The sequence below is a fragment of the Amphiura filiformis genome, chromosome 14 (assembly GCF_039555335.1).
Source record: "Amphiura filiformis chromosome 14, Afil_fr2py, whole genome shotgun sequence".
Classification (NCBI taxonomy): domain Eukaryota; kingdom Metazoa; phylum Echinodermata; class Ophiuroidea; order Amphilepidida; family Amphiuridae; genus Amphiura; species Amphiura filiformis.
The window spans coordinates 46,929,633-47,073,811 of record NC_092641.1 but is presented as its reverse complement, the minus strand read 5'-3'; the positions used below and the strand labels follow the sequence as shown (position 1 = coordinate 47,073,811).

The window sequence follows — 144,179 nt, the reverse complement described above, 5'->3', positions numbered from 1 at the left end:
TATAGAAGCCAATAACAAGTACGATTTGCAAATGATTTACAGTAATTACTTGATCCTGATTCATTTGGTTTTTCTTAATATGACGGATTTAAACACCACGGTACATCTTTTTCGGGAATATAATAAAATCCAGAATAGGCCTACCCCAACAGTATAACATCCAAGTTAAAATAATGCCATGATTTATCGTATATTGAATGGCATTGGTTACATGTAAGCACTACGGCAACGTTACACACAGTGAGTGAATTGGGGCGAACTGGTCGTGATGCGAAATTTGTGTTGGACGAACCTATCTGGGGCGAATGAGTTTCGGGGTAAAACGTCTCGAATTCAAAAATAGAGGAGAGCACGCCATTCCCTGACTGGTAGTATTTTTTTAAATATCTAATGTCTACGGTGAGTCGGTGACTGATATGTGACCTTTTTTCAGACTCATAAAAAATAAATAATTAATGCAAATAAAGTCATAATTATTCGGGAATTAAACGTTTCATTCGCGAATCAAACGTTTTATTCGCGAATTAACCGTTTTATCTGTGAATTAAATGTTTTATTCGCGAATTAAATGTTTTATTCGCGAATTAAATGTTTTATTCATGAATTGAACGTTTTATTCGTGAATTAGAATGATTTTATTCGCGAATAAAATATTAAATTCCTGAATTAAATAATAAATTCAGTCGCGAATTGAATGATTAAATTCGCGAATCGAGCATATATATTTCGAGACGTTTCACCCCATAACATATTCGCCCTACTACCGGTCAGGGGATGGAATGCTCTCTTATATTTTCATGTTCCTCTTATCATTTTTGGAAGACATTTGTGTTCATGCTTTTTGATTTATTCCGTCCCTTTTTAAAAGTTTGTGTTTTCATGTTTATATCATTATAGTGTCTTTTATATTATAGTATTTTTTGGGGCGAAGTGGTATTGAAGTGAAACGTCTTGAATTTATTCCAATTCCATTCTATAGCTACTGCCGACAATTCCCAGGGCCGTGTGAACATTTTTCACGATTTCGTCGGAAATATATCGATTTGGAGCATCAAATTTCAGGATGGTAATGAGAAATTTACTATCTAGTAATAGTATGTGATATCAGCAATGAGAAAAATCGTTGGTGAGGGTGAGGCTGTCGATTGCGTCATGGACCTTTAACAAAATTCAAGTGATATACTTCAGAAAGTACAAAAATTGCAGTGACAGCTATCTTTAATGCATATACTAACAGCCTACTGTGCTACAATAATTGCCTATTAGTCATTTTTTGTAATTTTGAAAACAAAGTACAAAATATGGTTCAAGCATGCATTTTTTTTATTCATCAATCTTTGAACAAGAACAAATGATAATTGACTTATTATCGTAATAGGTAGACCTCTTTTTTTGCTTCGGGCCCCATGGGCCCTATAGCATGGCTGACGCATAACGTAACTAAAATTTTTTCCCATTAATAATCATCGGAGGTCAAATCAAGTCGATTCATGCAAAAAGATCCGGATAAAACTATTTTTTTGACATTTAAACCATCAAAACGCATAACGTAACAAAAATTAGACCCACTCGATTTTTCCGACAGTGTAACCTCCAAAACGCATTACGTAACAAAAAGTTAGACCCACTCGAATCTGTTTCTTATTTCGATATTAACTGGAGGTCAAGTCATGTCCATATATGCGAAGAAATCCGGATAAAAGAGCTTTTCCGAAAATCTTTTAAGTATTTGTTACTTTTGAATTTTTTTTATTTCGGGGGACAAATTTGGTGTGGACGAGATAGCATGGGCCGAGTTTTGACTTGAACAGAGAGAGGGAGGACTTCCAACATAAAATCTTTCAAGTATTTGTTACTTTTGAATTTTTTATTTCGGTTGTCAAATTTGGTGTGGACGAGATAGCATGGGCCGAGTTTTGACTTGAACAGAGGGGAGGAGGACATTAAACATAAAATCTTTCAAGTATTTGTCATTTCTGATCATTTTAATTTTTTTGTTACGTTATGCGACGAGCAGCAAAAAAGTTGTCCCTTTTTCTTAGTGCCAAACGGTTTTGAACGCATAACGTAGCAATTTGTTATGTTATGCGATTTTGTTACGTTATGCGTCGTTACACACGTTCAATTATATTGGCAATATCAAAGACCCTAGATACAAAATCTACCACTGTGTACTGTACACACGATCATTAATGGTGTACATTGGTAGATTTTATATCTTGAGTCTTTGATATTGCCCAAATGTATTGAAGTTGTATATTCTATATTGTTAATACGAAATACGAAACATTCAAATAAAATGATTCTCTCATATATAAATATGTGATTTGTCATCTTTCTTATTTTGTGTAACTTTTGTATCCGAACAATAAGGCATACAAAGTGCTTTTAATTTATAAGGCGGGTCGGAGAGGAGCATAACGGTGTTTGCATTCAAATATTGAGACACTGGTACACAAGAGAATTTGGTATCGGTCTCAAACAGGAGATCCCAAGATTTGATATAAGGGGTGTCATTTCCGCCCCATGTGCATGTATTTTTCTCATTCATGAGGGGAAAAACGTCCAAAATATTCGATTTGACATATTATTAGCCTTGGCTTAAGGACTCCAAGACCTGTGGAAATAGACGATAATTGGCCTCCTCGACTCACTCCCTGTAAGGCCAATGTATTGTATCAATATTGAGAAGTATATTCGATTTTTTACTTAAAGAGGAAACCCCTCCAGAGCAGTTCTTCTGGTTTGAAGCAAACCTGCCTGGTTATCAAATTAATCAGTAACAAGGTTATCTCTGAATGTGGCAGGTGCTAATTGATGTTTTAATGTTATTTCATCAATTAACACCTGTCAAATTCAGATAACTCATTTCAGATAATTCAGATAACCTTGTCACTGATTATGATCACCCCATAATAACTGTTCTGGCGGGGCTGCCCCTTTACTGGCTAAAACTGGAAAATGTGGCTCCTGCCATCACACTCCTTTAAGCACGTTGAATTCTGCAGGCATAGTAAGGGCGCACACCACTAAAAAGACTTCTCACATAGAACATACTTCTAGTCCACACTTCATTTTCAGAATGATCAAATCTTATGACTCGTCGAAAGACAATGAAAGAAACTATTTTCCTCACCTTTCTCAACTTTTACAGAAAGAACTCTGTGATAGGTTATGCCGTCCGCTCTGCGAAATGAGGGCGTTTTGCAATCAAGACCAAAACACATGACCAAAACTTATTAAAGGATGGCCATGTGTACGTTTTAAAAGCAATGACTGAGGGCGTCAAATGAAATTCTTTCCAAACGGCTCCGAATCAAATATTGCACGCACACACCCCGACACGTTTATCTTTAACGTAACACTTCCTCATTTTGATTAAGCATATGCAGAATATGTTGGGGTGTGTGTGGGGGGAGGTGGGTGTGTATAATGTGCGTAAATGCTCATGTAAGTGTCCCTTTGTATACGTTTTTTGGAGATGAAAAAGACATTATAATATCAAAACTGACAAAGTGATATTTTAGGCGTTGTCCCAGGATGTGGAAAATGCACGCTGATTACAAGTTTGCTTGCTTCCTTGCTAACTTTTACGAACCCCACATTAGCAAAATATCTCAACGGACCATTAGACTTGATCCACCAGTCCTTCAACTGCTACACAATCGAGAAACGGTCATTTTGTTCCGCCACAAGGCGGTTTCATGACCCTATACAGTGGCGTATCGTGGCCGCTCCTACCCCGGGGGCTGAAGAAAATTCAATTTTGCCGCCCCTTCCTCAACAGCCCGAAAAGGTTGACCCAATCTTTTTTCGGTGGTTTGAAAAAGTGAAGAGCAAAAAAATTTAAAAAAGAAAGAAAAAAAATAGGATTATAGGCGCTAGCGCCCTAAAAGCAACACATTTTGATCTATAGTACCATTTTTTTCAAAAAAATTTATACTTATTCAATTTTTTTCCGCCCTTGGTATATGATTATGGGTGGGTTTTAAGTGCATTGCACCAATATTTAAATGATAAATCCTTGGCGCTGCTTAACGCTTTTTAAAAAAGGGTTTTTTTATTTCTTTACTAATTCTTTTTGTCGCCTCTTCTTCTTCCGCCGCCCCTCTTTTTTTTTTTTTTTTTGCCGCCCTTCTTATTCCGCTACCCCTTCGTTATGGCCGCCCCCTGCTTTTACCCCGGTAGGCTCGCGCGCCCCCAAAGCCACCCCCCAAAAAAAAAAAAATACGCGCATGCTATAAGGAGGTGTCCACAAGGGGGTGTCCACAAGGGGTATCTTACTTACTAACACAGTGCCCCAAATTCAGGTAGGGCCTACCGTACATGTATCCTGGGGTGAGTAGGGGGTGGGGGTGGGTGTGTTTTGGGGTTGACTAAGTGCATGTGTGTTACATAATGTGCGTAGATATTCATGTGAATGTGATTAGTATGTTGTATTGGGAGTGTTGGCAGTGGCGTACCGTGGCCGCTCCTCTCCTTCCCCGGGGGCCTGAAGAAAATTCAATTTTGCCGCCCGAAAAGGTTAACCCAATTTTTATTACGGTGGTTTGAAAAAGTGAAGAGCAAAAAAAAAAAAAGGATTATAAGCTCTAGCGCCCTACAACCAACACATTTTGGTGTATAGTACAATTTTCTTCTTCTTCCGCCGCCCCTTCGTTTGCCGCCCCTTCTTCTTCCGTCGCCCCTTCGTTTTTGAGACCATAACGTGTTTTTGAGACCATAACGTGTTTTGAGACCATAACGTGTTTTTGAGACCATAATAACGTGTATTTGAGACCTTTTTCTGTTTTTGAGACCTGTCTCTGTTTTTGAGACCTGTCTCTGTTTTTGAGACCTTTCTCTGTATTTGAGACGTTTCTATGTTTTTGAGACCTTTCTCTGTTTTTGAGACCTTTCTCTGTTTTTGAGACCTTTCTCTGTTTTTGAGACCTTTCTCTGTATTTGAGACCTTTCTCTGTATTTGAGACCTTTCTCTGTTTGTGAGACCTTTCTCTGTTTTTGAGACCTTTCTCTGTATTTGAGACCTTTCTCTGTTTTTGAGACCTTTCTCTGTTTTTGAGACCTTTCTCTGTATTTCAGACCTTTCTCTGTTTTTGAGACCTTTTTCTGTTTTTGAGATCATTCTCTGTATTTGAGACCTTTCTCTGTTCTTTGTTTTTGAGACCTTTCTTTGTTTTTGAGACCTTTCTCTGTATTTCAGACCTTTCTCTGTTTTTGATACCTTTCTCTGTTTTTGAGACCTTTCTCTGTATTTGAGACCTTTCCCTGTTTTTGAGACCTTATTATACTATTGAGACATTGTTGTGTGTTTGTTTCTGAGACCTTTCTCTGTTTTTGAGACCGTATTTTGCTATTGAGACATTACTGTGTGTTTGTTTCTGAGAGCTTTCTGTGTTTTTGAGACCTTATTATACTTTTGAGACCTTGTTGTGTGTTTATTTCTGAGACTTTTGTGTGTTTTTGAGACCTTATTGTACTTTTGAGACCCTTGGGTGGTTTTGAGACCCTTTTGGCCCTCACGGCCGCCCATATGTAAGCAACGGTGTATTAAGTCATTCAGTCTCATCATGCTCAGAGCCCGTATTTTAATAATTTAAAAATTTGAACTGTTTAAATTGGCGCATTTCCCTGAATGCCTTAATAACACCCTTGCTTACATGCATTACATACAGTCAATGATCTTGTTTAAGGTGGTACTACAGCCCCTGATCAATGTTGTGACTACTAATTTTGCATTTTTCTCACAAAATAACTATACACACTGGTAACAATAGTTATGTATATTATAGGCAAGGAATACAATTACTTCGCTGAAATTTCAGTGATTCAAGACAAGTGGTTCATTATAATATGTTAAGAAATGAGGTATATTCTAGCGGTACCTCTTTTCTTATCATAAATAAAGTACCGCTCAGTTGTCTTGAGTCACTGAAATTCCAGTGTAGTAACTGGATTTCTTGCCCCTATAATATACATAACTTTTGTTATCAGTGTGTTATTATATTGTGAGGAAAAATGCAAAAATAATCACAAATTTATCAACATGATCAAGGGGTGTCGTACCACCGTCCTTAAGGCCATGCGTTTTGAAACAACGCCCAAAAAAAGGTGGTGGCGTCACACTTTTCCTGTGATCATTTTGATTTTTGAGTGTATCTTAGATATATTAAATGAAAGCTAAACTATCGTGGAGAGTTCCATTAAGAACCGTGACAGATTGGGATCAAATCCAATTGAACAAGTCAGGGGTGGTGGTGGCAGCGGTACATGTCATGCTTGTGGTAGCGGCGCACTCATATACAATCTCTATGGGTATAGTTTGCAATTTAAGTTCACACAATTATTGTGAAATAATGTTCATTATGTACTTCAAATTTGTCCTTATCATTGCTTATTACCTAAAATGGCTGGTATCAAAAGATAGCTTTGTTGTCAGCCATGTGCACATTTAAATAGCTTAACTTTCTTTAAAGAAAATAAGAGGAATGGTAATCACAGGTATATTGCATTTTAAGTGTTTATACCATCACCCAACAATGTCCGACCGGTAAGTCACATGACATTCAAATTCGTCCCTATTCTCTACACAGTAAACCCATATTTTCAAGCACAATACATGTATACCTGCTTGAGATAACCATCGCAGTAATTTGAGAAGTATACACCATGGGATATAGCAAAAGCAGGCCTATACATTTTTGGAAAGCTCTTGGCACACGGAATCCAAAATTGCACTTGAAATTTATAGTGTAGGGTGTTACCCTAAGAAAAATTTTTTAATATATCACACTGATGGGTTGAATTGATATAAAAATCCACCAGCATTTTTCTGAAATACGCACTAAAAAAGCTCTATATCACTAGAAAGCTAATGGTCTGAACGTTTCAAAACTGCATTAAGAATATTGATGGAGGGGTACACATAAATTTTTTTTTTCGCCGCCTTCGGCGGCGAAGTTGTCTTTTTTTTCAATTTTAATGTATATCTTTATACAGAGCTGGGTAGGGAAAATTTTTTTTTTTTGCAATTTTTTTTTCATCAGTGAGGCAAAATTTTTTTTTTTACTCATCAGTGAGGCAAATTTTTTATTTTTTACTCAGCAGTGAGGCAAAACTTTTTTTCAAAAACTCCTAGCCCCCCGATAATATCTAATGGTGCGTCCCTTATTACCAAAATTGGTGCATCGTGTCAAGGTCAAAAATCAAGGTGTGACGCAAAGTCGCCGAGTTCAGGACGCGTATATAATAAAAGTCATGCAAATCACAAATGGCGTAAAAATGTGTAGGCGTACATTAATGTTAAAAATTGGGAAACATTATGAAACAGCATATTTTGTTTACAGGAACTAGTGCCGAACGAGCATTCAAAACGTGTAGGTGTAAAAAGTTACTGATTTAAAGTCTAAATCAAAGATTACTAGCATAATGGTACCACTTTTTGATGAATCAGTTATTGTTTTGCTTTTAATTGTTTTTGTTTTACTTAGTAATTTTTGACAAGTTGACTCAAAACCACAACTTGATTTAATTTCAAACTGAACGGCTGAACGCCAGGCCGCCTACGTACATTTTTAGCTTGCAACTACAAATTATTTGCAGAAGTGAGCCCCTATTTGCCCAACCTCTGAAAAAGTGCTGGCTATGCCACCCGCTATGCCACTGATATGGTGACATTGGCGATGACATTATGTGGCTACAGATCTTCTTTTTCTTTGAATTTTTCAACACACAGTCCCTTCTAATAGTGGACCAGGGCGTGAGAGAAACTTATCCGAGAGATCTTCTATAGGTTAATTCATGTTTGGAATACGGGCATGGCCAAGATGGAGAAGCCTGCGAACTATCATACCTCCAAAAGAACCCCTACAAAGAGGGAGTCTAAGCCGGTCTACTCATCACACGACAGGTAAGACTAAAAACTAAAAAAATACCCTATATAGATTTCAAGAAAGTTTGTTATTTTGTACCGGATTTCAAATATAATGATTATTATTGTACTCCCTGCCAAATATTCTTCACTGTGCAAAATTCAATCCCGAATGGCTCGGGCTTTTTATACAGTAGGCATTGTACTGTTTGATACTGACGTGAGGCATTTTACCAGAAGTTATTTTTAACAAATATTTACAAAAGTATCGTATAAGTCTGTGACAGTATCTAACGCTGTACGGATTTGATACATTTGACACCTTATATGCATAATCAAAACACGACATTTTTCGCGCATTTTTGCAAAGTCTATATAAAGTGTCTATGCTAATAACAAATTAAGCATTATTGTTAATTGTAAACTTTTATATTATTGTTTTTCAGTTGTACAGTACCAAATCCGCAATCAAATGATAGTGTGCCTGGGAGAAAGCGAAAATTGTCCGAATCACATATAAACGCAGTCTCGTTCGACAGTTCGCAAAATGTCCATAGGCCTACTCTCAACATGACTGATGATGATGGGGGCGACGGAGTCTCGGAGCCCAAACTTCCGAGGCATTTCCCCGTGTCAGAGACTTGTGGTATGCCTCGTTGATGTGCATGATGCAGTCATGTCTACAGTAGAATTCATCTTGACCTTTGCAGGACTTAAACCCCATTAAAAGCTATTAAACCAAGATAACACTCATTGAAACAGCTCAACTGATTAAATCGGATCTTCTCTGGTTGTGCACATGTGTCTGTTTTACATGTGCGATATCGCAATAAAGCTGGTATTATAGCTTCAGTTGGGTAACCGATTATAAAGGAAACGGAAGGAAACAATGGTATGTGGACCTTTGTTCACGAAATGAGACAATGGCCTGCTTTTTGTTAACCAGCATTCTTGAAAATGAGCAACATAATGATTGTTGACTTAACACGGTTTGGAAATAATTTCTTCATATTTTTGGTGTTATCTGTCGTTTACATATCCTTCCTAAAACACAAAAGTGCGACCCTCTCCAAACACCTAAATTAGCTAAAAATTTAGGACATGTTACAAAACTATATTTTCTAGAATTTCATAGAATAGTTTCAATGTAGCTTGTACCGTTTTTTTTTGTGGCATCCTTCAGAACGGAGCGGTCCGTTACCAATATAGCTCAATATTTTCGGTCAAATCTCCATTCAATTAACACGGGGAGTTGGCTAGCTATGAGCTAGCTATGCTTTGCTATCACTCATATTCTACGAAAGTGCGACCCCTTCTGAACATCTAACCTAGCTGTAATTTTAGGTCATGTTAGAGAAATATATTTGCTAGAAGTTTGGAGAATAGTTTAAATATTGGCCGGTTATTTTTCACACAGTGATGTTAACTAGGCAAATGCAATATACTTCTAACATACACTATTTGGTCGCGCGTCAATGGTGAGAGCACTGTGTATTGTGTATAGGAAAACGGACAGTAACTGCAGTATGGTTAATATGACGATCTTCGAGATAGCATTGAGTGTTTGCTGATAATGTGTACAGGTTATAACAACAAAATATTAAACAATTTAGGAAATAATATTAGGCAAACATGTCACTTATTGATTGTACTAAGGGAACAAACCAAAAGATCGATGACGTCCTATAAACGTATACTAGTTTCGTTTCTCAGCCTACCCCCTCCCTCCTTGCCAGAAACGTAATAATGAAATGTTGAAAATTTTGACATAATAATAATAATGACACATTCTTCAGACCGATGTTTTTGTACAAACGTAATCGAGCATTTTTACCCCCTCCCCCCTAAACGAAACTAGTTTCGTTTATAGGACGTCATCGATCTTTTGGTTTGTTCCCTAAGTTAATTGGTCATCAATGTTTCTCAAGCAACTACTACATTAGTTTTGTTTCAATAAAATCGGTGGTCTATAGGCCCTAAGCGAAGATAATATGGCCTATGACCAATTGCGTAAAGTTGTCCTATAGTCATCCCAGCAAACACAAAACGTTTTCGACATCATTCGCAAAAGGTTATAAAAGGTTGTCAGAAAACGTTTAAATGTCGGGTTATATAAAGGGTATATTAAGAGTATAAAACGTTTTCATAACCTTAAAAACATTTTTTTATAATCTACTGCTCAGCAAACAAAAATGTTTTACAGAAAACGTTTAAATGTCGGGTTATATAAAGGGTATAAAAAACGTTTTAATAACATTCCAAAAACATTCTTGAAAACTTGATACAAAACATTCCAAACAGAATGTTATTTTGGGGTTGAAAAAATATTTTTGCGAAAAATGTTTGCCCAAAATATTGTCAATAACGTTTTAAAAACGTTTTCATAACCTTTATATAACCCGACATTTAAATGTTATTAAAAGGTTTTGAAAAAACATTTTAAGAACATTTCTGTGTTTGCTGGGTTCAAACATTTTAACATAATGTTATTTAAGTATTGACACAATATTTGGCAAAAATGTTTGTAAAATAGTTTACAATAACATTTTTGAAAACATTAAAAATATTTTTTGTAGTGTGTTTTCATACAAAACGTTTTAAAACGTTATCATGACCTTTATATAACCCGACATTTTAATGTTATTAAAATGTTTTTACCTAAACGAAAAGTCAAAATATAACTTATTTAAAACGTTTTAAAAAGTTTTTGTGTTTGCTGGGATGATAGTCCTAAAACAGCTTGGGTCACTTTCGTGTCTTTGTGTGGCAAGAGTGACTGAATTGAGTTCAATCATGAGAACCATATGATCTGGTCGGTGCTCTTAAGATGGGTAATTTTAAACAAAAATGGGGCATTTCGCAGTGACGCCCTTAATTTTTCTTGAATTTCTACTTTATGCATGATTAATGCCCAGTGGGTCAAATATCACGTAAAAGAATGATCCTGAAATGGGATATCCGCTTTTATTCAGAGTTCACCGATCGAGTGCTTACTAACACGTCTCGTGAATGTCAGCTCATGTCGTGATGGTATCATTGATTCGGTGACGTTTTAAATTGTGTGCATATCGCTATTCGTCGTACGTACGCCTTATAATATAGGCCTACGTCCCAGCTGCGTAACTTGCTCCGTACAATAATACTTGGCCGATTGGTGATCTAATACACGCATTTTAGCGCTGGAATGAAATAGCAATTTTCTTCGTTTTACCTCATTGGTTTGGCTCGGAATTCAAATGGAACAATGTGATCAGTGAAAACTAACATTTAGATAGGACGTAAAAATGGGGTAACTTTGGGCACTTTTCAGAGTTTTTAAACCACTGCTTCCAAACAAAACCAATTATATTTCTAATTAACTCTTTTTTGTGACATTAGGGTTCCCTTCTACACCTTGAAATTGAAAAAGATTTTTTAATAATTTTGTAAGGGTGCCCTAGGGGTTAAAAATGACCTGACCAAAGTTACCCTGCCTTTGGGGCAACTTTGGTCACAGTATTACATTCCATAAAGGAAAAAAATCAAAAAAATTGATCTTCGCTGAATATGGGCAAGTTGTTGTTTTTTGTGACATTTGACACCTTGCAAAATTAATCAAATACACATCCTTGCTCACAAATATCGATTTTTATTTTTTCTGAAAAAAATGTAAAAAAAATCCCGATTTTTCGTAAATTTCAAGGAAATTACACATGAGCGACTATTATTTCTTCCAAACATATTTCTTAACAAATTGACATCAAATATGACTAAAAACAATATTGCTGTACGAAAATATGACCATTTAAAAAAATATATTTGACCGACCAAAGTTACCCCGCTGACCGAAGTTACCCCATTTTACGGTACTCTATATTCTTTATGAAAATCACACTTGACATTATTGCTTTAAGTAAAGCATAGCGTTTGAACCTGAACTATAGGAAAGAATCCAAGTAAAAGTTTTTCTGTTAGCCAAAATATTACTGATTCTATTGCATACCACATTACGCCATTGCATCGGGGCCTGAGATTGGAATTCCAGTTTCCTTTCTCACGAAGTAAGGGCTAAGAGTAAAATTGTACAATTGTGTTTGGGAGTGGCCTTCTCTCTTTTCTCTTTTTCCTAGCTATTTTCTTTTATATACCTCATATATAGATTCCTGTCATCTGATTGGTTGAAAGTGCAGTCATTGAATTAACTATGCCCGCAAAATGAACTATGGACCGGTCCATGGAAATGAACTATGGACCGGTCACGTGCGTCACGATCAAACTGCGCGTTTTTCCCAGCGTAAAATGATATTACGCACGCGTTAATGTTTTCACGCGCTATAATTACGCAGAAATCGCAGATTGTAATCTGTGTGCCGTTCGCATTGAAACTATTAATTTCTCTTCCCAAAATCGATGCTTTTAACCAAACAGATAACAAGAATCTTAAGATTTGGTATATAAAACAAATATTGACTGCTTTTTATTCGGGGCATGGTTAAAATTATAGGCCCGCGGTGATCTCAAAACCATGACTATGCCCTCGGCTACGCCTCGGGGCATAGTCATGGTTTTGAGATCACCTTGGGCCTATAATTTTAACCATGCCCCTCATAGCAGTCAATATTTGTATACCATTTCTTGCTTTGTTTATCAAAGCTATCTAGGCCAGCATGCATATTTTAGCCTACATTGGCTATCCAGGCTTGTGCATTTGTATCATATGAGCTTGGAACGGTCCATGGTTTTCCATGGATTAGCATGTGTTCCTCACGGACCAACCTGGGTAAACAAACAAACAAAAACGCAATTGCTAATCATGAAAGTCAACTTAAGGCTACATGCTCTTTTTGGTTATAATTTTTGGCGGGAAATAATCCCGCCAAAACATTAAAGTAATCTTTTCCCACAACTAAATATCATAGTCAGGAAATTAACGATGCACCTGGTAGCTTAGATCATACCTTTCATTGCACTTAGTTGCAATTATCCCAGAAAATTCTTGATTTGTTTTTACAGAGTCTTGAATTGTCGATGTTTTTGATCAAAAAACATCACTCGGTGTATTTTGAAACTCGAGGCATTAACTCTTCTCAAATTAGCCCCAAATCATAATTTATTATATGCACGTGTAGCAAACACCAATGGGAATAATTGGACGTTGTTTGCGGAGCCTAAATTTAGTTTGATTTTATTTCACAATAATTCTAAGGTGAGAATTTTGACCTGACATTTCCTTTTTGGATTTCAAATTTAAATTCATTGATATACATATTTTGAAATAATAAAGAGTACGCTTACCTTTCTGCAACACTTCCCGGTATCATTAAGCATCTGCTGATAACCAACATTTTAGCTGAAAACAGTCCCTTCCTATCATTTTTGAACAAAATATGGTTCAAAAGTGCGGGCACTACGCGTATAAACTAGCACAGTGGGGTATCTATTGTAAGCTATTAGGGTAGGCCTATAGTATATCTTCCCGCAAGTGACAAGATGTGTCAAGCAGGGCGGTATATTCAAACGCTATTGTCTGGATCATTGAGTATCGATTGCGCACGTATACATGCAGCACGGATGTGTGTGGTCCCCCCAGGTTTTGACATAAATTACAAACGACGTCGTGAATGACCCAGCGTTTTCATTTTATTATTACTAAATTAATCGTCGTTTATCACGAGTGCTAAGAGTTGTACCAGTTCAATTCATCAAAATTAATTTCTATTAAATGAAAAACAAACAGACAAGTAGAGTCATATGTCTTTCTATGACCGTATTCCTACCAAAATCAAAATCAAAATGATTTTCAATACACTAGAAACGTGTTGATATGTATATCTTTGAAAATCGCCGAATGTTAACCACAGTCACCGTGGCACAGTATAGGCATCTTTAGCATTCAGTGAAATTGGCAGTGGTTCGAACCCCGGTGAAAATTTTAGTATTTTTTATTCTTTTTACTAATGCGCTGTGCCGTTTTGCAAACACGCCCCTGAATGAAACTCATGGGCAAGTACCCTTAACGCGATGCAAGCTTGATATGCGCGAAAATGTCAAAAGTGGCCCAACTCGTTTTCTGGACTATTTAGTTATAATTGAGCACAGCGTTTGAGCCCGAACTAGTAAAGAAACCAAGTAAAAATTTTCTGTTATTTCTGTTTAAGATGTTAATGATTCCACTGCATATAACATTGTTGCCATGATCTCTTTTCTTTCTTTCTTTCTTTCTTTCTTTCTTTTTTACTTCTAAAAAGCGAAATTACAATTGTATAATTTTTATTGTTACAGTATTAGGCCTATAAAGATTACTAAACATGATCCTTGAATGTGATCATCATGCATGTAGTGATATCCTATCGTGTCTTCACAGATGACATACTTCAACCTTGATCTTGGAAGTAACATGGAGAGATATAGGCCTATGGATTTATGTATGAGGTTTTTACATAACTCAAGTATTATACGTATAGGGCCGATTCATACGCCATACCGTAAAAACTCGATAGTTAGCATATATGGAATACTATCGAAACATGCAAACATGAAGCGCGCCACACAGTGTCGACTTCCTATTCGATAAATATAAATTTAATACTCCGTTGGTGAGCGACGGGCGACTGGTATTTCACCGAACGCAAGAAAAGGAGTTCTATCTGATTGGCTAGCAATCGATCGCTTAGGTCGCTTAGTAGTCAACTACAAACTCAAAACTGAGCATCGTATTCAATTCGATTGAAATCGATATTCTATTATTGCCGTAGATAAAGAGAGTGATAGTGTGTCAATAATGTACATTGTATTGCAGCTGGATTTTACATGCATTCTTTTATATAAATTTTTTCTCAAAGAGTTGAATATGATCAAAATTTTTACTCAGGATTTCAAATTTTTTACCCGCAAATTGCAGTTAAACATATCCACAGCAAAATACCGGTCATCACTAATTAGTGTATTTAATTTCCAGTTAGTGTATTTAAGATAAAACCTGACAACAAATAAAATTTTCTTGCAATAGAAATATCATATGGGATACTGATATGGTAGGCCGCAACCGCCACAACGTGGAGCTGGATATACGCGTAGCTGACTTTTTGCTCCGTGGAGCCAAATTGACCAATCATGATCATGTTAGAGTTTTTCATTACTCGGAGGTAAAACTGACTAATTAAGTATACGACTTACTCATTACGTGAAGCGAATTTATTCATTAAGAATTTGCCAGACGAGCGTCACGTAGTTGCAAGATATCCTCGGTCACGAAAGTTATGATTCAAAAAGTAGTTTATGAAAAGTACGAACTGACTTATTATTAAGATGGACATGCACTCATAAGAAACTCATACAGTATTGTACATAACTATATAGCTAGGCAGAGTGGTGGTAAACTATGCACACAGTTCTGCGATCTGCAGTGTATCGCCGGGAGCTAATTTGTATAACTTGCGCGGTATCCCTGCGGAATTCGACCTTCAGCAAACTGCAAACCAGTTCGGATTTACTTTATATACTAGTAGTAGGCCATACATACTGTAGTTACTGTCCGTTTTCCTATACACAATACTCAGTGCGCTCACCATTGACGCGTGACCTCTACAAATAGTGTATGTTAGAAGTATAGGCCATTGCCTAGTTGACGTCACTACTGTGTAAAAAATAACCGGCCAATATTTAAAGTATTCTCTGAAATTCTAGAAAATATAGTTTTGTAACATGTCCTAAATTTTTACCTAATTTAGGTGTTTGGAAATATTGGTACTTTTGTACCAAAAAATATGAAGAAATTATTTCTAAACCGTGTTAAGTCATTAAGCTTCTCATTCAAGAACGCTGGTTAACAATAAGCAGACTATTGTCTCATTTCGTAAACAAAAGCCCACAGTATTGTTACCTTGCGTTCGCTTTATAATCGTTCACCCAACTGAAACTATAATACCAGCTCATTGCTCATTGCACAGGTAAAACAGACACAAGTGCAGTGTGTATTTAACCAGAGAAGATCTGATGTAACATAGTTGAGCCGTTTTCATTTAGTGTTATCTTGGTTTAATAGCTTTTAATAGGGTTTAAGTCCTTCAAAGGTCGTGGTGAATTCTACTGTAGACATGACTGCATCATGATTATTTTTAAGTCAACAACATTCAACAATATGATCACCGTGATAGTATGAGAGTATCAGTACCGTGGGTGTCAGTGATCCTGGCCTGACACAGTAGACAAACAAACAAACAAACACGCCACACACATGACACATGCATGCAAGGTAACATTGACTATACACTAATCAAACAATGGTATTGATCCTGTACAACTGGTCGTGGTTTATTTACAATCGATTCATTTAAAATCCCCATAGTAAACATTAATTTTGGCAAGAGTTTTCTCTCTGGAACGAGGATGCATCCACTGGCTCCGCGTAATGAAAAGATCTAACATGATTGGTCAATTTAGCTCCGCGAAGCGAAAAGTAAGCTACGCGTAGCAGCTCCACGTTGTGGCGGTTACGGCCAGCCATATATTGATCATGCGAAAATCGTAAAACATAGAATAGAAACAGTGTGGCAGGCGCTCAAAATCTCAAATTGTATGCTTAGCCTGAGTTGCACGGCCTATCTCGAATAAAATCACCATGCGTAGTTGTTGAAAAACGTGAGGATTCATCGTACTATCACGGCAATTTTTAACACGAAGATATAGGGATGATGACGGTGTGCGCCATAAAGTTTCAAGGGTTTTGAGCGGTAAATCATCGATATGCCTTAAGGCTTACACATAGTTATATACGAACAAGTAAACCTGCAGTGTGTCTCAACCCCATGAGTTCAGTTGGTAAAGCGCCGGACTATGGTACAATTTCATGTTTTCAAAAGCACTCGATAGTAAACATTATAATTATGCTAACTGTCGAGTTATTACGGTATTCGACGGTGAATATTCGATACAAGTAGGGTGTTTGCTATTCAACATGTTCAATCTATTTCTTTCGTTGGAAGATAAGGCAAAAAAAAGGTTTGTCTCAAAGCTGACGAGAAATTTAAAACAAATGCGAAATGCGATTTTCTTCTTTTTTTTTTTTTTTATTCCCGACTTTTTTTCATGGTATTTTGTAGGCCATGGCCCCGAAAATACGAAAATAATAAAAAAGTTAAAAAAACAAATATTGCCTACCTGGCCCTCTGTTGATCAGATTAGGTCAGTTTAGATTGTCATGTAATTTGTGAACAACTCACTGAACTGCCGGCCCGGCGTGAGTCGAAGAAAAAGTAAAAAAAATTTGACCATGAATTATGTTTTATAGTCAAAATATTCCACTAATTCGATTAATATAATGATATTTGGCCTAAACTTGAACTCATTTGAAATGAAATGTCAGTTTTTATTGAGTTTTAACACTCATCCATGTGCTTGTAATGCTGTTGAATTCTGCACTTTGGCGATGTTGGAACTGCATTTTATTGAATTCGGCGAACTTTATGGCATAAAGCAACATTTTTATAGTAAGTGCACTGCTTGGAAACTTTCTTAAAAAGCGAGATAGTTGGTTTAGAATCACGGCGAGAAAATTTTGAGAAAAAAGTCTGATTTTCGCCGATTTTTTTCTGGAAAAAACTATAAAAAATTTTTTTTTTGAAATAAAAAAAATTTCCGCATTTGTTTTTTGTCAAATCGTGGGATTTTACAAACGCGCGCGTCAGCTTTGAGACGAACCTTTTTTTTTTTGGCCTAAAATGACTTAAATATGTAAAAGTCGGCAAAGTAAGTTTAAACAGTCATTCAACACAACAATTATCGAGACTAACCTCAATATTTCGACATGTCATGATGTAACACATGTCTTCATCAGGAGAACTCCAAGGATGTTGTGAAGGAGTTGACTTCACGATTGACCTGAGGTGGCCTTAGGTCTAATCAATGAAGTGTACAGTGCCTCATTTCAAATATATAGTTTTAGTTTTGGTTTTGGTTTTGGTCACGTGGTTTCCTATTGTCCTGCCTAACCACTTGAATCACAAGATATCGAACTCATTGTTTCTACCTTTTGTTTAAAACTAAACATTTGTGGCAGGTAGTTTCGGTTTTGGTTTCAGTTTCTTATAAGTGGTGTGACGAATAAAATTACAGGATTTTCGAGTTACCTGATCTAAGTATACAAAAGAAATGTTTAAATTTCGCAGTGCAATATTCACGAGCAGAGAAGTCGAACAAAGCAGTCTACATTTGAAAGCATTTATTTAGTTTGAAAGCATTGACAAGAGACTACGAAATAGCCTAAGCTGATTTCACTGTGAAAATATATAGACCATCGAAATATTTCCACAGACATTACAATAGGCACTTGACAGATTATGACTTCAGTGTTATAAACACTATTATACCCAACTCTATTTATGTGCATGTCGCATGACGGAAGATCAATATCATAGAAAGCTGGTTTAAACTAACTTTTATTCAATTTATTTATTGGAGAATAGAGAGAGAGAGAGGTAGAAGAGATCGCCAGGGAAAGAGGGGGTGTGTGTGTGTGTGAGGGGGGAGGGGGTAAGGGTAAGGGAGAAAGAGAAACAGAGGGGAGAGAGCATTGGAAGTGGGAAGGGAAGGAGGGGAGAGGGGGGGGCTCAAGAGTGGAGTGGAATAATAGGGAAGAGTCGATATCGAGTGTGGGGAGGAGGAGGTTATATAGGTGGCGGAGGGAACATAGGTAAGAGGTATGGGTTGTGCTTTCCGGGGAATAATCTTATTCATAATCAAATCATCTACATCATCATGCATCGTTTATATTTCAGACAAATAAACAAAACACCCCCACCCCCACCCCTCAATATATGCACATGATTTCTACATGTAGGCCTCGTATATCCATCCTTTATGTCTCAACGATGTCTATGCATAACTTATCAAGCGAATCTCGGCAGAGAGCATCAGAAGTCGCCCGCGTTGATAGATATCGATAATGAAAATGTTAGCACAATAGGCTATTATATACGTATGGTTATAGGCCATTATACTTTTGATTATATGTACCCTCTTGTGTCCTCCCAGCACAATAGTGTTATGATTGCATACCAGTTCATCTCCACATTTTAATCCCTTGGAAATTTGCCCACTATTAAAATCTAGCGACTAATTTTGTACGTTTGCTAAATAATCGCATGCGGATGAATGTCCTGCGCATTTTGACACCTCGATCACTACTCTACGACACTCCTGAGAAAAGATATGAATGTTTAAGTAGCACGAGGTCAAAAAATGAAAATTGCAAAAAGGCCTATTCAAGTTTTCAGCATAAAAGAACACAAAAAAACAACAAACATGCAAATAACATTGTTTGTTTAATTACTGAGCACATTTCAGGCATCATCTGCCGCTTCAAACTTCACTTGAGATTAATCTCTTTCTTTACCAGTCTTTCAATACTTTATGTGTCCACCGTTGGCTTCCCTTGCAGCAGCCATGCGGCGTCTCAAGCTCCTAATGAGGCGTCGAATGTTACCTTGCTCAACCCCGTTCCACTCGTTGATAACGATGCGACGCAATCCCACCAGAGTTGTATCTGCTTTTATCTTCTTCTTGACTCGTCTCTTGTGCTGATCCCAAAGGTTCTCCAAGGGGTTAAGATCAGGGCTTCTGGAGGGCCACTCAAGTGTCTCAATTCCTTCTGCTTCCAGAAAAGCAGCTGTAATCATGACCTGTTTTGAATTCCTTTTCCAAATCCATCTCTCAAAACGTAAATGTCTTAGTACCCACTCACCTTTGTCTTTGATCATTCATCTGCACAATAAGCAAAGGATTATCCAACATGCATCAAGGAAAATGCTTAAAATTAAGGGCGGGAATAATGAAACCGTCTTGGATCCGTGAATCAGCTCTAAAACCATTGAATAGGCTTCTTTGCAATTTTCATTTTTCGACCTCGTGTTACTTAAACATTCATATCTTTTCTCAGGAGTGTCGTAGGGTAGTGATTGAGGAGTCAAAATGCGCAGGACAATCTCCCGCACGCGATTATTTAGAAAACGTATAAAATTGATCGCTAGATTTTAATAGGCCTAGTGGGTAAATTTCCTAACCATAAAGAAACTTTTTTTGCGTAGTTTATTTGAAATGAGGGAGTGTCGGGATCTCGAGGCCCTGGTCACGGTTGAGTTGCGGCGTGTGTCTTCTGATTTGTATGGCTTCTCTCACTAAACGTGGGTACTCTCTGTCTTCTGTGTTCTGTGACCGCTGATGGGGTCCTGCTAGGGGCAGTGGATTTGAAACCGTTGGCCCAGTTGGCGGCCAGTTGTAGGGGAAGGTGGGCATAACGGACCCCCGGGGCAAAACGGACCCAACGGAAAAATAGGCCTTGGCAATACTGCCGTCGATGCAAATTATATTGAGGAACACAAGTATGGCCACACAGATTTACAACAAAATTTGATCTGAAACAATCTACTGACATCCGAGCAAGATCGAGTCAAAAATTACAACCTGTCTGACGTAAGATATGTAGATGTTTAATGCGCGGAAATTTTACTTCATTAATATCGGATTCCCAAATAATTGTGTATATTGTAAACACTAAGGTACTAGCTTTGAGCTGTATTTACTGCATGGTATATATGCTACAATGTATTATGCATGCAACCTATTCCTAAAAAATCAGGTATGGGGCAAAACGGAACCCCTAGCGTGGGGCATAACGGAACAGGGTTCCGTTTTGCCCCGGGCGTTTTGCCCCACAGATGGGTTCCGTTTTGCCCCAATTGGACATAATACGTATTCACTCAAGGAAATGTAGGCGTTATCTAGGGGCCTACTCGAACATGGTAAACACTTCGCTGAAACATAGGCATATTAAACTAGGCCTATACAGATAGAATTAATGATTAAATGTTAACTTACTCCACAGAGATGGGTAGGCCTAGGCCTACTTAATATTTCTTTCTAATCAAATATTGGTCATACATATTATAGGCCTACTATAGGCCTAGGTCTATAAGAAGTTAACCACTCACTCCACAGAGATGGTAGGCCCACTTAATATTGTACCGGTAACTGAATATAGGCCTACATAGGCCTATAACTAGGCCTAGGGCCTACCGATGGAACTACTGATATAAGTTTACACCAGGGTGCCGTTTTGCCCCATAGGGGGGTTCCGTTTTGCCCCGATAGTGGGGCAAAACGGATTTATTTTTTTGAAAATATTTCTTCATTTTTATAAAAAATTATAAGATTCAAGTTATATTGGTTAATGGTATATTAAAGGTAAATACAAACTTCAACTGAACATATACTTTTTACAGTCATATTACTTATGGTGACGTCACAGAGCATCCTCGAAGTTAAGTGTTCCGTTATGCCCCACCTTCCCCATGATTTTGGACAGTCAGTACAGTTGATTTCATATACACAACCAGCTCGTTTTTCCAGCGGAATTGGGTCCTTTGGTGAAACAAGTAATTTCCTCAAAGTGATATGGGGTTTAAAGGATGTTGATAAAAGTATAGAAAAGTATACATATTTAAAATGGCAAAGACTTGATAAGTTCATCTGTGAGGTCAAATTTGGGCCATTTTTTATTAATATTTAAAAACTAGATAAAAATATCTTGGAGCCGTTTTTTTTTTCATTTTTTTGAATTTTAACCAACTTCTAAAATCGGGCTTTTTTATGATTTTTTTGAAAATTCAGCATTTTTGACCATTTTTGGTGCAAATTTCTCGAAGTTGGTCGAAATTCAAAAAATGAAAAAACGACTCTGAGATATTTTTATCTAGTTTTTAAAAATAATTTAAAAAAAATTTGTCCTAAGAATTTTTTTTTTTTACGTTGCACAAAAAAAAAGTGGGCCAAAACCCGTTTTTAGGGATTTGGGGCCAAAAATGAGCATTTTGGCCCAAATTTGACCTCACAGATGAACTTATCAAGTCTTTGCCATTCTAAATATGTATACTTTAAGGGCTGGGGTATGAACGTTTGGACAGTATTTATTGTGGGACATTAGAGCACATCAGACATATCGAATTGCATTCTAAATACGAAGAATGTCATTCTGATATCAAATAATTTTGATTTTTTTAAATTCGCAATTTAATACACAAATTGATATTTTTGATATTTAACAGTACTTGAAGTAAACTTTATAAATCTGATGATTTATACTTAAAGTGTATGTAGGTGGGATGAAAAGCCGACGATCAATTAAAAATTTGACCTTTCGTATATGGATTTTTTTCCCAAAACACCCAAAAAAATTAGGTCTTTTTGGGAAAAAATCCATATCTTCAATATGAAAGGTCAAAATTTTCAATTGACCGTCGGCTTTTCCTCCCTGCTACATACACTTTAAGAATATGTCATTAGATTTATATAATTTACTTCGAGGACTGTTATATATCAAAATTTGAAAAATATCAAATTTTTATAATTTGTCATAAAATTTGTATTATATTGTGATTTTCGAAAAATGAAAATTATTTGATATCAGAAAGACATGCTTCGTATTCAGAATGCAATTTGATAGGTCTGAGGTGCTCTCATTTCCCATAAAAAATACTGTCGAAACGCAATAAACGCTCATTTTAGATCCCTTAATAACTTTAGACCAACAATTTAGCAGTTATGAGGCCCGAAAGTTTCCATAATTCCAGGGTTCAGACCAACCTTAATTTTAAGACTATTTACGCTTCCTTATTATTAATAGGTCATATCATATCCGTTTACCCTGTGGAATTACATAAATCTTGTAAATTTAGTTTAATTATGTGCTGTACACTTATGTTTGACTGTAGGCCTACCTGTATGTTTGGTGATGTAATTAAAATATTCTTATTCTATTATACATCTTGTCGGCTTTTGTTGTTGCAATTCTGGTTTACCCTGTGTTTTAGGGTTAGGTTAGGGTTATGATTAGGGTTAGTGTTAATACAGGCCTACTTGTGCGCAGGGTAAACCAGAATTATTCCTTTTGTTACACGTTGGCAACCCGTTGGGAACTGTTTCCCTATAATCACTCAGTGTGGAATGGGGTGTTGCCAAAAATACGAATTTAGTTTTCAATAATTTTTGGGTCATTTTGCCCAAAATGTGCGATTTTTAGACTTCTTTCATTATGAGCATTGTAGTTTACTTAGGACATAGACCTTTATTTTGTTTTTAATTTAAGTTTTGTGATCAATGGAAACCAGATAACGACCCTTCTGTGAAACCTAAAGATGAATGAAAAAAGGAAACTATATTCCTCCCCTTTCTGGAACTTTTACAGAAAGAAAACTATAACAGGTTATGTCGCCCGCTATGTGTAGCGATAACGTTTTGCGCGGAATCAAGACCAAACGTGTTTCAGGGTAGTAGACTGAGGGCGTCAAATGAAAATCTGTCCAAACAGCTCAGAATCAAATAGTGCACGACACGTTTATCTTTAACGTTAACACTTTCTGATTTTGATTTAGCAAATGATGAAGAAAATTGTAAAGGCACTTAAACTGAATGATACACTATGGACCACAATGACCTCATCCCAATGGCATAGTTCAATAACCTCAATTAAACAGTAATAATGCAAAATTTGACCTCAAGTTGAAGAGTAGGCCTATGAGCCTTTTTGTATCCAAATGTTCTTCTTCTTTTTTTTGATCAGGGGTTCAATACAGCTTGACAGACAAAATATTGGAATTTAGCATACCCGAATTAATAAACATAACTTGGTTTTTCACGCGAACTTGCCGTTTGACGCTTAAATAAACACATATTAATATATCTCCAATAGAATTTTAATCATTGCTGGTGTTTACAAGTTAGTAGGGGTGTGGGGTGCATAATATATGCGTAAATGTCCATGAAAAGCGTTGTTGTCAGTGTCTGTAATTCACTGTTGTATAGAAAAACGGACCCTACATACGCATTAAGAATAGGGATCAAAAGGTCAATTCATTAAAAAGGTAAATAAATCAAAGATAGTGATATAAATTTATATTCACAAGTTCCATGAATCAAAAATATGCACCACAATGTCAATAAACCAAAAATAGTAACGAAACGGCATAAGAAAAGGTCTAAAAAAATGTCATCAAAACTCTATTTCACAAATTGTGCTATCTTCAGTAGGATAGCTAGTAATATATATATATAGTTGCCAATTTGAGGGCATATTACAGGAGTATCTATGTTGAAATTACCTTCTCTGCGTCATTTGGGGGAAAATTTTGAGGTTTTTATAGAGAAACGTAATCATGGTAATCAATAAGATAAGAAAATGTGATCAAAATGGTCCATAAATAAAAACAGTGATGAACAGGTCCATGAATCAAAAATATGGATCAAAAAGGTCCGTGAACTGTTAGAAATATGGATTTAAAATGTCAATAAATCAATAGGGATTAAAACAGTCATTAACAAGAAAAGGGCTCAAAAATATCATCAAACTCTATTTCACAAATTTCGCTATCTTCAGTAGGTAGTGAGTAATGACATGTAGTACTCAAATGACATATAATGACATGTACCGGTAGTACTCAAATTGAGAAAAATTATATTCTATGAATATGTGTGTTTTGTACATTTTTGGTTATCAAATCGTATATTTCTAGACTGACATTCTTTGTGCCATTTTGGCGACAATTTAAAGGCTTTTGGAGAAAGTGTCAATAAAACAAGAAAAGTGATTAAAAAGGTCGATACCATAAATCAAAATTAGGGGTAAAAAACTTAATAAATCAAAAATAGGGATCAAAAAGTCCATAAATCAAAAATATGGATCAAAAAGTCCATAAATCACAAAAAGGAATCAAAAAGTTCATAAATCAAAAATAGGGATCAAGAAGGTCCATAAATCACACATGGGGATCAAAAAGGGTCTATTAATCAAAAACCGGTATTAAAATAGTCCATAAATCAAAAATATGGATTAGATCAAAAAGTCAATAAATCAAATATAGGGATCAAAAAGTCATTAACAAGGAAAGGGATAAAAAGCAACAAGCTCTTTTGATGGTGAATACAAGTATATGATGTGCGTAAAATGCTCTTGTGTCTGTGTACAAGTGTTGAAACTGGATCCTGTTAAGGGCTGGGGTATGAACGTTTGGACAGTATTTATTTTGGGACATTAGAGCACATCAGACATATCGAATTGCATTCTGAATACGAAGAATGTCATTCTGATCTCAAATAATTTTGATTTTTTGAAATTCGCAATTTAATGCACATTTTATGGCAAATCATTAAAATTGATATTTTTGATATTTAACAGTACTTGAAGTAAACTTTATAAATCTGATGATTTATACTTAAAGTGTATGTAGGTGGGATGAAAAGCCGACGATCAATTGAAAATTTTGACCTTTCGTATTGAAGATATGGATTTTTTCCCCAAAACACCAAAAAAATTAGGTCTTTTGGGGAAAAAAATCCATATCTTCAATATGAAAGGTCAATATTTTCAATTGACCGTCGGCTTTTCCTCCCTGCTACATACACTTTAAGAATATATCATTAGATTTAAATAATTTACTTCGAAGACTGTTATATATCAAAAATTTGAAAAATATAAAATTTTTATAATTTGTCATAAAATTTGTATTATATTGTGATTATCCCTAGACACTGAAATAAAGAAATGCCTCACACCAATTTTTGGACACTTATCAGTCATTCAGAAAGAACGCATAATTTATTCATGCAATGCTTTGAGAAAATTCATTGAATCAGCCAACTAATATTTATTGATTTATGGTCAACTTTTTCGCTCAGAGTAATTACCCGACGGAGCCTTCCAAACAATTACTTCGAAAGCCAGTTGCGCATATAAACCAAAAGTTCCCCTAACAGGGAATGCACTATCTAACGATAGAGAAAATATAAAGACTCGATTTAACAATGGATAGAATATAAAGACTGCATCTAACGATGACAATATAAAAAGCCGCGGACTTACATATATCAAAAGAAATTAAATGGCTGACCCTTTCTCATTTTCATATTATATTCATATTTAGATTACATGGTGGGCATCAGCATAAACCAACGCCAAATCTTCTAGTAGGCAAATACCCACGAAGATTGGAAAGACAAAATAGAATTTATTAATGTAATATATGTATAATTATGTACATTAAATTGATCATTTTAGAAAAATGATCCAAAAAACTGTCCCAGGTTCCTTGACACACATCGCCATGCTTTGAAAGCTTATGATATCGTATGCACCACTAGGTTATGATGCCTACTCTAAATGCAATAGGACAGCCTACCCTAGAATTCAACGCGATAACTAGCCGGCTGCGCAACCTCATAAAAACTTGATCACAATATTTCCTTTTTACTTATATTTTGTTGAACAAGAAAAATCTGAGGGCATAGTACTTTGCCCCTGTCTAGCTACCCCATGCCAACCTGGTGTTGATTCCTTCCTTCCCGCTATACACAACATTCATCAACCAAAATACCGCCCAAGATTGAAATGGCATAAATTTTAACGCTTTTACTTATGCTTCTGTAGAAGAAGCAACTTAACCACACTATTTTACAACGATATTTGAAAATTTATAACTGCGCCACAGCATAAAACGTGTTGCTGAATTAGACCTGAACCTGAAATGATCTACTCACGCACTCTCACCCTTAGTCATACTATTCCGCAGTATATTCTAACCCGAGGGCTCTCAACCAATTATGTTTTCCTTTCTCCTTCTGACTCAAAATGGCACAAATTAAAATCAATTTCACTAATGCTTCTGAGGCAGAAGCAAACTTCACCACACTATTTCACTGAGAATAAATATTACAGCTGCGCAACAGAATAGAACATGTTGCTGAGATAGAAACTGAAGCTGAAGTGAACTACTCACACACGTACACTCATATAGTCATACTATTATGCAACACAAAGAACCGTGACATCCAACATGTTCTGATTTCATTTCATTCTTAATTACATTTTGACTTAATAAAGATGAAACCTTCATGTGATTTGTCTCACTCTTGCGATACTTATTTTCGACGTCCTGTCCTCTATTTTGATCAATTTTAATCAGATCAACCTTGACATAAAGGGAGTGGAGGGTGGGAAAAAATTTTACGTCCGATTCCGAATGCTTGACTGATATAGAATGAAAACCGGTACACATGTACCTAACGGCAACCCGAGCGAAGCCTTGCCCGCGAAACTATCACGTGACTTCCTTACGGAAGGCTATTTCCGCCACCGGGAAAATAGTGAAACGTGACTTCACTACGGAAGGCAATTTCAGTCGCGAGATAATATTATGTTTCATTAGACGAGCTAATTAAACTGCATTATCCCTAGACACTGAAATAAAGAAATGCCTCACACCAATTTTTGGACACTTATCAGTCATTCAGAAAGAACGCATAATTTATTCATGCAATGCTTTGAGAAAATTCATTGGAATCAGCCAACTAATATTTATTGATTTATGGTCAACTTTTTCGCTCAGAGTAATTACCCGACGGAGCCTTCCAAACAATTACTTCGAAAGCCAGTTGCGCATATAAACCAAAAGTTCCCCTAACAGGGAATGCACTATCTAACGATAGAGAAAATATAAAGACTCGATTTAACAATGGATAGAATATAAAGACTGCATCTAACGATGACAATATAAAAAGCCGCGGACTTACATATATCAAAAGAAATTAAATGGCTGACCCTTTCTCATTTTCATATTATATTCATATTTAGATTACATGGTGGGCATCAGCATAAACCAACGCCAAATCTTCTAGTAGGCAAATACCCACGAAGATTGGAAAGACAAAATAGAATTTATTAATGTAATATATGTATAATTATGTACATTAAATTGATCATTTTAGAAAAATGATCCAAAAAACTGCCACCCAAGTTCCGTAGACAAGTCAAGGAACTTGCCTGACTTCCGCCCCCTCTGATTGCAGTTTATGTTTTACATGACATCTACCCTTCCGCCGAGCTTTGCGGTGAAGAAAATGATTGACGGTTCAATTGACCAGTGCATTAGCCATCGTTATGTTTGGAATAACAAAAAGTCTGACGGGCAATCAATACTCCTACAATGTACTACTATCTTTTGGGTAGATTTACGTATGAGAAAAACCCAATGCCAAACAAAACAAACAAACCCAATGATTATTAGCCTGCTAAATATTGGCGTTATTTGAATTTTCATCCCTCAAGGCCTACATGTGATGTTCAAATGTAGGCCCTATATGCCACTGTCGACTTCCCAAGTTTTGACAAATGCCCCTACATGTTTCATGCCCACTTAGGTGAATTTCCTTTTGTCTCTGGGTGTATCAACTAGGTGAACCTATTTAACATTGTGACATACATACACCGTAAAAGAGAATACTGTAATTTGACTACTGGAGAACTAATAATAATAATAACAATAATAATAATAAAAATGATAATAATTTCTTATATAGTGCAATCACATCAAAAGAACTCAAAGCGCTTTACAAAACATGGTATTATATAAAACCACATACATTGTAAAAAATGAGAACAATATTTGAGTTTACAATTTTAGAACATACAAAGAGTTCGAGCAAATATATTAAAACTAGTTTTAAAAGACAAACAATATATCATCTTTTTTGTTTTATTTATCTGAACCAAGTCAATAATATATAAATAATAACGAAACATTTATGAAGCGCTAAAACAGATGTCGTTAAGCGCTTTACCAAGCATGCCCTAAATACAAAATTACAAGTACATCAAACATGATATAGCAATTTACAAAGCATAGGCCTTAAATACAAAATTATATATCAAATATCATAAACTATAGCAAGCATCAAACATGATTATGATATAGCGATTTACAACGCATAGGCCTTATATACAAAATTACTTTTCAAAACAACATCAATCTACAGTAAGCATGATAAGCACATCAAAACTATATAAAGCAGGTAATATTGAAACAAAATTATAGCAATATCGTCATAAAATCAATGTACATTATGACATAGAGTTAAAAAGAAAACCACCGGCGATTTCGATAAAAGCAGAAGAAACATCCGTGGGCCCGTCACAAAGAAGCCACATTGCACGCTTATTGTTAAAAAATGACGATGCGATAAAGAAGGGAGAGGTTGCTAGTACATCACCCTTATGGATACACAGATCCAGAAATACATAAATGACAAGGCATCAAAAGGCAAAGCATCACTATTTGCGCACACTAACGTCTGATTTGATGAGTAATATTTCAATCCCATCTGATTTCTGCCATAACGCTTGTCGCTATTTGTCCAACTAGCCAAAGTCAAGTTGTCCGATGTGGAATGACCCTTGTTTGTACAAATATATCAAAGATAATTTATGCAATAACATATTTGGTTAGCTGCTACCGAGATAAAACTCGCTAATTTCAACTACTTGCTTTCGGATCAGTTCAGCGCTTAATGTATGAACTTTTATTAATTGAATGATCCATTGATGACACCCAAGATTATTCTTTCATTCCTCCAACTGTATCCTTACTGTGCTTCCTGAATTGTTTAACCTGGATAGATTGCCAAAGAATTGTATAAGCTCCTTCCACTGATACCAAATATTAAAAGTGTTGACCTTTCCATCAAGCTGTGAACCGATATTCCTCTATTCCTCACTGCCTACCCATCCATAGACATGTTAGAATTCAGTTCCATAATTGCTGATGCTATTTTTACTCGCACGAAGCACTGTATAATATGTTAATATTCGAGATGCAACACTACTCAATTTGAGGGAAACACTGTGTTTTAATGAAGATGTAGATCCTTTGTCTCTTTGTCTGCACTAAATGTAGTTAGCCGTTGTAGGCCCATAATTTTCCCCATATAGAAGTTCCCGTTCTTTCGTCTATCGTTCTTCCTTCTATCCCCATCTCGTAAAATCCATACGACCTGCAATTAAAAACAGAAGAAAAGGGAAGCAAATTCTGTCTGCAAAGCCTACACTAAATACTGTATGTCATATACATGTACATGTGTGTATATTATTAGCCTCGTATATATTCTACACTCCAACTCCTTCATTAATTTATTCTAGTTGATGCCAAAACGAAAACACGTATGGCTTCCACAATAAAAAAAAAATGATTGCGATAAAATGTTTGAAATTGACATTAAAATTCGCTCAAATTGCCATTATATCCTCAGAGAGATTTTCCAATTCCGAACAGAAATTTTGAGTATGATTTTTTTTTTTTTTTTTTTTTTTTTTTTTTTTTTCCAAATGTAAAATATCCCTGCTTGAGTTGAAATTTCATTTATGAAAACCTATATATACCAATGGCCGCCAATCGCGTCAAATGCACAATTAAAATGGCCTTTTTCTTTGACGACAATATTCAAGTTATCATTATTACTGTTATTATTTTTTATTTTGTTTGTTTGTTACGATTCGTTTCGTCAAAATGGAACACGGAACACTATCCAATTCGACCATTACGTGTCCAGTGCACATATCCTTGCGTTGCAATAACTTTCCCTCATAGGCCTATGGCCATTTTATACCAAGAGAGATTTTTCCAATTCAGAACCAACAACGACAACAACAACAAAAAATTGAACCGAATTTTACTAATAAATGTAACTTTTAATTTATTTAACCAGAACAGAAACAAGTTTCCTTCTTCCCGGTTTATGATGTGTTATAGAAATGGCCACCTGCATGATTCATCGATCTTTAGCATTCATGAGTACCAATAATTGTATTACTTTCTGATGGGACATACACGCATCTATTCAATTCTCTTGTCACTTCAATGAACATGGTGAATAGAACTGATGACCATTATGGTCATCTATGATAGAGGTCGCGCGTCCCTGAAGTCATGAATAGATTACGCAGGGTTGCCAAACCCGCGATTTGGGCGCCCAATTGGGCGATTTTCAACTTTAGTCCTGCGACAAAGAAAGTGCTCCCGCAATCTGATTACGTAGGCCTATTTGGATTGTTCTAAGAACATTAACCCAGATTTTCTACCCATGGCCCCTAGCTGAAATACAGCAAGATAACGTTAGATTGACATGTAAACCTGAATTTTAGAAGTAGGTATCCGTATCTGGAGCTATTCTCCATGGCTAATTTCTAAAGATGGGCTAGAACCCAGTTATTCACTGCTAATAAAACTGATTAACAGCAAGGTTTGACAAATTGTTGAAAACAAATATCTCACCGATTTATCCCCTGTTCTGCCCGTTGAAGCCGAATACAGAAATTGTGTTAGCCATCGGTCGTTGCCATTACATGTATGTTCAAGCATAAGAAACCCCGGAATATCAGCACACACTCTTGATTATCGTCATACAGCGAATTGCACTCGTAACGCCTGACTACCTCAGTATACTTGTATTATCGAGTAATTTACACAAAACTATGCAGACAACATCTTGATTTAATATCTGTTGCCGTCACAGTTTATTCCATGTGAAGAAAGCTGTATTGTATAAGCTTGCTGATTTAATTCGGCCTCTTCGTTGTACAATAGACATGATACATAGAGAGAAAAAATTTTACGTCCGATTCCGAATGCTTGACTGATATAGAATGAAAACCGGTACACATGTACCTAACGGCAACCCGAGCGAAGCCTTGCCCGCGAAACTATCACGTGACTTCCTTACGGAAGGCTATTTCCGCCACCGGGAAAATAGTGAAACGTGACTTCACTACGGAAGGCAATTTCAGTCGCGAGATAATATTATGTTTCATTAGACGAGCTAATTAAACTGCATTTTCAAAAAATGAAAATTATTTGATATCAGAAAGACATGCTTCATTTTCAGAATGCAATTCGATAGGTCTGAGGTGCTCTCATGTCCCACAAAAAATACTGTCGAAACGCAATAAACGCTTATTTTAGATCCCTTAATTTGCCAAAGTGACATTTTGAGAGGTGTTGCAGGAACTGGAAAACGCACCGTGATCATAAGTTTGCTGGTGCGTGTATAGAGGGGGGGGGGGGGCGGGGGGAAGTGAGTGGTATCTGTTGGGCAGGGAATGCGGATGTGTCTGGGATATCCTTACCGGAGTGTGTGTAAAATATTCCTTATACAACTATATAAGTGTCGTGAATTAGCTTGAGATGCAAAAGAGATAAAATTACAATCCCGTAATTAAATCCACACTACCCATGTGGAAGATTAAGCTAAAGTCTGTCTTCCACAGAGGGAGTATTTTCGAGACGTTTCGTCTAGAATAGACCATTTGGTAACTTCAATTTAAAATACTCACTCCAGTTGTGGAAGATAGAGGTAAAACCATAATACAGGGGGAGTATGAGTAACCCTGGTCAATTATATTTAAAAAACATGCTCCCTCTGTGGAAGATATTTCAAAAATCTTCCACAGGGGTAGTGTGGATTTCAACTGGAATAACCCATTTTTTTCTGTTGTGACATTACCATGCCCTTATTAGGCATATATGTATATGTTTTGTCTTGTAAATTTGAATACAATACACAAAATAACAATGATTGCACACATATTGTCATTTAATTTCCACATCATAAATTTTATTCCTCTTTTCACTTACATAAATAAACCACAAAACAATAATAAATAACCCGATTAATCCAGCTGCCATTTATTCTATTATTCAATATACACAATATGATACGTGAATCAACTTAGGCTATATGTGACGTGTCATGTCAAAAGGAGACACTTTTGGGCAAGTTATCAATTTTGAGGTTTTTACTCATCTTATTATGTAGATGCATTTGAAAAACGGGATTTAAATAATAGGCCTATGCCTAGTTAATTTATATTATATTCTTTATAGTTGTAAACTGTATTGTTCTTGTACTTTATTTGTATTATATATATTATTATATATGTTTTGACCATATCTTGTTGTAAGATGAATGTCAATAAAATCTGAATCTGAATCTGAATATTGTGGCTATAGGCCCTAAATGATTCAGCAATATCTATAGAGATATTTTACTCCACAACGCCGTTTTCCCCGATGAAATCAGATATTACTAAGCGAAGATATTGAATTTGTAAGTTATGGTATAATAAAATTGGAAATTGAGATATCGGCCTTTAAAAATATTATTGACAATGTTGAGAGTAGGAATTACATTGAAAATGTCTCAAAAAATACAAGATGCCAGTTATATTCTGGTCTGAAACTATCAGACAATATTCTTAACATTAATAACATCACAAATTCGCAACAAACCCAAATTGTGAAAAAATCACCCCGGGCAGATTTTTGGCTATTTCTCCATTTACGATCCTGCCCAAAAGTGTCTCCTTTTGACATGACACGTCACATATACTTAATGTTTTCTTCTTGCTGAAGTGGCTCTTTGATCATGTTGATTGAAAATAAAAATGCTGATTCCAAAGTTTCATTATCTGACACCCGTTGACATTATTGTTTGGTTTTGTTGCTAGAGTGTATTGTCATCTATTGTATTCCATAACCATGCATTCAGTCATGCAAAAAACGTGTTCTATTCATGTTCATAATTATATTTTGTCAGTTCAAGTTTGGAGCATGCCTCTTTTTTCATTAAAGTAGTTATTTGGCAAAAAAGAAATCTAGGGACTTACTTTCAGCAAGTACCTCGATTTCCTAGAAGTCTAGGTACTTACATGGTTGGTACCTTAAACATGTAGATTAAAGAAGTTACTTAATAATATTTGTATATATTATGTAAGTGCAATAAGGGCAGCAACCTGCAAACCTGTACACTGTAAATATAATGTGTTCAGGTTCTAAATGTCCCGCTGTAACACTTCTTAAACAATTACATATACACACTTTTTAAACACATAAAAGTGTCTAGGAATAACTGAAAATATTGTTTTCCATATTTTCACGAATCAATTGGTATTTTTGGAAACATCACAAACCCAAAATAAAATCAACACCGTCCCTTTGGTTTACAAGTTATCGCACTTTGAATGTATCTAAACGCATCCTAAACACTTAGGCTATATCCGTCCAAAGCACTCTAAATGCTACCGTTTAGCTAAGCAACATGTTTAGATATCAAACATCAACCTGTATATAGTCTAAACACAAGCTAAACAGTGGTGTTTAGCTTGTGTTAATTTTACAAACAGGTTGATGTTTGATATCTAAACATGTATAATGTAAACACAAGTTAAACTTCAACTCTTCAATTATAATCTAGTGAAATGACAAGAGTGATCATTAAGTAAATTTAAGGGGGTACTACACCCATACCAATTTTGTGCCTATTTTTGCATTTTTCTTAACAATTATAGCGCATTGGTGACAAGTAAGATATGTAAGGCAAGGACTACAACTACTGATGCTCTGAAAATTTTATTTCAACACAGACAACAGTTGCGGAGTTACAGTCAAAAATGAGGGAAAACCAATATTTGATCAATAAATCAATAACTACTTGCCTTGAGTTGTTGAATTTTCAGGGCAGTGATTGTAGTCCTTGCCCCTATAATATAGGCCTACATATCTTACTTGTCACCAATGCGCTATAATTTGTGAGAAAGATGCAAAAATAGGCACAAAATTGGCCAGGGTGTAATACCCCCTTAACTCTGCATGGAAATAGTGAATTACAATATGATTACAATTACAATTTACTCTTTTGAGAAAAAGTACTTAAAACTATACTTTTTCTCAAGAGAGTAAATTATTTTCATTACATTGGACATGATGTGGTGATACTTGAAGATGACTATAAGGATCTTCTTGAGGCCTATAGACCTTAAGAATTTTTTTCTGAGGCCTAAGGCCTCAAGAAGACCCTTAGTCATTTTAGTCGAGTCATCGTAGAACTTAGATATATAGTTCCAACGAAGCTCAGAACTATGCTGCGACACATTGACACAGAGGACGCAGGGGCGTAGCAAGCGGGGGGACAGGGTGGACGAAGTCCATGTGCCCCGAGGGTTCAGGGGCCCCGAGCACAAAAGCGAAAATTAAATAAGGGCTGATAATGGATGGCAGGGCCGGATTTACCATTGGGCCAGATGCCCCCCCCCCCAATATATTGCCCCATATGTATCTTTCTTTTAACCCCAATAACATCATGTTTTTTGGCCAAAAAAGGGCAAAATTGTAAAAAAAAAGTTCGCGCTTCGCGTGCATTCAAATAACAAAATTTATGTTGATCTGGGGCTAAAATAGCCCCCCCACCCCCCATAAACCAAAACTTGGCCACTGACTTGAGTGCACATGCCTTCCTCGGCACGTGAGTTCAGGTCCTCCAAATTTTGGCCTGGCCCAGGGTGGGCCTGTACTGCTCCTTGTCCATGGGCCCCTGATGCTCTTGCTACGCCCTTGAGAGGATGCAGTGGCACAGGAGAGGCATCAAGGAAGCCATGAGCAACCATCACTAAAACAAGAAGGGGGCCAAGGGCCTGAGACCCCAACTTATCTCACGTATGGGGCAGTGCCATCAATAAGGTCCCTAGTCATCTTCAAGTATTCTTCTATCACATGACCGGCCAGTCTAGTCAATTGACTGGTGGTATCAGACGCAACATATCAAGTTGTAAGAAATAAGTTTCTGTAAAGATTTAATTCAAAACGTTGTAGTTATTTTTACTTTGACATGTTTGAGGTATTTTTCACTTTGAGGTATTTTTTTTTACTTTGAGGTATTTTTTACTTTGAGGTATTGTTTGCTTTGAGACATTTTCTGCTCTGAGGTATTTTTGACTTCGAAGTATTTACAACTTCGAGGTATTTACGGCTTCTTACATGTAACATCTTCATGCACTGCAAAAAATATTTTACTCAACATTGAGTAAAAAGGTCACAAACCAACAGTTGTGTAAAATATTACTGAACATTGAGCTCATAGGTCACAACTCAACAAATGAGTAAAAAATTACTCAACATTGAGCTCATGTTGAGTAATTTTTACTCATTTGTTGAGTTGTGAGTAGAACTTGTGACCTATATGAGCTGAATGCTGAGTAATTTTTTACTCAAATGTTTTACTCAACTGTTGCGTTGTGACCTTTTTACTCAATATTTTTTGCAGTGTGATGTTGTTCTAGATCTGTATTATGTAGCTTGAATAATGAAAACACTGCAAATAAAAATGTTTAGGTTTCTGTAACACTTCTTAACACTTCTTAAGGGTGTATACCCCTGGCCGATTTTGTGCCTATTTTGGCATTTTCTCAAAATTGTAGCACATTGGTGACAGTAAGATATGTATATTAGAGGGCAAGGACTACAACTACTGTACTGAAAATTCAGCAACTCAAAACAAATAGTTATTGATTTATTGATCAAATATTGGTTTTCCCTCATTTTTGACTGTAACTCCACAACTGTTGTCTGTGCAGAAATAAAATTTCCAGTGCAGTAGTTGTACTCCTTGCCCCTAAACCATACATATCTTACTTGTCCCCAATGCGCTATAATTTTTGAGAAAAATGCAAAAATAGGCACAAAATTGGGCAGTGTGTAGTACCCCTTAAATACATGAACGTGTTTACTAACAACTGAAAAGACTTAGTTTATAACATTAGTGTGTTTACCCCCCTAAGCACTACCTGGCGATCTAACATTGGCTTGATTGGTCAATTATGTGATATCTTCACTTCAATCATCAATCAGAATGGAGCTTTGCAAATAATTCACCACAATTTTTTTGTGTGGTGAAATTATTCTAACAATGTTGCTGATTGCTCCAATTGATAACGAAAACATCTTTTTGACCAATAGGCAGGTAGTTCTCATGGGGTTAAGTCAGTATACCCTTTAGAGTGCGATTATTTGAAACGGGACTAAAGCTGTAAGGATTTTATCGGATTTCTAATGTGGAGGAGTAGAGGTTTCTGAAAATACCAGTAATTTCTAGAAAATGCGGATATTTAGTACCTACATTCTCTAAAAATTACTCGTCGTTTCAGATTTTTTAGTTGTTAACAAATACGTTCATGTGTTTTAAAAATAAATTTACAGAAACCTAAGTATTTTCATGTGGCTAGCACTATTTATTACATTAACATTATTATGTTTTGATGAATCCAAGTTTGTGAAAATTATTGGATCCAACACATAATAATAATAAAATTGGATTTATTGGTCTTGCTATGAGTTTTAAAATATTGGACTCGACTACGTCTCGTCCAATGTTTTAAAAGTCATAGCTCGACCAATAAACATGGGCTTAATCGATCCAATTTTATATAAAAATTGTATTTCAAAGATCTTCAGGGTAAAAATATATAAATATTACATTATATACTCATCGGAAGTTGTGGCTACAGTCAATTAAGTAAACAGAAACAATGCCACAAAGTAATCATTTTCGCAAACTATACAATAAAATATATACTACTAACAATTATTTATAAACATACAACATAATGTATATGTAATGAAGAAATTTATACGTGTTGGGAATAGACGTCATTGGTTAATTCAGTATCGAAGTTACGTAATGTTACTATGTCAACGGGATCACGCGCTAGAGTAATGAACCACGATCGAAATGATCACCACATAAAGTATATGGCACTCGAAGGCATACCAAAGTAGCGTGATCCGGTAACCAAGAGAATTACGTAACCACTTCGATGCTGAATTAACCGAATCTCCGTCATCAGTTGTATGAATGATTCTCCGGTGTTTCTAGATGTTGTTGGCAATTAGCAGAGCACAGCAAGGACACCGGACATAAACCAGACATTGGAAATGTTTAAAAGAAAACAAGTTTTTGGGAAAATGTGACACAACCTACAATGGGGGAATAACATAAAAGGTATAAACTAGGTTTCAAACCTGACGTTTCAAAAAGACAAGACTTTTCTTTTTCAAGGGATAAAAGTAGAGACCAGCTCTCATTATACAACATGTAGAGACCAGCTGCAGCTCTAATCATAAACTCTGAAGTCTGGTCCCCTTTCGAAACGTCGGCATAGCAGGACGAGGGAAGGCAGGGCTGTCAACTCTCACGCATTGGCCGTGAGTCTCACGCATTGGGTCACTTTCTCATGGTCTCACGCCAAGGTAGTATAATCTCACGCCTAGGTAGTAAATCTCACGCAAAAAGCTGGAGAATGAGTAAAATCTCACGCATCGTCATGAATTATTTGTTGCTCCTACCCCCCCCCCATTTTTCACATTCCCGAGCGCCGTGGCTCAAATATTCATGGTACAAAATGAACATTGGAGTCGGCAAATCCCGGTACGCCTCTGTCTCACGCCAAGCAATTCCAAAAAGTTGACAGCCCTGAGGGAAGGTCAACATTGAGAGGGAGAATCCCTCTTCCTTCCTGTCCATGCTCTCTGTTTACGCCACTGACCATGCTGATGTGTGCACATTACGGATATCATGACACAGTATTCATTGAAGGACTTCATTAATAACAATCGTCTCATTATGGAGCAATGTATTTTGGGAATTTGGGAATATCGATAAGACTTTCTGACAGACCGTGGCACGTTAAATAATGGGCGTTAAAAACAGAGGAACTCGAGAATATTTCAGAACAAACAGGACAAGAAATGCGATCTGAGGTTTGGTCATCCAAGTAATCTCTCACCTTGCCCTTACAACTAGGAGGTATATGGGAAGCCTTACGAGTCTCTACAAACTTTGGCCTCTGATATTCGCGTTCATAGCCTTCTTTCTCCGCCACGACCACATCGCTTCCATTAAGGCACCTGTATGTGTTCATGTCCCACATTCGATACCGTGGATTATGTTCAGCATTTAATCCGTCATAGGCCAGCGAGGGACACTTACGCAACTTTGGCACATGAATTGGAGTGGACCGCTTTAAGATGTCCTGTAGTTTCGTACTGTAGTCAAAATCCTCTGTTCGTCGTTGATAAACTGTTGTACTGTCTACTGTACACGGTCTTTGAAGAAGTGCTCGCAATATACTCGTATCTTTGGCCGTATTGGGACATTCCTGATTAAGAGAATCCTGATTTGCCAAATGTAACGGTAATGTTAGCTTTTCCGAATATGCTGAATGTGAATGATTTTCTCCAGAAAGCCGAGGAATGTTGCCATCAATGACGCCCGTTTCAACAATCTCTGGACACGGTCTTTCAGACACGTCATAGTTATTGTGACCTTTTCTCTGCTGAAATGCATGACAAGCGAGTTCCTCAACTAGCCGGCTATTTCTGGTGTAATCTAGTGGTTCTTGTCTATCTGTATGTACTGAACATGATACGTCTTGCACAGTCGGCAATTTGCGTAAATCTAACGCAGACACATGTTTCGGCAGCCGTGAATTATTGAGGCCCTTGTTAAAGAAACATGACTTTTTCGGAGATGAAAATGCCGATTTTGGTGACTGCGAAACGTCATCGGCATTTTCAGAAGATGCCAAATCACCAATAGGTGGTGTGTTACTTGTTGAGAAATCCAATAGAATAGGCTTCAATTTTGCGCCCTTTTGGGATTCATTCTGAATGTCGTCATCAACAGTGTTTGTCATTGCTTCCCTCTTAATTGCGTCCGGCATTACAAAACGGTATTGCATTTGATCGCCAAGTCGTTCCTGAGAGATTCCAGCTGCTGAAGAGTTGTCAACCACCTTACCGCATTGTTCGTGATCAATTGTTATTGAAGCTTTAGACATGTTTTGAGAATCAAGGTCATTATTGCAGTTATCAGCTGACTCTGAACGAACTTTGTTTAGGAATGGAATGTCAGACACATTGTCAATGGATTCGTCTTCACCAATGAAGGCTTCAGTTTCATTAGTATTAGGATCACCATCTTCATCCCGAAGATGTTGATCTTCATCATGTTCATGATATACTTGATCAGTTGTTCCTCCATTGTCAATTGATTCGTCTGCATTAATGAATCCTTCAGTGTCGTTGGTATCAGAGTCACCCTTTGCCTCTTGATGTTGGTGCTCTTCTTGGAAAACTTGATCAGCTGCGTCTTCATTATCAGTACATTCTTTGTAATTCAGTAATGATTTGGTTGTATTGGAATCATCTGACTTTCGAAGATGGTGCTTGAAGACGACTCCTTCTTGGTGGGCTCTGTCAGTTTCATTGTCAATTGTGCCATCGTGACTGTCTTCATCATTGTCATCAGCGGTGACATATTCTTTGTCTCCAACTTTGTGTTCCACTTTATGATTTGAATGCAATATACGATTGTGCTCAGCGAAGTCGTGATGGTGCTCGAAGACGACTAATTCTTGGCGAGCTCCGTCAGTTTCATTGTCAATTGACTCTTTGTCATCGTGACCCTCTTCATTGGCGTCAACATTGACATCTTTGTCTCGAACTTCGTGTTCCACTTCTTTATGATTTGAATGTAATATACGATTATGCTCAGCGAAGTCGTAATCGTTTTTAAAGTTGATCAGACACAATTTACATACGAATGGATAGTGGGGATCGTGAGCCATAGTGGTATGCTTCAGAAAAGTTCTCATACTTTGGAATCTATCATTACAATGTTTACATTCGTACGGTGTTTCCCCGGTATGTAGTCTCTCGTGCTGAATCAAAGACGTCTTGTGCGAGAACGACCGTGAACAAAATGAGCAATGAAACGGTTTCATATCCGAATGGGTTCGCGAATGGTTGACCAATGCCGTTTTTCTCTGGAATTTCATGGGACATTTAGAGCACTGGTATTTTCTCTCCCCTCTATGGACTCTCTCGTGGTGCGTACGTGAACTACTCCACGCGAATACCATTGGGCAATATTGGCATTGATACGGTTTCTCGCCTGAATGCACTCGCACGTGTGCTTTTAGCTGACTTGGCCAGGAGAATTTAGCGGAACACTGGGAGCATTTCCACGGGCGCTCCCCGGTGTGGAGTTGAATATGATCCCGTAGGTTACATCTTACGGAGAAACGCTTACCGCAGATATGACATTGGAAGGGTTTTTCACCCGTATGAACGCGCATATGAATCTTCAGTTTCCAGGGTAGTGGGAATGTTTTCGAGCAATATGGACACGTGTGAGATTTTGCTTGAACTTTCTTCGTACGAATTCTTGTTTTTATGATTGTCTTAGTAACTTCAGTCTGTGTTCTTGAAGCACAACTGTGGATTTCAGTGGGTAAATTTGGTTCATTGGATTGTTGGTGTTTCAGTAGTCCATTCACATTGTCATCGATGTTTTGATTTGTATCTTCCCTGCCACGTATGGTCAGGTTTAGAGGTTGGTTGCTCCTTTCATTGTCTAACTCATACCGCTCATACCGCATATTATCGCCTGTGTTGTGAGATGAGCCTAGGTGAAGTTGATCTTGCGTACGGTTAAAGATTGATAGTGATCTTTGCAAAAGATCGGCATGGGCGATTTCTCGATTTTGTACACTGGTGGACGCCAGTTTATGATGTAGTGGCGTACGCAAACCAAGAACCGGTTTTGGTCTAACAATCGTCGTGGGATAATACGGCCTAGGAATGTCGCTCTCACCAGATGGCGACGACGCATTATCGGAAAGACCAGATTCAGAGCTTGCTTCCGGAGAACTACATCCAGCAGAATGACAAACAATAGTGTCTTCTCTGTCCAGTCTATATCTTGTCATAGATGGCTCTTGCTGACCAACTTGACCAAAGATGGTGACAGGAGATCGTTTGTTGCCTTCACTGTTGCAGGGTGTATTCATATTCATAACCGTGTCTGGTGGGTGAGTGCCGACGTAGTATTTCATTCCTCCAGTGGGTCTAAGCTTCGCAAATAGCGACATCGATGCGTCGTTAGAATTTTGTTGTTGTGCGTTGAAGTATGGATTTGGCCGCTTCGGGATTGGTGCAGAAATACTTGGATCCATGTATCGTCCTTCTGTGGAGCAAACAAAAGATAGAAAATAGAAAGATAGCCTTGACAGCTTTATTTGTCTCAATTTGAGTACACATCGCTATAGGTCATGCTCTCCTCCGATTCGCCTTAAGGTGAATTCTTTGTGAAAAGTAGTTTTGTCACTTTCTAGCGATACAGGGTGTATCAAAATGATTGGTACACATCAGCTAATTTGTTGTCTAATGAAACGCAAGCTTCTTCTAAATCCAACATTAGATCATCTTCAAATGATTATTATTATTGTTTAATGACCTTTTGTTACATAAATCTACTAAATAATGGTGGATACTATGCTGCATTTTGATGTGGCAGTTGTGGCCTTGCTCACTGGATATTTATGTCGGTACCAATCATTTTGATACACCCTGTATATAGGCTATATGTACAGTTGCCGATTGCAAAAACATAATTGGGAAACGAAATTCAAAGATTTTGCATAAACGCAATCTTCATAAATCATAAAATACAAAAGGATTTTTGTCACCATTATTGCTGGTAAAACTTTTGGTAAATTACGAAAATTTATCATGCATGAATCTTTTCTAAACGACAACTGACCAAGTCTGTATTACTAACAGGTCCATAGCGCAGTGTTTATTGCACGTAACTCACACAAAAAGCTATAAATGCGTAAAAATAGTTCAGTGTTTCGAATTTAGTCATTGTCCTTTAAAAATTGATATGCCTCCATAATTTTTTATTGCAGACTTTCAGTATTTCATTATATCGCCTGAAAATTTAGCTTGGAACTTCGGAAGAACCTTTTTGGACAGAACCTTTGAACTAAGAATTGGCTGTACTGAGAAAATATTATTTGAAGGAGTTTAAAATGATATCTGCATGGCAATTTTTTGTGTTTTTTTTCTGTCCGGGCCTTTGTACGAGGATGTGACACGGAATTAAACTTTCGGATGCTGACTTTCTCAATAGCCCTAGGGCCTTTACTTTTTGCTGTAAAAGGAACCGAAATTCATCCGAATTTGCCTAAATTGTGTGTTTTTGAAGGTTTCTTTGCCCAAAAGTATGGGCGAAATTAGGTAGGCCTACATCAAAATCGTGGCACACCCCGTACACCTTCAACAAGAAGAACCCACGGGCTAATACATTGAGCATCATGATGTTCAGAGCCACTGTAGTATATACAGGCGCGTAGCAAGCGGGGGGACAGGGTGGACGAAGTCCATGGGCCCCGAGGGTTCAGGGGCCCCAAGCAAAAAAGAAAATGAAATAAGCGATGATTTAAAGGAGATGCTAAAAAGCAGGGCCTAAGTTACCCGGGCTATGCAAAATTTGGAGGCCCCAAACTCACCGTGAGGAAGGTGTGTGCACTCAAGAGGCAAAGTTTGGTTTACAGATTGGGGCCCTACTATAAGATCGACAGTGGTGGCAGAAGCATTCATAGAGGACGATAAGCATATTTTGTTCCTATCTTACTAGGACATTTGCGCGCGAAATAAATGTTTAATTTCAGACCATTTTAGCCCAAAATGAAGGTGAATTTTACTATGTGAGCTTATGTGATTGGCTAGTATGATATGCGCGAAGCACTAAAACTTTTGCAATTTTGCCATATTTTGATCCAAACATGCTGTTATCGATCTAAGAAGAACATGCACAGGGTGGAGGGGGGACGCTCAGGCCCAATGGAAAATCCGGCTTGCTAAAAGGGCCCCGCATTGATTCTTGTCCATGGGCCCCCGGGGCTCTTGCTACGCCCCTGAGTATATAGTATTTTAATACTTAAAATATATTTTTTAAATACTTTTTTTATTTTTATTTTATTAACGGCATCTTTATAGAGGGTAGCCCAGATCAGTGAACAAAGCACTGCTTTCGATTCCACTGGGGCCCTCTTTACATGTTAAAATACAACAGAGATACAAAGTTATAAAAAATATACAAAATATTGAAAAATATAAAATTGCCTTAATCTTAAATTACAAAGCACTTAAAATACCAAGAAAATCTATATAAATTGCAATACAACAGCTGGGATGTCCCAGTCGTGCCATATCGTACCAAAGAACTATAATATGAAAATAGATTGACGAGCTTCATATTTTATGAGTTTTATGAAGTCATTCAAAATATATGAAGTCATTCAAATATGTAGGCCTATTCATCCTAAAAAAATATAATATGAAGAGCTTTGTTTCAAAACCCCTTACATCCACTTGCCCATTTTTGAGAACACATCAAAAAATCATCAAAACAATTACTGATATACAGCCTGTCTCAAAAAAAATTGTGCAAGTGAAAAGCGCCCTCTGTGACCATTAGAAAATACCGTTGTGACATAATACTTACATCAGCGTCAAGGGCATAGACTTAGCTCTCAAATACCGTTCAGTCTGTTCAATTTGCTTGTTTTAATCTTGAGATATGCTTGCTTAACAACGAAAGGGTAAAATCACAATTGTGCCACTTTTACTAGGGAAGAGGGCTGTACATGTAAATCAATGATAGCATCAAGTTTATCAAGAGTTCCTTCGTCAAAAAAAAAGAATGCATCAATTACACAACAATACATAATTGTTTTTAATGTTTTATCATGATAAAGGTATAATGGTTCTCTTTTTCCACTTACGACCAATTAAACGATAAATAAATATTTCACATTCTGCTGTAAAATTTAATACATCTGCATGTCAATGATTTTACCATGGCATACTGTTCTCATTTGTCATTCAAGACATGTTAAAAGACAAACAAATATTGCACACTTATAGGTTAATGAACTTTGACAAGTTCATGAAATTAGACAAATTAATGAAATTAGACAAAATAATGCACACGCGCTGGTGTTGATGCGTCTAATGCGAAGGGGGAGTGCATTGGACGCATTAACATCAGCTATCATTGATTTACATGTACCAGCCCTATTCCCTAGTAAAAGTGGCACAATTGTGATTTTACCCTTTAATTGTTAACTAAACATATCTCGAGATTAAAAAGAGCAAATTGAACAGACCAAACAGTATTTGAGAGCTAAGACTGTGCCCTTAACGTTGATGTAAGCATTATGTCACAACGGTATTTTCTAATTGCCAAAGAGGGCGCTTTTCACTTGCACAATTTTTTTTGAGACAGGCTGTATGGAGGTTTGCAACAAAAGCAGTTTTGGGCGGGATGCTTGGGTAGGATGAGCATCCCGCCAAAAACTGCTTTTGTTGAAAAACACCTCATATCAGTGATTATTTTGATGATTTTTTGATGTGTTCTCAAAATTGGGCAATTTTTAGCAAGTTTCAAGTGGAATTAAACATAACAAGTTCGACAGAATCTTAAGCGGCGATCTGACTTTGCTGTTAATGTTATATTCTTTGGATAGGGGGTCATGAATATTCCCAACACGACGTGAACAGAGTAAATTTGTTTATGTCCATCGCCGTAACTATCTCCTTTTTTTTCTTTGTTTATCTCCATTTTCTCGGGGATGTGCCACGGTTTTGGGGTACCTTTTCAGCAATTTTGGTATATCGATGGGTGGGTTTTCAGTGGAGACAAAAAAAAATGCCCCTAAAAGCGCCCAATTATGTCAAATTTGGGTGCTTTTTGGGTGTTTTTTGTGAAAAATTGGTATACTGATGGGTGGCATAATAGAGAAAGTCAGCATCGGAAAGTCTGCGTGGCACATCCCCGTAATTTTTTTTCGAAGACCCCCCCCCCGGGCACGCGATGACCAATCATTATGCGTGAGCGTTGACTAACTGCATGTCCTGTTGATACGACGCATACAACAAAGCTCAAATTTGAATAAGTCAATGGTATTGGGTATAGATAATGTATAGTCGTGACAGTTTCACTGGGCTAAACACTTAAACACCAAAGTAAACACATAAAAACATAAAAACACACATGGTATATTCTAAATATTTAAACATCTAAACATGTTTACACTTTCTAATAATTGTTTAGAAAATATGTAAGGGCCTATTAGAAAGTAAAGACGTGCATACATAGTCTTATGTGTTTACTTTCTAAAGAATTTGTTAAACATGTTAAATGTGTATAGAATCTAAATGTCCCCATGTGCTTATACACTTGTATATTTATGTGTTTACTGTGCAAATGCATTAAACGCCTAGAAGTGTTTAACAAGTGTTCACTTCACTTCAAAAACAGTGTCTAGAGATTATAGACACCACCGTGTCCTCGATTTTTTAAACATATTTAAAAGCTAAACATGTTTGATGCCTTGTGTTCAGATATTAAACACTTGATGTTTTGAAGTTTGACATTGGTGTTTAGATTTTACACATGTTTAGGCCTACAAATCGAGTACAAAAAAGTGTCCAATCTCTAGACACAGTTTTTGCAGTGTTGCAGAAATCCTAAACATACAAACTATAAACAAATTTTAAAATCCAAAACCGAAACATTGTGTTTATATAGGCAAACTGGTTCAAGTAACCCTCTTATAATTTCACTGCAGATGTTAGCTTCCTGTTCATACATATCTGATCAGTTTGAACACACGAGTTAGGCATGATAAAGCATCTTTTGATTTTTGATCATTTAATTAAAAATAATTGTTTTCACACAGTTTTCGGTCAAATTACCTCATCTTTTATTACCAGTGCATGGTATGGGCTGGGGAGACGCCACCAAAAATAAAGTCGCAGTTTTGCACGCGTGATAAAATCATGAAAAGCGCTAAATTTCATTACTCTCAGTAGCTAATATTCTTGTTAATAATACTCTTAGCAATTCGAATATTGGCACAATATTGATCAGCAGCATGATTACAAAAATTGATTAAATTAATTTTGATATGATACCACTTAAGGGGGTACTACACCCCTGCACAATTTTGGGCCTATTTTTGCATTTTTCTCAAAAATTATAGCACATTGGTGACAAGTAAGATATGTATATTATAGGGGCAAGGACTACTGAAAATTAAGAAACTCAAAGCAATTAAGTAGTTATTGATTTATTGATCAAATATTGGTTTTCCCTCATTTTTGACTGTAACTCCATAACTGTTGTCCGTGCTGAAATTAAATTTCCTGTGCATTAGTTGTAGTCCTTGCCCCTATAATATACATATCTTACTTTTCCCCAATATGCTATAATTTTAAGAAAATGCAAAAATAGGCCCAAAATTGTGCAGGGTGTAGTACCCCTTAAAAGGGCATTTCGTGATCCACAGCCTCATCCCCCCACTTTTCTCAAAAAAAGTTGAGATTTTATACCACTGGATACCTCTGGCTACATAATGTTTATGTACCAAAAATGTCTTGCAGATTAATTCGTTTAGCAAAAATATCGTCAAATTTGAATTTCGTTCTGGTAGCCTATACCAGAACGAAATTACAACAGTTGCCTATGGAGCAGTGCAATACCGGTACACATTTAATATCATGCATAACTCGCGAACGCAAAATCGGAATCAACTGAAATTTTGGGAATAAGCTTTTTTCGTGGACATCTACTGACAAAGGTCATAAAAAGAGGATGCTATCACGAAATCCTCAGGTAAAATGGCGCCCTTACCTGTTAATATCTGAAGTCGGTCTTTACTCAGCGAGTCCGTGTTATGACGGGTTTGAAGTTCCATGTTCTCAATAAAGTCTTCAAATAATTATCAACAAAAATATCGTGATATATATTTTTTTCACCGTACATGTAGTATCAAGTGCAGGCGTCATTATCTTCAGCGTATCCGTGTTGCACATGAACTTATGACAGTTTTGAAGTTGAATTTTCCCTGAAGTGTTCAAATAACTATGCAAAACCAACGAGTCAATTGCGAGCAAAATGCATATTTTGCACCAAGTATCAAGTTCAGGCGTCATTATCTGGAAGTTCTATTTTGAAGTGTTCAAATAAATATGCAAATCCAACGAGTCAAATGCGAGCAAAATAATAATATATACATATTTTGCACAAAGTATCATCAAGTTCAAGCGTCATTTTCTATAGAAGAATCCGAAATAGACATTGAATTATGCCGTCTAGCTATACTCAGCAGACCATTTTTTGTAGTTCATAGTCTGACTACTATTATATAAATGATATATTTATACATTGCAGGCTTGACTTGGATTTGACTTTTCTCATTTAGCTTAATTTGTAAAGAAATTTATTCATGCAGCACTCTAGGTCAGGCTGCTGATGCTAAAATTGGAACATTTCTACGAATCGGCAAATTTGGGGCGGAGTCTGGTTACTAGAGCGTTAAACATGAATAACCATGGTCCAGGGTTTGCATTGTTTGCGTGAATCTGAATTTGGGTGCGTTTTTCTTTGCCTCCTCGTTTGCTTCCCCAGTCAGAATAAATAATCACCAAAAATCCACTATTGTGGCCCATAATTGCCCAAATTTATGTTAGTGATTGGAATGACCCACAACAAGCGCAAGTAAGCCAAATTACTCATCTCGGAAATGACTCATTACGTTTTTAAACTGGGTCAACAGACTCATGTAAAGTATGCATAGGTGAATTTACTCACCATACGTGAAACTGACCCAGCAACTATACGGAATTAAGTCAGTTGACCCGTTTACGTTCGTGATTGGAATGACCCACAACAAGCGCAAGTGAGTCAAATTACTCATCTTGATTCGATCTTGACTCACTTGCACTTACTACAAATGAGTCACATAAACAAGTAAGTCAGTTGACCTATTGTCATATTTCAGATGAGTCATCACCCATCTTGGTAAGTTATAATGATCTTAAACAGTGCTAGTTAGCAATATGTAGGTATAGGATGTTTCATGACCTAGATTTCGCATCAAAATAGGTCAATGACCATAGAAACCCATTGAACTTGAAATGTTTTGATGTGTACAAAGGTAATGAAACATCCTCACATGTTGGTAACTAGCATTATTTAAAATCATTTATCAAAACGAAGATTGTTTTAATTAAATTAAATAGCCTACGAGAAATCATGATAAGTTTGTCTTTAGCTGATATTTTTAGTAGCTGGCCTTGTATTTGGTTGAATAGTTATACCATTGTGTGAATGGTACCAAATGCCAAAAATTGTGTTTTTGTCAGTTGTGAATCTATTTTTAATAACTTCTGTCTAAAAATAGCGAGAGTAACAATAGAACGGGCAAGCAAAACGGACAGACCTGGGACTTCAAGTCAACTGATTAATAGTGGGTAGATGCTAGCCATTATACAAAATCATAGTGCAGAAAGGGCATGTTTAGCGCGGTGAAAGTTTTCAATTGATAGTATTATTATGGCGGAACTATAGCTTGAAAATTCAAGTGTACAAAAACGTGATATGGCAATAAAAATAAAGCTTCCCAAAGCTATACAGCTCAATGACTTTAGCCATGGAAATAGTTAGCTGAATTTATGAACTCAGGTTTAGCAACCTTTTTTGCATAATTAGGCTATGTAAAATAAAGATCGCTAACTCATAGCGCTTGGCGGCAGGGCCGGATTTACCTTTTGGGGGGCCCTCCTGGGCCAGGCCAGAATTTGGAGGCCTCCAAAGTCACCGTGAGGAAGGCATGTGCAGATTGTGCACTCAAGTGGCCAAGTTTTGGTTTACGTATACTAATGGCGGCGAAAGCATTAAATTGAATTTAGATGAAGACAAGCATAATTGTTCAGAGTTTACAATAATATGCGGGTGAAACGCGCCAAAAAAATCAATTTCAGACTATTTTAAGGGATCTGGAATGAGCGTTTTGACCGTTTCGACAGTATTTTTTGTAGGACATGAGAGCACATCAGACATATCGAATTGCATTCTGAATACGAAGAATGTCTTTTGATATCAAATAATTTTCATTTTTGAAATTCACGATATAATACAAATTTTATGACAAATTATTAAAATATGATATTTTTCACATTTTTGATATATATAACAGTCCTCGAAGTAAATTTTATAAATCTAATGACATATTCTTAAAGAGTATGTAGCTGGGAGAAAAAGCCGACGATCAATTGAAAATTTTGACCTTTCATATTGAAGATATGGATTTTTTTATCAAAAAGACCTAATTTTTGTTGGTGCTTTGGGAAAAAAATCCATATCTTCAATACGGAAGGTCAAAATTTTCCATTGATCGTCGGCTTTTCATCCCACCTACATACACTTTAATTATAAATCATCAGATTTATAAAGTTTACTTCGAGTACTGATAAATATAAAAAAATATAAATTTTTAATGATTTGCCATAAAAGGTGTAGATGATGTAGGTTTCAGTATATCAAAATTAATTGATATCAGAAGGACATTCTTCGTATTCAGAATGCAATTCGATATGTCTGATGTGCTCTAATGTCCCACAATAAATACTGTTCAAACGTTCATACCCACCCCTTAACCATAAATGAACATAACAATTGCTATATAAAGGGCTAGTACGCGCGAAGCGTGCAAAATTTTGCAATTTAACCATATTTTGGCCCAAGACATGAGTGTTTTTCGGATGCACAGGGCAAGTTTGGGGGCCCCAAATTTTGGGAGCCCTGGGCCCGGGCCCATCTGGCCCAATGGTAAATCCGGCCCTGCATAGCGGCGCTTGTTGATTTTAGTCGTTTTAGTCAGACAAGACCATTATGCATTAGCATTATTTGTAGCCTTGTTATATCGACACAAAATAAATATTCTAATACCAATACCGTAATTTACAAATACATGATCCAGAGGGCATGGCGTATCGCGCATTTTGTATACCATAAACTTATTACCAGTCACCAAAAAGGTGCTGGATTCACTTTAAACAATTCATTATCTATTTTTGAATAACCTTTTCCTTTTTTAAACTAAATATAAATTCAGAAATGATTAAATAAAAGAAAAAAAATAAATTAAAAAAATATATAATAACAAAAAGACCTTAAAAAAAATTGTCTTTTTGGGGAAAAAAAATCTGCAACGGGCAAAATTTTTAAATTATCGTCGGCTTTATACACTTTAAATAGGCCTACATTTGATATAATAAAGTTTACTTCGAGGACTGTTGACTGTTAAATATAAAAAATATAAATTTTTGATAATTTGTCATAAAATTTAAATTACTAAAATTATTTGAAGGAGTCGTATTCAGAATTCAATTCGATATGTCTGATGTATCAGTGGCGTAACTAGGGGGGGCAGCGTGCCCCGGCGCTATACCAGGGCGCCAAATCGGTCACCCCCCGTTTAAGATATTCTCGCCGTGGGGGGTAGGGGACGCCAAGTTTGTTTCATGCCATGTCGCTACCAACTCTAGTTACGCCACTGGATGTACTTTCATGTTCCAGAAAAAACACGGCGCAATTACTAGTGAGTTTTCTTCAATTTTACCTAGTCATGACCAGAAACCTTTTCCAGTTGTCCTAGCATGACATTTTTCAGTAGATATCCACGAAAAAGCCTATTCCCAAAATTTCAGCTGAATCCGATTTTGCGTTTGCGAGTTATGCATGATTATGTGTATTACACTGCTCCGTAGACAAGTTGTAATTTCGTTCTGGTGCACCAGAACGCCCGGCCAGAACGAAATTAAAATGTCACGATATCTTGGCTAAACGAATTAATCTGCCAAATTAGCGTTAAGCGGGATTAAAAGTTAACCGAAATCTTAACTTGAGCCCCATAACTTCTTCAACTTACTAGGCCTATATAAGCTTATGGGCTCAAAAAACAATCGATGTGGTCTTTTGCTATCTACTGCTGATAGCAATAATTATAACTTTATATATAGAAACACTGCGTTGCTAAGTAGCGTGGCGCCGCACCTGTCAATCATTTCAACTTCATTCACTGCACTGCGAAATAGGGGCTTCAAAAACGAAGTTAAACTTCTCCAAAACAACTCACATAAATTCACATAATCAGTCATAATGGCGATGGAAAGGCAAGCAGTTATCAAAGATACCCACCATCGCGCTGTTACAGCGCTGGGGTATCATCCATTACGCCGAGAAGTTTTCGCTGGCTTCGAAGGTTTGTTTACTACGTAGACGTGGGACAAACTGCAGAATTCTGCACCCAACTTATTTGCATTGATTCATGGATTTCTAGATTTTTTTACTTTTGTGTCAAGGTTTAATTTTGCATCATGGTTTAAACAGTTGCCGAACACTTTGAAGTCAATGTTAAAATGTAAAATGTATTGAATTTGGAAGAAGGGCAGGAGGGAAATGGGGTAAAAAAGAATGTCAAAACGACTAAACTAAAGTTTTGAAAACAAGTGAAAACAGCCATTTTTCTAAAGTATTATTCAGCAGTGGCGTAGCTGGGATTTTTTCAGGGGGGAAGCCTGTATGGGGCGGGGCCCAAATCCACCAAACAATAAATTTTACGGCCCTTCCTCAAAAAGGTTGACCCAATTTTTTTTCAGGTGGTTTGAAAAAGTGAAGAGGAAAAAAAAAAAGCAACATATTTTTGATATAATATATAGTACCATTTTCCCCCATCCGCTCCCTCTCGTCCCTTTTTTCCTCCATCTCCTTTTCCTCTTTTTCCCTTGCGCTAGGGGAGGGGGTGGGGGCCCAAATAGCGCTAGGGGGCGGGGGCCCAAACAGCCAATTTTTGCCAAGGGGGCAATTGCCCCCCCGGCAGCTACGCCACTGTTATTCAGATTTCCTTTTACAAATTAACCATCGCGAATACGTGCGCGACGCGCCGTCAAGGCTTGCGTGTGCATTGGACCATGTGCAAAATAATACGCGCTGGACGGCTAGCAGTAGGCCTACGCTTAATTTGTAAATGGAAATCTGATATAAATACTTTAGGGCTTTTTGTCTAGAAAAATAATTTAAAAATAATCAGAAAAGCAAGAAACAGACCTTATAAAAGTCAGCATCACTTCCGCACAGTGTAATTTACCCATTTTCTTCAAAATAATTCACCATGTTGCCTTATTGCATGCCTTAGCTCCAAAGCTGCAGCACCCATATATTTTAAAATCTATGATTTATCCAACAGTCAAATATGTTGAAAAATCACTCTTGGAGTTTCATGTTCAATTTTTTTCAGGTTCAAATTATTGTTAAATTATTCAAATGCTTATATTTACACCATATTTATGTATTTGAGAATAAACATTGACTTTGTTGTATATTTTACACCCTATATGACTGGTACAGCAGTAGGGCCTATAGTGTTTCTGCATGCAGGTCGTATCAACAGAATCCATGCATGCATAGCCGACCCCCATTCACATACACCCCCACACACCCGAGTCACACACACAGCGGCCATGCGAAAGATGGATTTTTGATGTCACAAAAAACAAAAGATCTGCCAAATTTGCAATGCTACGGATCTGCTTCACAACCTTCAGCACATTCCACGCTACGATATGTCAATGACAGATACTGAGATAGACATTGACATTCATACACTTGTAAAAAAAAATGAATATTTGCAATTAAAACTCATGTTTTTGAACGATTCTGAACTTTATCAAATCTCACCAGTCTTCCAAGATTTTCCTAAAAATGCCGGTATAAAATATTTTATAAAATCCCTTTCCCTTGACAGATTTTGACGGGGTTTGAAACCACTTCCAGCATGGAAATCGTACATTCTCATCGTGTATTCAAATCATTTCAGAAGCTATGCATTGTGGGTAATAATTCACACATAGTGAAGGTCACGGTAAATCGGAAGCTGAGAGTCGAGCAAATTTATCAATGAAAATCCAGCGATGACGTCATTGGGTCAATGATTTCTGAATGCTGATTGGTTGCTTGCATCACTGTCAGTGATCTGTACACGCACAGTAACGGAATGATTTTTCCTATGGGTAAAATACACTGTGTTCCGTCACATGGAAAAATGATTAGATTGATAAGTGAAAGAAAAATTGCAGAAAATTTGAGAAAAGGGATTTTTCTCAGAAAAATTCATCATGTTTTTGGAGAAATTCACCATCTTGAATAAATTTGCATTATTGCATCACACAGTAAAAAAGATGTCAAACACACTTAAAAAATACCCAAAAAAACCTTGGGTATCAATTAGCTCATTTTCCTGTTTCGGCCACTTAGGGTATAAATTAGATATTTCTCATTTGACGCCATTTCGGGTATGGTTTTTGCATGTGTTACGCCATTTAGGGTTAGATTTTGTGTGTGTTTCGTCATTAAGGGGTACAAATTTTGGTTATGTGAAAATTCGCCATTAAGGGTGTATTTCAGAGGTGGTCGGACGCGGGTGGGTAGCACATTTGTGTGAGAGTGACCCCCCCCCCCGTGGATGGAACTAAGCGAGCAGTCAAATGTACTGGGTTAGAGACTATTGGTCAAAGATTTGTTCAGTGCTTGTTGCTGTTTTATTGTGTCATATTCATGCTAGTTAGTCGGCTTTGTGTAAGGTACCATACCGATGTTAATAAGGATAAGGCATAATAATTATTATTAAAGTTGTTTCAAGTTAAGGGGGTACTACACCCATATGGTAAATTTGTGATTATTTTTGCATTTTTCTCAAAAAATAATTATACACTGGTAACAAAAGTTATGTATATTATTGGGGCAAGACATCCAATTATTACACTGAAATTTCAGTGACTCGACATGCGGTTCAGTATATGTGATAGGAAACGAGGTACATCCTAGCGGTACCTTATTTCTGATCATAAATAACAAACCGCTTGTCTTGGGTCACTGAAATTCCAGTGTAGTAATTGGATTCCTTGCCCCTATAATATACATAACTTTTGTTACCACCGTGTTATTAGTTTTTGAGAAAAATGCAAAAATAGACACAAATTTATCGAGGGGTGTAGTACCCCCTTAAACTTTAATGAAACCAACTTCAACCAAGTGTATGTTTTTGTTTAGCATAACGTTGGTTTACCTAAACATTAATTATATGTGGCCTAACATTTGTGCTGGGCCTTTTTTACAGAAAGGTTTTGAGTTTACGTATCAGAAAAAAAAAGAAATGAAAAAGTAGGCTAAAATTGAAAAGAGAGTAAAAAAACATCTATACCATATCACATAGCTTATGTTATTTTACAAAAAAAAAAGCATACATAACACTTTTGAATGTAAAGTCTTTTTGCACAATCCATCATTTTTAAATGGAACACATTTTGTTTCAATATTTTGACAAGTTGACATCAAATTTTCCATTCTGTGCATGTGTACATAACATTATTGTGAATCGTTTTGTTTCTTTTGCCCATATTACATCAAACGTTGTCATTCTGTTTTTGATCACAAAGATCCGGACACAAATTCTGAACCTTTTGGAAAAGAATGTCCTGGAAAAGTTTGATGGCAATTTTGCATTTTTGGACAGTGAAAGGCATCCTTCTCTTTCTTCTTCTTTGGCCGCCATCACTACTGATGATTGGCTACCATCTAGCTGCATCTCCTTCTTCCAAGCTGTTCTGTTCTGAGCTAGATACTTGGCTTGCACTAGGTTCATTTCTGTCCATTCTTTGTTGTTGTCAAACCATTGTTTCTTCTGTCATCCTCTCTTCCTTTTCCCTTCAGTGTTAGTGCACTGCCACTTCCTCTGACATTTCTTCCTCATTTTTGGGCAATGAAAGGCATCCTTCTTTTTCTTCTTCTTTGGCTGCCATCACTACTGATGACTGGCTGCCATCATCTCCTTATCTCCTTCTTCCAAGCTACAATCCAGGAAAAAAAGGTTGGCACACTTTGCCTGTCTTGGTATATCTCTTCCCCCGCTCCCCCAATTCAATGTTGGACCAAGCCATGTTGTCAACAGGTTTGTGAGACCCTCCAACATTGAAAGATGGGAGTGGGGAAGGGTGAAATATAGGGGGGGAGTCTGTACTTCACATATATTGCATGCATGTTTCACTTGCCTCTCCAATTTTGATAGGGCACACATTTCCATTGTATAGTGCAAGCGTGCCAACAATTTTTTTCCTGGATTGTAGCTATTCTGAGCTAGATGCTTGGCTTGCACTAGGTTCATTTCTGTCCATTCTTTGTTGTTGTCAAACCATTGTTTCTTCTGCCATCCTCTCTTCCTTTTCCCTTCAGTGTTAGTGCACTGCCCCTTCCTCTGACATCCACAAAGCAAAGGCATTCAATCCCTGATAAATGGGGTCCATAGTTGGCAGTGGTGATACAAACCCACCCTTTTTGTTTGTTTGTTTACCCAGGTTGGTCCGTGAGGAACACATGCTAATCCATGGAAAACCATGGACCGTTCCAAGCTCATACAAATGCACAAGCCTGGATAGCCAGTGTAGGCTAATATATGCATGCTGGCCTAGATAGCTTTGATAAACAAAGCAGGAAATGGAAGAAAATAGCTAGGAAAAAGAGAAAAGAGAGAAGGCCACTCCCAAACACAATTGTACAATTTTACTCTTAGCCCTTACTTCGTGAGAAAGGAAACTGGAATTCCAATCTCAGGCCCCGATGCAAAGGCTTATTTCAAACCCACCCTTTTTATTTTATACCCTTTATACCAAAACTCCGAAACCCACCCTTTCTAAGCGTGGTTACTACTTACTAATAATATGTTATGGTGGTCCAGGAGGTGCAGATTTGCATCCAAAGAGAATTACATATATTGAAGTTTTAGATGACCAAACACTACAGAATGGGATTTCAATGTTTTTTGTGTTTCATTTAGTGTCATTCAATCAGAAATTACAGTAAGCTTTGAGATTGCAATTGTTGACTTCTAAACCCACCCTCTTTATCTGTGACCACCCTTTATATTTGGACACACATTTTAACCAGAAATTTTTCAAACCCACCCTTTTAAGCATTTTGTGGACCTCTCAAACCCACTCTTTCCACCCTTACCAACAGTGGGGGTATTTCATGATTTTAGCAATGTTCTCATGTTAGTGTATGGTTCAATTCATTTACTGATCTGTCATAGCCAAGAAAGAAACTTTAATTTCTAAAATTTCCGATGATTTGGTCGTTGAACTGAAGACAGCCAATAATGAAACTTTTTATTTTATTTTTTTATTTATTTTGTATTATTGCAGATGGTTTTATCAAATCTTGGGAGGCAGAAGGTTCCAAGTTGGTCCTGACCTTGTCGGAGCATCAGGGATGGGTCACAGATTTTCTCTACTGGTAAGCTGATTGATGGGCTATTAGTAGATATTTAAATCTGGTCAACCAGAAAAACTCACTTTTGGTTAGATGGAATCACTAACGTTGCGGCCAAAACCTTTGGCCTTCAGCTGGGTGGATGATTTAGGGTCATCCGAGGTCAATCGATGAGGAAGTTGCTTGATGACCCGATCCCAACCATGTGACAGATTAACTCTAACGCCCCGCTCATGTTGAGGGACGGTTGTTCGCTCATACCCACACTGCTTCTTTGACTCCCGCTCAAACCAATGGGGTTCACGGTCCAAAATGACAACGTCGTCAATGTCAAAACTGTGCCCGCTGCCGTCAAGATGTTTGTAAACAGCTGAATCGTTGCCACTTTGCGTCGATGTTGGGACATGCGACTCTGCATCCACCCAGCTGAAGGCCAAAGGTTTTGGCCGCAACGTTGGTGATTCCATCTAACCAAAAGTGAGTTTTTCTGGTTGACCAGATTTAAATATCTACTAATTGTTCAAATCCCAGATGACTGAAAGTATACATAGTGTTATTGAATGATGGGCTATATTCCTATGACTGCACCCAACCTCTTCCAGTATTGGGTTATTCCATTTAAAATCCACACTACCCCTTTGAAAGATTTTGGAAACATCTTTCACAGCCCGGGGAGTATGAATTTCAAATTGAATAGACAATTGGGTAACTTCCATTTGCAAAACTCACTCCAGTTGTGGAAGCTATTGTAGGTAAAGCCATTATACAGGGGGAGTATGAGTTTCAAAATGATTAACCCTGACTAATTACATTTGAAAAACATACTCCCCTGTGGAAGATATTTCCAAAATCTTCCAGAGGGTAGTGTGGATTTTGAATGGAATAGCCTATTCAAATTCATGGAATCCAAGGGAAATAAGCTTCAATAGTGGCTTTTTTGGGGTATCCAGGGTTGTCAAAACCCGAACAGATCAACCAAAAAAAGAAAAAAAAGAATGGTTGAATAAATTCTGTGAATTGAAAACAAGACCAGACTAATAAATCAAAGCTATAGTAATAGCTATTTGAACTTACTGAACCCCTAGAGGCAGGGTGCAGGGGACTGGTTTATGATTTCAGGGTCAAATTTTGGATTTACAGTTTTGGTGAAATGGCGGGTGACCTTGCACGATGCCCGCACAAAATTTTAAATATTAATCACTCCAGATGGGCTTTTCTTTTGTAAAATTGGTAAAATCCAATGTACTTGAGTCAAAAAAGTGCAATAGAGAAAAGAATCCATTTTTATTTTAGATCCGAGTTGAACCTTTCAGGTTTTAAAACATTTTATAAATGATATCCATTGGTGACCTTGTGTGACAAAATCTGGGAATTAGGACTTACATGTACAGTTTTGTTTTTTTGACACATTTTATAGCGATACCCAATTTGAATGTTTGTCTGTCAGCCCACTCTTAAACTTGAATGTCAGCCCACTCTGTGTAAGAAAAAAAAATTTGGAACAACTGCCATTTTATTAACCTCATTGGCAATGAAATAAAATGGAGCACCCAAGGTGTTATTGCCCTTGGTCTTGTTTAAGGAGAAGGAACATTATTTGTTGTTATTTTCATATTTACCTTTACTTTAAAGATGTTTATTCTCTATAAAAAAACATACAAATTTGTGGGCAGGTTTTTCAAATGTTGAAAGGAAATACATAAATTGAAGTAGCATGAATTACAAAATATCCAGTAAGTTGGACTAATTGGGATTAAAAAACAACTGGAGTTGGAGTCAAGTGGGGTATGAAGGACTTAAAATAATGTTAGAAAGTTTGTTTGAACAGAAAAATATTAAAATAATGCAAAAATCAATCATATTTAAGTTAAAGTCAGTTTCAGAGCTGGTGCCTTTTCGTGCATTGTTTGCTCTCATTCAAAATACATGGTACCTCGTGGACAAATAATGACATTGGGTATCGCAGTAAAAGGACTCATATGAATAAAAATTAAACGGTAGTTGCAACTCAGCCTGATCGAATGAGCATATTTCGTATAGCGAATTCCGTATACCGTATACTTCTATGTGATCGCAGCCTTATAGAAACTTTCAATAATGGGAACGTTTAACTTGGTTCTTACATAAATATTGATTTTGTGCTCTATTGCACTTTTTTTGACTCACCCTGTATATTATCTTATATTTTTTATATTCTTTGTAGGCAAGAAGGCAAAGTGATGTTTTCTTCCTCCAATGATGGCATTATTATAGCATGGTCAACAGCAGGCTCTGTACATGACAGGATTGACGTAAGTGAATTACTCAGGGGGGGTTCTTGTATCTTGGCAAATTTGTGCTGTGGGTGCCAAACCATTTTGGACACATTTTTGATTATCTCTCACCGAATGACCCCTCTTTATTTTTCTTCAAATTTTTCAAATAATTTCAAATTTTGATTTGAAAATTTGTATGTTTTTACCCACCCCTCATTATTTTTCTTCAAATTTTTCAAATAATTTCAAATTTTGATTTGAAAATTTGTATAAATGTTTATGTTTTTACCCAAAATTTGTCCCAGTCTCACGGAAAGACCCGCTGTGGTAAGATTTTCCCCAATTTCGCGGATAGACACTCTTTTTGAAGCAGCGCCCCCGGGCAATGCTTCCCTATTTATTTTCACCGAAATGGCTTACATACGATTCTGGCTATATCCCGCAACTTTTTGATACACCATTGACAATGCACAGTGGCGTGCTTTTAGCACGACCTGGGTACCTTATGCAGCGTAGGCGCATGCCCACTCTCTATTTGTCATGGGTTTGTTTTACATGTCAGTAACTGACTGAGAAAGAGATTACATGAGAGTGAAACCCCCATAATGCATTACGAGTCAAGCGTACTAGTGACTATCTGTTACGTCATCATTTTAATTTTGGTCATCAGTTGATATAAACAGTCTTATCTCTCACAACACCCCTATTTTGCGTGTGAGTATAGCGGGGAGTAATCGGCCTGATGTAGTTCACAGTATTCAGTGGAATAAACGAATTGGAATCAACATTAATGTGGTCATGCATGTTAGTGATTGAGCGCCAAATAAACTTGTTCTGCATAAAATGTTGTCAAGTAGGCCTATAGGAAACGAATGCCTTGGTTATCGATTGGCAAAGCATTCTTCAATCTTCGGATGATTGATGTATAGGGGTGCTCATGATAGATGGAGACGATGGGGTCAAAAACTAGGTTGAAAATGTTATTTTATCGTGCCGCCAGTTCATGTCATGTCATGATTGTACTTTGATATAGGACGCCGGGAGAGGACGGGAGTAAAAAAGTGTTATAAACACAAGGAAAAGCGAGGTTATCGGTAATATTCAATCATTCTCATGATCATACACGATACAAAATACACGTGGGGGAGTCTCCCTGGTTCGAGGTATACGCGGATGTGCCACGGTTTTATGGTACCTTTTGAGCGATTTTGTATGGGTGGCAGCGGCGTAGCTGGTATTTTTTCCAAGGGGGGCAAGCCTGTATGGGGCGGGGGCCGAAATCCACCAAATTTCCCTGCACTGGGGGGGGGGGGGGGCGGAGGCCCAAATAGACAATTTTGGCCAGGCTTATCGATAATAATCATATGGTATTGCATATCGTATGGATTCGCCATCTCTCTGCCCCTCTTCTCCCTCCCTCCCCCCCCCGCCAGCTACGCCACTAATGGGTGGGTTTTGCATTGGACCAATATTTAAATGATAAATCCTTGGCGCTGCTTAACCCTTTTAAAGTCCCATTTAATGAAAAATGTACACCCCATCCCGCAATATAAATACACATGTGTATTAAAACCTGCAACTGATTGTGTTTATTTGCACAGCCGCCATCGGCGCTGTGCATTCTTTTTACCGCGTTCTTCTTCTTCTTCTTCTTTCTTCTTCTTCTTCTTCTTCTTTCTGTCAACATCATTAAATCAGCCATCGTAGCCACATGCTTTCAGCCATGTTGATCATAGTTGGTCACTAGGACTATTGGGTGGTGTCACAGATGTCACATGATCAACTTCCGATCAAATGTCATCCACTTCCGGTCAGTGGCCAAAAACGTGATTTTCACTAAAAATGCTACTCCTCCCACATATAACATAGCATCGTGACGTCACTTGCACATATACATCACCTATAGCCAGTGTCTAAAAGTCCTTCACAGAATTGGGATCAAAGGTCATTAAGGGGTCACTTCCGGTAAAAGTCTGAAAAATTTGTAAAAAATATTCAAAAAATCACTGTCTTTACATATTACATAGCAGAGAGTCGCCATTAGCACACATGCATTGCTACTAGCTAGGGTCTTTAGGATACCTACAGTTTTGGGGTCAAAGGTCATTAAGGGGTTACTTCCGGTCAAAAATCAAAATTATCAAAAAAGTTTAAAAAATTTTTATCTCAAAATGTAAAGAGACCAGAGTAATATAATCAGCATACATGAATTAGTGTTACCTGATGTATGCATGGTATTTTTATTTTCTGGGGTCAAAGGTCATTAAGGGGTCACTTCTTGTTTTAGCTAAATAACTTTAAGAATTTTTATCTCAACAACTAAACAAAGTAGAATTTTTAAATTAAAATTGAAACAATGCATTTTGTCGGTGTATATGAGGGTTTTTTTTTCATTGAGGTCAAAGGTCATTAAAGGGGTCAAAAGGTCAATCATAAATTTTTAAAAAAAATCAAAATCCATGTATAAGTTCCGATTAAGCTGAAATTCACCAGGAATATTCCTTATGACATCCTAAGCACTATGTAATATTTTTTTGGGTCAAATGTAATTAAGGGATCACTTCCGGTTTTCACAGATTCGGGGTCATAACTCATTTGTCACTGCTGGCTGTGCATGCTCGCGGTCGCAGGCGAACGCAATCAGATCTCGTTATTTATTTGTTTTGTTCAGATTGGCTTCCCTATCTACACCATGGCTATTAATCTACGCAGACATCAGCTTATCTGTGGATTTAATGGATTCATGTGTGTCTACAACTTAGATGAAAGTAAGTCTCATCCCTTACCCCCCTCCCTCTCCATCCCCCTCTCCCTTCCCCAGCAGCTAGTGTTTATTCAATTATAGTTTTATCCTCATAAGGCAATGGAATCAAATTAGTTTGACCTTTCGATTGACCATTAATGCTTTGTCGATCCTTATTATTTATGAAATCAATTAACTGTCTATTGTTAATTGCTATAACATATGAATATTAGGCAATAAATATTTTTGTTGGAAAATGTTTTCAGCAGTCAAGGGAATCAAGACCCGTGGATCTGCCGCTTTCTCCCTACTTTTGAAAACCTGTGCATGCTACTGATCTTAGCTTTTGATATCATTCTTCTTTTGTGCAGATAGAGAGAGTGGTCACATGATTCAAATACAGAATCCATACGTTGGTAGAGAACACAGCGATATTGTTAAGTGTATTGTCTGTTTGGAGTCCAGGGTTTACTCAGCTGGGTAAGTGAGGACATGATAGGGGAAAAAAAGAGTAGTTTTTCTTCAACTTTAAATGCAAAACCTGGTAAATGAGCCACATGTTTTCAATCAAAAGCTTGTTAACGGGGCAAAATTTGGGCAGTCCTCAGTTTGAGTTTAAAAAAATAAATATTTTGCCTGCTAAACTCTAACCCTAACCCTGACTAACCCTAACTCAGTACCTAACCCAAAATTTAATTTTTGTGTCATGCATGTATAGGGTCCATAACTTATAGTCCCCTAAATACTTTTTAAAATAAATCGAAAAATATTTGACTTAAATGCAATGCAAATGTGTAAAAATCATGTCCTCCAGGGCCACAAAGATGGCGGTGAAACCAGAGTCTCTGCTGTGGAATTTGAATCATTAAGCTGCATCCAGCAAACATTTAACATGCTTTTAGTGCTATATTTTGATATCGAATTAGAAAATCAGACAATATAATTATCTGAAGAGTGCTGAAAATTGGTATGATTGTTATTAGTTGTTTGTTCGTCATGTTTTGGTACCCTGCCAAGTATTCAAGTAAGAAAACCACAGCAATAGGATATTCCAATTGAAATCCATACATCCCTTATGGGAGACATGATCTTTATCTCCTGCACAGGGGGTGTAGACTTCAAATGGAGTTACCCATTCAGAATACCCCATTTGAGATTCACACTCCCTGTGTGGAAGGTTAAGTTTATATCTTCCATAGAAAGTGTATCAATTTAGAATAGTCCAATGAAGAGATGCTACAAATTTGTAGATTAGTGTGATTTATATCTTGTTTTGTCTTGCAGATTTGACCAGAAGCTAGTGATATATGACTCTTCCTCATATCCTGGCAACAAAGGACTCAACCCTGTATTTAGGTATGTTTTTAAGCCTGTTAGTTTTTATCAGAACCATTAAATGTGTGTGTGTGGTAGGTAAAGAGGAAAAAGGAATGCTGTAGTAATGCTTGCAGTCAGAAGTTCACATCAGTTCAGTTCAGTTTGCTTGGGGTGTTGTGTCTTTTTTCCTTCTCAAACAGAATTGCACATTAGTTCAGTTCAGTTTTGGGATGTTGTGTCTTTTTTCCTTCTCAAATAGAATTGCACATTAGTTCAGTTCAGTTTTGGGATGTTGTGTCTTTTTTCCTTCTCAAATAGAATTGCACATTAGTTCAGTTCAGTTTTGGGATGTTGTGTCTTTTTTCCTTCTCAAACAGAATTGCACATTAGTTCAGTTCAGTTTTGGGATGTTGTGTCTTTTTTCCTTCTCAAACAGAATTGCACATTAGTTCAGTTCAGTTTTGGGATGTTGTGTCTTTTTACCTTCTCAAATAGAATTGCACATTAGTTCAGTTCAGTTTTGGGATGTTGTGTTTTTTTCCTTCTCAAATAGAATTGCACATTAGTTCAGTTCAGTTTTGGGATGTTGTGTCTTTTTCCTTCTCAAATAGAATTGCACATCAGTTCAGTTCAGTTTTGGGATGTTGTGTCTTTTTTCCTTCTCAAATAGAATCGCACATTAGTTCAGTTCAGTTTGCTTGGGGTGTTGTGTCTTTTTTCCTTCTCAAACAGAATTGCACATTAGTTCAGTTCAGTTTTGGGATGATGCATCCTTTTGCCTCTCAAATAGAATTGCACATTAGTTCAGTTCAGTTTTGGGATGTTGTGTCTTTTTTCCTTCTCAAATAGAATTGCACATTAGTTCAGTTCAGTTTTGGGATGTTGTGTCTTTTTGAAGCAGCGCCCGCAGGCGATGCTTCCCTATTTAATTTCACTGAAATGGCTTGCATACGATTAGGTGATATTCCTCAACTTTCGTTGATACACCATTCAAAATACATTACGATAATTGAGCTCAAATGAGCCTAGAATATTACAGGTTAGGCGCATGCACATGCTGTATTTTGTTATGAGTTTGATTTGCATGGCAGTACATGACTGAGAAAGAGAATAAGCATAGTTTGTCTTTTTAACAGTCTGTGCAAGGGTTGGCCGGTTTGTAGTATGTATTGACAGTGTAAGTAGAGGTTAACTAAGGTGAGACCACCAGATTTGGAAGGGGTTATATTAGCTTATATTATATTATTCAGTCGTGAATTTGCACTATACTCTGATTAAAAACAAACGACACGCCATTTTATAAAGTGACTGTAGTGCCCTTAGTGAAACCAGATGAAAACTTAGTGAAACTTGACAGGGCATTACCTTACCAATTATAATGGTGTCTTTTGTGTGTAATTTAGGAACACTCTTGATTTGCCAGATTACAATTTTATGTTTCCCTAAAAATATAATGGTATGTCTTTTATAACGCAGATCTTCCGAGTGACGTAAACTAGCACTGGTTTCTGTGCTGTACTTTGATACCTGTATGATGATTTTCCAACTGTAGGATAGTCATGGTAGCCGATACGCTACGCTACGCTACGCTACGCTACGCGCGGAGACTGGTAACGAGTCCAAAAAACTATAAAACTTGGTTTATCGATTGGCAAGGGGCGATTATAGCATTCAATCTTCATTCAATGTACTGAAAGTGAAATCATCTCCGAGTCTATTCGCGAACAAGATTTAGCGACTTCCTTTTATTTATATAGATGTACTTCTCCACATCTAACTTTAAATACGTTTATAATGTCCACATTTACCAGTACAAACTGTACAACTCATCTGCCAAACCAGATTTCATGTAATCTTTCAACAGAGCCTTACTTTTGCCAGTAACTAATATTTTTATAATTATATGTACATCTGAACGTTATATTTTTCCACCAAATAAACTTACACGAAGTACAATTCAAGTGCTTTTACTCAAGTGTTCTCACAGTATATAGCTTAACTCCTTTGCTTCCACTTCAAACAGTGTGCATAAAACACAAACCTATTAAATGCCAAACATTTCGTTGAGCATACACTTTATCAAAGTGTTTAGAGTTTTTGTAACACTTTTTAACACTGAAAAGTGTTTATTTAGGCCTGTCCAATTCACACTAAGTGTAAAAGACACCTAAACACCAAAGCAAACATGAAGTTAACACATAAACACAAAGAATAATCATGACAGTATTAAGATCCTAAACATCGGACATGTTGAGTTCCAAAATTGTTTAAAAAGTAATAAAATACAACAGTAAAACATCTACCCCCCCCCCTTACAAAAAAAATCATCACAGATTCCAAAATTTCAAAGATTTCCTTTGACGCTGCTTAACCCTTTTAAAGGGGTTTTTTTATTTCCTTCTCAAACAGAATTGCACATTAGTTCAGTTCAGTTTTGGGATGTTGTGTCTTTTTTCCTTCTCAAACAGAATTGCACATTAGTTCAGTTCAGTTTTGGGATGTTGTGTCTTTTTTCCTTCTCAAATAGAATTGCACATTAGTTCAGTTCAGTTTTGGGATGTTGTGTCTTTTTTCCTTCTCAAATAGAATTGCACATTAGTTCAGTTCAGTTTTGGGATGTTGTGTCTTTTTTCCTTCTCAAATAGAATTGCACATCAGTTCAGTTCAGTTTTGGGATGTTGTGTCTTTTTTCCTTCTCAAATAGAATCGCACATTAGTTCAGTTCAGTTTGCTTGGGGTGTTGTGTCTTTTTTCCTTCTCAAACAGAATTGCACATTAGTTCAGTTCAGTTTTGGGATGTTGTGTCTTTTTTCCTTCTCAAATAGAATTGCACATTAGTTCAGTTCAGTTTTGGGATGTTGTGTCTTTTTTCCTTCTCAAATAGAATTGCACATTAGTTCAGTTCAGTTTTGGGATGTTGTGTCTTTTTTCCTTCTCAAATAGAATTGCACATCAGTTCAGTTCAGTTTTGGGATGTTGTATCCTTTTTCCTTCTCAAATAGAATTGCACATTAGTTCAGTTCAGTTTTGGGATGTTGTGTCTTTTTTCCTTCTCAAATAGAATTGCACATCAGTTCAGTTCAGTTTTGGGATGTTGTGTCTTTTTCCTTCTCAAATAGAATTGCACTTCAGTTCAGTTTTGGGATGTTGTGTCTTTTTTCCTTCTCAAATAGAATTGCACATCAGTTCAGTTCAGTTTTGGGATGTTGTGTCTTTTTTCCTTCTCAAATAGAATTGCACATCAGTTCAGTTCAGTTTTGGGATGTTGTGTCTTTTTTCCTTCTCAAATAGAATTGCACATTAGTTCAGTTCAGTTTTGGGATGTTGTGTCTTTTTTCCTTCTCAAACAGAATTGCACATCAGTTCAGTTCAGTTTTGGGATGTTGTGTCTTTTTCCTTCTCAAATAGAATTGCACATTAGTTCAGTTCAGTTTTGGGATGTTGTGTCTTTTTTTCCTTCTCAAACAGAATTGCACATCAGTTCAGTTCAGTTTTGGGATGTTGCATCCTTTTGCCTTTCCATACAGACATGCCCATTATACATATATAATGTATGTTGTACTTTGTACAAGGACCTGCTTGGAAAACGGTGCTTGTCACTGAAGCTGTTTTACCCTTGATAAAGAAAGATTACAGAAGTTGATACCTATGCCACTGTGTTCAATATTATTTCAATTTTTTTTGTCATTTCAGAAATCCAAAGGCACATGATGCAGGAATCTGCTGTTTATCCTTAGTTAAAGATACTGAGAATAATACATGGTGAGTAGAATACACATGTACGCCTGCATGTACCCCACCCACACACACACCCACATGCATGTGTGAACACAGGCAACCATGGTGGACATTAACCTAATACCCATTAGTTTTTACTATCAAAGTGCAAACCTATAACCCTCCACAAATAAGGACACACATAGTTGTTCCTATCCAACCAAGGACCTTGCATGCCCAAAGCTAAGCTCCAAACTGTGGACTCACTCAAAATTTTACTATCAAACCTAGACCCTACCAAATGAGACTTCGTTTTTTTGTTGCTTGCAATATGCTGATAATAAAGGGAAAGGAACTAGGCATCCACAGTTATCATGGTATTCTGGCTGGGTGTGCATCCTTGTTTGAAGGTATAATTGCAAGTATTGAAGTATCCCCCTATAGACACACTGTGAATTTCAAATGGGGTTACCTGAATGGGTGATTCCATTTGAAATCAACCTCCTGTGTGGGAGATTAAGGTCATGTCTTCCATAGGGGGTGTATGGATTTCAACTGGAATAGCCCAGTAACATGGTTGACTGGCATGCAGTATTTTGTAAGTGTTCATGGGCATCCATGTGTGCAATAATGGGAAGAGTATTACTAGCATTTCTGTCCACATTAGAAGGTTTTCAAAGGTACTTTTTTAAAGGGCTAGGGTAATAAAAAGTAATGGCTCATGTCATTATAAACAAGGTGAGACAAGATGCTACTGGAGGCTGAGAATCCAGCGGAAAGCAGCCAGATTCTGGTTAAAAGATTGTAAGCAGCGCAACAGTGTGACAAAAATGCTGGAGAAGCTAGAATGGAAGACCGAGGCAGAATCAACAGACTGTCCATGATGTACAAATCATGAACGACCGATAGTCGCAATCAACAGGGAAGACGTATTCACCATGTCAACGGAAACCAGAACTAGGGATAGTCACCACCTCAAATTCCTCAAGGTACAAGGAACAAAGGACATCTACATTAACTCCTTCCTCCCTCAAACTGTGACGGACTGGAATAATCTTCATGGGGACGTCACTTCATCAGCCACTTTAGACATTTTCAAAAACAGAATCCAAAACTATAGTCATATCATTTTCAACAACTCCTCCTATACCTTTGTACAGGAGCCAACCGTTGTTAATCCGTGATGAATCCACACTTTTACTGTAGTGTATACGCGAACGCGAGCGAGACTACGCGTTACGCGAGAGCGCGTAAAATTCATCATGCCTGGAACCTTTGTGCGTATGCAAGCTTACAAGTTGAATTCAGTATTTTCAGATAGCGGCTAAATTTTGCCGTTTTATTCTGTAGTTTTATTGATGATATTAACAGAGAAATCATCGTAAGTTTTTGTAAGGCTTAGTGACAATGATTAACTGACATTTTCCCGTGAAATAATCGTGAATTATACGGTCTTTAGCTTCTTTTCGTTGTTGAAAGGATTCAATCATGTTTCACGTTGTTCATCACCGTTTAACAACTCGCGTCGGCGCGTCTGCGTAGTTTACCGCTCGGGCAGCTAAAGCTACCCTCGCGAAGTAAACCACGCAGACGACGCGGCCGCATCGTTGTTAAACGGTGATGAACAACGGTAAAACATGATTGAATCCCTAAATCAGCTTGAGCAGCATCAAAGTTGGCGATACAGCTAGATCTGAACCTGCCAACTCAAGCAAGACAAAACAAGACAATATAAACAAACAAACAAAATACAGATTTGCAATAAGAGATGAGTTCTGATTCTTTTGACAAAGTAGTGAAGATCTGGTCTCAAGATGGCAAGCTTATCGACCCATAGACTGGATAGCTTTATTACAGATCTGTGTTATGTGCCCAAGATTAAGATCCTTTGTGTCATTTTCTGTCTCCTAAAACAGGTTGATAACAGGTTCTTTTGACAAAGTAGTGAAGATCTGGTCTCAAGACGGCAAGCTGACCCATAGATTGGATGGCTTCATTGGTACCATTACAGATCTGTGTTATGTGCCTAAAATTAAGATCCTTTGTGTCATTTTCTGTCTCTCTCTTGACAAAGTGGTGAAGATCTGGTCTCAAGGTGGCGAGCTGACCCACAGATTGGATGGCTTCATTAAAACTATTATAGATCTGTGTTATGTGCCCAAGATTAATATCCTTTGTGTCATTTATCGTCTCTCAAAACAGGTTGATAACAGGTTCTTTTGACAAAGTGGTGAAAATTTGGTCTCAAGACGGCAAGCTGACCCACAGATTGGATGGCTTCATTAAAACTATTATAGATCTGTGTTATGTGCCCAAGATTAATATCCTTTGTGTCATTTATCGTCTCCTAAAACAGGTTGATAACAGGTTCTTTTGACAAAGTGGTGAAAATTTGGTCTCAGGATGGCAAGCTGACCCACAGATTGGATGGCTTCATTAAAACTATTATAGATCTGTGTTATGTGCCCAAGATTAATATCCTTTGTGTCATTTATCGTCTCCTAAAACAGGTTGATAACAGGTTCTTTTGACAAAGTGGTGAAAATTTGGTCTCAGGATGGCAAGCTGACCCACAGATTGGATGGCTTCATTAAAACTATTATAGATATGTGTTATGTGCCCAAGATTAATATCCTTTGTGTCAATTATCGTCTCCTAAAACAGGTTGATAACAGGTTCTTTTGACAAAGTGGTGAAAATCTGGTCTCAGACGGCAAGCTGACCCATAGATTGGATGGCTTCATTAGTACCATTACAGATCTGTGTTATGTACCCAAGATTAAGACATTATGGGTGGCAAGTGGTGCACCTGTGGCTGCTCTCTATGATCCAAAATCTGGGGATAACGTAAGTAAAATAGTGGGCGGGAGTGGAATTGGAAAACTGAAGCTGCAGTGTGATACATTAGTATATGTCTTGGCCCATACTCACAAGGTCTTAGCCAGCCATACGTCTGCCCGTCTTTAAGACAGGCTAATCTAATTTTAGACGGGTAGATTTAATGGATTTTACAGATGTGATAGCTCTAAAACAGATGATTTTAAAGGTATATGAACTTGGGACTAATTCAAAGTGACATGTAAAGGCCAAATCAAGACATATTTGAACCCAGTGACCCTTCCATGGGTATATAGACAAGTTGTTTTATATATGAGGGTCAAATTTTGGTATAGATTGGACGGGTGGTTTCTGATTTCTGGCCAAGACTCTGCATACTCAGTATAACCCTATTCACATATTGCCAGAGAATTGTACTGGACTGCCAGCTTATAAACCCTTTTTCCACCACTAGATTTTCCCAGTTTGAGCATTGTAAATTGGTAAAAACCAGATTGCAGGGCAAGAAAAACTTGGTCCTTCAGGAATGACTATCGGCGCTGCTTGGCTTTGTCGAGCCCCAATAGCCAAGGTGCTTCTGGCAGGACTAGAAAAACCACATGTGCATTTTCACTATTTTGACTTTTTGTTACTATTCCGTTTTTGGGTAGCGGCGAAAACGTGCATGAGGGTTTTCCTGCCCAACGACGATAAAAAGTACTATAATAATACTAATTACGGCGTGTCCGTCCGTCTCTCTGTCCGCGCGCTATCACGTGCGCGTTCGCGTGGTTCGCATTCGCGCGGTGCACAATTTAGTGCTCGCGGGGCGCTATTGCGTAGTATCTAACGCGGAGTGCCGACGGGCGCAATGCATGCATCGGAAAGTATTAGGCCACCTCATCGGACCAATAGGCCTACTTTCAACACATATTTCAATACGAAACGTGTGCATTGGCCTATTTCAGCAGAACATGACTATTCCCGAGGTCCTCCAGAATGGTTAACATTGTGATAAAAATAATCCCGTCGATCATGCCACTGTTTTTCCGCGAAAAATAATCTGATAATAAAATAATCAGGCCTATAACCCGTAATATTAGGCCTTATTGGGTTGACATTTCTCCTGATTGATTTCATTACTTAAGTAACGGCCTACATCCAATCTAATACTAATATTTTCGGGGTCCTCCAACGTAGTAGCAGGACACTCAGAACTTGGAAGAGCTAGAGGCGAACATTGGGTTTATACATCGTGGTACCGAAGAAAGCGTCACAGCTACAAAACAGAGTTGTATCAAGTTGGATCTTGATCATTGAGAGACGGCGAGCGAGGCCTATAGTAGTTTAATAGGTCAGGGCAGCTTTATGGGTAACGGGTGTTGGGCAATTAGAGATAGGCCTATTACGAGAACCGCACAACCCGAGTAAAATATATTATCTATTTTATTTCACTATTTAAAAAAATTAAAACTGGTTGAACTTACTGTAAAGCATATATAAAGGACAGAAAAGCTAAAAGGACATTCAATAGGTCACAATCATAAAGCAGTAATTGGTATTTTTAGGTTGGGCATATATAACAATGCAGGTCAGTGGGTGATAAAGTACTGAATGCCACAAAAGGAGGGCAAAAACACTAGGATCCACAACAAGCTCATCCATCAGCGCACAGTTCTTTAACCTCAATACATTTGCACATAACCTTTGAATATTTGGGTACAAAAACTCATACTCTGCAACTTGAGGTCAAATTTTGCACTATGATTGTCTAATTGAGGTTATTGAACTATGCTATTGGGATGAGGTCATTGTTGTCCATAGTGAAAATATAGTACCATCATACACAAGTCTTTGCCAATGGGCTATTCCACTTGATATTCATACACCCTTTGAGGAACATGTGATCTTAATCTCCCACACAGGAGGTGGGGGTAATTTCAAATGGCGTCATCCATTCAGGTAACCCTATTTTGTTATTCACACTCCCTGTGTAAGAGATTAACTCTCTTCACGCAGGTGTCAACTGCAGATGACATGTTTCAAAAAAATTTTAAAAATTAAAAGATTTCAGAAATGTAAATTTTCATGACCATATTTGGAATCAGCTTGAAAAATGCATTAAAATGAGTACAAACAAGCCTTGTATTGGTTCAGTAGTTCTTAAGATAGCTCTTGATATTTGAGAAAATATTTCAAAACTTCCAACTTTTTCTGTTGAAGCTTTTGGCTAGCATGCAGAGCATTAATGCCTTGTCTTCCATAGGGGGTGTATGGATTTGAACTGGATTAGCATACTCAGTAATCTATGGTTGTTTGTTTATTCAAAATAAAGGCGCAGTTAGAACTTTTCCCGGGAACTTTTAGCCTCAGGTTACAGAAAGTGGTATTATGCTTATGATTAATCAGATACTTTTAATATAGCGATTCTTTTGTTGTTGTCTGTTACCGGTATGGCCGTTTCTATTTCTAGGACTTGTGTATAATTGAAGACTTCAGGCGCAACATGCGATAGACACGCGATTGTTGCCTTGCTTTTTAAGGCCTCTGCAATAATTATGAGCACAGGGGTGGTAAAATTTCTAAACTATGTGCCAATTAAACATTACTTGGCCCCTCCTTCTTAGCCTGCTAAAATCTGCCTGCCCCCCTCTCAGCCTGCCAAAAAACCCTTCCCCCTTGACATGCCAACTTTTGGAATCCCAACCTGCAAATCCTATATGCAGGGTTGTAGCTAGGACATTTTTAGTGCTTGTGGCATTTGATGAAAATCTTTCATATTTGGCAATTTGTTGTCAAAATTTATCAATGCCAAAATTGCAGCTGAGTGGTGGGCTCCAAATCTGAGCGGTGGGCTCTACCACCCACCACCGCCCACTGTAGCTACAACCCTGCCTATATGGACTAGGTATATTATGTGAGTGTATCAAGCAGGAAATTTTCAGTGGCGTAGATTTCTTTTTGACATTGGGAGGGCATGGGATTGGAAAAAATTTCTTGAAGTATAATTAATCCAGCACCTTTTGGCGACCAAATAAGTTTTATTGTACAAATGCGTGTGAAATGCGCAAAAAGATGAGGTTAATTTGGTCAGGAACCCACATGCAGGTGTCAACATTGGGGGGATGATTATATGGACCATCCCCCCTGGCAAATATTGGGGGGTTTTATCCCCCATCCCCCTGGATCTACGCCTATGGAAATTTTGCATATTTAAGTGTAGTGTACTGTCTTCCTAACAGGCATGAGAATGTTCAGGCTTATGCCTGAATGCAGGCAGGTTTTTTGTCCAAATTTATACATTTTTAGTTTATTTTTTTTATGCCTCCACCGGAGGTATTCTGTTTCCTGGTTGTCCGTCCGTCCATCTGTCCGTCCGTCCGTCCGTCCGTCCGTCCGAGCTTGCGGGTGCAATATCTCGGAACTGATAAGATGTACAGTGATGCAATTTGGTGGAGGGATGGTCATTGGCGGTCTTCAAATTCCAGTAGGTTTGGTTAGTGGGTCAAGGTCACCCAAGGTCATCTGGGGGTCATCTGAGGTCAAATTAGCAAAAAACGTTGTATGGGCATGAACCTTTTTGGGTACTGTAAACATTTAGAACCAAATTTTTTGAGGGTCATTTTGGGGTCATCCGGGGTCACCCAGGGTCACCCAGGGGTCATCTGAGGTCAAATAACTTAAAACTGTCGTATGGGCATGAACCTTGGTGGGTACTGTTAACATTTAGAACCAAATTTTTGAGGGTCATTTTGGGGTCATCCAGGGGTCACCCAGGGGTCATCTGAGGTCAAATAACTTAAAACTGTCATATGGGCATGAAACTTGGTGGGTACAGTCAACATTTAGAGACAAATTTTTGGACGGTCTTTTTTGGGTCATCAGGGGTCACCCAGGGGTCATCTGAGGTCAAATAACTTAAAACTGTCGTATGGGCATGAAACTGGGTGGATACAGTCAACATTTAGAGTCAAATTTTTGGGACGGTCATTTTGGGGTCATCCGGGGTCACCCAGGGGTCATCTGAGGTCAAATAACTTAAAACTGTCGTATGGGCATGAAACTTGGTGGGTACAGTCAACATATAAAGATAAATTTTTTGGAAGGTCATTTTTGGCCTTACATTCCACTCGGATAGTATCAAAATACTTCCTTCTGGTGCCAAAATCAAACCATTTTGATGAAGACAAAATGGGTCAAGGATCTTTCATTTGTTACACTTTTTCTAAAAACCTACACTCTCATCTAGAGATGGCCAGTTCCTAGTGAAATTGCACCAGTTAAAATGATACTGGCGTCAAGGTGGAGGCATTATGGCCCGACGCTTTGCGTCGAGAACCAGCGCAAGTCGAGAACCGCTCTAGTTCAGTCTGCTTTTGGCCTTTTAAGGCTGAATTCACAAGCTTTTTCAGGCAGTTTTCAAAAAAGCCATTCTTATGCCTGTCCCAAGTCTTCTAAGAGTGTTCATGCAAAAGGTGCCACATGTGTGCCAAAAATTGCTTTAATGTTTTTATTTTAAAGACATACCATATTTCTTCATAATAGTCGCCCCCGGGATGTTGCATTTTCCAAAAGGGGGATATTTATTAGAGGTCATTCATAGGACGACAATTCTCGTTAAAATCATTAGGTAAGCTTAAAACTCATGCTGAAATGACGAACTACGAACTTAAGAACAATGACTGCAGGTTCACTTCAGGGTTTGCAACCAGATTTGATACCTATGTAAGCCTACTACACAAGATAGCATCTCGTGGAAATATCAGTATTTTGAAACATCTTGGTTGAAAAATGTGGTGGGGCGTTTAATTGAAGGGGGCGAATATTCGAGAAAATATGGTATTGAATGATTCACTAAAAGTTGTGTATTACTATTTATGAGCATTCTGTATTACTTGTTTAATATTTGACTGCATATATGAGTTTTTGCCAAAAATCCAGAACCGATACAAAACAGAGCAGGAAAGTCACTTCTAAATGATTGAAAATTCAAGGTGTTTTTTTGGCAACAAAGTACAACTATGATCAAATATAGTGACAGTATATCAAAGTTGACACATTCTACACAGGCAAAGCAAGGTTAAGGTCTCTTTTCAGGCATGATCATTTTTCAAAGCTACTTATTCTATAGACAGGGAAAAATCACATCATGCCAATTCTTTTCAAGTTTAGTCAATCATAGCACAGGTCAATTATACTCTATGAACCAAAATAGTCTCATTTCCACAGTTCACTAACACCTGTTGAGTGTTTTTGACTCTTATTCCAACCCACACATATACAGTACCGTTCTAGAAAAAAAAATTTATATTAATTATAAAAAGTTATATAATTTTATATGTAAATAATATTTTCAATTTCCCATTACAATTATGTACATTTTCACATAAAAATAAAAATTAAAAAAAATTCTACTTTATACTGGGTTTCAAATTTGAATTCCTGTGGCAGCAAACAAATCCTTATTTGCTCAACATTACATTATACAGTTACATTGAAATTTTAAGTCTTCATCATAGAATATCGTAGCCACGTGTGAAAAAGAGTGGAAAACTATGGCCCATTTTCCCTTAAATTGCAAAAATATTAAAATTTGAGTTTTATTGCCAGTTAGAACTAACTAAAAGATTAAGATTTAGCTGTTTCATTTTGTAAAAATTTTTTATTCCAAAAAATTATTGTTGTAGTTTTCTGAATTCTGGAGTAAATGTATTTGCTTGATAACATAAATTTACTTTTGGAATTATTTGTCATAGTTTTGTGTTTATGTGTGAAACCAATAAGGAGTCAAAATTTTGTCAATCTTGCCACCCGCATCCCACCCTGACAAAAAAGACACTCATATAAACAACGCCCTCACAAAGAAAAGTATTTTCTAATTTATGCTGACTTGTTATTTCAAATGATGGCGCTATTGGTAGAAAAACCTTTTCCCCAGGCAGTTTTTTGCCAAGATTAATAGCTGTAATTCCTGACTCGTGTGTGAGTGCGAGTCAAGTTTTTTATTTCTTTTTTAGTCAGAAGTTGGATGATTATTATTATTTCTTGAATTGGATGTGCAGCTCAAGCTTCACAACTCTAATCCATTTCATATGGTAATTTTTAGTATAGTATATTTTAAGGACCCATACCCAAGGAGGTTAGATATAGAAAGGAGAAGAAATAGATTACGTAACGCATATTGTTCCTTTGTGCCAATTAGAATTGCCGCCAAGCTATTCATCGAGAGGTACCTTTTGTTCGGGACAAAGGGCTTCCGCCATTAAATCGGTAACTGACCTGACAGCGTATTAACACTATATAGGCAGGCTACTGTCAATGAGTGACCAAACGAAAGTCACTTTATAAAAACTAAACACAGCCCCCCCCCCACATAGGGCTAACAATAACAGCACTATAGGCATCCATTAAATGATATCAATGCCTTTATGCGTTACGTAATTAAAACGCCCAGTTAGTAGATGTACTTCACATGTACACCTACCAAGCACAAGTCACCCAATTTCGAAAATTGGACGTTGAATGTACACTCTCATGAATATTGATTGGCAACATTGTCCAATATGTCAGCGCTCAAATCGGAAACAATAGAACTTGCAGTGCGTTGCCCATACCTATTTGTTTCGGTCAAGACAGGCCCATATATTATTACCAATTTTCATGCGCCACATGAAAAAGATGAGTTTTGTCTATAGAAATGGGTAATTTACTGTGTTTTATCTACGGATTTTCAACACAAAATTGGGACCCATATTTAAAGATTTTTCACAAAAAATTATTCACTAGACTAACACATTCCTGTTTTGACTCGTATAAAGACGCAGCTGTGGAAGATATTTCCAAAATCTTTCACATGGGGAGTGTGGATTTTAAATTGAATACCCCATTTTTAGCTCATTGCGTAAGCGCAATGAACTCTAGGCATGATCCATTTTTCTGTATGTTTTTTTCTTTCTCTTGCTACATCTTTTAAGCAATGGATCTGGTAAATTGAGGCGGCGATCTTTGCATGATCGTTCATGATTGTTACTTATTTAGCTAAGAAAATTCGGACGGAAAGTATCATTTTTGGAGCATTTTCTTACGAAAAGTTTTACCAGATTTCATGGAATAGTCTCCTATGCAGACTGTTTGTGGTGCTTTTCATATTACAAACACTGTACCAACTCCTTGATCGTGCGAATTTGTAAAAGAGATGTTGAACTTTACTGTTTCAGTGCGGCTACAATGTTTGCTTTTCAGTGTTGCTGTGCCTTACATTCTGCAAGTCAATAGATAAAGCACCAATTGGGCACGAGCCATGAGCAAATAGTGTCTCAAATTCTCCCAGTTTGGGCTACCAAATTGTTGGTTGGCAACCCTGACAAACATCTCACTCATTTATCACACATCTACCCAGTCACTAAACCCAATTAGTTATGTAAACATTTACTCAAGGTGATGAGTAGCACTTTTTCAGTGCCTGGTATATCAGTATATGGGTGACAAACCCTCTCTGAGGTGGAATGTTTTAAAATTATTGTTATTCGATTTGTAAGGAAAAGTAAGTATGTTTTGCCGTTTCAACAAATGAAAACGAGCGAGTATTACCAAAGTTATGTTTGAACTAATTATGACTTTAAAAGTTCTAGGTATATAGGCCTAAATGTAACAATAATATACAGCATCATATGGTCAGCAAAAGAAAATTACATCACCTATGATGTCATATCAGTGTCCTTGACCGGGAGTCCTTTACTCCTTGACCACTGAACAGCGTGATATCATGTTGATAACAGATCTATAGAATCAAAATCTTCATCATATCACAGATTCTCAACAACCTGTGATCATATGGACCCTATTGATGTGAAAGTAGTTATCTATCATATCCTGTGTCGTTTTATGGATAAAATGTTATTGATGAAATGGTTGCTATCATAAACATCAGTTTTGTCTTTTCAAACGGGAAAAATCCGATACAAAATAAAGTTTTTAGGGCCTAGCTATAATATGGGCATAATTTATTCATGTAGGCCTATAGTATTGAACAATGTACCCCATTTGACATGCACTTATAGATAAATAAATTGTCTTACTTTATTAATTTAATAACTTCTTTATTATAAATAAAATGACACATAACTTATGTGAAGTCACTTTCTATCTTTTTTATTTGATTCATAAAATTACATTCAACAAAATGATTGAAGAGAAAACACACAAGGTACTGGGCAGACTGCTATAGAATGGAGTAGGTAAGATGCCATGTCCATAGCTTCGCAGGAGTTTCCGACTAGCAATCGACATGATCAGCACATTCAGAAAAACACAGTTTAAGAGTGAAGATTGTAGTGAGTAATCAGTCCTTTATAAATGTGCTGGCCACTATCTATTATAATATAGTCCCGGGGAGGAACACACTTTAGAAGTGACGGGTATGTGCCTACCGGCGTCGCGAAGTAGGGGCCTATCAGGTACAAAGCGTCATTTAAAAAAGGGGGTCATTGGGTACAAACAAAATAAAAAAAGAAGCAATGGAGCAATGAGGTTTGAGAATACTGAAATGTGTTTTTCAAAGTTGGCAGCCCTGTATTCATAGCTATACATGGCTAGTTTCAAGTTTTTATTAGGAAATTGCTTTTACATCAGTGGCACTCATCTATCCGATGGTGCATCCAAGGCATTAAATATACAAACAAAACTGTATTAAACAAAATAAAATCAAAGGATACTTGACAAGCAAAAGGTACAAATAAATAAATGCCTTGAATAAAGAAATATTTTGAGGTTTGGGAATACTGAAATGTGTTTTTCAAAGTTGGCAGCCCTGTATACATAGCTATACATGGCTATACATGGCTATGACATGGTTACATATGGCTATACATAGCTATGCATGGCTATACATGGCCATACATAGCTATCCATGGCTATACATAGCTATGCATGGCTATACATAGCTATGCATGGCCATACATAGCTATGCATGGCTATACATAACTATGCATGGCTATACATAGCTATGCATGGCATTTACCATGAAATTGTTGTAGTTTTTAAGTTTCAAGTTTTTATTTGGAAATTGCTGTTACATCAGTGGCACTCATCTATCCGATGGTGCATCCAAGACATTAAATATACAAACAAAACTGTATTAAACAAAATAAAATCAAAGGATACTCGACAAGCAAAAGGTACAAATAAATAAATACCTTGAATAAAGAAATATTTTGAGAACCGTAAGTATATTTTCAAAATGCTGATTTCTGCTTGATCACAGCACTATGGTGATTTTGAGGTTTGAGAATACTGAAATGTGTTTTTCAAAGTTGGCAGCCCTGTATACATAGCTATACATGGCTATGACATTTTTACATATGGCTATACATGGCCATACATAGCTATCCATGGCTATACATAGCTATACATGGCTATACATAGCTATGCATGGCTATACATAGCTATGCATGGCTATACATAACTATGCATTGCTATACATAGCTATGCATGGCTATACATAACTATGGCTATACATAGCTATGCATGGCTATACATAGCTATGCATGGCTATACATAGCTATGCATGGTATTCCTGACCATAACCCATAACAAATGAGCTACAGCACCAGTGGTGCTCTTGTCTTGTAATTGCAGGTATCCGATTTCATAGGGACATTCCAGGCTGAGGAGACCGAGGAAAAATACCAGCTACAACTCATGAAATATTTCCCAGAACTCAACGAAGTAGTAGGTGAGTAGCTGTGAGTAAAAGAGGTACTCTCTTAAAACCCACGGACCAAATTCTTTTAGCAGTAATGCTGGTTTCATGCTTTCTGCCGCTTGCCGCTGGGTGTGACGCTTTATCATGCGGATTGTACTTTTCTGCAAGCGGAACAGCACATACAGTGGCATGAATATGAAAGCCGATGTTGCTGCTCACTGCCGAAAATCGTTTCCTGTTCGGAGTGTTCTCGTACGTCAGAGCAGCGCCGCTCCTGAGTTGACTTGAATTCAACTCCTAGCAATCTGCCGCTTGGGCAAAGTGGTGGAGTGGGCAGTATATTGGCTTGCCGCTGGTCACCACTAGTGTTTCTGGTGCGACTGCGAAGTGAAGCAAAATTGTCTTCAGAGCAGCAAAGCGGCAAGCAGCAGAAAAGTATGAAACCAGCATAATTAAGATATCTTAAAAGAGATGTTCTGTCCAACCTCTCTTATCCAGCCATGATGGGACCAAGCATTTAGGTGGATAAGTGAAAAATATGGGTAAGTGAATCATATGTGACACGATCTAGTCCATGGGAGCCAAAGGCGGCAAATTTGAAACTGAGATAAAGGTAAAAATATGGAGTAAAAAACAATAAAATACATAAGAAAATAGACATCAAAAAACTTCATAACTTTAAAACCAATTATGTTAGACCTTTGGTGTTTTCAGTAAATGATAGCCTATTGTATGTGTACTGTAATAATTACAGTAACTCTATTTTCAAATATGTCTTCTAAGTTCTTTGGCCCCCATGGACCAGATCGTGTCACATATGTAATTCCACATTGGATGCCCGAAGTGCCAACATGAGACAGCAAAAGGGCACTCAAAATGGGGTAACAACACTGACAGATGGTATTCGAATGCTTTATGCCACATAGTTATGGCCTTCTAAATGCTTCAGTGCATGAAATTGTGCTCTCGAAGCATTAAAACCATGTTTTCCTATGAAGATCACATGTCTGGATAAGGCAAACAAATTTTTTGTTTGTTTTGCCCTTCACCGGCCGACCCAAAATTGGCCAAAATCAGGATAGACCCTTTTCAAAAACATTTTTTTCTTAATATAAAATTGAAATATTCATTTGTAGTGGTATAAATTAAATTAGAAAAACAAAATTTTGACTTCAACTCTACTTAAAATTTGATCGCTTGCCGGAAGCGCTTTCACAGTACCAACTGCGTCCTCAGCTCTGATGATTTATGGCTTGACGTCATCCAAATACACAGCTTTCAGCTGAACCACTAGTATGCTATGTTAGCACATGACAATGACAAAGGTACCAAAATCTGCATTTTGATGATTTTTATGATCATCCAGATGGGCCTTTAACTGTAAAACCATTTGGCCATACCACATCCACCTAGCGATGCGGTTAGCTAAACTGACCGTTGACGTAGCAGATCCATGTATATCTGTGACACCTCGGTAGCTGTTTTATCTTTTTTTTTAAGTATTTGCATCTGCTGAGATGCCTTGGTCGCAGGTATACAGTATACTTCTGCACAATGTCAACATTGCCAAGCAGAACATGGAGGTAGATAAACAGCTACGCGCACTCTCTAAGATATAACTGATGATATTGTTACAAGAATCTCTCCCAGGATCGAAAATTTTAACGATTTTACGGTTGAAGTAATTTTCATTGTTGGAGAAAACCAATTGGATATTGCTGGAATGGCGCATCAACAGTTCTATCTTAACATGATTTATTATCAATAGCCAATACGAGGTAGTCGGTGATATCTTGGTTTTGATCTAACTTGGTCTCCCACATAAGATCATTTCTCCCATACTCTGTAGGCATTTGGAATGCCTTGCCAGCAGCTTTACTACTCGATTCGTAAGGCACTCTATCCGAACGCACGACATTGCCATGACAATTCCAAGATCCAACTTTGTCTCCCACACAGAAGATCATTTTCCCAAACTCTGCAGGCATTTGGAATGCCTACCAGCACATGTAGCTTCAAATCAGGATTTGCAAAGCTTCAAGTGGAAGGTTAATCGCTATCTAGGCACCAACCTGTCAGCATTACCAAATTAGATAACTGCTGTTAATGATCACTGATCATTGATCAGCCTTGACATTAAAAAAATTAAAAAACAGATCATTTCTCCCATACTCTGCAGGCATTTGGAATGTAGCTTGAAATCAGGATATGCAGAACTTCAAGTGGGAGGTTGATATCTAGGCACCAACCTGTCAGTGTTACATAATTAGATAACTGCTGTTAATAATGCCTAGATAGATTAGCCTTGACAAAACGAGGAAAAACCCAGAAAATCAGCTTGAAATACATGTATATTTATTGAATGAATCTTGTTTCTCAAAATAGCTGAAATAGCTCACCTTTGGGTATCTTTCTGTCTGTAATTCACTAGACTTTCTTCAGCCCCTAATAAACACATGGAGCACAGTTGAATATGCTATTGAGACTCAGCACCATCAGACGGTGCAGGACATCTCAATAGCAAGGTGTAAACTGCTGGTAGGTGGTACCGGCTTCCGTCCCTGTTCAAACTACTCTTTCTTTGTCTGATGTGTGCCGTTTCCTGGATGCCTCTGCCAACCCATGAAGAATCATTTAGTATCCAGGATTATGCCATCTGCGGTAGACTTATCCCGCTAGTTGAAACAACAATCACAACATAATGCATGTATACAGGCCTGTACGCAGTTGCAACCCCCCCCCCCCATTTGAAAAAGTATACAAAAACAAAACAAAGAAAAAAAGTCCCAAAATTTCAAAATTTGCGAGCGTAGCAAGCAAAAAAATCCTGTATTTTATGGACCCCGCTAAAAAGTTCTGAAAAACATATAAGATAACACATTATACTGGAAAACTTTAGTCATTTGTAATGTCCATACATTACCACATAAGGACATACAAAAATATTCTTAGAAATATTAAAAGGTAAAACAGCCTACATGAAATAATAGTTTTTCCCATGTGTGTCCAAAGTCACCCCAGTGTCCAAAGTCACCCCATTTTACGGTACCATAGCAATGGGGTAAAACAATTTTGAAATACCGCCTTGCACTGGTACGTTCACGCGCTACCTCTGCATTGAACCATATCAAGCTGATCACTTGCACCTGTAAGATTAATATATGGTCATTTTCACGGTAAAGGGTGTAACTTTCGATTTTTAACATTTTGATCCGTAGTGTTCTAATAAAGCCACAGAATTCCATGATTTTTGGCCACATAAGTCATCTAGTTAGCAGCTACCTTGATGACTACCTTGGGAGTTACTGTGTTCAGTTTTAGCAGGCTTAAATGTACTTAATATTGCCATTTTGAAAAACTATAAAAAACAGTCACATTTTTGTAAAACCCTGTGTTTTCTTCAGTTCATGGATAATTTTTCTTATCCTGAAAGTACGGTCATATGTTCAGTAAACACTGCCACAGTAGATTTAATTTTGAACAGCCCTGTATTTTTTGAGAACCGGACTTCGATATTTTTCGTTTCGGAGGCTTCATTTTCCGTTAGCAATTGTTAACAAACTTTATGGGTATAGCTTTGGTTCATAATTCTTGGTTATTTCTTCACTTCTTCTTGATTCATAACAGTTGATATCTTAACTTGAAATGGGTAACAAAAATTAGTCGATTTGCAAGCTTTTAAAATTTGTATAAAATCTTGACTTCAAAGAGCCGATTTTCCGTGAACTTTTTGGAAGCCTCCGAAACAAACTGTTCAGCAAGCTTGGGCAAATATAAATGAAAGAGCTCATCCAATCTATTTATCAAAATGTAGCAAAGTAGATCCTCAAGTCACTTGTTTTTAAATCGTGGAGATATATATCACCGTTTGAAAATGGGACCCAATACAAACTTTCTGTTAACAATTGAAGCCTCCGAAACAAATGAAGCCTCCGAAACAACAATATTAAGATTAATTATCATCTATGCATATCTAAATTGGTGTGTTTCATACTGATATCTGCATTGTAATTGTTACTTGATATGTGCAGAATGTCATAAATTAAAAAAAATTTTGATATTATGGTTAATGTTTGAAAAATATACTGATACCCAAAAAAGCCTGTTTTGGAGGCTTCACATGCAAGTTAACACCATACTTAACAAATGGGTGAAAAAATTAACATGTGATAAATCTACAATATCTGCCACATAGAATCATTGATTCAATAAAAAATAGAAAATAACAGCTTAGATGATCCCAACAGTGTTGTTTTCAAAAAAACTACTTCTGCAATGTTTAACCATTGTTAACATGAAGAAAAAAAAAAAAAAAAATGACTTGCTGTGATAATTTAATTTTTGTCACAACTGAAATTCAATACTTAGAAGCAAAGCATGAAAATTGGTAATTGTGTATTTTTTCATGTCAACTTGTAGTATTTAGCCAAATATTTTACTTTTATGATCACCTGTGTTGTTAACTGAAGCCTCCGAAACACAAATCGCTTGAATTGCCAATTCTAAAAAATAACTGGGAGGTTCCTTTCATCAAGTAGTATTATTGTACATGAAGTTAGACATTCAAATTATTTTAGGAACCCAATTAAAACTTTAAAAATATGTTTAAGGTTGGGAAATTTCCATTGTAAATGACACTTGATGTTAAAAATTTTCAAAACTGCAATTACAAACATAGCAAACCATGGTATAAAATGTAACTTATATCTGTTGACTTACTTTGGAATGGGATTTCACATGTATTCCAGCTTTCATGTCGTAATTTTCTGAGCTTATGTAAAATACATTTTAACCAAAATGTTATGGAAATGTCAAATTTTTTATTAGAAATCAAAAGGTTTAAGCCTTGAAACCTTATTTTACTGGAATTTAAGTTGCTTCTATGCATGATTTCAGTAAACAGAAACATATTTAAGTGGTTTGAAATTTTGACCCTAAAATCAAAAGTTACACCCTTTACTGTGAAAATGACCATAATTGTTTTACCCCATTGCTATGGTAGTTAATCCGAGTATTATGTCACTTCGACAGCGAATAGTGTCCCCAATCATGAACCATTTTGACGTTGTAACATAACAAAATATGCTAATTAAGTATCTTATTTGCATTTGTCAGACATGAAAATTTTCAACGTTTTAGCTGATTTCAGCATTTTTTGTTACTGGTATTGTTTTCAGTGTTTTTTATCCTATTTCTGAATCAAATTCACAGAAAATGTTTTTAAAAAAACATGGTTTTCATGCCTGATTTGTGCAAGGACTTTCAATCAGCCCAAGCCACCTGTGATTTGGTAGTTCAATTCAAACAATATTGTCCGCTGCTCAAAATTTCACCACATTTGGACTACTTTGGAACTTGAGGGAAAAAACAGTAAATCAGCCCTTTTTTGTGTAATTTGTAAAAATTATTTAAATAAATTGAAGTCAATATTCAGTATTTCAAAACAATTTTGGATAGGATTTGTATAAAATTATACAATTTTAGTCAACAATTGAGTACAAATTCTTGCTGAAGTTAATTTCTTACCAGTTAAATTGTGGTCATAAGTGTTGGCCACAAGAAACATACATTGGCTGCAAAATTTGGCAGAACATATTTGGCAACCTGGGAGCCATCTGGCCATTAATGTTTTGCCAAATCCTTTTACAAATTAAGTGTACTACTAACCTTTCAGCACATATTATTTTTCACAAGGTCCTATGCACACGCTTGACATCGTCACGTCGCGCATGTAAAGGACTGTGCTTAAAACGATTTGGCAAAACATTTTTGAACTATCAGTGGACAAGAGATATATCGGTCACCAGCCTAAACAAAGCAGAGCCCTAGACATAATGGATATGACGTTCTCCATAGCTCTTGGATTTCTTTGGTTTGTGACAGCCATCAAAGGATACAAGAACCACTGTCCTAAGATGTACATTGGTTGTCCACATATTAAAGACAAATGTTTGGTTGCCATGGAAACTTGAAACAAATGGCTGATAGTCTTGCTTTTGAAGCACATTAAGCTCTAGTTGTGTTTTGTTTATTTAACCAATTTCTCCACCTCTTTACAGACATAAAATATGAAAACATTTCATCAATACAGGAGGTGCTTGCTAGGGCCTAAAAATCCGGGATTGCATCACTTTTACTTGGAAAACGTTGCCATAATGTATATTATCATTGTGCATTATTAATTTCAAGGTCCAGAGGCAAAGATGTTCATTTCAAGCTTTTATCTCAAATTGCTGCAAATATAATTCATGTCCAATTCAAATCCAATTCAGCATGTTAAAAAAATATTCATGTCTATAATTTTGCTAAGTTCTAACTGTAGAATGCATTCAGATTTAGACATTTCATTAGCTGTCCATTGAATCAAACAAAACTGCAAAAGCCCGCTTAGAGTCCTGCCGAGACTCCTGCTCAGAGTCCTGGCCAGAGTCCATCTCCTGAGAGCCCTGCAAAGTCTTTTGATCAGAGTCCATCTCCTGATGAGAACCCTGCGGAGACTCCTGGTCATAGTTAGTCACCTTAGAGCTGTGCCGAGAGCTCTGCTCAGAGTCTGTCACCTGCGAGCTGTGCCGAGAGCTCTGCTTAGAGTCTGTCACTTGAGAGCCATGCCGAGAGCTCTGCTGAGAGTCTGTCACCTGCGAGCTGTGCCGAGAGCTCTGCTCAGAGTCCTGAGAGCCATGCTGAGAGTTCTGGTCAGTGTCCATCAGCCAAAAGCCGCCATGCTGATAGCCTTGCTCTGAGTTCATTGACTGAGAGCTCTGCTCTGAGTCTGTTGTCTGAAAGAAAGAGGGAAGTGCAGATTAGACCATAATACCAGGAATTCTCAAATAAAGTATCTGAAGCTCCACTTTTAGATAATAGAATTGCTCAAGCACCACTATCCTATCGAGTGAGTGTAGCGAGCGAATCTTCGCGGTGTGGGTTTCAGGGGCCTGGTTAAGGGCTTGTGGGGGGGGGTTGTCGACTCCGTCGAGGGGCGGAGCCTCCTGAAGCTCATGGGTTTTATGCATTGTAAATGTCCTATATATATATATTGCTATTTTGTGAGGTATCTTTACTCTGGCTCTTTTTAGGATTTTTTAATTAATTTATTTGTTTTTGCATGCAGTCAAGCGCCACTTGGCTTGTGTCTATTCTTTGGTAAAGTTGCATCAATTTACCTAACAAAAATTGCAAACATCTTTAATTTCGAAGCAAGAGTCAAATAGAGATCGGTAATATTTGTGACATATCACCTCAAGCGTATCCAACGCAAGTTTTTAAACTTTATTTAGGCCTATACGTTTTGTGTTATTCGCCATTGGATGTTGTGTCATATTTTCCCTGTTTTTAATATCACACAGAATAGGGATTTTGGGAAAGAATACATTAACCCTAACACACGGCCCTGCTTTATGCTATCGGAAATTAAAGAAGAAACAAAAAAGGAGAGAATGTGAACTAAGAAGTCACTTGGCACCCCCAGTATTCGAACCTTAGACCCCTGCATGCCAAGCACACACACAATCACGGACCAGTACCTACACTGGTTATGCTGCCGCGGGCAGCGATTCCGTAAGCAAATAGCACTTGGGGTGATTGCGTCATCGCAGACCCTAGGATTCACGCATGCGCAGTGCTTTTCATCGTGGTATTTTGTGGTATTTATGGGTGTTACGGTTAACATAAGCTTCAATCTGGAAAAATACATGTTATTTAACACTAACACCCAACCCTGATTTTTGCTATCAAGTTAACAAAAAGGAGAGAAGATGAACAAAGAAGACACTTGGCACCCCCGGGATTCAAACTTTAGACCCCCCCACATGCCAAGCACATGATCACCGACCTGTAGCTACACAGGTTACACTGCCCCGGGCACCGATTCGGTGAGCATATATCACTAAAGTGATTACGGCATTGCAGACCCTGGGATTCACGCACATGACGCATGCGTAGTGGTTTTCATTATGGTATTTATGGGTGTTACTAGGGTTAATGGTGTGTTTGGATTTACTGGTTCCTGTTATTTGTTTGTAACAAGCTATTTATCATATGGACTCATTAAGCAAAATGCTCTAGCTTGAACACAACGACAACTGTAGTTCAGAGTGAACCATACTGATGTTATTACATTTGAAAAACAGCAAAAACAGCTTGTTTGTTTAAAACTATTGAAATAAAAACAAACCTGGGGAGGCCACTCAAATAAATGGTCTGTAAGCATGCGTGACCAACAAAACAAGTAAAAAGGGGTGTTTTTTAGACGAGATAAGTTACGCGCATGACGCATTTAGGGTCTAAAAAACACTTATTTTCAAGAATAAGGGTAGTTTTCTGAAACTGGGCAACTTGTTTAGGGTACCGTTTCAAATATTTGGTAAATTGCGAGTCCAAAAAGGGTACATTTGTTGCATTCTTACTAGCCAAAAACTCATTAGGGGGTAAATTCTATATTAAATTACCTTATCAAGGGGCTAAATTTGCTGATAGGGTAAAACTCGTTTAGGTGGTGTTTAAAAAAAAATTGGTCACGCATGTGTACACTATCAATGTCATACTTGAGTGGGCCCCCTGGGAAAAAAATAACCCTAACGCCCTCATTTACTCTACACATGGAAAAACTAACTTACTGGATAGTCAATTACTACATCATCATCATCACTTTCCATGTCCTGAGTCATCAATACTGTTTTATCTGGAATGAACAAGTAGAAATTTTTTTTCCTGTTATGTCACTTAATGCCAGAATAAGGGAGACACATTCGCCCAAATTTGAGATTTCTTGATACTTATGAACACTATAAGATGTATTCTTTTACTTGAAACTGATAAAAATACAACTTGCTAATAGTTACTCGTATTTTTGCTTGATTTATTTCACTCTTTTCAACTCTAAAAAGTCACATGGCTCAAGACAGCTCAGTAAATTGGCGGGAAATAATGAGTCGGAAATGCGCGAATGCCAAATATTGTGATTATGCATGTGATTCGCGTCGCGTGACGCGACACCAACTCTGCGCGTATGTCCAACACAGTCAAGACGCATTCGGTATGTTGTTAACACCAGCAAATGTGGTGTAAATAAAACAAAAATTTGCAGTCAAAATGCCACTTAGATTTTTAAATTATTTTGTATTTTGGCGCACTAAAAGCAGACATTATAGATTCATTGGTGCAAAAAGATGCATATTAATTTTAGACCATGCACCAGATGCAGCTATATTACAAGCGTGAAAGTCTTACCATTTTAAAATATAAGGACGTTTTGTGTATAATTTGGACATTAAAACATTGATTTCTCAGAGTTCACTTTTGACAATAATTGCATGATTTTTGTGACAAGATAACTCTTTTGCACTGATTGTTTAGAGTGCATCAAAGTCTAGGGAAGATTTTCTCATTTTTTCAAAATATTTGTTTTAAACAAATATACACCATTATGTGCAATTTTTAGCTTAATTGCTTTTTTCACATGTTTTTTTTCAATATTTCGAAAAAGAGAAGAATTTCAAAAAAATATAAAAATACCTTCATGTCTCTTCTCCATGAAAAGCTAACTGATTTTTTGTACTTCGAACAGATTTTTTTAAAGTTGTCACAAAAAAATTGGGGTACTAAAAGTGAATTTTTGTGATTTTTTCAAATACTCAAGATTTTTGAAAAAAATCTGACATCACCATCCATGGGATTCCTTGACTAATTTCCTTTCCAAAAATGTATAGTTTTAAATACTTTGGACATACAATTCAGAAATAATGATGCTAGAAAAGGTCCATGTTCTCTCCCATTACTCTGGCCTTGATCGATGTTGTGTCCAGATTTAAACAAACAACACTCTAAGGGTGTGTGAAGTTCAAATGGAGCCTAATGTGTTCATTCTATTTAAAATTCATACTCCCTGTATATTTATGATATACTAGATTTCGCGGTTCTCGGGTCGGGCGCTTCTCGTGATAGGCCTATTTCTAATTACCCAAACCCGTTACCCATATACCTGCCCTGACTTTTTAAACTACTATGAAATGCGTCTCTCAATGATCAAGACCCAACTTGACACAACTTAATCAACTCTGTTTGTTTTATAGGTGTGATGCTTACTTCTGTAGTTCGGTAGGCTTACCCATAATCTGGAAACCCATCATTCGCCTCTTCCAAGCCCTGCCCTGTTACCACATTTAGAGAAACCGAAATTAGTATCTGGACGTGGATATAGGCTGTTACTAAAGTAATGAAATCAATTGCGAGAAAGCGTGAAGCATAAAAAGCGGTTATAGGCCTTACCACAACGGACAATTTTTATGTTAACCATTCTGGAGGATTCCGGAAATAGGCCTATATATGCACGTGTTTGGTGTGTGCACGTGTTCGGTATTGAAATGTTTGTTGAAAATAAGGCCTATAATTATTGGTTCGATGAGATGCACCTGTTAGTCACACTGTAATGCTTTTCCGATGCGCGCACTGTACTCCGCGCACACTCCCGTTGATACTCCGCGATAGCGCACCGCGAGCACGCGATAGTGCACCGCGTGAACGCGAACCGCGCGAACGCGATAGTGCACAGACGGACGGACACGCCGTTATTAGTATTAAGATGTACATTTATGAATGACACCTTCATAAACGCCTGTATGTGTGGAAGATATTTCCAAAATCTTTCACAGTGGTTCAACGGTGGACTCATAATCTGAGAGTTTGCTCGACGTGCATGGGTTCGATTCCCCGTCCCACCACCGTGTTGCGCCCTTGGGCAAGGCGCTTTGCCTCGCTTGCCTCACCCCACCCAGGTGCAATGGGAATTAGCTGTTAGGGGTAGTCACAGTCGTTGTACTGATGGACCCTGCGCCACTTGTAGGCTGCAAACATGGTTCCGAGGAACTTCCGACATATTCTAATGACGGCGGAATAAATGTAAAGCGCTTTGAGGCTGTTTACGCCATAAAGCGCTATATAAATTTCTACATTTATTTTTTATTTTATTTATTGGTAGTGTGTATTTTAAATCGAATAGCCCTATGAACAGTAATGTAAACCTGTACACTGTCAAGCTTTACAACTACCAGGAAGTAGTAAAAAAAGTGTCGCTTTACAAGTGAAGGAGCTTGTCTGCTGTGTTCAAATTGGTTGATATGTTGTACCCAAGACAAAATACAAATACATACGGGACATAGGGCAATTTGTCAGACAAGTTATTTGACATTTATAGATAAATTCCTTACCTTTGGCAGCCATTAATATGATATATGTAAATATGATCACAATGATTCATAATCTCCAAGCCAGATATGCAGAATTTCTACCAACTTCCAGTTTCACAACATGTAACATAGATTACGATGATACATGGTAAATGGATGCGCCATTCTTGTTGTTTACATGGTTGCATTGCATGGTGGGAAGGATAGACAAGAGTGGTGATTTATTAGTGATGGGCGGTATGGAATATCATTTCAAAATGTTATCTGTGTTTACAAATTGCGACTTTTGCAATTGAAATTCACCATGTTACATCACTGCTTGATGATTAAAATTCTCCGAAATTGTTGACAATAATTTATTTCATTAGTTTGGATCATAAAATACTCGTCCATGTGGGAGCTCATGGGAAAGTTGAATATGCATTTTGTTGTTTCCATGCATTGCCAAGTTAGAAGGATCAATAATTTTGAGACAAAATGTATTTCTATTTCAACAACCTTAAATAAATACAAAACCTTTTTAGTTTGTCACACCAAAGGTTTCACAAGTTCAGTGTAATGGACGGTGTAATCCTCAGCCTCAAGGGTACACTGCCATTTTAAAATCACAGACATGCATGTAGTAAATCTGCCATAACCTCTTAATTATTCTGGCAAGATACATGAAGAGAAAATATTACAGAATATAATAAAAAAATATTTTCGGAGGGGGGGGACCTTTTCATATATCAAGACCCCAAAAACGGATAAACCCCCCCCCCCCCCCGGGTGGTGTCAAAAAAAAAAAAAAAAAGTCAAGAATATAAATTTTCCCCACCAAGGGTGACATTATATTACTCATAAGACCCGGTCAATATTCATATGTTGGGCGCTTTTAACATCTGGAAATGCCAAGAAGGTATGACCCCCGGGTAGTGTCAAATGAAGAGAAAAAAGTAAAGAATATAATGAAAATATTTTCCCCACCTCATGAAACCTGGGTCAATATTTTGATTATGAAACAAAGTATCCCACCCCACCCCACCCCAACCCCATTATAATTGCAGCTTATAGCAATATAACACAATATGGAGGAAATTGTTTGTTTGCCCGAATATCTGCATAAGGCAAAAAAAAAAAGTTTGTCTCAAAAACATTTGGTCAGAAAGAAATGAGCGATGCATTTGTTATTTTTTGTGGGGGAAGCAATGTGCTAACACTGGATTTCCTTTTTTATTGCATTTTTGGCCCACTTTTTCTTTTCCGGCCTTTTTTGTTTGGCATCTTTGAAGCCAACTGTTAAAATTTAAAAAAAACTCTGATCACATAGGGCCATGCAGCAGTTACATTTTCACTTTTTTTGCCTAATATAGACATTGACATGTATTCCCTATACTTTGATCAGCTGGTAATCGGCTGTAATTATTAGGCTTTTACCACTACGCTGAAAAGTAGACCCACGTTAAGAGTGATATAGTTGATCTGCCTGGACTATATTTTGCATCTTAAAGAAAGTAGACGAAGTATAGGCCCGGTGTCGTCACTTAACTATGTGTACGCATGATCATTCCCAATTTCGCGAAAAAAGGGGTTATTTTTAAACTATGTTCGCGATGTTTAAAAAATAGGGTTGTTTTTGACGACGGTGTACTCGAAATTAAAAAATAGGGTATTTTTTTGTGAATCATGATAATGTTGAAATCCCAAGAAATTTTACCATTTCTCGCTCAATTTACTCCCGCATTTCACTTTTGTGAAACTTTTTTGCCTTCTTAATATCCCGGCCTAAATATTCATTGGGGACTTACCCAGTTTGGCCGCTGATTCCATGGGACTTTTTTCATCGGCTTTATTAATGACTCGCCCGGCCTCCGGAGCCTTGACAAACTGGGTACCCACAAACCGGGCCACAAACTCTTCGAAATGACACCTGATCATTTAAAGGAATGTTCCTTCTGAACCTTCTGAAGTTGTAGTCAGCAGAGCGAAAACCGCAAATCGTTAACTATTTGGTGACCGGCAAGCTAGAGGTTTTTCTTGAAAATATCTAAAGAGGGGGCTGATATAGTGGTTTGAGTGAGGGAATTTGTGGCAAATGACAGAGTTCGTAATTTTGGTCTGTCAGTTTATGTATTGGTCACATTCAAGCTTTATTTTACAAACAAAAACAAAAACAAAATCGGGAGGAAAGATTACATTGTTGATAACTGTATCATAAAAAACACATGATGCATCCTATTGGATGTATTTGTATATATTTTTCTGTTATTTTCCTCATTTATATATTAAAAGGACACCAGAGTTTTCCTCAGAAAAGACAATGAATCAGAACAAGTGTTTTTGTGTGTGTTCTTGAAATGTTAAAAAAGGGGTACTTTTGTAAAAGTGTACTTGAAATGCAAAAAATAGGGGTATTTTTAAAGGCTATTTTGTACCTGTTTTCGTGTAAAATAGGGGTAAAAAATTACGAAAATGTTCTTGAAACCGCGCAAAATAGGGGGTATTTTTGACTTGGGGACCGATCATGAGTTACGCCTTTGAATGTTAAGTGACGACACCGGGAGTATAGGACTTCAATTAATAATTTGTAATACTTCTGGCGAGATGTCACAAGACTATTTTCTCCAAATAAAATATTTTGGTATCAATCCGCGATGTTATAAGGCCCGCCAATTGCATGCTGATCAAAGCATAGTCCAGAATAATACAGCACTAATTTTTTGGGATTAAAAAAACATTATCCTGTTGTGCCAAGTGAAACATAGCTAAACTCTAATCCTTTAGTCCTAACTGGCAATAAAAGTCAAATTTTAATATTTGGCCAATGTTTGGAAATAAGGGCCAAAAACATGCGTTTTAGGGTGTTTTTCATATGCTGTGACAATCAAGCCAAAAGACTTGTACTAAGACTAATTTCAGTATATGCATTTTTGAAAAATATTTTGAAAAGACATGTTTCGTTCTTATAACCAACCATTTAATTTAAGTAACCCAAAAAAGTGAAAATTAGAGCAAAATTTTGGCATATACTCAAAATTTTGAATGTGATTTTTGTGACTCGATTGTCATTAAACATGCCAAAAATGCATGTTTTTGGCTCTTTTTTCAAGAAATTAGTAAAATAGTGAACTTTTTCTTTTATATCCAGTTAGGACTAAATGAATGATTAGGATTGAGCTGTTTCATTTGGCAGTACTTGATAATATTTTTTAATCCCCAAAAAATAGTACTGTATTTTTCTGGAATGGGGAGTAGGTACCAGGGAGCCTAGGGGAAAAGATAGTGATTTTACTGTGACCGGCACTTTCAGTTTCCTATATGCATTTGGATGAGAATTGTCTTGCGCACATTCTACATGTTTATAGAGCACATTTTCTTTATTATGATTAGTTATTTGACGTTGAATGTTCTACCAGGATGTTCTATTCTATATTGTTTAAATGGCAGAAGTGTCTTTTGCCCATAGTTAGGTTTTTCATAGAAAAATGGTGTGTGCTCTACTTGGTTTCAGAGAAGAACGGCAGTCCCTTGATCTGATTGACGTGAGCACCCTGTTAATGAGCGACATACTCAGAACTTTGTGTTCCCTTCATTAGCGCTGCTCTGCGCCGATCATCGTTTTGATGCGTAATCGGCCATTCAGATTACGCGGTCTGTTAATTGTTATGATTGTCAGACGATTGAATTGGCCAATCAGAACCCCGCTTCCATGTTTACGCATCACTGTATAGTAATTCGTACTGAGTACCACATACTATTCTATGTTATGCATTCGTCAATTGCAGTCCCGGCTCCTGGGTACCCGGGGCACTACGGGGACCTAGCCGGGACATGGCGGGGAACTCGTCAGCAATTTCCGCCCGCTTAGCCGGGAAGATTTCGCAGTACTCTCGTGGAGTCGGAGGAGCCGGGGTGGGGGCCCGGGAACTTGTCGGGTACTTCGGCAGAGACTCGTGAATCGGCAAAAAATTTCGTTGCTGTGGTATAAATGATTTTTTTTTAACGTCGCGACCGACGACCATACACCATTCTATGTAGGCAATGTGCTGCTGAAAATAGTGCCGTGATTCGTGAAGATGGAAACTTGCGAGAAAGTTCGCTTTATTCTTTTATTTACTCAATGAACTTGTCCTTTTAATATATAAATATGCGTGATATATCAGTTTGAAATATACTCACTTGAATAATCCAAAGTAGTGGAATTTATATTCAAAATTGGCGATTTTTTTCAATCTGTCATTTGGATTTCATCCCGGGGGGGGGGTACTCAGTACAAATGGCCATACGGGGATGTGCCGCAAACATGGGTCGCATTTTCGGCCGCTTGGTATATCAATGACCCTTATTTTTCCGTTTTTGTGGTATACGCATGGGTAGTAAGTTAAAATTGGTATTCAAATGGGGTCTAAATCAGATTTTGGTATATCAATGGGTCGAAAATCTTTAAACTCACTTGCATAAATTTCATGAAAATAAATTGTCTGATCGTCTCCAAATAAGGTACATCGCTATCCAAATAAGGCAAATCAGAACCATAAATTCAGAGCTGGGCAAATCAATTGATAGTCCGATTAGCAAACGTTGAGTTGTCATTGCAAACAGATGGCGACATTCTTCCGGTGTAGTATATGCGAGCCCAGCACTACTTCTGTTTACCCCGGCCAGTTTTGATAAATCACTGAAATTAATCGGTATCGAAGTTGCAACAGCAATTTTTTCATCGCTGTTTTTTAAGTCAGTTTTGCCTCTCAGAACTCGGGATCGCAAAACTAAAGTAAATTAACTGCCGATTTTCAATGCATCGAATCATATAAATAGGTTTTTTTAACAATCGGGTAAGTTTTTAGTGTAAAGTTGAGTATTATTTTTGGTGCCGAATTCAGCTGACATGACACGATCGATGTGCATGGGTCAAATTGATGTTGTTTTGGTTCGATAATTCAATGATAATTGCAATTGCATTGAACAAATATTAAAATCGTTTAAAATGTCATTAAATCATGAGTAGAAAGAAAAAAGGTACCGTAAAAAAAAATATAAATAAAAAAAAAATTTCTTCTATTGATTTTTTATTTTTTAATATTTTTCCGTTCTTCTTTCACCATGCAGGGTACAAATTTTATGATTGCTCATCCAATTTTTTTCAAAGACATCTTCCGTCAATCGACTTACTTGCATGAACCAAAGGCCATGATGAGCGGGGGGGGACACTGGCTGCGCCACTGTTTCGTGGTTTTTGTATGTTGTTAAATAAAATATAAATAAGTGCAAGAATCATCTTTTCCTACACAATACTTGTTACAAACTAGGCTAGATATCGGCCCCTACAAGACAAACGAACATAAATTGGGAAACTGAGAAAACAAAACAACAATAAATATATTTTGGATTTGTATGAGTTCATTACTAAATAAGGGCGGTGCAACAATTGTGTACTGCTGGGTGGTGAATTCTCAAAATGTTCTGCCAAAAATCGCTCCCCCCCTTTTGGCCTGCCAAAAATCTTTGCCCCTATAATTCACCACCGGGGTACACATAATTAACGCCCTAACAAACAAAATAATAATAATCAATAAATGATAGACCTTGATAAATAGAATAAAAAATACAAAATACAGTAAACAAGAAATTAAAAACGTGATCTGAAATTTTTTTACGGTATTCTAAAAGTATAGTGGTATAGGGGAGAGTGGGGTAAGTTGAGCCACTTTTTACATTTACTTTCACTACGCTCAAATAAATAAAGCAGGACCCAAATGCAGTGTTGCAAATGAAACATATGTATGTTTACTTGGTTATGATACCACAAAATTGTAATCAATATTTTGCACTTTCGCACAGTGAGACGCCAAAATCATTCAACGGTGGGGTAAGTTGAGCCAGTCGCGGGGGCAAGTTGAGCCCGCCATAGAAATGCACAGTATATGCCATAGCTGTGAAATTCAATTTTGCCTTTTTTTTAATTGTTGTTTTCAGGTATTTATTTCGAAAAAAAATAGTTTGATATAGAAGTAGTTTGATCTAAATATTGCATACAAGTAATTTCTGACAAGATTTTACTTTGAATAAAAAAATTTGGGAAATTTCTGCAGGTTTTTCCTATGCTCAACTTACCCCATGTCCTGTGGCTCAACTTACCCCATGTGACCCTTTTTGTCAACAACCAAGCTTCGCCACCTGACTAAAACTTGTTACAGTTTTAAATAGTTTTCTAAAATAGCTCAAGCGAGAGTAGCGGAATGACGATCGGAATGACAAAGGTATTTATTCCTATATTTAGGTAATTTCTAAAAAGTTTCAACATTGAGGATAACTCATAATTTGCTGAATTAGGCAACTTTGATGTGCAAGCTGTTGAATTTGGCAACTTTATCACAAAAACATGGCTACTTTACCTGTAAATAAGGATTTCAATGTGAAAATAATTGTGTTACTTGTATTCAAGAATTTTTAACATATGAAATGCCATTGATTACTTTCTTTTACTTTTTATGCATATTAAAGCATGATTCCCCTATACATTAGGTGGAAAGTTTTCAGATTTGTGATAGATATTGTTAAGGGGGTACTACACCCCTCGATAAATTTGTGTATATTTTTGCATTTTTCTCAAAAACTAAAATTACACTGGTAACAAAAGTTATGTAAATTATTGGGGCAAGGAATCCAATTACTACACTGGAATTTCAGTGACCCAAGGCAAGCGGTTCGTTATTTATGATAAGAAATAAGGTACCGCTAGGATGTACCTCATTTCCTATCATATATGCGGAACCGCTTGTCTTGAGTCACTGAAATTTCAGTGTAGTAACTGGATTCCTTGCCCCAATAATATACATAACTTTTGTTACCAGTGTGTTATTATTTTTGAGAAAAATGCAAAAATAGTCACAAATTTACCACACAGTGTAGTACCCCTTAAACGATCAAATTTGCAAAAGAGTGGGAGATGAGGCTGTAGATCATGAAGTGAAACATTTAATGAACCCTATCTATGTTATCAAGTGTTTTATTTGTTTCATTCATAAGACCATTTTAGGATACGAAAGGAATTGTATACATATTGTCAACTCTAACTTTAATTAATTGTGTGTGTGCTTTTACAAAAGAAAATATCATTCCTGCCAAAGAAAATGTACATTTTATCTAAATATATGTCTTATTATTTTTGTATATTATATTTGCTGAATAAATTGAATTTAATTGAATTGAATTATAAATTCTGTACTCAAGTGTTTGTTATTTTTGTAAATTTTAGAAGTCATTGTCCATAATAAACAACTTTGACAACAATTTAAACATTTTGTTTTGCATTTATACAAGAAAAGGAGGGGAAGCAAGACTAACAAAATGTTATGTCTCAAAGCACATGTCGATTTCAAAATTGAATGCCGAATGCATTTTTTTTTCTTCAAAAAAAAAAACTTAAACCTATATGAGCCTGCTAGGAAAAACAAGAATGTGCAAAAAGCTCTGAGACATAACATTTCATTGTTTAGCCTTATGCTGGTTTCATTGAGTGTTTGCCGCTTGCAGTGCTGCTACGTGAACGATTTTACTTTTTCAAAGTTCTAACTACACTCCCAAGTTGAGTTCAATTTGTATTTGGGTAATTGGCTTGACGCAGTCAGATTTTTTTTTTTTTTTTTTGGCTTGCAGAGTTACTCAAAATCACCATCAAAGCGGCAGACAATCTGAGCCAGTATTTATGACTGCGACTACTACAAGCATTGACTTCAGCTTGAGCGAGAACACTCAGTTTCTGGTACATATTCTTGGATATGTCATGCGGCAAAAGGAAAGCATTACTTCCTTCTTATAAATTGCCAGTCCGATATTTGCCTCAATGCTTAGTAGTAGTGTCGGACCTGAAGTTAGTGTGTTAGGGGCAAGGTTTGTGTGGTCCAGTTTTGACTTCAAAATGTCAAAACTACTACAAGAGTTCTTCGGACAGTCGCACAAGACCATAATACGCCAACACTATCAGTAAACTCTGAACAAGCAAGTGCAAAATGCAAATTAAATGTGAAGGCAAAATTAATATAAACATAAAATAATGTTAGAAATTCAATTTCAAAAGGTGTAAAAAACAAACGAACAAGAAAATTGAAAAATTGAACTTGATTAATTTAAGACAAGTTTAAGGCAAGATTTCCCAAACATGTCCTCAATCACATTCAATTCATAAAATCGGCAATGCATTTTATCACAATCGGACATCAATCAATGGCAATACACATACTACGTACGATGCTTAAAACAAGTTGTAGTCGCACAATGAAATTATTGACATTTATATAGCGAATTCATAAATATTATTAAACATTGAGGGCAGAAGGGGTTTGATGCTCATTTTCCTACCACCCAGTCTCTTTTTTTTTTTAATTCGACCATGGTGTGTCCACACAAATTGTCAACAAACAAAGTTTTGGTGGTCACGCAACCTTTGACCTGTGTCTGAACTCCCGTGCCTGTTAGCCAATCAGAGCGCGATTTGCACGTGATCGAAATTGCTCCGTTTTCCCGATTGACCTTGTTTGGAACTAGCCGAAATATTGCTGGCTCCTGATCGTTTAAACATTTTATAGCTTTCTATTCGAATATGACAAAGCAGAATAGTTTATTGAAGCTGTGATAATCATCTCAGGTTTATTCTACAACTTTTACTTCAAGAAAATCCGTGTATCAGGCGCTGCTGTTTTGCTATTCACATTTTGTGCCCTTTTTGTGATTTTTTTTCGCTGAAATTAATTTCCAAAATCACATTTAAAAAAATCATTTTTCAATTCTAATAACTGTTCGACGAACAATAACTATCGTACATGCAATTTATTTGCATGGTTTCTAAAAATATTTTTCTAGGACTTTTGTGGGATTTCAACCGATATCCCATCTCATTAAATATTCATATAACGTGTGACACATAAATATACACAAAGCACACACAGAGCGTGTTGCGGGATGTTTGTCACATGCCGTTGACAACAAATACAGCTCGGAAACTCTTTTATCTAAAATGATGATGATGAGTCGCTATCTATACGGTACTGACTGACACGTCTGGCGGGGACTTCGTCGGGAGGTCGGCGGGACACGCACAATTTCCCGGGTATAGGGCCGAGACTTCGTCGGAAACTCGTCATCAAATATTGCCCCGCATTGCCGGGTATTCGGCGGAGTGCCGTCGGGAAGGCGTCAGTTACTCGATTTTTGAAAGCGAGTTGATGCCGACTTCCCGTAGTGCCCCGGTACCCAGGAGCAGGACTGCAATTGAATGTAATGCATTATCATGAAACCAGAGAATTGTTAAAGTGGAAGCCCCACTTTTGGTTCAAGTTCCTTAGGGAATTAGTCAGGGTTAAAATGTATCCATGTAAATTCTGTTCTGTCTGTTATCAAAGTAACAGGTGTAAGTCAGTTCTTCTGTGGGGAACTGGCCAAGCGGGGCTTCCTGTTTAAAGTTTAACAAATTTAGTTTGTATATTTGTTTATTTCAGCCAGTACTAGCAGACGTCATCTAATGATATGGAAGTATAATCCATCTGGGTGTATTACAGCTCTAAAATGCACACATGCTGTGGAATGTCTTACATATAGTAAGTAACACTAATTTTATCCTACATATGTTTGTTTTTTGTGGGTGTGTGGGGTGGGGTGAAGGGATAGCGGGAGCTGGGCCATTTTTTTTTTCTGGACCCTGCAAATCCAATTTTAAGGGATCCAATGAGAATTTTAAGGGGTCCGATGTTCTGAACTTTGAATGCATGCGCAACTAGGAGTAGATGGTAATTAACTTGTCAAGATTGATGTTATTTGCGTTGTTATTGTATTGACTGGTTATTTTCATGATTTTGAAATGCTCTATTCACATGATTTCTTGAGTTTTCAGTGTCATAATTGGTTCCTTAATAAATTTTTGTATTGACAATGACAAAATTTTATTATGACACGCCATAGGATTTATATATTATTTAAGCTTCCATGCATCGTAAATTTTACGGGGTCCATGCAGTTTTGATTGGACCCAGGACGCGCAGACGTGCAAGAATGCGACCCCTGGTGGGGTGGGGTGGGGGGTGTGTGTGAATTGGAAGTGACCAGGGAAAGCATTTTTTATACTTTGATAAGTATTTGCTTATCATTTGTATTTGATTTTAATCATAAGTTTATTCATTTGTTTGTTGATTGATTAATTGATTGATTGATTGTTGGTTGAGTTAGTCAGTCAGTCAGTATAGCAATTAGCATGCATTGCTTTTCATTTAGTCCCATTTTTAGGACTCTAAGCAAGTAAACAAGGCCCTCTTGGACAGATAGAAAAATTTTTTCTCTACCTTATCCGAGATATTATACAGCATATGCAGATAGGTCTCCCAGGATACACAGTGTACTATACATGGGACTAGTAATTTCGACCTACAGCCCCGGGGGTGCCACTGTAATGGTGAAGGGGGGGATCAGGCGCGTCCGTGGACTCACAAAAAGCACCCTAAACAAGTATTGCTGAGACTGAAATTTGCACCCCTAAACAAGTATAAGTAGCGTGATTTGCTACCCTAAACAAGTAGTTGTCTTTTCTCTAACCCTAAACAATTGATGCAATTATTACCCCTAAACAACACTAAGAAACAGGCGCTTTAACCATAAAATAAGTAAGAAGCTGTTGCCTTGGTCAATTTTGGAAATAACTTGGACCAAAAACGTGTTTTTGCTTCCTTTATTAAATAAATGCATGTTATGAAAAGCTTGAACATGTTGAATGTAAAAGTGTCAACTTCAAAGGTTCATAAATTGAAAACTGAGCCCCCTACGAGCCTACATGAACTGTATCAAGAGATAGAGCTCTTTAAAATAAAGCTTTTCTGACAAAATTGGACAGAGCTCCGCCGTCTGACAGAGAAATTTAAGGTTTCAAGAGCTTGCTTTTTAATCACAAGTCACTTATTCACAGAGCTTACCTATAGTACTAGTAGTAGCCTCTATTAAAACAATAGTTTAAGGATGCACAACTATGTTTTCTCAAAATTTGAGTTGGCAAAATCCCTAAAAAAGTAAGTCCTAAATTTATTAATTTATTCAATTTGGCAACTGGCTAAATTGCGAAAAAAACAAACAACCAGGTTTTGAATTTGGAGTTAATAGGACATCAGTAAAGTGGTCAAACATTGTTTTTTGGTATTTATTAATTATTCATTTAAATGAATAGGACTGGCAACCCACTAATTTCAGAAAATCATTGATCAATACATCATTAAAACAGTCAAGTGGCAATGTCAATTAGAATACTACCGTATGATAGCAGTTGTCTATGCATGGTTAAAGAAAATATATTAATGTGCCCGTGCTGCACCATGAGAAAGTCATGACAAAACAAAGTCGAAAACCATCTTGTAGGCTTATTCTTTTGCACAAATAGACCTAAATAGTTAACTAAATACCTTCAGAAGACCAAGCATGTGTAGCAGTTAGATCGTTAATAAAAAATATTAATGTGCATGAAAAATCGGCAAGTTGAAAGAAAATCAACCATCTTGTAGGCCTATTATAGTTTTTTTAATGTGCATGCATCATGCGAAAGTCGGGAGAAAAACAAAGTCCGAAACCATCTTGTAAGCTTATTTTTTTGCACCGAGGCGATAGCATTAGATTGGTTGAGTAAAATATTAATGTGCATGAAAAATCAGCAAGTCGGAAGAACATTATTTCGGAAACCATCTTGTAGTCCTAGCCATATAATTTTTTTAATGTGCATGCATCATGCGAAAGTCGGGAGAATAACGCATGATCGGAAACCATCTTGTAGGCTTATTCTTTTGCACCACTAGAGCCAAATAGTTAACTGAATACCTTCAGAAGACATAGTATTAGATGGTTATTAAAATATTAATGTGCAGGAGAAAATTATTTGAACTTGAACCATCTTGTTTAGGCTACAACAAGATGGTTTCCGTAGGCCTATTAAATAATTTTTTAATGTGCATGCATCAACGAAAGTCGGGAGAAAAATGATGTATTATCTTTGCCAGTTTGGTATGGGTTAAGTGTCTAGCGTCGAAAGAATTTAGTCCGTTGGCAAAACCCCGGGCAAAACTACCCTAAGTACGTAAGAGCTCCAAAAACATACCCTTTTACACCAATTTTACATGGATTTGATACCCTATTCGCGTTACGCACGTAACGCGCCCTAGTCTGAAAAAATACCCTTTTTACGTTAATTTACGGACGCGCCTGATACCCCCCTTCACCATTCGAGTGGCCCCCCCGGGCCTACAGCAGCTCTTCTCACCTGATGAAAAATAGTACATTCTCATGATTCATTTCCTCAATACAATATGTAATGGAGAGAGCTAAATTCAAATGAATCCATAGATGTTACTAAATCAATCCCTTTGTTTTCTAGTCCAGAGTCGAACTGGGGTCCTCATGTGTCACAGGTCAAACATTTTGTACATGTATGGTAGCCATGCTCTCATGCTGTTTTAGGAAATTCAATTTTCTGAATGCTCTCTTTCAAGTGCTTGGTGATATGCATCTGAAAGAAATGTGGAAGATATTTCTTCCACAGCAACCTTTAAGTGCTGGCTAGATATCTAGACATTCCAGGTTCAAATCCTGTTTTCTTCCTTGACCAAGAAAGGACAGATAAAGGGATCAAATTACACATTTAGTTCTCCCCATGGAGTTGAGGCAACTATCAAGAAAGAACTTGTGGGGCAGAATGTGATAAAATGAGTAACTCTTAATCAAATTTTGATGTTTGTTCTTTTCAGCTCGTAAGGTTCCAATTCTGATATTTGATGGTGGTAGTGATGGAGACGCACACAAGTGGGAACGACTTCAGTCTAATCACTTTATGTACAGGTGAGAAAAGATTTCCATCATCATCTCGTCTTTGTTTTTATACTGTATTTACAATTATGCATATCTGGAGTTAATCAAGGTCTGCAGAATGACTTGTGAAAACCTTTCATTTCAGATTAACTCCACAAGATTATCCCTACAAGAAGAAATCAAGTGGTGTTAGATCAGGAGATCTTGAGGGCCATCTCACTTGGTGATTCAAAGCAATCACACGATTGCCAAACAATTTTGCAAGCGGTTCCATGTCACAGTTCTCCTTTAACAATAGCCAGTACCATGAACTGAACCCTGCAAATGATTTGTACAACTGCATTTGTACTCGGTTCACAAAATAGCCTCTAAGTCTTTATTAATGGTGACATGCCAGTGATTTTACAGTTGTCGGAGGACAAGATATTGATTCAGACTAAAGCATTTTGAACAAATACCTCATATATTTTTAGTAGCCTTTTCCAAACTGTTTAGGTTATTTTGATACACCCTGTATACCATGTTGATGTGGGTGATTTGTCATCATCTTCCAATCTTTGTCATTGACAAAGTCATCTTTCAGCTGCTGTTCAATAATTTGTGCTGCATCCATAGCCAGGAATTTTTTTTTTTTTTTGGGGGGGCATTGAGATGAGGGGGCAAAGTTAATTTCAGGGGGGCAAAATCACTGAATTTTGCTCAAAATTGTAGCAAAATATGGAAATTTTTGCAATTTTGGGTTTTTACTGGGGGAAACAGGGGGGAGAGAGTTTTAACTGGGGGGCATTTACCCCCTCATGCCCCCCATGGCACCGCCACTGGCTGCGTGCTTTCTTTTCTTTGTCAAGATGCTTACATTTCATCATTGTCATTACATTGTCATCATTATTGTCATCATTTTCATTGTCATCTTTTTGTTGTCATTGTTGTCGCCATCATCATTGTAATCATTAATCATAAGTTCTTGAGGATGTTCAGTCTAAATATAGTGAATTCTGTGTCATCATTTTTTACAGTACCCCATTGGCTTCTCGCATTCGAGTTTTGCTTCAAAAAGTTTGCTGTAAATTTACATATTTAATTGTTTCCTATAAAACTTTATACTTTTTTCTTTGAACCACAGCAAGGAGACTTTCTTGTCAGCGGAAGCCAAGAATAAATTAGCACAGCTCAAGAACATCAAGAAGGAATTTGGTGTTGGATCATCTGGGCGATGTATGAGTGCCCCCATTAGTAGTCATTACTCATTCAGCAAGCCTCAACCTTTAAGGGTATGCATATTGGTATATATTTTCTAATTGCTCATTAGCAGGGAGTATTGAATATGGGGGTCAAGTGAGCAGTTGGTAAAGCCATGTATGCTGCCACCATGCTGCCATGATATAGTATGTTGTATGGGAATATGTGATGCTGATCGTGTGTTTGGGATGCTGACGATACCAATACCAGGCTCCCAATATAGTAACTCCCATGCATGTGTCAAGTGGGTGATCCACAACAATGGGCTATTCAGTCAGACGATGGTGGCCGACATTATTCATGTGGCAACAGCCAATAGCGTAAAAGCGAAACAGACAATATGGCGGCAACACTGCCTGGGCGTTTATGCGCCCGTGCGAGGTGCGGTTTTAGCTCTATTGGCCCGTTACAGAAAAAAATGCGCAAAATACATTTCTCAGTGCAATGTATACATTTTCACATGAAAATAAATATTTTTGGATTCAAAATGAATGTGAATAAAAAAAATTATTATAGGTGGGAGTGGGAATCGACCAAGCAAGCATTGATACACGATGGGAGAATTTTTTAGTATATATCATAAACATATCGTGCGTTATTCGTACAAAACATTCAAAAAACAGTACTTACAATGGGGTTCACTATCGAACCTCAACGGATTTAGACTGATAAAATAGTGCTTAATAACATGCATACACTTTTGGAATTATTTGAGACATTTTCGTGTTTACGTGTAAAACCAATGACGACGTCAAAATTCAGTCAATCTTGGCCGCCCCCCCCCCCCTGTATTTAGTTAAAATCCATTCACCCCTATGGAAGACTTGATCTTAATCTTCCACATAGGAAGTGTGAATTTCAAATGGGGTTACCTTAAAATTGATGATGTCATTTAAAATTCACACTCCCTGTGTGGGAGATTTAAGGCCATTTCTTCCATAGAATGTATGGAAAGGTATAGCTTTCAACTGGAATAGCCCAATGTAAGTCAGTGTTGCCAGTCTTAAGGAATTTCCTGATTTCAGGGAATTTTACTTGGATGATCCTGTACAAATGTATAGGCAAAGAACATTTTTCAGGATTTTTTAACAACACTGACTGGCATCTCTGAAGTATCCACAGTAACAACATCATAGTATTAAAGCAAAGCAACATTTTTATTGCATTTTTACCCAGTATTTCTGCATTCTACTTTTCAAGTTGAACCCATCGTTAAACCTATTTTAATTTCAGCCTACAACTCAAAGACATACCAAAGCAGCTTTACTCAAAGCCCAGTTTGTTGAATACCTAGATATGCTGCTACTAGGATCAGAAGATGGAAATATATGTAAGTGAGAAAGCAAATTATATTTCACTACACAGTGTTCCATGCATTGGCGATCTTAAATGAAAACAATTTTAGGAATATTTTTGCTCTAAATTAAAAACTTGACTAATAACACTTGTTAAAAAAACATTTTTGGTAATATCCTATTTTAAGTGATCATGAACTTTAAGGGTCTATGAAATAATCATTTGCATGGAAATTAATGATGCTTTCAAATGACCTGTATTTATAAGGACCATAATAATCCCTGTGCTTGTGGAGCATTCATGCGCTTGCACCCAATTTTAGCTGCATCCCCAAATGATGCTAATTATACATGGCATGGTGTACATGTTTTGTGCCACAGCAGTCGGTGAATTCATATAAAGTGTGATAAGGCTTGTGGGTTTATGCCTGCAGTGCATAGAAAATTATAAATCAGCACACTTGCTTTTTTTGTTCACTAAGCCTAATGCTCCAAGGGCTTTTTTTTTTTTTTAGGGAAAGAAGGAAGGAATGAGAGAAAACAAAGAAATAAGTTGTTTGCTTGGGTCAGGGTTCGTACCCAACACCCCGCGTGTGCCAAGCATATTTAGGTCGGCGACGGCGAACTACAAGTGTTATGGCCAGGCCAATGAAAGCATGCATATATATCACTTATAGGGTAATTGTGTCTATCACATCACGTGCATATATCTTGTAGTGTTTTGTAGTACCTGGGAGTGTATAGGGTTAAAGGGACTAAAGTAGAGCTATGCATAGTGAACTTCAACAAACAAACAGAGACAATTTTTGTGATACATTAGAAATTGAATGTGTATTAACCATGTCAAATATATTCTTTCCATTTTTTCTTAGTTGTATGGGGGTTTGACGATGCCGCCGTGAATGCATTACGTAACATGAAGCCTGTAGGTCTACCCGACTTAGTCAAGAAATATGCTGTGTTACTTAGCACTGATTCTGAACTGCTGCCTGATAAGTCTTATGATGGTCACTCAGATGTTGTGGTGAGTAGACAATATAATGCCATGTATGCATGTGCACATGACATTGAAGTATGTGGTGCACATGGCATATCTTGTCACAGTGATTCTGAACTGTTGCCTAATAAATCTTATGCTGGTCACTCAGATGATGTGGCGAGTAAAGAACACATTATTGTAACAGCTTGACTCAAAACTAGGCATGTGTCACACATGACATACCCTCATATAATGATGATGCAATGAATGGGAAAAACCTCCTACAATTTGACTCAACTATTAGGCATATGTGGCTCAAAAATGTATTGCACATGACATAGTCTTGCCACAATGATTTTTAGCTGGAGGGAGAGCGTGGCGCAGTGGTTAGGGTACTTGCCTTTAGTGTATGAGGTCCCGGGTTCAATTCCCGGCGGTGGTGATTTGCTGGGATATTGACTTGGAAAAAATAAGTCAGAAATTAATTGGCAACTTCTGTAGATTAAAATCAGACTTCCGCTCTCCCCATGGTTCATTTAGAATTGGGTAAATGAATCGTGAAAGTACTCCGTCCTTCAGAGGGGACGTAAAGCCGTCAGTCCCGTGTGCAGAGAGCCATACCTGTACATGTATTTCGCAGCCAGTTTCGAAAAGAGTAGGGTGTTAACCCCTGACTGTTCCCAATCCATCCCGGTGTTCAAAATGGACCCCAATGGAAATAAGCTTCAATAGAGGCTTTCTTGGGTTATCCAGGGTTGTCAAAACCCGAACAAAATCAAATCAAATCTAGCTGTTGCCTGATAAGTTTTATAATGTGTCACTGATGTGGTGAGTAGAAAACATAGTATCACAGGTGTGTGCATGTGATATTTAAATATGTGTCACATATAATGTGTCACAATGATTTTAAGCTGCTGCCTGCTAATTAAGCAGCCTTGTGATGGTCACATAGATAATAATTATGGTGAGTATAATTAGAAAACATAATCATACAATTATAACCATATGTTTGTATACAATGATTGTTAGCTGTATACAAATCATATGCATCTATTGACAGATATGTTGGCCTTAATTTACCATTAATGTTTCTTAATTTCTTACATTCTTAACCATGCAATGCACACATTAAGTAATTTGGTGAGTTAAAACATTGATTTCCACCTTATGAAATAATATGCAGTACCCTAATATACTTTGTTTGGCTTATAATTGGTAAAAAGTTATTAGGTTTCTGTTACCTTACGCAATACGCAGCTAGCGTAGGTGCTACTCCAACTGAGTGCACACCATTCTATATCAATACACAATGTTTTTAGTCTCATTTTTTGCCATTTATATAAGCCGAACAAAGTATAATTTAATTATGTTATAATGAAGTTCCCCATCACTAGTTGCCCTCTTCCCTCCCTCCCCCTCCCTCCCTCCTCCCTCCCCATATCTCCCTTCTCTCCCTCCCCCCTGTGTGAGAGTAGCTATAGTTTTTTTTCTTTCCTTTTTTCAAGGAACAATTTTAAATGATCCCCCTGGGTGCATGGGTCTTGATGGAACCAGGCTCAAACAAAAGGCTCAAGCCAGGCTAAATTGCATATTATTGTTGCTGCTGCTGCTGATGTTGTTGTTGCCTTCATAGTTTTGCTAACGCCTCGATGTAGTCATTGCTGATATTAGGCTATTTGGAACAGATTATGTCACATTGTCACACAAATACAATAATTGTCAAACTGAAGTTTAAGGGTATAATAATACCTAATGAATGTATTTTTATTCTTATTACAGAATCATGACTCGGTAACAAATCGTGTGGCTGGGTTTGTGTGTAAGAATGTATTGATGGGTCATACAAGTTGTGTGACATGTCTAACCTTAGTAGGAAGAGAAAGTGGATATCCAACTACATACTTGGTAAGTTCTCCTCTGTAACACTAACCTTGCTGGGGTGGTTGTGGCAGGAATCTTGTGAGGGTGTATTACATTTTACCTTTTTCATGCTGAAAGGACCATGAAAGGGTAGCTTAAAAATATGTAACAGGGAGCAGTAATTAAGTTGAATATGGTACACATGTTTACTTTAGATTATTACACTCCAGATAGGAAAGTCCTAGCCATCTGCTCAAATTCAGATGGAGTCGGTAAAATGTTCTAACCTGGTGACATCACTCATATGAGCATACACAGATATTCCTCAAGTTGTCAGTGTCTATGCGTTAACTTACTTTCCTGCACGCTTGCGCTATTTATGCTACTTCTCAGTTTGCTAATGCACCCACACTTGTCATCAACTCCCATGGGTTAAGGTTGTATTTTTCACAAAAAGATATTAATATTTATTAAATACTATTAAAGGAGGACTGTTATCATAATGTTATGTTTTCATAATATTAATTTGTAAACATTTCTTCTAATCTGGACTACTTGTCTCATTTGTTTTTACAGCTTAGCTCTGGCTGGGATAGAAGAATATGCATCTGGGACCTTGAAAAGGGAGTGTAAGTCACATCTAAATTCCCTACATTTATTTGATACTTATTTTAAGAATGTTACCTAAATGAGAAAAAGTGATTTATAAGACTTAGTTATAATGCGCTGGCATTTGAAATTTGACAAATATGTGAGGTGAATTGCACAAAATATGCTGATTTTGCATGGATGTGCCCCTGAAACATGAGCATCAGTCCCAGGGGATGTGTCCCCCCTACCTGTCAGCCACTTTTTGACAATTTAAGCCAATTGTCCCCTCCACCACATTTCAAGCCGGATTGGCACTTATGCCCTGAAATACACGTACATGGAAGTACCAATATTCAACTCCTTAATTACCACTTGAGCTTGTCACCAGAGAATTAAGGAGGTAGAAAACAAACTTTTTGAAGATACAGGTCTACAAAATTATGTTCCCACCAGTATTGTAGAATGTAAAAACACCCAGATGTCTCCATCTCTGAGGAAAGATGTGTGATGATATAGAAATGACAGTCCCAGCAGCAGAGGAGTTCGCATTGGAGAAAATTTGGTTCTGATGATCCTGTATAAAAGTTTTCAGCCATATTTTGACAACACTGGATCCCTGTCTTCACCCCCAGCAAGACTCAAACAATGCTTATTCACAGCAACAGTAGAATATGTACCGCTTTATGGGTACAAGGCATGAACAGTCACCTCCACATTGGTGAAAGAGATGGATGGCTGCTATACCAGACTACTGAGATCAATGCACAACATCCACTGGAAACAGCACATGACAAATAGAGCGGTATACGGAGACCTTTCAATTCTAACAGACAAGATCAGAGAAAGACGGATACGGTTTGCAGAATACTGCTATAGAAACCAGGATGAATCTGCATCTAAACTGGTGCACTGGGTTCTTAAGATGAGAAATGAAAACCAGGATGGCCTGCTGTAACATAAGTTGACATCCTAAGGCAAGACACTGGACTGGAGTCCACTGACATTGAGACAGTGATGTAAAACAGAAATATATTGAGAGTGCAGTGCAAGAAAGGCCAATCTGCAATAGCTGCCAGGTGTCATATGTGTACAAGATAGAATGCACAAATTGTCTATAGGGCAGCTATTGCAGATGGGCCTAAACCCACGATATGGTGGGCCATCACAGTTCGAGGACTGCACTCAACATAGGCAAGCAGGCAGACTGGTGCATCTGGATCTCATTTGGTCACCACACACACTAATACCCAGCCCCTTGTCATTTGAGCTAACTTGACATTGACTGATTGTTTTTTACAATACAGGTTACATGGCACATTCAGTATACATCTCCTGATGTATGGGGGAGTGAGGAACTTGCTTGTGATGGCATAGTTATTGACATGGATTACAGCCCAACAAGGTATGCATTGTTCATATCATAATACTAATTATGGCGTGTCCGTCCGTCTCTCTGTCATCGCGTTCGCGCGGTGCACAATCATGTGCTCGCGGGGCGCTATCGCGTAGTATCAACGCGGAGTGCCGGCGGGAGCAGTGCGTGCATCGGAAAGCATTAGGCCTACTTTCAACACATATTTCCAATACGGAACGCGTCCATTGGCCTATTTCAGCAGAACATGACTATTCCCGAGGTCCTCCAGAATGGTTAACATTATGATAAAAATAATCTGTTAATAAAATAATCAGGTAAGGCCTATAACCCGTAATATTAGGCCTTATTGGGTTGACATTTCTCCCGATTGATTTCATTACTTTAGTAACGGCCTACATCCAATCTAGATATTAATTTTGGGGTATTTTCGGGGTCCTCCAACGTAGTAGCAGGACACTCAGAGCTTGGAAGTAGAGGCGAACGATGGGTTTCCAGATTATGGTACCGAAGTAAGCGTCACAGCTACAAAACAGAGTTGTGTCAAGTTGGATCTTGATCATTGAGAGACAGCGAGGCCTATAGTAGTTTAATAGGTCAGAGCAGCTATATGGGTAATGGGTGTTGGGCAATTAGAGATAGCCCTATTACGAGAACCGCACAACTCGAGAACCGCGAAATCTAGTTTGGTATAATTTATAGGTTTATCGATAGAGCTGAAAGACTTTTTCTCTTTTTTTACCCCTTTTTCCCCCTTTCTTTTTCTTTTTTACTGGGTTATAGATTAATATAGCTTCATTTTATAGTTTGACTTGCCAATGATCCTATATGATACATGGTATATCATCAATGGGTTCGTTTTGTGCACAGACTCAGTACCCTGATCAGCCAACATGTAGATGAACCATCGCATCATACTTACCTAGCCATTTATCACAAGCTACAGTCAGTTTCAGAGCAGAAAGGCAGTCCCTTGCTCAGATTGACACTCTTATCGCCATTTTGATGAGCGGCATATACGGAGCTTTGTGTTCCCTTCAAGAGTGTCGATCTGTGCCGACCAACGTAATCGGCCAATCAGATTATCGGTCTGTTGTTATGATTGTCAGACGATTGAATCGGCCAATCAGAACCCCACTTTCGTGTTGACGCTGTACTCACTCTCAAAATGTAAACAACTGCCATTCTTCTCTGCCATACCTATCCTGTTGTTGTTTCATTGTTTTCCAACAGGAATGAATTTGCTTATGCCTCAAGTGACAAGATGGTTTACATTAGAAGGTTCAGTGAGAAAGGAAGTGAGATGAAGCTATGCAATACACTCCAAGGCCATGATGGAGAAATCACCCAAGTCAAATGGAATGGTCCAAGAAACAAATGGGTCACAGGGTCAGAGGATGGTACCATTAGAATATGGGTAAGTTTTAATGGTTTACATAATTAGAAAGGAAGTGAGCTGATGCTCTGCAATACTAGTCCATGATGGAGAAATCACCCTGGTCAAATGGAATCACGGGTGTGAGAGTTCAGATTAAAATCTTAATTCAGATTTTTTGATCTTGATTTTTATCTCTTTTTCTGCACTTCCTCTGTTCAAAAGTATAGGTGCTTTCAAAATTTCAGACTTTTTCAGATTTTTTTATCTGTGGTCACTCACATCCCTGAATGGATTGGTCCAAGAAACAAATAGGTCACAGGGTCAGAAGATGTAACAATTAGAGTATGGGAAAGTTAACTCCAGAAAATGGGGTCATGATCAAACAAAAGTGCAAACTGCTACTTTAGAAGAAGATTTAGGGGTTAGGATCATTAAGTTGAAATATGCAGAGGGATAAATAGAATTTCAAGATTTTTTAGCATTCAGACAAAGAATATTGGTGACAATCTCAATATCCTATTGCTTCCATTTATATTACAGAGTGGTGATGGTATGTCATGTGAGCAGGTCCTGAACACCCATGGTCCAGTCACAGCCTTATGTATTGATAACACCAATAGCTGTATAGTAGCAGGAGTGCAGAATAATATCAAGTAAGTTATCACTATGTGTCTGTCAGGGGGTGTGGCGGGGTGTCGGGTGTCCATCAATCTGTCTATTTATGTTAGTAATATATACCGGTATTTCTTTTCTAGTGTCCTACCAGAAACTTCTTTTTGTAAGAAGTAGGCATGTATTCTTTGTGATCCATGCATTTATTATTTTTTTATTTTTCTAATGTCTCGCATTGACTGGTGTCCTGCTAGGACACAGCAGATAAGCTTCCCCTCCAAGTTGTCTGTTTTTAATATGACTTTGGATTATAGATATCTTATTAGATATTATAATTTATGATAATTACAGTTATTCAAATGTATTTAAACTAGTAATGCCCTATAGTACTTGCAACTTGTTTTTTCAGAACATTGGACTGTATCAGTATGTTTTTAAAATTTAACCAGGAAGTCATTTTATCATTTTCTATGATTATGGTGTAAAGGAATGATCGTAATAATTACGGTTACGGTTCGCTATCTCTAAGGTTCGCTATCTCTAAGGTTCGCTATCTCTAAGGTTCGTTATCACTAATTACGAAATAGGTCCGCTATCACTAATTTATTGAAGGTTCGCTATCTCTAAGGTTCGCTATCACTAATTTAAAATAAGGTCCCCTATCTCTAATTTTAACAATCCCGGTATCCCTAAGGTTCGCTATCACTAATTTATTGAAGGTTCGCTATCTCTAAGGTTCGCTATCACTAATTTAAAATAAGGTCCCCTATCTCTAATTTTAACAATCCCGGTATCCCTAAGGTTCGCTATCTCTAATTTTAAATAAGGTCCGCTATCACTAATTTCAAATAAGGTTCACTATCTCTAATTTTAAATAAGGTTCGCTATCTCTAATTTTAAATAAGGTTCGCTATCTCTAATTTCAAATAAGGTTTGCTATAGCGGTCCTTATTTAAAATTAGAAATAGCGGACCTTATTTGAAATTAAAGATAGCGGACCTTATTTAAAATTAGAGATAGTGGACCTTATTTAAGATAAGTGATAACGAACCTTAGGTAAAGCGAACCTTAATCGAAATTAGTGATAACGAACCTTAGAGATAGCGAACCTTAATTAATTAGGGATAGCGAACCTTAAACAAAATTAGTGATAGCGGACCTTAGGTATAGCGGACCTTTATTGGAATTAGTGATAACGAACCTTAGAGATAGCGAACCTTCAATAAATTAGTGATAGCGGACCTTATTCAAAATTAGTGATAGCAAACCTTATTTTAAATTAGTGATAGCGAACCTTATTTAAAATTAGTGATATCGAACCTTAGAACTAGCGCACCTTATTCTAAATTAGTGATATCGAACCTTAGAAGTAGCGGACCTTTTTTTAGGTATAGCGAACCTTTTTCTCTATTAGAGATAGCAGGATTCTGATCTCCATAGACTTTACACGTTAGTGATAGCGAACCTTAGAGATAGCGAACCTTAGAGATAGCGGACCTTAGAGATAGCGGGATGTCACCATAATTACAGCCGTTCATTGTCACTTAATAATGAAGTAACACACTTTCTGTTTGTGTGGACATCGGGCACGTTGACCCCCTTGTTCAAATTTCAGAGTGTACACATATCAGCTAAAGCTTGCAAAGGGGACACACAGTCAGACTGCATATGGGCACATGGGTTTTTTTTTTTTGGGGGGGTTTGTCCTGTGTGTGTGAAACCAGTCCAATTAAGATCAGAATGATACAATGTCCCCAAATTAGTAGTTGATAGGGTCAGTAGGCCTAATTATCACATTTTCTCTAATTAACACCCCCTCTTATAAATGCCCCCTTTAACTAAATAAATCACATTCTTGCATAGAAATGCACTTACAGACTTAATTTTGTAGTATTGTCTGATAATATGTAGCCCCTTGTGGGTACCACCATATTATATTTCAAAACGGAAGTCATATTTTTATCACTGAAAATTCACTTCCATAAATACTTGCCTCCCTTTCTAAAATGGTACGCTGGAGGGGGGGTATTAGAGAAAATACTTAAAGAAATTCTTGACCTTAAATTTCACCAATATTTGAGTTATGCCAAATATGTACCTTAGATCAACAGAACTTGACCTACCCTGATACACACTGTTTGATATATGATAATTATAAAGAGTCTTTGAACTTTGATCTGAAGATGCGTGGTTGATAAATCTATATGAAAATGAATGCTGATGAAATCAGTGTAGTTGTACCTTTTTGGTGAACAAAAGTTGCACATTAACCTTTAAAAGGGTGTGACCTGATGATTAACAGCATCATCCCCCATTTTTTGTCATCTGAACAACTCTTGGTAACAGAAGAAAGCTCTTACTTTTCTCATTATCCCAGCAAAATTAGAGGGTGTGAACACAAATGTGGTAAACCACACCGGAAGTGTATGTACTATCATATGGGGTATCGCTTGTATACAAATACAACATGTTTTGAGGGGAAGTACCGGTAGTCAAAACTACTGGTCCCGAGGTATTGGATGATTTGACTACTTCCCGATGCATCAGCAGAGGGAAGTAGTCAAATCATAGTACTATCCTATGGGGTATTGACATGCTTTTCATATAAAAACCGCTGGAGCAATACAACACAAATTTGGATTCATATTGGACCATGCCCCTTTAACAGAAAAATAGCTGGTATACAAATATATTTAGACAGGTGAATTGTCCTCTTCTTATTTGATTTAATAATCTGTTAGAATATAGACAATTAAGCCCATACACAGGGAGGGGCCTATATACAGGTGCAGGCATGCAGCAGCACCCCACCAGTCCACAAAGGTCCGCTTTTTGCTTTGTTTGTCAAATAAAAAGTACAAAAATGTGAGAAAATTGACAAAAGGTTCACATTTTGGTGAAAAAGCATTTTAAAATATCCAAGAAAGGACATTTTTAGGATACTTTTTTACAGAAACTCTACACAAGCACACTTTCCAGTAGTAGAAAAAAAGTCTGCAATTTGGAAGTTCCGCATTTCGCCAAAAAAAAATACTGCGTATAGACCTGGACTTAGGGGTTTTTGGAAAAGTTTGAGACCAGAGCTTTGTAGGGTTTAGGGTAGGGGTTGTAAAGGCTGGGTATAACATCTCAGAAGTAGCATCTTTAAGATCATCACCACATCTCTGGAACCTTGCTTGGAACCTTAACTCCATGATGGGCATTACTGCCTTTTTACAGTGCCTTTGATTGGTTAAATACATGATGTAATCATCTGAGTAACCAATCAAAATAGAGCTTTTGGTTATATCCTTAACCCCATGGGCATTACTGCCTTTCATCTGAGTGTATTGTCTAGAAGATTTGTAAGAGGTGATGCAATAATTGTACCCTGGGATGAATTATGGATGGGGGAATTTATAGCAAGCCCTTCCTATTATACAGCCTAAAATATTTTTGTATTCCATTCCTCTCTTTTCCATACAGGGTGTACGATCCTGAGAACTTCAAGTTGGTGCAAACCAATATCGGTCACACAGACTCAATCAGAAGCATAGTTCATGTACCAGAAAGAGATCAGGTGAGTAAACAGGGTGTACGATCCTGAGAACTTCAAGTTGGTACAAACCAATATCGGTCACACAGACTCAATCAGAAGCATAGTTCATGTACCAGAAAGAGATCAGGTGAGTAAACAGGGTGTACGATCCTGAGAACTTCAAGTTGGTGCAAACCAATATCGGTCATACAGACTCAATCAGAAGCATAGTTCATGTACCAGAAAGAGATCAGGTGAGTAAACAGGGTGTACGATCCTGAGAACTTCAAGTTGGTGCAAACCAATATCGGTCACACAGACTCAATCAGAAGCATAGTTCATGTACCAGAAAGAGATCAGGTGAGTAAACAGGGTGTACGATCCTGAGAACTTCAAGTTGGTGCAAACCAATATCGGTCACACAGACTCAATCAGAAGCATAGTTCATGTACCAGAAAGAGATCAGGTGAGTAATCTTAATCTATAACTCAAGGTAGTCAGTCAGTGATGGCCAATTGTACTGCCCACCCCTGCTTCCCTGAAGGGGAGACACCCAGGCTGTATTGTTTTGTAAGGTGCTGTGAGGCTCAGATTAAGTGAAGTATTGAGGGAGGCAGCCAGGCTGTTTTGTTTTGTAAGGTGCTGTGAGGCTCGGATTAGTGAAGTATCAAGGGAAGCACCCATGTTTTATTTTGTAAGGTGCGGTGATGCTCGGATTAGTGAAGAATCAAGACGGTAAGGCACTGTCTTGTGGTGGGTGTGGCAAGGAACAAAAAAAGATGTGCATGTGGCAAGCTGTGTGAGGGAGACTGGGAGGCACTACGGCCCAGTGCAGGGTTGCTGCGAATTTGTTATGATGTGGACGTGTGACCAATGGTGTAGCTAGCACTTTTTTATAGTGCCAAGGGGTGGGGGGGCAAACTATGACAAAATGTGCTAAAATGGGTGGCTAGCATCCCACGGGGGGCAAGTGGATGGCAAGACTTGTCACCCCCCCTTGCTCCCCACCAGCAGCTAGTGAAACACCACTCTGTGCTACCAACAAGTCTATATAGAACCTTCCCTTTGTTTTTACCTTCAGGTTTGTCTTGCAAGCGCTATTTTAATTATCAACAAACCTTGTATACATTCTGTGATGTTTTTGGTTGAATTTCTGGGGGTCACTTTTGCATCATATAAAATACCATCTTCATTATGGCCATAAATTATTCTGTCGCCAAACGGTGCAGGATTCACTGTAGGCCTATTTCAAGAAATTGAAACGGACCCTACCTATCCCCATATCAAAAGAAATCTACGCCACTGTTAATGTTGCCAAAAGGTGCTGGATTCACTATTATAATATGCCTACTTCAAGTTCAAGAAATGTTTTTCATATCTCTACCCCCCCTCCCAATGTCAAAAAGAAATCTACGCCATTGAGATATCATAGTGTTTCGTTGCGGTTACCATGCTAATAATGCTCCACCCTCCCCATCGAAATTCATCACAACATGACAAACGAATAAACTCAAATTATACTTTCTTAGATTAGTATCGATTATCGGCAAGTTCCTCTTTAATAGTATAGATTTCAAGGGGGTATTTTGTAGAGTGCTCCCTCATACAGAGATACCACTTTTTAGGACATATCCTGATTTCAGGAAATATTAAAGAAAATTACCAATTTCAGGACATTTTAAGAAAATTGACCAATTTCGGGAAATTGTTGCTGCAAAAGAATAGGGGAAAAGTGCATTTTCAGGATTTTTCCAGGATTTTCAGGAAATTTCGACAACACCAAGTGGCATCTCTGCTTATAATAGGCTTCGCCTGCAAGTGTATTCATAGTTTGTTGTTTCAAATATCTTTGATTTCAGTATGTATCCGGTTCGTGGGATAGCACATTGCGCATATGGAATGCGTACAAACCCGTAACGCGCAAGAGAAAACCTAAAGAGGACAAGCGAGGGAGTAAATCGGTACACGGCGGTGCCAATAATCCAAATTATCTTCTGGATGAAGATGATATTGTATTAACTCTATAAGTTTACATGTTAATGGTGCTCGCTTAAAAATGCAAATTTGAGATATTGTCAATATAGAGGGATCCAGAAGCAGAAGTTGTTGAGGGCTCAAGGAACACACTAGAAGTACATGATATAATTATGTAGGCTTGTCAGACTTAATGTACAGGAGATTTGCACAGGAGCACAAAGCAATGGATTGGTTCAAATAATGTTTTGCATGTGACACTCATTTGATAATAAAGCTCAGTATAATTCTGGTATACCCTGTGCACCCTAAGTTTTACGGTTAGGGTAAGGGTTTGGTTAGGGTTATAATTAGGATTAGGGTTATGATTAGGGTGGGTTAGGTTATAATTAGGGTGGGTTAGGGTTATAGGGTGGGCTAGGATAAGGGTTATACTTGTGCGCAGGGTATTCCAGAATTATTCTTAAAGCTCTCTTTGAGTGCCCCACATTAAGACTGATAATGAAATTTGAACTCATAAAAGTGCCTCCCCTTTGGAACTTAAAAGTTCAATAATATTCATGTTTAGTTTACAATAGGGGCTGTCAATCAAAATCATGCTCACTAAAATCTAAATTTTAACAGTAGGAGATACATTGTACTAGTGACAAAAGTGAGTTCTATCTTCAGGTGAGCAAAAGAAATACAGATTGATTTGGGTTAGGGTCTGGGACCAGGAAAGGGTAAGAGTAGATAACATTGGAATTAGGATTGATTGCTAACACATGGCTGGATCAGGTGAAATCAAAGCAATGTAGGATATGCTACATTATGAAACTTATGAAATAAAATCCTTTGGTATTCACAAGCATTAAAAAGAGTTTGATGGTAGAGAAAATAAAAGTGACCTGGAGCATTCTGTGTTGACAATATCTCAAAGTTGCTTGTAGAAATAAACTCATTTCTATGTAAAAGATGCATCTAGAACAAAAAGAATTTTATTGAGGCGATCAAGGGGAATTGAGTCTAATATGTCACTTTGTTATGTGAGTGCCTTGTGATTAATAAATCTTGCTGCACTGATAAGGTGTCAAGTTTTGAAGGGTAGTTGGGTTTGAGGTGCTTCTATGAGAACCTGATGAACGATCTCAAAACCCATGCCAAATAAAAAAAACATTTGACAAGTTTCTTGATTCCTCTACAAGTGCAATTCTAAAATCTATCATGAGGCAGCTATTGCACATATGACAACTTGATTGGGCTATTCCATTTAAAATCCACACTACCCCTGTGGAAGATTTTGGAAATATCTTGCACAGGGGGAGTGTGAAATTTAAATCGAATGAACCTTAATCTGAATTCAACCAGAATCTTCCACAGATGGAGGGTGAGTTTCAAATGGAACTGCCTAATGTGTTCATTCTATTTCATACTCCCCTGTGGAAGATATTTTCAAAATCTTCCACAGGGGTAGTGTAGATTTTAAATGGAATAGCCAATTTTTAGTCATTGGCCAAAAAAGTGCTCATTTTTTTCATTGTTTTCAGCAATTTGAATAGGCTATTCCATTTGAAATCCATACACCCCCTATGGAAGACATGACTTTAATCTTGCACACAGGGGGTGTAGATTTCAAATTTTTTTAACATACGGCGACAAATTGAGATCTACACACCCTATGGAAGACATGAGGGAGTGTAAATTTCAAATGCGGGTAACTAAATGGGTGACTCCATTTGAAATCTATACCCCCTGTGTAGGCGATTAATTAGGTAATATCTTCCATAGGGGGTGTATATGGATCCCAACTGGAATGGCCCATTAAATATTTTCAACAGTGGACTCATTTCCCCATGGTGTTATCACATCATTATATGCACTTGAAATCCATTTAAAATGAAATGATATAAAGAATTTAAAATTTGCACTTGGCAGTGCAAAGCAGACTTTCTTCATAATGACATTTTGTACTTTTGATTTGGTTCACCGCAAGTTCGGTAGTGACGTATGTGCATATTTTGCTCGCCGCAGTATCAAAGCATGCATGTAAAGTTAAATGCACTGAATGTACACTCACACGTACAGGGCGGTTTGTACACGCATGTCGCTTGCGGCACAACCGTGAAAAGCATTGACCTCACTACCGACCTTGAGGTGAACCAAAATATAATTGATTCTTAAACCAATACCAAAGAAATTATTGCCTTGGCAGTAAAAAACCTGTGTCTTTGATGAAAGAATTACAAAATCAAACTTTTTATCTTTATAAAATTTTGTACTTTATTTATTAATATTTAACTAATACCAAAGAAATTCAAATTTGTACTCTATTGATTCTAACAGATTCTAGAATATTATGGTACCGTATTCATTCCATTAACCGCCCAGGGTGCTTAACAAAATCATTTTGGGTGGGCGCTTATTTTTTACATTGTTTAGGCCAACAAGATGTGAAAACGGGCCAAAATGTTAATCTATCATCATCTGTATGTTTCAAACCATGATCAGATTTGCATGTGCAGTTAATAAACTAATATCAGTTTGCTTGTTGTAAAGTCTCTTGGTGGGTGCTTTAAGATGCATGGGCGGTTCATGGGATGAATACGGTACATTCATTGTATGTATAAATATAATAGAGTATCATTTGTGGGTGTGGGAAGGTATGGGAGTGACTGTGTTATGTAACCACCGGCAGAGGAGGACACTTTCATTAACGGTTTTTGTTACTACGCACATCAATAAAAGTGTATGGGATATTCCAATTGAATCTCATACATCATCTTTGGAACATGTCTTTAATGGGCTTATTTCATTTAAGATCCAAATATTCCTAGTATGGAAGACATGACCTTTAATAATCTCCCATAGGGGTGTATGGATTTCAATGGAATAGCCTAATCTTTCACAAAGGGAGTGTATTTCAAATGGGATTACCTGAATGGGTGATTCCATTTGAAATTTACACCCCCTGTCTGTGTCTTCCATAGGGCATGTATGGGTTTTAACTGGACTAACTCAATGGGTATGGGAGTAGCTTTAAATGTGTATGTGGTTGAATATTATCAATTACAAGTCTTTCTCTCAACAAATTCAAAAGACAATGGTGCTTTGATTATTAACTTTTGTAGAAGTGTGTGTGTGTGAATGTAGTATTTGTTTTTGTTTTGATATAATTAGACAATAATAACTGCGCACCATCTATTTTGTGGTCATTGTGTGAAATCGGAGGGGTTTGTTTTGGGCCGAGGTATTCCGCTCCCTCGGAAAAATACTGAGGCCCCAAACAAAACCCAACAATTTCACACAATGAACTCAAAATAGATTGTGCAAAGTTATTATTGTCATTCATTACCATCGTATGTGATATTTTGAACAAATCAAAATGCCATTTTATTGTCTCGCCTGATAAGGCAGGAGACTATATGATCACTTTTCCGTATGTGTGTATGTAGGGGTGGGGGTGCGTGCGTGTGTGTGTGTGTATGTGACAAATTTGGTTAAAGTTTTGGTTAAAGTTTGCCTTCCGCCTATTTTCTCGGAGACTAGGAGTCGCATATTCCTCAAACTTGGTGGGTTGGCGCACCTTGACCCGAGACAGAACCAGTTTGTATTGGTTAGTGGTTCAAGGTCACTGAGGTCATCCAGGGGTCATCTTAGGTCAAATTAGTAAAAACTGTCGTATGGGTATGAAACCTGGTGGATACAGTCAACATTTAAAGCCAAATTTTTGGAAGGTCATTTCGAGGTCACCAGAGGTCATCTGAGGTCAAATTAGTAAAACTGTCGTATGGGCATGAAACTTGGTGGGTACAGTCAACATTTAAAGCCAAATTTTTTAAGGGTATTTCGAGGTCACCAGAGGTCATCTGAGGTTAAATTAGTAAAAACTGTCGTATGGGCATGAAACTTGGTGGGTACAGTCAACATTTAAAGCCAAATTTTTGGAAGGTCATTTTGAGGTCATCAGGGGTCATCTGAGGTCAAATTAGTAAAAATTGTCGTATGGGCATGAAACTTGGTGGGTACATTCAACATTTAAAGCCAAATTTTTGGAGGGTCATTTCGAGGTCACCAGAGGTCATCTGAGGTCAAATTAGTCAAAACTGTCGTATGGGCATGAAACTTGGTGGGTACAGTCAACATTTAAAGCCAAAATATTTGGAAGGTCATTTCGAGGTCACCGAGGTCAAATTAGTAATAACTGTTGTATGGGCATGAAACTTGGTGTGTACAGTCAACAATTAAAGCCAAATTTTTGGAAGATCATTTCGGGGTCACCAGGGGTCATCTGAGGTCAAATTAGTAATAACTGTCGTATGGGCATGAAACTTGGTGGGTACAGTCAACATTTAAAGCCAAATTTTTGGAAGATCATTTCGGGGTCACCAGGGGTCATCCAAGGTCAAATTAGTAAAAACTGTCGTATGGGCATGAAACTTGGTGGGTACAGTCAACATTTCAAGCCACATTTTTGGAAGATCATTTCGGGGTCACCAGGGTCATCTGAGGTCAAATTAGTAAAAACTGTCGTATGGGCATGAAACTTGGTGGGTACAGTCAACATTTAAAGCCAAATTTTTGGGAGACTTTCACGATCACCAGGGGTCATCTGAGGTCAAATTAGTAAAAACTGTCGTATTGGCATGAAACTTTGTGGGTACAGGCAACATTTAGAGCCAAATTTTTGGAAGGTCATTTCGGGTTCACCATGGGTTGTTGCAGGTTCATTTACTTCTATCAAAAGTAATCGCGAAAGCAGGCGGTTGCGAAATTCATTTACTTCTACTGAAAGTAATCGCGAAAGCAGGCGGTTGCAAAAGCAGGCGAGACTCGTGGTTCGAGAACCGCCTTGTGATATTTAATGTCATAAAACGCTCAGTGTTAAATATAACCAGTTTCAATTATTGTTATTACCTACCCTACAAAAAAAATCGACCAGGCAAATTTAACATTAGCGCCGAGAAGAAGAGCTACCAATCGCAGAAGCGCGACTGAATCGCGTAGGCGTGTGTGTTGCCATAACGCTTAGTGTATACACCACAGACTACTACAGACCATGTATCAACAGTCACAAGTCCCTGTGTATTGTATAGTGTGATTTCACGCATATTCATGAGGGCCGATTGTTCGATCGTGCCGTGTCTAACAATCACGCCAGTGCTGCGTGCCTTTGCGTATACGCGAAAGAGCGTTGCGTGCTTTCGCGATTATGCGATAGACCGTGGAAATTGCATAGCAGTCTCGCCTGTCGCATTTCATGGAACAATCGGCCCTCATTATCGGGTGATGCGGAGACTTTGAATGGTTGTACAGCCTCTGTTTTTTCTCTCCTCTGTGGTATACACGCACGCGCGCGCAGAAGTCATTGTGAGTTATTAATGACCTCGCAATTAGTGCGCGGTCAGGCAATCAATTTCTTTTGATTGGATCACAGCTTCGCATATATTAATGAGGTTATGAATTTTGTTGTTTGATTTTCTGTATATGGTGCTTGCACAAAAGATCAAGAGGTTGACTGCCTCCAGAAGAGTATACAATCACCTGTTATGTGAATGTATTGTAATGTTCTGGAGGATTATTCAAGTCTAGCATCCAATCTGTGACCTGATGAGGACATCGCGAATACACCCTATATGGTATAATTGATCATCTTATCATACTATGACCAAATGTATGCTAATTAGACCAAATTTGATAGCACTGAAATGTTATTTCAATACAACAGACATTTATCAGCACTGGGTGTAATAAAAATGCACTGTGTTGCTTGAATTTCATGTAGTGTATTATATTTGCACAGAGCTGTCATGTGTTTACATGGCAAAGTACAACAAGCATTGGGCAATTCCCTTTTGATATCTACACACCCCCTCTGATAGACATAACCTTAACATAACACAGGGAGTGTGAATCTCAACTGGAATATCCCATTGCAAAGTATAGCAAACATTAGAATCACTAATGACATATGACATTATACAAATGACTATAGTTGCTGGAAATGATTGCAGACACTTTCAAACTTTTAGTGTAAATTTAAAGCCTTAATGTATGATTTTTATCAAATTTTAATTTTGTTATTCTGTACCCAAAATACAGAAATAATATTAGAAATCACTGTTGGCAAGGGTTGCTGTCCATTTTAAGCGTAAATAACAAGGTAAAGCGAAAGAAACCCCACTGACTATTTTGGCTGTTTAACATGGGAGTTCTATGGGGGATTTAAAGTCATAATAAAAAAATTATGACTTTATGTCAAAATTGCTGTTTACCTGAGAAACAACAAATTTGGCTGATTCCATTTAGGTACAAATCAGGACTTGCGTATACATTAAAAATATGCCAAAAAATAAGGTTTGAAAAAAATTGTACATTATGGCTTCAACTTTTCAGCTTTATTGTATGTTACTACTACTAAGGTGGGTGGTTTTCGGTTTCTGTCCTGCATCACTGTCTTGAAATCTTCTACCTCCAATTCTGTGTTTGTTAAAAATCGCTGGACTAAGGAAACATTTTTTACTGATGCAAATCAACATGAATACAACTCAACCTACTGAGAATTTATTTTATATCCTTGTGGTGTAATTTCATTTCCAATATTAGGTCATCATAATAGTCAAAACTGACTAGTGCATACAGTGTTTATTTTCCTTCCGCTTTAAAATAAGACCATTAGCAAATTAACAACGGCTGGCTACATTGTATGTGTCAATTCATATGCAATATGTCAATTCATGTGAAATCTTAATATCTACCTCAAGCAAAAATTTAAAAAGAAAATCCCTCCCCAAAAAAAACATGCGCTAAATTTTTAACAATTTCAGCTTTATGACAAACTTTTTATTAACCTGTACGTATTGTGCTACTTAAAGACATTAATTGTCATGGTTTTGCGGACCAATATGCCCAGCTGACTTTGTCTACTGAGATTTGTGACATTGGGCTGTTCCAGTTGAAATCAATACACCCCTGTGTAAGATATGAAGATCATGTGTTTCATAGGGGTGTATCGATGTCAACTAGAAAGGCCCAATACTGGTGCCTCAATGTCGGTTAGAAAATGAAGAATTTGGATGAAAAAAAAAACCGAAACACACATTTTAAACTTTTTCAGTTATGACTTCCAGCATCTGCCCTAGTAGTGGTCGCTTTACATTGGCATCCACTTTGAAATTTCCAACATAAATTTTTGAAAATCTGTTCAAAAGGAGCATGTTATTTGCTTTATTATTTTCTATAAATTTGACACTATTTGCTTTTATATATATGTCAAATTGAGACAAATGGATGTATTGTAATGTTAGTTTAACATTTGCTTGTTCTTAATAATTAACTGAAATGCTTTGGGATTTTGCATGTGTTACATGATTCTTTATGTATGATGTGTGTGTTGTGTCTAAAATTTGTTAACAGAATAAAATATTTTGGAATATTTAAAAGTTGTCATGTTTTTGTTAATAATAATTCTAGGTTTATTATGCTACCACAGATAAAGATTCACAAGGACTATTATAATTGATGACAAAATTAAAAGACTAGTTTGCATCTGATGTCAACTGTCAATCAAACTCGCATGCTTTATGGTTAATTTTGTACCTTCTGTACTTTTGTTCCTGAAGGCACCATGCCTAGAAAAGTTGCTTTTTGCTTTGTAAAAGTACCATAATCATTTCTGCGATTCCTTTTCTCCAAAGAAGGCACCAGCCTGGAATCAACCTTCCTTTTACGCGCTACTAACCAATCAAGAGCCGTCAAGAGTTTGATTGACAGCGACGTTGGATGCAAACTAGTCTTTTTAATTCTGTCTCGGATTATACATGTGCAAAGTATGAATGGACTATCATTTTATTTGGAAGAGGGGGTCTCAAATTTGCAAAAAGTCTGCGTCAATAAAATTGCGACCCCCCTATTTCGGCAACAAAAATTTTATGACCCCCACCACCAATACACCTTATACCCCCTACACAGGCTAAAATTGTATTGAAATCTTTTTGAATAAAATAAACACTTTCTGTGGTCATCTTGTGACCCTACATTTTGGTCATCAAAATTCTATGACCCCTCCTCCCCCACTTATTTTTCTTTCCAAAATTTATGACCCCCAGGAATATTTTAGCCCCCCCCCCCCCCTTCCGAAGAAAATGATAGCCCCCTAAGTGGAAGTAAACTGGACGAAAAGCACAAGACAATAATAATCACAACTGAATAATTAAAAACTAAAGATCTGTTCTACTGATGGATGAATCTAGCTATTCCAGTTGAGATCCATACACCCCCTGTGAAAGACATGACCTTGATCTGCTACACAGTGAGTGTGAATTTCAAATGGGTTACATGAATGGGTGACTCCATATGAAATCTCTTATGATCATGGGAGATTGATGTCGTGTATGGATTCAACTGGAATAGCCCATCTTCTGCACATTTTGATACCTTATTAGTGTCACAATCTTACCGAATGAACTTAATTCCTTACATTTTTATCCAATTCAGGGAGGGAAATAACATGTTAACTGGGTGGGCATTTGTCCACCCAGTAAATTATTTTGTCCACCCAGTAAATTCAACTTGCCCATGCCCAAAAATGCCCACCCATGGTAAATTATTTTGCCCACAAAAATTGGGCACCATATAATAATTATCTTAAAACTTGTACCATGATGTAGGCCTATCACTTGAAATCAACTTGCACTTTGAAAGTGATGTTAAATAGGGCCTAAATAATAGTGGGGTGTAAATATTTTTTTTAAAGATAGTTTCGAGAAGGGGATACATTCTCACAATTTTCTGAGGAAAAAGTACTAAGTTTACAATGATTTTCAAAGTTTAAAAAATTGGTATGATTTTTTCTTTTTCTTTTTTATCAAATTTGATATATTTGGGGAATGTTTTTTTTTAATGATCACCAAATTTAGGCGAAAAATCTGCCACCACTGATAGTTTCGGAATCAAGACAATGACACGGTTGATAATGTACTTATTCCATACCCAGCAGCTCCATTTATTACAAGCAGAAAGTTCTTTGCAAGTTAACATATCACTTTTATTTACCAGGTCTTAGAGAAAAAAATGTTCACCGCAGTAAAATTTACACTACTTAAAAAATACCCTAAAGGATACTTTCTTTACTTCTTTCTCATGAATTATACTGCTTGAGTATTTTTTCAGTGTGTTTTGCCTGAACATTAATTACTGTATAAATACTCATAATAGTCATATGATTTAGGCCTACAATGTTTTTGAATAATGCTAATAAAATGAGTCTGCTCTTTTTCTTTATTTCTCGAAGCTGTTTTTGAATCAGCCCTGCTGTAGGGCATTTTGACCGTGGCAATTCCCCCAAAAAAAACACCCCGCTATATCCAGAGAACTGCTAAACCCGGTGACAACTGCTAAACCAGCAACGTAGCCACCCTTTTAGTGTGAGGGGGGCCAATATTTTTCGTCCCATTTCCAGTCATTTTATTGACACTTAATTGCCGTCCCCATTTTGACTCCTGAAACTGTATGTGGGGGAATGTTTGCCCCCCCCCCCCCTCCCCACCCACCCACCCTGGCTACACTACTGTGCAAAACCCAGTGACCGCTCCGCCTTTTTTTTCGGGTAGAGCGGTCACTGGAGCGCAAATCCGGCTTGAAATGGGGGGGGGGGGGGGCAATCGGCCAAAATTGTCAAAATGTGGCTGAAAACAACAAGAAATGGGTAATTTTGCCAAAAAGCGGGGGGAATTAGTTTGAAAAGTGTTTTTTAAAATCACTTATGGATCCGAAATTTCTTTAGTAAATTAGCAGTATTATTCGAATTCTATATGACACGAGAATTTGAGAACAGGGCGTAATATATATTACCTTTTATCAGATTGACATACATGTAATAGTACTTTAGACTGCATGCATATTTTATCTATTTGTCAAAGGACAAAGTTTAATCAAATTAAACAATACTTTGTGTTATTATACCAACGACGAGATAATGACATGAAATTTTGTATAATTTTATGGTTAAAGGGGTGCTTGCAAGTTCACATCGGAAATGAATATAGGCCTATAGAAATAGCCTATTTTGAGATAAAAACATTTTGGAACCTCATTCCAAATTTTTGAAATGTTGACGGAAAGAGTGCATTCTCCTGAAGTATTGAGCTAGGACATTAGGCAAATTTCCATCGGGGGGCTATATAATTTAATTATTAGTTCATAAATTATTGCTTTGCATTTACTGTAAGAAAGTAACACGAAACAGCTTAAAGATCCCCCCCCATCCGTGCCCCTCCCCTTGGAATAAGGCGACGGAAATGATAGCATGATCGACCCAAATTTTTCGTCGTGGGTTTTTTAAAATCTGTATGCAATTTCAATCAGCCGGGGTTTTTTTGGCCGAAATGGATTGATTTTCACAGGGATTTTCACTGAATACTTCTGAAAAAAACTTTTCAAAATCGGTTTTTTTTTTCGTCGCAAAATGCACAAAATATTATAAGGCCTATGGTAAGGTTTAAAACTGCATAGAAATGAACAACCGGCATCGCCAATTTAGATTATTTTTAGCTTGAAACGCTACTACAAGTTGAAGTACTGCAAAGAACAGACTTTATCGTATATTGAGCATGTTTAGAAATGATAAGGAGATGGAAGACACTTGGTCAACCAATTAATAATACACTATTAATTGCGAATGTCACTTTGATATAGAGTGATTATACTTTGAACATCGGTATAGCGGTTCGACCTTTGTTCGATATCCGATTCTGCTTGATCATGATGATTGTACAAAATGATATCACATTCAACAACTACATTGTACATGTAATATTATATACTGCGCACAAAAAGTATCTGAACACTTAAAACAAAACCAATGCTTTAATGCTCTGCGTGCTAGCCATGCGCTTCAACGGAAAAAAGTTGGAAGTTTTGAAATTTTTTTCTCAAAATATCAAGGGCTATCTTAAAAACTACTGGACCAATACTAGGCTTGTTTGTACTCATTTTAATGCATTTTTCATGCTTATTCCAAATATGGTCATGACAATTTACATTACTGAAATTTTTGAATTTTTAAAAAAATTTGAAACTTGTCGTCTGCAGTCGACATCCGCGTGAAGAGAGTTAAAGAAATTAAAACCAAATTGCAAAATAAAGTAGGCCTAGTCGATAGATGGGGAATTTTGTTCGGCGTACTTTGATAACCTTGTTTGGCACGATGCGATTATATATATTCCACTAACATGACTACTAAAAAAAAGCTCATACGCATTTGAATGACAAAAGGTCGAGTTTCAAAAGTTACAAATTAAGATATAGTTCCTCCTTCAAGGCAATTTCTGCTACCTTTTGTCACGGGTTCAATATAGCCTGACGGACACCAACATGACGGATGAATGCTCACTCCGATGTGTTCAATATCTGCGTGTTTCGAGGGAAAAGTCAATGTAAATTTTTTGTCACTTTTGAAAAGCTCTCTCTTTTTATTCAAGTTTCTATAAGTTGGGAACATAAAGTCGTATCGTACCGAATGAGGTATGAAAATACGCAGAACAATGTTATCTATCGACTACTTTATCTTCTAATTTCTCTTTAGAGTCCTTAAAATATGGCTTTTGTTTCAAGTGTTCGGATACTGTTTTGGTGCAAAATATGCCTATGTGCCAATAATATTGAGGTTTATTTAAATGTTTGTAAAATAACAGGCCTTAGAAATCTGGAGGCATTCAACTTTTTCAATAAAAACTAAAATGCATTAGCCTTTTTTTTAGATATGGTGGACAAATTGGATGGCGCTGCACGAAGTGGGTAAAGTCTTTTGAATTTGCCGGGTTTTACCCAGGCGGCGGATGACATGATCGAGCCGGCAACTCGTGAAACCGCCCGGCCGTATGGCATTTTCCATATACTCTGTTAGTTTTGTGGGGTTCATTATCGAACCCCAACGGTTTTAGCTTGTATTTATATTAAAATCAACATAGGCCTATTTGTTTGTGATATTTCAAGCGTTTTAAAATTTCAAAATAATCCCATTCAATTACACGGTTGACGATGAAAATTTACTGAATTTAGGGACTGCACGTCATACACCACCTGGTTTTACCCAGATTGGAAGCTGCCCTTTTTTTGTGTAGGGGCCTACGCCATACTTCGAAAAGGCTAATTGTGATGTAGGCCTACTTCATGGCCGATATAACCAATTGGGCTATTCCGGTTGAAATCCATACACCCCTATAATGGAAGACACGACCTTATCCTCCCACACAGGGGGTATAGTTTTCAAATGGAATCACCCATTCAGGTAACCCCATTTGAAATCCACACTCCCGTTGTCGGAAAATCAAGGGCATGTCTTTCATAAAGGGTGTAATGGATTTCAACTGGAATAGCCCATTTGCCGTCACCGATAACGAAAAAGTTTAACTTCTAAATACGTTCTTTTTGGGATGATCATGATGACCGTTCAATTAAAAATATGTCCTACAAATTCTCGCGATGTCCAATAATAAAGTAGATCCACATGAAACAAAAACTATGGCATGCAGAAAGTACACGTAAGAACGTTCATTTACAGAAAGTATATAGTTCCGCTTAGGTCTCGAATCAGTAGTGTAGATTAAATCATGTAGTTTCAGTAGACCTATATAGCCAATTTTGTTTATGTACTGATTTTCCATATCTGAAGAAAATAATTTTAATTCAGCAATTCGTCCGTGCTTCAGAAGCTTTCAGAAGTTACTCCAATCGACGATGCAAAGTTGGTATATAATACAGGGAGGCCACATTGAAAATAGTTCTCCTTACGTTGCCTGATCCCTTAAACAATTTGGCATATTTTTCCAACGTTTTAGCTATAAAACAAAAGCGATAATAACACATTCAGTCATGCACCCTTTGGCAAAGCGTTGGTTTCAGCATCACATCTGTTACCAACTATAATAATTGAAGAGTGAATTAAAACGACTATATAGTTTGTGTATGACGTCCTGTCATCCACACCAAAAATGCCGTACTGTGCAGGTCAGCAACCAATCACTCCGCGCTTTTGCCCTGACGTCAGACGCAAACTAGTCTTTTTAATATATCCTACAGGTGAAAGTCACTTTCTGGAAAGCTGGGCCGAACAACTGAGGTCATCGATTGTAAGTGCACTTTACAACATCTTTGTCATACTGTTCCTGGCTCTTGCTGTATTACAAGCTGGTAAAGTACAAAACGGTCATCTCAGAGCGTGAAGAATTATATTGGGAACTGAAGCCGGGAACTAAAGTCGTGTCAAGAAGAACCGGTTCAAGTAGGACTTAAAGGCCCCTGTAACATAATGTTTATTTAAGACTTCACGCATCATAATTGTACGACTAATCATGCCTCGGATTTAGAGTTCCGTACTACTACTATCGTCATCATCATCTATTTCAGTGCTTCGTTTACCCGGAGGTTGAGGAGGAGGTTGACGCTTTTTGGGAGAAGTCGGCGTAACGTTGTCCGGAGATTGCTTCTCTTCGACTGTCGACTCCGATGTATGATCTAAATCGACATCGTTACTGGTTGACGAAGGCGTTTTCGCAAGTGCTGTATGCCCTGGTTGGTCAGGCACAGGCTCTTCTAGTCTCGCTGACGTTGTCGCGCCGTCAACCGACGATTGCAAAATCGGCTTTGTCGGTAGAACTGGCTTCTCTTTTTTAGGTTCAGGGCTTGCGGGCTGTTCCTTTGCCGCGTTACCGTTTCCTTTTTCTTGATTCAAAGCTTCACTATCGCGACATGGTTTAGGAGGTGGAGATGTTACACCGGGTTTAGCATCAGTTTCGTCTAATATACTGTCAAAAGATTTGGCGCGTTTTTTCGTTTCTTGCTTTTCTGTAGCAGCTGTCGAACCTTCCTCCTGGTGACGGTGCACATTAGTTAGTTTCTGTCGGCGGTTCAGCAGAGCTGCAGATGTTGGTGGTGGTGGCCGAATGGCAGATGTGGGTGATGGTGGTGGACGAGCTGCAGATGCCGGTGGCGCTGGCGGTGGACGAACTGCTTGGATTTGCCTTTGCTGAGGCTGATGATAAGGCGTCTTCATCTTGTACTTTCTTGGAGGAGGCGACATCAAGTGTTTGGTCTCACCTGTTTCCTCCGTACGTGTAGGGGCTTTGTCCTCGAATGAAACTACTTTTGCGATAGGTCGAGGGGGTGGTGGAGCCCGGCGAACTTTAACAGCTGCCTTTCCGATCGGATCAGTGGGATTACTACTCGATCTTGATCGCAGATCAGAGGACTGTGATTCCGTTGGTGATCCGAAACTCTCACTGCGCTGTTTGTCCTCCAATGATGACCCGAGTGACACACTGTGTGGAAGTGGTGGGAGCTGATAGACTCCGAATAGATTATTGACAGTAGACTCTATGGAATCTAAGGCTGGCTGGTGCGTACTCTGGTATATGTAGGAAATCTCATAGTTTTCCTTCTCAGGAACGTCCCCAGCCTTCAGTTCATCAAGACGTTTCTTGATATGTCTCCGAGAAGTCAGCAGCTGCGCTGGATGGCTCATTTCCAACGCGTAATCGGTAAATTCAAGCGCAGATGTAAAGTTACTGCGAATAGCTTCCATTCTTTGCTTTCTTCTGGATAACAACCCGCCTTGAGCCTCACAAATCTGATGCATTTTCGTATTCGCTTCTTCGAATCGCTCATCGATTGCTTGATGAAGCCTAGCCACAATCTCGCGCATTTCGGCTTCTCGAGATTCACAATTTTCCCTCATACCACTAGTCACGACATCGAATGATTTACAAACTTCTTGCAGCTTATGTTCCTTATCCCTAACAATGTCAGCAAGTTCTTGCAGATCTGATGTCACCTTATTGGCAATTTCATCTAAATCGACCAGCTTATGTCCTTTAGTTTTATCGTGATCAAGAAGAGCGCAGGTGCTACACACGGCTTTCTCACAATTTCGCGATTTGCAATACAAAGTTAAATACTCCATAGTATGTCGCTGGCAGATCTTGTGGCATTTCAATGGATTCACATTCTCCTTTGGCAAGTCTTCAATTTTCAGGACTTTATGAGATCTAAACTGTCTGATCTTACCGTGAAATCCAGCGCAAGAGTCGCAAAGAAAGTTACCACAATCCGTACAAAAACTAACCGCTGGTTTATCTTCGGAACAGTTTGCGCATTTTACATGCCGACTAAAAGGTTCATCATCTTGTTGGTTTCTGTTCGCGGTATCAAACACCTCTCTATAAAGCTTCAAATTGTCGACCAAATAGTTGTCGGGAACCAGACGAAAACTACCTTTGACAGGCAGGTTCACTGTTCTTCCACAAGTGGGGCAATCGAAGCGAGTTGTTTCCGCTTCTACTTTTTCTCGTAGGCAAGTTTTGCATACAGAGTGTAGACATGGTAGGTACTTCGGTTGATGCTCTCGATCATCAAACGGCTGCTTGCACTTGAAACAATTTAGAAATTTATCGTTAGCAGACGACTCGGGTCTAGCAGACGACGACTCGGGTTTAGCTTCTCCAGAACTTGCCATACTGAACAAGAAGAACCACTGCTGTGATCCACAGTTTAAAAAGAATGCGTGCTGACGAATCAGTAGCAGAGCTACAAATGAACGTGTAATCGTAATTAGGGCAAATACTATTTGCACATCGAGCTTAAGGTATAGGGACAAATACTAAAGGTCATAAGTATAAAACTGATAATAATTTAATTTTAGATCATCCATTGAGTGTGACCATAGTGCAAGTTTTATCTGATAACTGGTATGCTGACATACAGGCTGTATCAAAATGATTGTTACCCATACAGTATTAAGTGATTATGGACAAGACTGTCACATCAAATTGAAATGCAACATACAGCTACATACCACATTAAGATTCACCTACTTTTTATCCCTATATATATATATAGCATTCTTAAACACTTGGGAACGTTCCTGCAATCTCATTGGTTCTTACCCGTGTGATATGACACGATATCACACGGGTCAGCGCGTGTGCATCAACGCGATACGCGTGCTCGCTATTTGAACCAATCGGGAGTCGCATAGCAACAACGGGACTGATCGATTTTAAGCCCTGGGTTCCTTATAAAATATAGGATTTAATTTGATTAAAATTTGTAATATACTTATGATATTTCAATTTGAATTGAAGTGTTTAAGAATGAGAATAAAGGTATTGTTTTTATCCGCTGTCGTGCATCTATCGTCTCATATAACACGGGCGACATTATTATTTTTGGCGTAAAAATTGTACTTAAAATAATGATGTCGCCCGTGTTATATGAGACGATAAATGCACTCCAGGGGCTAAAACCAATACCTTTATTCTCTAAATAGTTTATAAAAACTCCCCGGATAAGATAACACATTCTAGTCATATAAAAAGAACCCAGTGCATTGCTGTATTTGGAAGCAAATTCAAAACTCACTGAATATATTCATCAGGTTTGTAGATTAACAGTTGAATAAATTTCTTTTGCACAAAACCATAATTTTACTCACGATTGACAATTTCATCTGTCATGGTCGACAGACATCTTCAGAATGATGATGAAAGATCCTCTCCACTTCCGGTTTGCCGGATCCCGACTGTAGATGGTGTATGAGCCAGAATAGGATCCTGTACGTGACTTAAGTAATGGGCCCTTCGTCCCTATCCATGATGTTGAGTTCGCTTCTCCTGCTCCAGATGGATTCTCTGATGTGTTTGAATCACACTCCTAACAAAGGATCTTTGCATTGTCCCATGCAGTTTTAACTGCATGGGACAATGACCCATGCAGTTTTAACTGCATGGGACAATGCAAAGATCCTTGGTTACTGACGTGATTTTGTTGAACAGCATGATCTGCTATGGTCGATTTTAATTTGACTGTTCACTAGATGATTGTTTGCGAGTTTGATGAGTAAAGTTTTGCTTAGTCTTGGACACCCTCGCTGTTTCTTCTGTTGTTCATTAAGACGAGTCTCGATTTTTCGACCAGTTTCACCCACATATGAATACAGTTGATGCACAGAATTTCGTAGACGCAGTCAATAGTATTTCGGGGGTCGGTTTTATCCTTAGGATTGTGATGTGCCCTGAGTAATTTAATTTATTTAACTTTGTTCGCAAGCTGAAAGTATTTCATGAGATGGGAAAGCACCTTGTAATTGCAAGGTAATGGTGTGGAAAATCATTTTGGAATTCCCCCAAATTATTGTAAACAAAGTCAATGTTTGGAACTTGGAAATCCCCAGTTCATTATTGCACCATCAGAAAACCCCCAGGAAGTGATGTAATGTGAATGTGTATAATTAATCTTGGGAAATCCCAAGATTGCAGCAATGTTGTGAAAATGTGATTGAAGTAATGGTTTATTAATAGATGGTGGGTTTTTTTGCATGAGTACTGATATAAAAAGCTGGAGGCTTTTGGTTGGGACTTTACAGAATATCGTGGGAGTTTGTAAACTCCACATGTGTGTGATGGTCTTCGTGCTTAAAAAAAGAAGTACATTTTAACCAGTTTTTATAGCCAATAATTGAGCTAATTTTAATACAGCAACGAAGGAGATAGTGAGCAAACAAATGTGCTCTTCCTCATCGAAGGATTAAAGTTCTTCTGTCGAATTGCTGGAATTTGCTGGTATTTTGAAGACAACGCATCTGTCAAAAACAGCGGAGCTGTGTTAAAGAAACCTGTTCCCTGGAGAAAGAGAGAATGGTGAAAGAAACACCATTTTTGGAGAAAGCAGCGCAAGGAGATATATTTGTGGAGAAAGCAGCGCAAGGAGATAGATATATTTGTGGAGAAAGCAGCGCAAAGGAGATTGGAGAAAGCATCATCATTTTCGTATGAGGATTTTATACGCAAGGATATTTATAAACGCAAGTGTACACTGGATTTCGCTGATTTTCGCAGGACAAGTGAATAAGGATATATTACATCAGTCGTCCAGAACATTGCAAGAACTCTAGGATCACCAACAAGAAGACAGCTGGTTAAGTACTGATATAGTAAAACTGTCATTGTGTGATTTTATTGTATATGCGATATTGTTATTATATGTACCAATCATACTCTGTTTTCAATTAAAGACTTAGATTTTGTTAGCTTAAACAAACAGTGTATTTATGTTGTGCATTCGTGTGAGTTCGGGAAAAAGGTGATTTTGGCCTTGAGTCAAGTACGACTCGTAACAGGATGTACAAGTATCTTACGAAGATTTATTAAGTTTCATAGCTGTGGCTATGCCGTGTTTGCGGAAAATCCTATTGGCTTTCTGTGACCCTAAGTCTTCTTTCTTGAAAAAAAATCAAAACTGCCGGTAACAATATGATGAATCATTTTATACAGACTGCATTCAATTGTAGCTTCGCTTAATGCTGTTTAATTTTGGGGCCAACTTTATAGAATACAAGGTCCCCCTGTGAGAAGTCTTGCCCCCTGTAGGATGCTGGCCACCCTGATATGTACGGTTTTTAGCCCTTTTTGTACTTTTTAGCCCATTTTTGACCATTTTCGTCAAAGTCCCCCCCCCCTTTAAAAAAAAAGTTGCCCCCCCTTCCCCGCTTCTGAAAAAGTGCTACCTACGTCTCTGCCCTCGACCCCCTAAATTTTAATGCTTCAATATGGGATCTGAGAGTCTGATGATAACTTTTATTGCATACTGGAACAATGTAGTTAGGCCAGGGAGACACTGAGGAGTAATATCATCATCATTGACACGTTGATTAAAAAAAAAAAAGATACGTTGCTCTACCGTGAGCCGGCAACTTTGGTAAGGTGGGGGTAATATCCCAGCAAACACAAAAACGTTTTAAAAACGTTTTTAATAAGTTATATTTTAGCTTTTGGTTTACATAAAAACGTTTTAATAACATTAAAATGCCGGGTTATATAAAGATCATGAAAACGTTTTAAAACGTTTTGTATGAAAACACACTCCATCAATATTTTTTAAATGTTTTCAAAAATTTTATTGTAAACAATTTTTGCAAGCATGTTTTGCCAAATATTTTGTCAACATTTAAATAACATTATGTTAAAATATTTGCACCCAGCAAACACAGAAATGTTCTTAAAATGTTTTTTTTCAAAACGTTTTAATAACATTTAAATGTCGGGTTATATAAAGGTCATGAAAACGTTTTTAAAACGTTATTGTAAATATTTTGGGCAAACATTTTTCGCAAAATATTTTTTCAACTCCCCAAAATAACATTCTGTTTAGAATGTTTTGTATCAAGTTTTCAAAAATGTTTTTGGAATGTTATTAAAACGTTTTTATACCCTTTATATAACCCGATATTTAAACGTTTTCTGTAAAACATTTTTGTTTGCTGAGCAGTAGATTATCAAAAAATGATTTTTAATGTTATGAAAATGTTTTATACCCTTAATATACCCTTTATATAACCCGACATTTAAACGTTTTCTGACAACCTTTTATAACCTTATGCGAATGATGTCGAAAACGTTTTGTGTTTGCTGGGATGCTGGCTCCTCTTTGCACGACATCATCATCAACAACATCATCATCGTCATCGTAATCATCATTTTCTGCATGAGCATAATCATTTACACAATCATCATCATCATGCTTTCCTTACCTATTCAATCAAAATGAGTTAAATCACGTAGGGTTTTAAAATCAGGACTTGACAAGTAAACTTTGTCCATAAATGAATTTCCCCACAAAAATGTCAACACACATAGCTTTCTATACCGGTTTTGTTGCATTCAAAATTACTTTCTGTATCAGTTTTGTTTTATTCATCTTTTACCAGAGCAGCACTAAACAAGCAGCATATGTTTGCATCTTAATATTTACCTTCACCTCAGTGAATTGTTCTATATTTTAATTAGGGGAGGGTTAACTTGAGATTCTTAGGCAAGAACAGAAGTGAAAGTAACGACATGACACATTAGTCTGCAATATTCTGGGGGATGTCTTGGATTTTGGTCAGGGAACCATGCTGTACGTAATACAAAATATGGGACTAAAATGAGACTACCTCGTAGGATATCAAAATCAAAAAATGTATTAGGCTACTCAAAGTTCTAGGAGAATACAGTTGCTGTATTAAGGTTTGAAGAACTTCCTAAATGGTTGCCATGATCAGGGGTCAATTCTGGTCCCATTTTGGGTCACTTTCAATAGCACCCCTTTATGATGAGAACCCCACCTCAATATCAAGTGACACCCCTTGGAATATTCTTAACACACTGAGGTGGTGAACTTTCTGCCTACACAATTTGAACACTATCTATTCGCTATGCATTTATTCGTTTGTTGGTCTCTAGCATCCCTTATCCGGTCATTTCATTTGGAAGAAGTTAAGTGGAGGGATTAGTCATGACTTATTAGAGTATTCAGCAAAACAGGACAGAATAATATACAAAATCTTCACGTATTTATGAAGAATTAACCAATTTGTCGACTTTGTATTTTGCTGCCTATAGTAAGGATTTCATAATGAAGTCCTTTCTGGTCTGCATATTTGTGGTTCTTGCTTTCACTGTGGCAACATCATCCATTAACTCCATCTACCCAAAGGGTTTGCCATGTAAGGTATACAACAACACTGATTTAGACTGTAGCAATAGGGAACTAACAAGTAGTCCACCTCTAGAAGATCGCAATGTGAAGAGTTTAAACTTGAGTAATAATCAACTTGGAACTGTCAATAGGAAAAATTTTTCTTTACGTCTTACCTCACTTCAGAACTTAGATTTGAGTCATAATGAACTTGAAACTGTCAATGAGAAGAGTTTTATCCATCTCGTATCACTTCAAAAATTAGATCTGAGCAACAACAATATATCCAGTATCAGCAATGATACATTTGCTGGACTGAACAATCTGGAAGTTCTAGATCTAAGCAATCAAAACCAACTATAGGCCTATCTAAGCCATCAACATCATAAATTACATGGTAGTCCATTTCGCACAGCCGTATCATTGAAGAAGTTAGATATTACTAGCAGTGGTTTGGCCAGTCTACCATCATCAGCATTTAATGGATTACATGAGTTGCAAGTACTTAACATATCTTGGAATTCAATACGGACCTTGCCTGGTTCTATTTTCCACGGTTTGACTAATCTGTTTAACTTTGTTTTAAAGGCTTATAATAGTTATATGACTGTGAGAACCACTTTACTACCCGCAACTTTGTTTAAAGACCTTATCAGACTAAAATATTTAGACATATCCTTCAATAACATATCAAGAATACCAGAGACATTATTTGTAGATCTCATCAGTCTGGAATATTTAGATTTATCCTGGAATGACTTATCCAGTTTACCAGAGACATTGTTTTTGAATAATACTCATCTCAAATATATAAATTTTTCTTGGAACCGTTTAACCTCTACACCATGTAAAGCAACAGAAGGCCTCCAAATGTTGACAACATTTTATATAAGTAAAAATAACTTTGACTATGTAACTTGTCCTATTCGGAACCTGACAAGTCTCAAGAAGTATAGTACAACATCTGATCGACGTAGGTCAGGTGATTATACTGAATATTGGAATGAAACCAAATGGACAGAACTAATCACAAAGTTTCCAGCTTCACTATCTGCTTTACACCTAAAAATAGCAGGTAAAATTGTGTTTAAAGCACTGGCAGCTGAATCATTAAAATCATCTGTGTTGTTGTTGACAATTGTACATCTCAATCCATATCCATCACACCAACATCTATTAATTGAAGATGATGCGTTTTGCATTTTTCCATTCCTACAAACTTTAAAAATATTAACAGACACCTCATCTGGCATTGCTAATAATGCAACACGTCTATCTAAATATGCTTTTCGAGGCTTACCACACCTCAGGTCATTGGACCTTAGTAGTAATGGTTTAACTGAATTTCCTTATGAAGCCCTGAGCATGCTTGCAGACTCCCTGGAACACTTGAGTTTGAGTAATAATTATATACAGAAAATGTCCTATGATAGACGATTTATCGGTTTCAGATTGAAATCCCTGGATGTCTCACGTAATCCTATTGAACGTATAGACCTTGGATCATTTGGCAATCTGACTTACTTGCATATGAATGACATTAACACGTATGCAATTGGGGTGCTCATCAGTGTTATCAATTTGGACCTCAGATCTATCAACATTTCTGCTGCAACTGTTGCTGGTATAGGGAATGGTGATGGTGTTGGTGTAGCCCCATTATGTGCTTCATCTCCTGGACTTGAGAAAATTGCATTTAGTGCACTTAGATTCAATATTTATTACGTATTCGTTTGGGGTAACTGTTCACATCTCAAGTCACTTGTCATATCAGACTCCAAAGGAAACATATTTAAAAATGACTTTGCGGATACCAAGTTTCCTCACCTTGAAACGCTGACGTTAACAAATTGCAAATTTTTATCAATTGACCAATTTCTTCTTGAGAGTCGCAGCCTACAATATTTAAATATGAGTAGCAATAATATTGCAGATATTAGTGGAAATGATTTTTCATCACTGGTACACCTCAAATACATGGATCTCAGTCATAATGAAATAGTGAGATTACCTGGAAATAAACAATTTCATCACATGACAAATCTCACTTATCTTAATTTGGCTGGAAATAAAATTGGTAATTTGAATTCTTTGAAAGGCCTTTATGGTCTACAGACACTCATTGTATCTAGCAATGTATTGACTACACTGCCTGCCTTTCTGATGAAACCACCTTATAACTTGTTGCGCGTTGAATTTGGAGACAATTCATTTTCTTGTACCTGTGTTATACAACCCCTGCAACATTGGATACTGACAGATACAAGCACATACATAGATGCCCATCCTTTATACTTATGTTGGTCTCCTGCAATCAGAGAGAATTATGGTATCACAGAATTTAGTTTAGACTGCAGACTACATCTTGAATACTACATTTTCCCAAGTTTATTTGCCCTCCTTATTATTGGTGTGACAGTTTCTTTAGTTTATAAAAAGCGATGGCGCGTACGTTACAAATTATGGATTTTGTTTTATCAGAGAAGATATCAGCGATATATAGATAATGATGATGATGCCGATATCATTGATAGCGATGATGAGGATGATGTTGATGCAAGAGAAGCACCAATTATGCGACGTCGATATCATGCTTATGTTGCCTATCACAGAGACAATGAAGCATGGATAAATGATCAACTAATTCCAAACATTGAGGATGGACCAGAACGGTTCCGGCTTTGTCTTAAAGAAAGAGGTGACATTCCAGCAGGACATTATATTCTCAATGCCATATGCCATGGCATTAAGCAAAGTCGCAAAACTATCGCAGTATTATCAGAGAATTTCATGGATGATGGATGGTGTCATTATCAGCTACATTTTGCACGAATGCGATTGGTAATAGACAATGCTGATGTACTCATTCTAGTACAGATTGGGGAAATTCCTGATCACAGAAAGACATTGTTGCTTCGTCAGTTATTATGTTACAAGGACGTGTTGAAGTGGCCTGATGATCTGGATGGACAACGGCTGTTCTGGAATCAGTTGAAGATGAAACTACGTAAACCAGCTCGAGTGGATCGTAGATTTGACGCAGTTTGATTATATAGAATTAAGAATAAACGTTTGTTTTAAAACAGATTCTTCAGGAATTGATAGTTGTGATTTCATACCAGTCCAATAAAATATCCACTTACTTGCAGACGTTTCAGAAACTGTCAGTTTCCTTTTTCGATGCTATTGTTGTAATGACGATCTGTGTACAGGTGATGTTGACTGCTGCTTAGCAGCCGAGTTGCCAGTTGATTTTCTGTCAGTTAGCAGATCGTCAAAAACGTGACTTAAGTTGTACTGCCCCTCGTCTCTGTTTATGGTGTTGCCCCGCTTCCTGATGGCGATTGCTTCTTTAATCCATCTTTTATATTATTGTGATGCCTTTCTGGTGCTCATGTTTTAGTGTTGTCTCCGATTTTATCAGCCTCAGTTTTATATTGCTTGCTTACTTGCTTGCTTATTTCGGGTGGTTTTCCCGAACCACGACAGCTCTCCATATCCTCCTGTCCTGCATCGCCGTTCCCAAGTCAGATGCTTCCAGTCCAGTGTCTTGCTTGAGTACATCTACATATGTAAGGGGTGGTCTACCAGGGTTTCTTGTACCATGTTTGGGTGCCCAGTTTATCAGGTTGGCGACAGGTTCACTCTTGCTCCTGAAGCAGTGGCCAGCGAAGCGTGTTCTCCTTTCTCTGATCTTCTCTGAGAGCCTTGGGAGGTCTCCATACAACTCTTTGTTGCTTATGTGCTGTTTCCAATGGATGTTGTACACTGCCCTTAGCATACGGGTGTAACAGCCATCCAGCTCTTTGGCTAGTTTGGGAGTTATGGTCCAGGCTTCACATCCATACGTTAACACAGACTCCACTGTTGCACTGAAGACCCGCAGTTTGAAGTTCTTTGGTAGAGCAGACTTCCAGATCTTGCTCAGGCTGTTGCATGCTCTCCAAGCGGCTGCCTTGCGTGTTTTGACATCATGCTCAGTGCTAGCCATCCATGCTCCTAGATATTTGAAGTCTTTCACCTCATCTAGCTTTGTACCGTTATTTGTGCAGATGTTAACTTGCTGTTCTTGGTTAAAGGACATGAACTTTGTCTTGGTGGCATTCATCTTCAAGCCGACTCTTCCGACTGATGCTTCTACCCTTTGTAGCAGTTCCTGAGCTTGTTTTATTTCTTCTGACAATAGGGCGATGTCATCAGCGAAGTCCAGGTCGGTTACCACTTCTGGCCCAACTCGTCTGCTTTTTCGCCTTTCAAGCTGGAATCCTAGTGCTTCTTCCTTGCCATCTATAGCCATTCTCAAGGCATAGTCAAGCACTATCACAAACAAATACGGGGCAAGAGTATGTCCTTGTAGAACGCCGGCTACGATGTCAAACAGCTCAGTTTCACCATCAGGGGAGATCACTTTGGCTCTGGTTTTCTTGTATGTCCTGCCAATGGCATCCACAAGTTGTTTTGGTATCCCATATGCTCTGAGGATTTGTAGCATCTTGCCTCGATGAATAGTGTCGAAGGCTTTTCGGAAGTCAATGAATGTTATAATGGCTGGTAGATTTTTGGCTTATATTTAGTTTTATATTCGTCAAGACTTTCCCGAATTTTCTGTCTGTATCCCCGATGTAAGCAGAAGTACAGTATAATATGACATCGGTAGAGTTGTGGGGTTCCCGCTTGTCTTTCGGATGCGAAGTGTGCAATGAGATTTCATTGCAGTGGCGCCGGATGTTACACGTTTTGAAAATCCTAGAAACGCCCTCAGACACACCTTCCACATATGGAACCACAACTAACCCTTTAGACTTGGTCGAATCGTCTTTTTTTCTCTCTTTCTTTCTTTAGCTTTGGCTTTGCCATCTGATCTTTCACAGAATTAAGGAAAGTTGGCTCAAAGAATATAATAAATCCTACGGTTACAATCTTACAACAGAAGAGGTGGTGGATTTACTGGATTTTATCTTGTCTACCACATACTTTACCTTTCGTGGGAAGATCTTCAGACAACGATTCGGAGCAGCCATGGGCAGTCCAGTGTCACCATTTGCGGCAAATATTTTCATGGAACACCTGGAAGGGACTGCGATTACCACCATCGCGCCTATGGAATGCAAACCGAAGCTGTGGAAAAGATATGTAAATGACATCTTGGAAATTGTTGTTAAAGATGAAGTTAACACCCTCACCGACCACCTCAACCAAGTGGATATGACACTAATTCAATTAAGTTGATGAAGAGGAAGAGGAGGGCAAGATCCCGTTTCTGGATACTTTGATTGTTCGACGTGATGACGGATCGGTTAAATTATTGATGTGTCGGAAGGCCGCACACACCGACCAATACTTGAATTTTAGGTCGCATCATCCCCTGCACCAAAAATTAGTGGTCGTCCGCACACTTCTGGACAGAAAGAACAGAATTGTCATCGAAGATGAGGACAAGGAAAGAGAGGACGAGCATATCAAAGACGCGCTTCAGAATTGTGGCTACCCGGACTGGAGCATCAAAAAGGCGAAAGATCAGATGGCAAAGCCAAAGCTAAAGAAAGAGAGCAAAGAGAAAGACGATTCGACCAAATCTAAAGGGTTAGTTGTGGTTCCATATGTGGAAGGTGTGTCTGAGCGCATTTATAGGATTTTCCAAACGTATAACATGGCCACTTCGCAAGCTCTTATTCATCCGAAAGCTAAGCGGGAACTTCATAATTCTACCGATGTCAGATACTCCATCCCTTGCAAAAACTGTACGTCGGCTACGTCGGGGAGA

General features: G+C 37.5%; 3 protein-coding genes across 5 annotated transcripts; 1 reads left to right on the top strand and 2 right to left on the bottom strand.

The window, feature by feature from the left end:
• Positions 1 to 38,171: 38,171 nt before the first annotated feature.
• On the bottom strand, positions 38,172 to 47,580 carry LOC140169459 (uncharacterized). Its single transcript, XM_072192720.1, has 2 exons — positions 47,096 to 47,580; positions 38,172 to 41,578 (listed from the first exon to the last, which is right to left on the bottom strand). Exons 1-2 carry the CDS (start codon positions 47,157 to 47,159, stop codon positions 38,172 to 38,174), a joined length of 3,471 nt encoding a protein of 1,156 aa, XP_072048821.1. The 5' UTR covers positions 47,160 to 47,580.
• A 3,747-nt stretch (positions 47,581 to 51,327) lies between these two features.
• On the top strand, positions 51,328 to 118,283 carry LOC140170204 (uncharacterized). Its single transcript, XM_072193540.1, is given in 23 exon segments — positions 51,328 to 51,509; positions 56,503 to 56,593; positions 58,773 to 58,860; positions 61,496 to 61,592; positions 61,939 to 62,047; positions 62,852 to 62,923; positions 66,578 to 66,646; positions 68,518 to 68,618; positions 69,360 to 69,448; positions 79,055 to 79,151; positions 99,778 to 99,876; positions 103,051 to 103,141; positions 104,235 to 104,382; positions 105,584 to 105,680; positions 106,518 to 106,669; positions 108,404 to 108,529; positions 109,061 to 109,113; positions 110,380 to 110,396; positions 110,399 to 110,477; positions 111,681 to 111,864; positions 112,366 to 112,478; positions 115,903 to 115,996; positions 117,814 to 118,283. Coding segments are annotated over 23 exon segments (2,337 nt in total). The 5' UTR covers positions 51,328 to 51,406; the 3' UTR covers positions 117,982 to 118,283.
• Positions 85,116 to 95,234, bottom strand: LOC140170203 (uncharacterized). Of its 3 annotated transcripts, XM_072193535.1 has the most exons (5): positions 94,734 to 95,234; positions 90,323 to 90,467; positions 89,224 to 89,266; positions 87,734 to 87,798; positions 85,116 to 85,897 (listed from the first exon to the last, which is right to left on the bottom strand). In XM_072193535.1, the coding sequence occupies exons 3-5, from the start codon at positions 89,243 to 89,245 to the stop codon at positions 85,469 to 85,471; spliced, it is 516 nt and encodes a 171-aa protein (XP_072049636.1). In that variant the 5' UTR covers positions 89,246 to 89,266; positions 90,323 to 90,467; positions 94,734 to 95,234; the 3' UTR covers positions 85,116 to 85,468. The 3 variants fall into 3 exon arrangements, with proteins under 3 accessions (XP_072049636.1, XP_072049640.1, XP_072049637.1); XM_072193539.1 differs by lacking the exons at positions 89,224 to 89,266; positions 94,734 to 95,234 and having other exon boundaries at positions 90,323 to 90,947; XM_072193536.1 differs by lacking the exons at positions 90,323 to 90,467; positions 94,734 to 95,234 and having other exon boundaries at positions 89,224 to 89,325.
• Positions 118,284 to 144,179: the final 25,896 nt, after the last annotated feature.

Coding starts and splice junctions, on each gene's coding strand:
- LOC140169459 (XM_072192720.1), bottom strand. CDS start 47,159: ATGGAACTTCAAACCCGTCATAACACGGACTCGCTGAGTAAAGACCGA. Junction 41,579..47,095: donor CCGACTTCAGATATTAACAG/GTAAGGGCGCCA, acceptor TTTGCTCCACAG/AAGGACGATACATGGATCCA.
- LOC140170203 (XM_072193535.1), bottom strand. CDS start 89,245: ATGATGGGTTTCCAGATTATGG. Junction 87,799..89,223: donor GATGGGTTTCCAGATTATGG/GTAAGCCTACCG, acceptor TGTTCATTCCAG/ATAAAACAGTATTGATGACT. Junction 85,898..87,733: donor ATGTAGTAATTGACTATCCA/GTAAGTTAGTTT, acceptor TCTTTCTTTCAG/ACAACAGACTCAGAGCAGAG.